The sequence below is a fragment of the Carcharhinus amblyrhynchos genome, chromosome 21 (assembly GCF_965287045.1).
Source record: "Carcharhinus amblyrhynchos chromosome 21, sCarAmb.v2.hapA, whole genome shotgun sequence".
NCBI classification, from domain to species: Eukaryota; Metazoa; Chordata; class Chondrichthyes; order Carcharhiniformes; family Carcharhinidae; genus Carcharhinus; species Carcharhinus amblyrhynchos.
This window is the reverse complement of record NC_137344.1, coordinates 8369872-8499906: the sequence shown is the minus strand read 5'-3', so window position 1 is coordinate 8499906 and position 130035 is coordinate 8369872. Positions and strand designations below refer to the sequence as shown.

Here is a 130035-nt window from a genome sequence, read left to right as displayed (position 1 = left end):
TTGAGAGATTGTTATCTGACAGGTCTGTTATCCCAGCTTTCATCTATCAAGTAGGGATATACCTCCACCTACAAGTTCCCTTCCAAGCCATGCACCATCCTGACTTGGAAATATATCGTGTTCTTTTACTTACACTTCCTGGGTCAAAACCCGGGAACTCGCTTCTTTTCAGCACTGTGAGTGCATCTATACACATGGTTTGCAGTGGTAAAGAAGGTGGCTCACAACCACCTTCTCGAGGGCAATTAGGGATGGGCAGTAAACGCTGGCCTCGCCAACGACACCCATATCCCATAAAGTAATACCAAAAAAATGTTGGGCTTCATCTATAATCTTCACACCCATGAGTGAGAATAATATACAAAGAGCAAAGAACAGTACAGCACAGGAACAGGCCCTTCAGCCCTCAAAGCCTGCGCTGCTCACTATTTAGACGAGCCACTTCTATCCCTCTATTCCCCATTCATTCATATGCCTATCTAGAGAAGTCTTCAATGTGGCTGAAGTAACTGCCTCAATCACCTCAATTGGCAGTGCATTCCAGCACCACCACCCCCCACCCCCATGTAAAAAAAAAATCACCTGCACATCTCCACTGAATCTTTCTTCCCTTATCTCAAACTTGTGCCCCCTTGTAATTGTCATTTCTGCCCTGGGGCAAAAGCTTCCAACTGTTCACCCTATCTATATCTCTCATAAATTATATAAACTTCTATCAGGTCACCCCTTGTGCTATAGTGTTCTATGTTCTAAGTTCACCCCTCAGCCTCTGTATTTCCAGAGAGAACAATCCCAATTTTTTCAATCTCTCCTCATAGCTATTACCCTCCATACCAGGCAACATCCTGGTAAACCTTTCCTGCATTCTCTCCAAAGCCTCCACGTCCTTCTGGTAGCGTGGTGACCAGAATTGGACACAGTATTCCAAATGTGGCATCACCAACGTTTTATACAACTGTAATATCATTTGCCAACTTTTATACTCGATGCTGCAATGAAGGCGACATGCTTTCTGCACCACCTTTTCCACCTGGGCTGCCATTTTTAAGGAGCTGTGGACCTGTACTTCCAGATCTCTCTGTGTGTCTATGCTCCTGATTGTTCTGCTATGTATTTTATAGCGCCCACCTGAATTGGATCTACCAAAATGCATCACCTCACATTTGTCCAGATTAAATTCCATCTGCCATTTCTCTGTCCAATTTTCCAGTCTATCTATATCCTGCTGCATTCTCTGACAATCTTCATCACTATCCACAACTCCGTCAATCTTAGTATTATCCACGAATTTGCTAATCAGATAGCTACGTTTCCTTCCAAGTCATTTATATATATCACAAATAGCAGAAGTCCCAGCATTGATCCTTGCGAGACACCACTAGTTACAGACCTCCATTCAGAAAAACACCCTTCCACCGCTACGCCCTGCCTTCTATGGCCAAACCAGTTCTGAATCCACCTTACTAGTTCACCCCGATCCTGTGAAATTTTATCTTTTGTATCAGCCTACCATGAAGAACCTTGTTAAATGTTTTACTGAAGTGCATCCAATGGCAGCTCCTCACAGCCTGCGTGATTCAGTTGGAGCAAATATTTGGATGCACTTAGGAGCGTGCAGGGGCCGAAAGCATCATAGAGAAGAGTTACAGCAATGTGGTCACACCCAAGATGCAAGCAGATAGATGGGTGACCGCCAGGAAGGACAGGCAGTCAGTGCAGGAATCCCCCATGGCTGTCCCCCTCTCTACTCACTGTGTCTACATGATTCTTCCAAGGTGTCCTCCCTCTATACAGCTGTAACATGTTCCCTAACCAGCATTGCAACTGCCCCACATCGTTTACCTTCCCATACACACAAGAGCATTCACTCCTCTCTGAGAGAAGAAATTCCTCCTCATCTCTGTCTTAAGTGGGTGATCCCCTACCTTGAGATTATGCCCGCTGGTCCTAGACTTTCCTGCAAAGGAAAACAACCTTTCAGCATCTACCCTGTCAAAACCTCTGAGAATTCTTCTGTCACAATAAGGCGGCACAGTGGTTAGCCCTGCTTGATTCCAGCCTTGGGTGATTATCTCTGTGGAGTCTGCACATTCTCCCCGTGTCTGCATGGGTTTGCTCCAGTTTCCTCCCACAGTCTAAAGATGTATGGGTTAGATGGATTTGTCGTGCTAAATTGCCCCTTAGTATTGGGGGAATTAGCAGGACAAATACCTGGGGCTAGAATCTGGCCGGGATTGTTGTTGGTGCAGAATCGATGGGCCGAATGGCTTCCTGCACTCTAGGGATTCTACAATAAAGTCACCCCATTCTTCTAAACTCCAATGAGTGCAGTCCCAATGCTCTCAAGCTCTCTTCATAGGAAATTCCTTCCATGCCTGGGATCAATGTCATGAACTTTCTCCAGACTGCCTCTAGTGTCAGTATATCATTCCTTAGATAAGTGGATCAAAACTGTTCACAGTGTTGCGGGTGTCTAAATTGTACTTGCCTATTTTTATGCTCCATTCCCTTTGAACTAAAGGCCAACTTTCCATTCGCCTTCCCTATTACCTGATGAATTTGCATGTTAGCTTTTGGTGATTTAAGCTCACCGGCCACCAAATCGCTCCGCACTGCAGCTTTCTGCAGTCTTTCTCCATTTAAGTAATGCTCAGCACTTTTATTTTTCCTACCAAAGTGCATAACTGCACATTTCCCTACATTATACTCCATCTGCCAAGGATTTGCCCACTCATCTGTCTATATTTCTCTATGGATTCTGTCATCCTCACCTCCTGCCTTCCCAGCTATTTTTATGTCATTCACAAACTTGACAATAGTATATTCACCTCCCCTCGCCCAAGTCATTAATACATATTGCAAATAATTGTGGCTCCAGCACTGATCCCTGTGGCATTTCACTAGTTACAAGTTGCCATCCCGAAAATGTTCTTCTTATCCCAACTCCTCTGTCTTCCATTAATTAGCTAATCCCCTGTCCATGCTAATATATTACCTCCAACACCATGGGCTCGTATCTCATGGTGGCCTTTTGTGTGGTGCCTTATCAAAGGCTTTTTGGAAATCCAAGTAAATTTCATATATTGGTTTTCCCTTATCTATCTTTCTCGTTACCACCTCAAAGAATTCTGATAAATTTGTCAGGCATGATTTCCCATCATGAAGCCGTGTTGACACTGTTTGATCATATATGTTTCTAAATTCTCTGTAATAACATCCTTGGATTTTTCTTATTCATTCATGGGACATGGGCATCACTGGCTGGCCAGCATTTATTGTCCATCCCTAGTTGCCCTTGTTCAGAGGGCAGCTGAGAGTCAACAGGTGGCACGGTGGCACAGTGGTTAGCACTGCTGCCTCACAGGGACCCGGGTTCTATTCCTCGGGTCACTGCCTGTGTGGAGTCTGCACATTCTCCCCGTGTTTGCATGCGTTTTCTCTCTCAGTTCAAAGATTAGGTTGATTGGCCATGCTAAATGTGACCCTAGTGTCAGTGGATTAACAGGGGTTACTGAAAAATGTGGGGTTATGGAATAGAGCCTGGATGGGATTGTATTTGGTGCAGACTTAATGCACTAAATGGCCTCCTTCTGCACTGTAGGGATTTTATGATTCAATCACATTTTCCCAATGACAGATGTTAAACTAACTGGACTTTGGTTAACTGTTATTTGTCTCTTTTTAAATAAGGCAGAAAACATTGGCAGTTTTCCAAACTTCTGAGAGCGTTTCCTAGAATTTGAGGATCTTTGGAAGCTTACCACTAGTGCATCTATTATTTCTGTAGCTACTTCCTTTAATATCCTAGGATGCAACCCGTCAGGTTTAGTGACTTTATTGACGTTTGTTCCCATTAGTTCCCCTAGTATATTTTCCCTACAGATAGTTATTGTATTTTGCCCGTTTTGGCTTTTGTTTATTTGGTATTTTTTGAATATTATTAGTGCCTTCTACTGTGAAGACTGGTGCTAAATATTTATTTAACCCCTCTGCCATTTCCTGGTTCCCCATTCTTATTTCCCCCTTCTCATTCTATAAGGGGCATATGTTGACTTTGGCCTTTTGCTTCCTTTTTAAATATTTAAAGAAGCTCTTCTGTCCATTTTTATATTATTTGCCAGCTTACCCTCACTGTTTATATTCTCTCTCTCTATTTATTTTTGGTCATCTTTTGTTGGTTTTTAAAACTTTTCCAATCCTCCAGCTCACCTCCAAACTGTTCTTCATTGTGTCTTTCTTCTCGCAGTTTAATACTATTTTTAACTTCCTTTGTTAACCATGGTTGGTTTATCCACTTCCTAGAATCCTTCTTCCTAACTGGGATAATATATCTTTATTGTGAGCTGAGACCTATTTTCATAAACATCTGCCATTGCTGATCAACCATCTTTTCTGCTAAATTCCTTTCCCTGAAAAGCAAAACTCCAGCCAACCCTCTTTTGTAACACCCTCTTTTGTAATTGCCCTTAAGGTAAGCACAGTTGTTTCTGACCCAAGTTACTCACTTCCAAACTGAATGCTAAATTCTACCATGTTATGGTCACTGTTTCCTAGAGGATTTTTTACTCTAAGATTGTTTATCAAACCTGCTTCGTTAGTCCAATCTCTGGCTGAATCCATTACACATTGTTCCAGGAAACTGTTCCAAATACACTCAATGAATTCTTCCTCATGGCTACCTCTGCCAATCTGATTTGATTTGGTTTATTATTGTCCCATGTATTAGTATACAGTGAAAAGTATACAGTTTCTTGCACGCTGTACAGTCAAAGCAGACTGTTCATAGAGAAGGAAAGGAAAGGAGTGTAGTGTTACAGTTATAGCAAGGGTGTAGAGAAAGATCAACATAATGCAAGGTAGGTCCATTCAAAAGTCTGATGGCAACAGGGAAGAAGCTGTTCTTTAGTCGGTTGGTACGTGACCTCAGACTTTTTATCTTTTTCCCAACGGAAGAAGGTAGAAGAGAGAATGTCCAGGGTGCATGGGGTCCTTGATCATGCTAGCTGCATTTCCCGAGGCAGCGGGAAGTGTAGACAGAGTCAATGGGTGGGAGGCTAGTTTGCATGATGGTTTGGGCTACATTCACAACCTTTTGTAGTTTCTTGCAGTCTTGGGCGCAGCGGGAGTCATACCAAGCTATGAAAGAATGCTATCTATGGTCCATCTGTAAAAGTTGGTGAGAGTCGTAGCAGACATGTCCCAATTCACATGAAGATGAAAGTCACCCTTGATTAAAGCACTGCCTTGTTTACATGTCCTCATTATCTCCTGATTCATTCCCCATCCTACAGTGTAGCTACTGTGAGGGGGCCTAATAGGCTACTCTCATCAGGGTCTTCAGCCCCTTGTCATTTCTTACCTCCACCCATATGGATTCTACATCTTCCTATCCAAAGGTCATTTCTTGCTACTTTATTTATTCCATCTCTTCCCAACAAAGCTATTCCACCACATTTTCCTTCCTGCCTGTCCTTAGAAAAGTCACATACCCCTGAATATTTAGTTTCCAGCATTGATCTCTTTGTAATCACATCTCTGCAATGGCAATATCCATTATCCTCAGTTAGGGCTATTAATTCATTTTTTTGTGACAAACACTACATGAATTTAAGTAAAGATCCATTAATTTTGCTTTTTTTTTTACCATCTTATCCAAGTTTTACCTTATTTGCTGCTGTTTGTATATTTGGTCCATCTCTGGCACACTCTGGGTATCACTACTGAAATAGCTGCCTTGCAATGCTGCCATATCCTTTTGCTTTGCAAGCCCACCTTGGGACATTAACCCTCCCCCAGGGATTTAGTTAAAGGCTTGACAGCTACCGTTCTCTGGGATTTCAAGGCACTCGCTCATTTGTGATGCTTGGAAACCAACTCACGACGTGCTGAAATGGAAAGGGAGAATAAAGGAAATTGAAAGTTGGAACTGAAACAAGACATTGAGTCTGTCTCTCATCTGAGAGAGAAAGGCCAGATGGATGGTCTGCTTTGGACCCTTCATCAGAGGAGGTAATGACTCAGGGAAAGTCCCTTTGCGGGTCAGACCAAAACAAAAAGAAGTGATAGCAACTGCAGGAAAAGAGGCCGAGGGCACAGGGATAAAAAATTACTGCAAGTAACCTATTCGCAAAAGGTAACATTATTTAAAACGTCAGTTTAAAACAAAATACACTCCCAAACATTGAATATGTTTGCAGTCTAAGTTGGTGAACTGGACATTTTTTGTAATCCCAACATTGTGTGATATACGTTTGTGTGCGCGCACACCTGTGGATGTGTGTACGTGTCTGTATGCGTATGTGTCTGTCCATGACCGTGAAGCTGGCGGTGTGTGCACGTGTGCGTGTGTATGTGTGTGTGTGTGACTTGTGGGTTTGTATCATGTGCATTTGTCCGTCTGTATGTGTGTCTGAGTCGGTCCATGTATATGTGTGTATGTGCATGTATCTGGCAGTATGTGTGTGTCTGTATCTATCCTGTGCGTCTCTGTTTATCCATGTGCTTGTGTGTGGATGCGTGTGTACGTGTGTACAGAGATATCCATGTTCCTATAAATGAAAACATAATGAAGAGAAATGTGTGGAATTGTGGATGAATTTGAGCCTGTGGAAATGTCACCTGAAGAGTTATTATTTTTTGCAGGCAGTCCTGTGAGACGGAGCCAGACTGTTTGGGCAAATGCGGTGTTGTATTTGTACTCAGTTTAAGCTTCTAACCACCCCATCACCAAGATTCTACCTCCGGAACATCACCCATCCTTGTTTCTGTTTCAGCCAGTCAGCTGCTGTAACCCTCAGACATTCCCTATGTTACCTCAAAACTTGACTGCTTGGGAAGGCCAGCATTTATTGCCCATCCCTAATTGCCCTTGAGAAGGTGATGGGGAGCTGCCTTCTTGAATTGCTGCAGTCCTTGAGGAGTAGGTACACCCAGAGTGCTGTTAGGGAGGGAGTTCCAGGATTTTAAAGTTTTAAAGTTCATTTATTAGTGTCACAAGCAGGCTTACATTGATACTGCAATGAAGTGACTGTGAAAATCTTCTGGTCGCCATACTCCAGTGCCTCTTTGCATACACTGAGGGAGAATTTAGCACAGCCACTACACCTAACCAGCACATCATTCAGACTGTGGGGGGAAACTGGAGCACCCAGAGGAAACCCACGCAGACACGAGGAGATCGTGCAGACTCTGCACAGACAGTGACCCAAGCCGAGAATTGAACCCCAGTCCTTGGCGCTGTGAGACAGCAATGCCAACCTCTCTGCCACCATGCCACCCTGACCCAGTGACAGTGAAGGAATGGTGATAGGGAAGGAATTCCAGGATTTTGACCCAGCGACAATGAAGGAACAGCGGTTTATTTCCATGCCAAGGTGTTTGGAAGGAAACTTCCAGGTGGTGGTGTTTCCAGGTATCTGCTACCCTTGTCCTTCTGGAGATCGCAGGTCGGAAGGTGCTGACAACAGACTTGCTGAGTTGTTGCGGTGAATAATGTCGGTGGTACACACAGCTGCCACTGTATGCTGGCTGCGAAAGGAATGAATGGTGAAGGTGGTGGATGAGGTGCCAGTCAAGTGGGGCCCTGGATGGTGTTGAGCTTCATTAGTGTTGCTGGAGCTGCACTCATCCCAGCCGGGGGAGAGTATTCCATCACACTCCTGACTTGGGCCTTATAGATGGTGGGCAGGCTTTGAAGAGTCAGGAGGTGAGTTATTTGCCTCAGGGTTCATCACCTTTGACCTGCTCTTGTAGCTAAATATTTATATGGTTAGTCCAGTTCAGTTTCTGGTCAAAGATAGCCCCCAGAATGTTGGTACTGTACAATTCAGTGATGCTAATGCAGTTGAATGTCAAGAGCGATGGTTGGATTCTCTCTTGTTGTCGATGGTCTTTACCTGGCACTTGTGTAGCATAATTATTATTTGCCACTTGTCAGTCCAAGCCTGGATATTGTCCAGGTCTTGTTGCATTTGAATGTGAACTGCTTCAGTATCTGAGGAATCGCAAATGTTGCTGAACATTGTGATAACATCGGCAAACATTTCCCCTTCTGATCTTACGATGAAAAAAAAGTCATTGATGAAGCAACTGAAGATGGCTGGGCCTCGGACACTATCCTGAGGCACTCCTGCAGTGATGTCCTGGAGCTGAGATGGCCGACTCTCCAACCACCACAACCATCGTCCTTTGTGCCAAGTGTGACTCCAACCAGCAGAGAGTTTTCCCCCTGATTCTCATTGACTCCAGTTATGCTAGGGCTCCTTTTTGCCTCACTGAGTCAAATGCTGCCTTGATGTCAAGGGCTGTCACTCTTACCCCCTCCTTTTGAATTCAGCTGTTTTGTTCGTGTTTGGACCAAGGCTGTAAGTAGTTCTGGAGCTCAGTTACCCCAGTGGAATCCTAACTGAACATCAGTGAGCAAGCAATTGCTGTCTGAATGTTTCTTGAATGCATTGTCAATAAAACTTTTGATCACGTTACTCACAATCAAGAGTAAGCCGATAAGGTAATAACTAGTTGGATTAGATTTGTTCTGCTTTTGTGGACAGGTGTCACCCTGGGCAGTTTTCCACATTGTCACTTAGAATCCAATGTTATTCCTGGACATGAACAACTGGGGCAAATTACTCTGGAGTAAGTCTTCAGGATGTTGTCAGGGTCCTTAGCTTTTGCTGTTTGACCCCTCTATGTACGGTGATACAGTGGTTAGCACTGCTGCCTCACAGTGCCTCATGGCACGGTGGCACAATGGTTAGCACTGCTGCCTCACAGTGCCAGGGAGTCATATTCAATTCCGGTCTCGGTTCACTGTCTGTGTGGAGTTTGCACATTCTCCCCGTGTCTGCGTGGGTTTCCTCCGGATGCTCCTGTTTCCTCCCACAGTCCAAAAATGTGCAGATTAGGTTGACTGGCCATGATAAATATTAGGAGGATTAGTAGGGTAAATCTGAGGGGTTATGGGAATTGGACCTGGGTGAGATTGTGTTTGGTGCAAACTTGATGGGCTGAATGGCCTTCTTGTCGAGGCCAATTCTATGATATCCTAAAATATCAACTGAGGAGCTGTGATCAGATGTTAGGTGCAAGTTCCATTGGCAGAATGACAGAATGAAGTATTTCCTAGCAGCTGGTGACAAGTGGGGGCATCGGCAGATACTTGGACCTGGGATTCTCTCAGTCTGTCCACTCACCTGGAGGGGGGAAGAAAGCAAAGAAAAGGCCAATCTGTCACTCCGGGAATGTTTGATCACCCTGAGTGGAGATTACCGTCCCTGAAGTTCTGATCCTTTATTCAACATCATTCTGCAGATGATCAAATTAGGCAGCGAGTGAGAACTTTCTCACAACAGAAACAAAATGTAAATTTTATATGAGAGAGAGAGGAAATGACTGATCAGCTGGGATGTTTCGCTTTGTTGGAATAACTTGATTAGATTTGATTTATTATTGTCACATGTATTAGTATACAGTGAAAAGTATTGTTTCTTACACACCATACAGACAAAGCATACCGTTCATAGAGAAGGAAAAGAGAGAGTGCAGAATGTAGTGTTACAGTCATAGCTAGGGTGTAGAGAAAGATTAGCTTAATGTGAGGTAGGTCCATTCAAAAGTCTGATGGCAGCAGGGAAGAAGCTGTTCTTGAGTCGATTGGTACGTGACCTCAGATTTTTGTATCTTTTTCTCAAAGGAAGAAGGTGGAAGTTAGAATGTCCAGGGTGCGTGAGGTCCTTAATTATGCTAGCTGCTTTTCCAAGGCAGCGAGAAGATTAGGCAGAGTCAATGGATGGGAGGTTGGTTTGCGTGATGGATTGGGCTACATTCACGACCTTTTGTAGTTTCTTGCGGTCTAGGGCAGAGCAGGAGCCCATACCAAGCTGTGATACAACCAGAAAGAATGCTTTGAATGGTGCATCTGTAAAAGTTGGTGAGAGTCGTAGCTGACATGCCAAATTTCCTTAGTCTTCTGAGAAAGTAGAGGCATTGGTGGGCTTTCTTAACTATAGTGTCGGCATGGGAGGATCAAGGCAAGTTGTTGGTGATCTGGACACCTAAAAACCTGAAGCTGTCGACCATTTCTACTTCATCCCTGTTGATGTAGACAGGGGCATGTTCTCCATTGTTAGCAGCCATGAACTCTCTTTGACTTCATTTGTAACTTGGACGGTAATAGTGGCCTAATCAATGGGAGGTGGTAATGAGGTGCATGATTTTACCTGCATATTCTGCTCATTATTATGTTGCAATTCCCATTGACTCAGTTACCCTCTGTGTTTCTCTCTCACTGACTCTGTGATACTTTCAATACTGGATAAGTCGAGCTGGGCGACTTTATGGAGTGCCATCTCTGGTCACATGGGTTGGGAAGGAGAGCGTTTGTGTGTGTGTTTGGGGGGGTGGGTGGTGGTGGTGGTGGGGGGGGGGGGGGCGGGGTGCTGCATGGAGGATGAGGAAAGAAGGGCCAGGCTTACACACCGATGTGGGTAAGAGAGAGGACACTTTGAACTGTTCTCACTGGGCAGGAAGTCGATGAGGTGGAGGCAGTACCAGCTAACAACTGCACGAGGAAAGGGAGAAGATGTTTGACCTTCTAGATTGGGGGAGGCAGTGGTGTAGTAGTATTTATGTAGTAATCCAGAGACCCAGGGTAATGTTCTGGGGACCCAGGTTCGAATCCCACCATGGTAGGTGCTGACATTTTTTTATTCAATAAAAAATTTGGAATTAAAAGTCTAATAATGACCATGAAACTATTGTCAATGTAAAAAAAAATCTATTTGGTTACATTCCTTAGGGGAGGAAATCTGCCGTCCTTACCTAGTCTGGCCTACATGGTAGTACAGTGGTTAGCACTGCTGCCTCAAGTGCCAGGGACCTAGGTTCGATTCCCGGCTTAAAGCTAAAAGTTTATTTATTAGCCACAAGTAAGATCCACCGCAAATGTGGTTGATTCTTAAATGCTGTCTGAACAAGCCACTCAATTCAAGGGCAGTTAGGGATGGGCAACGAATGCTGGCCCAGCCAACGATGCTCACATTCGGTGAATGCATGAAGAGAAAACCATTGGAAGGAAGGAGAAGATAGATAATATTTGACCGTGCCTTTCATAACCTCAGGATTTCCTCCGTGCCGTGAAATCGAATTGAAGGCTTCACCACTTCCTATTTTCACCGCTCCCCTAAACCCGCACCCTTCCCCACCGCGAGCAAGCTGTAGGACTGTGAGCGGTGACCACAGCCCACTGTTTCTGGACAGAGGCTGGTGGTTAAGGTAGGTGATAAGGTCCTTCAAACTTATCAACTGTAAGCATCTTAACCTGAGTGAAGGTCATTTCAATAATAACATTTGTTGAAGGAGTTGTACACTCCCTGTAGCTGGATTAACTTGAGAAGAGGAAATCAAACCTTTATCTTGATCTTCAAACTTAAAAAAAGAAATAATTGAAAGGAGCCACGTTTCTAATCGTTTTCTGACTTTTAACGTAACGAATAAGAAGTCTGTCTGGTGCGACTACAGTGATTCTGTTTCCAATTCCATATTTCTGCCTATCCAATGTTGGCCCGAGTTCTGTTCAGCTGTTTTTATAGTTAGCTCCACCTCTCCTGACAATCGCGCCTTCATTGCCAAGTATAACATTCCTTTATGGGTGAAATTTCCGACAGACACCCCCAAGTAAGTAGTTTAGGGAGAAGTGGATTTACTCCGCGATGTTCACAATCTCAAGAGGACGGAATTTCCCCATCCGGCCCTCTGTGGGTGGTGGGGGAGGGCAGACCTCGGGCAGAGAACTCCAACATTGGGGCAAGCGCCATCAGAAAATCCCAGCCAGAATGTCTCAAAGAGTTTGCAGCCATTGAAGTACAAACCTACAAATCAGGGGCGGAAGGAGGCCATTCGGCCCCTCGAGCTTGCTCAATAAGATCGTGGTCGATCTGATTGTGGCCTCAACTTCGCTTTCCCTCTACCCCGATAACCTTTGACACCCTTCCTAGTCAAGAAACTACCCACTTCTGCCTTAAAAATATCCACTGACCCTGCCTCACTTGCTCTGTGGAGAAAAGAGTTCCAAAGATTCATGAGAGAAATAACTTCTTCTCATTTCTGTCTTAAATGCCTGTCTTCAATTTTTAAATAACGTCCCCTGGTTCCACTCTCTCCCTCAGAGGAATAACCTCCCAGCATCCACCCTGTCAAGTCCCCTCAGGATCTTAAATTTTTCAATAAGATCACAACAAAATCTTCTAAACGCCAATGGCCACAGGCCCAGTCTCCTGGAATTTACTTTTGAACCGTAGGCGCTGTTGTAATGTCAGGAATGTGGCAGCCAATATGACACATGGCAATTAGATAAACTACCATATCATTTGTTTCGTTGAATCATAAAATCATCGAATCTCTACAGTGCAGAAGGAGGCCATTTGGCCCATCAACCACAGTGCCACTCAGGCCCTATCCCACATATTTACCCTGCCAATCCCCCGACACAAAGGGGCAATTTAACACGGCCAATCAGCCTAACCAGCACATCTTTCAAGTGTGAAAGGAAGCCGGAGTCCCCGGAGGAAACACGGGGAGAATGTGCAAACTCCACACAGGTAGTGATCCGAGGCTGAGAACTGAACCCAGGTCTCTGGTGCTGTGAGGCAGCAGTGCTAACCACTCTGCCAAGGATAAATACAGGTCAGGACCAGGAGAACTCACAATCATCTTCAAAATTATGCAACAGGATCTATTATGTTTGCCCGTGAGGCCAGGTAGAGCCTTGGTTTAATATTGCATTTGAGAGACAGTGGTCAGAATTCTCCGACCTTGCCAACACGTAGTACAGTAGTTAGCACCGCTGCCTCACAGTGCCAGGGACCTAGGTTCGATTCCCAGCTTAAAGTTAAAAGTTTATTTATTAGCCACAAGTAAGGCTTATATTAACACTGCAATGAAGTTGCTGTGAAATTCCCCTAGTGGCCACACTCTGGCACCTGTTTGGGCCAATGCACCTAACCAGCACATTTTTCAGACTATGGGATAGGAAACCGGGACACTCAGAGGAAACCCACACAGACACGGGGAGAAGGTGCAAACTCCACACAGACAGTGACCCAAGCCGGGAACCAAACCTGTGTCCTTGGCACTGTGAGGCAGCAGTGCTAACCACTGTGCCATCATGCTGCTTTGGTCACTGTCTACGCAGAGTCTGCACATTCTCCCCATGTCTGCGTGAGTTTCTTCCAGGTGCTCCGGTTTCCTCCCACAGTCCAAAAGATGTGCTGGTTAGTTGCATTGGCCATGCTAAATTCTTCCTCAGTGTACCCGAACAGGTGCCGGAGTGTGGCGACTAGGGGATTTTCACGGTAACTTCATTGCAGTGTTAATGTAAGCCTATTTGTGACTAATAAATAAACTTCTCTGGTCCCACTACAGTGAACAGAGAGTTGGCTGAGTGCCAAATTCTCCATTCTTGCTGGCAGTAGTGAGACGTGCGACATTGGTGAATTTGGGGCGGCATGGTAGCACAGTGGTTAGCACTGCTGCTTCACAGGTCCAGGGATCCGGGTTTGATTCCTGGCTTGGGTCACTGTTCCTCCGGGTGCTCTGGTTTCCTCCCACAGTCCAAAGATGTGAGGGTTAGGTTGATGGGCCATGCTAAAATTGTCCCTTAGTCTTCTGAAATATGTAGATTAGAGGGATTAGCGGGTAAATATGTAGGAATATGGGGGTAGGGAATGAGTGGGATTGTAGTCGGTGCAGACTCGATGGGCCAAATGGCCTCTTTCTGCAGTGTAGGGATTCTATGGTTCTAGAATTCTGGCTGGCATCTCTGGCAGTGCAGCACTCCCCCCGGAATGTGGCAAGGTGGCAACCTAAGTTATGTGCTCAAGTAGCAGCAGCAGGATTTGAACTCATGACTTTTGTGGCTCAGAGGAACCCACTGAACCATAGCTGACAGACAACATCTGTGAAGAGATACATTTTGGTAAGCTGTCCTTGTTTGGATATATTAATAGTCGGATATAAATATCTGCAATACCTCTTCCGGCAGAGAGAAAAGATAATATCCGTTAATAATGACTTCCTTTTATGGTCATGTAAATGGATGTGATGCAATGAAACTGTCAGAATTTTCTTGGTCATTAACCAACTGAGAAATGTCTGCCCACGCGAAGGGCTTCAATCTGTCCAACTTGGAGGGAGGTGGCCTTTGGGTCATGAGGTCACGCATTCAAATGCCATCTGGAGACTTGATTATATAACAAATTATATGGTAGTTCATTTAATTGGCATGTGTCACATGGAGACTTGAGCAGGCAATCGCTCACACCATGGTACAGCATGGGCAGAGTGCTGCACTGTCAGAGTGTTAAACCAAGACCCTGTCTGCTCTCTCAGTTACACGTGGAACTATTGGTAGAGAGCCCGGGAGTTCTCCTGTTGAACTGATCAACATGTATCCATCAACCCATATCTGAAGAATGGATAATATGATCATTTATTGTATTGTTGTTGGTGAGAGCTTGCTGTGTGCAAACGATGGTTGCATTTCCTGAAGTAACCAACTATTAAGATGTAATGAAGTAAGAGACACTTGTCTGTTCCAGCTATTGGATTCCACACTGGACTATAAAATATTGACCATTTCACCACCTGTAGGTGTGGTTTTCTTGGATTTCCAAAAGGCATTTGAGAAGGTGCCACATCAAAGATTACTTCACAAGGTAAGATCTCATGGCTTTGGGCTAACACATATCCCATATCCTCACAGATCCATATCCCCCACACTTCATATCCCCCACACCTCCATATCCCCCACCCCTCATATCCCCCACACCTCATATCCCCCACACCTCCATATCCCCCACACCTCCATATCCCCCATACCTCCATATCCCCCACACCTCATATCTCCCACACCTCCATATCCCCCACACTTCATATCCCCCACATCTCCATATCCCCCACTCTTCATATCCCCCACATCTCCATATCCCCCACAGCTCCATATCCCCCACACTTCATATCCCCCACACCTCCATATCCCCCACACTTCATATCCCCCACATCTCCATATTCCCCACACAGTTCCATATCCCCAACACCTCCATATTCCCCACATAGTTCCATATCTCCCATACCTCCAAACACCCCACAGCTCCATATCCCCACATATCCATATTACCCTACACCTACATATCCCTCACACATCTCCATATTCACACATCTCCATATTCCTCACACATCTCCATATTCCCACACCTTCATACCACCCACATAGCTCCGCATCCCCACTTCTCCATATCCCCATAACTCCATATCCCATACCCCTCCATTTCCCCACTCCTTCATATTCCCCACATCTCCATATTCTCAACACAGGTCCATATCCCCATAGCTCCATATCCCCACTCCTTCATATCTCCCAGCCCTCTATATCCCCACACAGCTCCATATCTCCTGCACCTTCATATCCCTACACACCTCCATATCCCCACATATAGCTCCATATCCTCCACAACTCTATACCCCCTCATCTCCATATTCCCTACACCTCTGTATTCCCACACCTCCGTATTCCCACACCTCTGTATCCCCACACCTCCGTATTCCCACACCTCTGTATCCCCACACCTCCGTATTCCCACACCTCCATATCCCCCACACATCCATATTCCCACATACCTCTACATCCCAGACAACGCCATATTCAAAACCATGAGGCTGATTCCTGTGGAGGGATTTGGTTTATGAGGTTTGAAAGGTTGAGCAAGTTGGGTCTGTACTCATTGGCGTTTAGAAGAATGAGAGAGTTTGACAGGGTACAGGCTGAGTGGATGTTTCTTCATGTGGGCAAATCTCAAACCAGAGGTGATAACTTAATGTACCAGTTAAGATGGAACTGATGAGGAATTCCTTCTCTCAGGGGGTTGTTAGTGTTTGGAATTCTCTCCATCAGAGAGCAGTGGATATTGGGTCTTTTAATGTATTCAAGGTTGAGTTGGACAGATTGATGGGGGAGTCAAAGGTTATAGAGGCTGATGGGAAAGTGGAGTTAATATCACATCAGCCATGATCACATTGAATGAAAACACAGGCTCATGGAGCTGAATGACCTAATCCTGTTCACATTTCTTATTGTTCCTATGTATGGGTAGACCGTGACGTAGTGAGTACTGTCATATATTATAGAATTCCTACTGAAAGAGGCCATTTGGCCCATTGAGTCTGGACCAACCACTATCCCACCCAGGCCCTTTCCCCATAACCCCATGCATTTACCCTAGCTAGTACCCCTTGCACTAAGGGGCAATTTAGTAAGGCCAATCCACCTAACCCGCACATCTTTTGGACTGTGGGAGGAAACCGGAGCACTCGGAGGAAACCCACACAGACACAGGGAGGATATATAAATTCCACACAGATAGTGACCCAAGCTGGGAATCGAACCTGCTAACCACTGTGCCAACATGCCGTCCATGTAGTAGTATTGTTGCTGGACTAGTAATCCAGAGACCCAGGGTAATGCCCTGGACACCTGGGTTCAAATCCCACCATGAGAGATGGTGGAATTTGAATTCAATAAAAGTCTAGAATTAAAAGTCTAACGGTGACCATGAAACAATTGTCAATTGTAGTAAAATCCCGCCTGATTCACTCATGCCCTTTAAGGAAGAATGATGTGGAGATGCTAGTGTTGGACTGGGATAGACACAATAAGAAGTCTCACAGCACCAGGTTAAAGTCCAGCAGGTTTATTTGGAATCATGAGTTTTTGAAGTGCTGCTCCTTCATCAGGTGAGTCATTTTGGACTTTAGCCTGGTGGTGTGAGACTTTTTAGGGAAGGAAATCTGCCGTCCTTACCGTGTCTGGCCTACATGTGACTCCAGACCCATAGCAATGTGGCTGACGCTTAAATCGCCTTCTGATGGGCAATCGTGCTGGCCCAGTGTGAGTGTGTGAGAGAGAGAGTGTGTGTGAGACGGATGGCAGGAGAGGGACGGTGGGAGAGGGATGGCCGGAGAAAAAAACAGAAAGTAAGCTTCTGATCTTAACTCAAAGTGACCCTGTACACATTCCTTTCACATGGATCCTCAGCATCAGTTGGTTGGCAATCAGATCTCTTTAGAAGAATGGTGATGAACAGCACAACCCACCATAACACCCATGAAATCACGGCCCCCACCCAATTCACTCGAGGGCCCACACCAAAACCTTAACAATACACCCAACGAGCTGTTGGAACAGAGCTTCAGTAGCAAGTTGCTGTGTCTCTGAAATATGGTTTGTAAATCTTTGCAATTCTCTGCCTCAGACAGCTGCTCATGATCCGTCATCAAGTACATTCTATAGATTCTTTGGCACCGAGGTAATCGAGGAATATGGCAACAAGGGAGAAACTGGAGTTATTGAGTAGACCATGTAGATCTTATTGAGAGGAGGTGATGGCCTAGTGGGATTACTGTTAGACCATTAATCCAGCAACTCAGCTGATGTTCTGGGGACCTGGTTTCAAATTCTGCCATGGCATATGGTGGAAATTGCATTCAATTTGGAATTAAGAATCTCCTGATGACCATGAAATGATTGTCGATTGTTGGAAAATCCCATCTGGTTCACTAATATCTTTTAGAGAAAGAAATTTGCCACCCTTACCCAGTCTGGCCTACATGTGACTCCAGAGCCACAGCAATGTGGTTGACTCTCAACTGCCCTCCGGCAACTAACAATGGGCAATAGATGTTGGCCAACCAGTGACACCCCTGCCCCACAAATGAGTTTAAAAATGGCAAAGCGTACAAGATCATAACACTTCACATTTCTTATGTTCTGAGTGAACGATGTTATGTACTGAACTTTGGATACATGTATTTATTATCTCTTAGAAATGGAAGTTGGTGCCCCAAAATCTGAATATCCTCATTGGCTGTACTTTTAGCAGACTAGATGGACTTAGGCAAAGTGGCTTGAGCAATGTCAGTCAGCTTGAATGTTCCCCCTTGATTGTGCCAGCCTTGCTGATTGGCATCTGGCTAATTCAAATCCTCGATCAAGGAATGACAAGAAAATTGAGTCACATGAAACATAGCCCCATACCCCCCACATAGAATAAATCTCAGATTTCTCTGAAAGTTACATTATGTCACATGTGGCTAGCTGTGAGCCACACACTGTCTTCAACACAGCTGCTGCTTTACACCAGAGACCCAGAAGGAATCAGAAGACAGTTCCTCAGGGACGTAAGCAGCTTAAGATAGATCAGAAAGGTGCAGCTTCTTCCAGTCCTATTTTTAACGTCAATATTTTTACCTACTAAAGCTATTTTTAAAATTTTATTAATCGCTCTGTAATTCTGTATTATGTGAGTATAATCAATGTCATACAGTAAAAACAACATCAAATATTAACACTGTTGATATCTAACTATGTTGGAATACATCCACATCTCCATTCCCACAAATCTCCAATTCTCATACACCTCCATATCCCCCAAAAATCTACAAATATTACACACCTCCATATCCCCCACACCTCCATATCCCCCGCACCTCCATATCCCCCGCACCTCCATATCCCCTGCACCTCCATATCCTCCACACCTCCATATCCCCCACACCTCCATATCCCCCACACCTCCATATCTTCCACACCTCCATATCCCCCACACCTCCATATCTCCCACACCTCCATATCCCCCGCACTTCCATATCCCCCACCTCTCCATATCCCCCACACCTCCATATCCTCCACACCTCCATATCCTCCACACCTCCATATCTCCACACCTCCATATCCCCCACACCTCCATATCCTCCACACCTCCATATCCTCCACACCTCCATATCTCCCACACCTCCATATCCCCCACACCTCTATATCCCTCACACCTCCATATCCCCCGCACCTCCATATCCCCCGCACCTCCATATCCCCCACACCTCCATATCCTCCACATCTTCATATCCCTCACACCTCCATATCCCCCACACCTCCATATCCCCCACACCTCCATATCTTCCACACCTCCATATCCCCCACACCTCCATATCCCCCAGACCTCCATATTGCTCACACTTCCATATCCCCCACACCTCCATATCACACTCATCTGTATCCAAACATTTCCATATCATACTCATCCATATTCTAACATTTCCATATCACACTCATGCCCATATCATACACGTCTTCATATCCCACACATCTCCATATATCATAACGTTCTATTTCACATCCTTCCATATCCCTCAAACCTCCCTATCCCACACAGCTCAATTTCCCTCACACCTCCATATCCCTACACTTCCATACCTCACACTCCTCCATATGCCATGCACCTTTGTACCCCTTACACCTCTGTATCTCACACACCTCCATATCCCTTATGCATCCATTCCTCTATATGCCACACAACTCCATATTCCTTACACCTACATATTCCACACACCTCCCAAACCTCACACCCTTCCATATCCCACACACCTTTGTATCCCCATACCCCTCATACCTCCAAATTTCACAATTCCATATCTTCATTTCTCCGTACCTCACACACTTCCACATCCCTCACACATTTCCACATCCCTCACACATTTCCATATCCCTCACACCTCCATATCCCTCACACCTCCATATTGCACTATCCTCTTACTGAACAAAGTGGGGAGGGGAGGATTTGAGGACTCTGCAAGGGGAGGAAATAGTTAATTTGGCAGAATACAGGCAGCAAAGTTGAGCTGCAGGGATTAAGCTAGCCATATGTTTGCAGTTTGTTGGGCCTCAGGAGAATAGCAGCTTGGGTGGGAGATTGAGAGCGGTGAGACTGGGCCAATAGTGGTCGGTAGAAGGGGAAGGGTGGGGTGGGAGACGGGGATGTGGGGGGAGAGGATGTGGAGGGGGTGTCAGAGGGATGGAAGAGAAATCAAAGTGAGACGGAGGGTGGGTTCAGGGGCATGGAGGGGTGAAGTGTTTAAGTTTATTTATTAATGTCACAAATAGGTTTACACTAACATCGCAATGAAGTTACTGTGAAAATCCCCTGGTTGCCACACTCCAGCTGTTCAGGTTCAATGAGGGAGAATTTAGCACGGCCAATGCACATCTTTCGGACTGGGAAGAGACCGGGGCACCCGAAGGAAACCCACGCAAACACGGAGAGAATGTGCAGACTCCACACAAACAGTGACCCAAGCTGGGTCTCAAACCCGGGTCCTTGGTACTGTGAGGCAGCAGTGCTAACCGCCGTAGGCTGAACTGGTCGGTCAAGGTAAGAAAATGAGAGGCCCAGAGAGTGGGGTCAGACCTGTCCACAGGGGTTGGGTGTAGGCTCAGGTAGGACAGATGACATTTCCAGCTGGAAATGGTGATGGGGTCCAGGGTAATGTGGGGGAGGTGAGGAGTTCTAGACGGGAGGTGCCAAGTGCTGTTAGGAGAGTCGGGGGTGAAGGTGACAGGGGTAGGGTCCAGGGTAATGACCATTTTTGCAATGTCTTCAGAAGTGTGTGTGGTATCAGGATCACAGACTGAAGTGGGAGATGTCTGGAGTTATGGACAAAGGGAAGGATTGAAAACCTCCCCCCTCTTCAGAGCTGTGGGTGAAATCCATGGCCACATCTCACTTCTTCTTCTTGCTGGAATATCGATAGGTCCCATACGCCTAATATTTCTTCAACCTCAGGAGGAAAGAGGTACATTGGCACTGTGGTTGGCATTGCTGCCTCACAACGCCAGGGACCCAAGTTCGATTCCAGGCTTGGGTCACTGTCTGTGTGGAGTCTGCACATTCTCCCCGTGTCTACGTGGGTTTCCTCCGGGTGCTCCAGTTTCCTCCCACAGTCCAAAGATGTACGGGTTAGGCTGACTGGCCAGGCTAAATTGCCCCTTGGTGTTCCAAGGTGTGTAGGTTAAGATGTGGGGCTATGGGGATAGAGAGGGGTATGGGCCTGGGTGGGATATTTAGTTGGAGGGTCGGTGCAGATCAAAAGACTTCCTTTTGCACTGTAGTGGTTCTAAGATTCTAAAATGCTGGAAGTAAATATTATTAGAACATTTTTCAAAATGATAAAAGGAGCCATGCTGAAAACAAATCTTTTTTACTTCCAAAATATTCTTTATTCATTAGATTTGTAAAAATCTATCAGAGAACAATGTTGACATTACATGAAGTGCAGTACAGTTCAGTTTCTCTTATTGTGTGTGGAATTCTGTAGAGGTGGCGTAAATCACCTCACTTACAGGTTATCTGTACAATTTATGTCAAATATGAAGCCCAATGGTCTTTACACACGTTTCCCAATCCTCCATCTACAATGGTAGGTGCGGTTGAACACTATCATTTCCCCATGGAGCCTGTGCAGTGACTGCCCCAAGCATTAACCTGTCCCTCTGCAACACAATCCTGGACTTCAGACTCTACAAGTTGCAATGAAATGATAAAGCTCCCTAGTACAAAGTGCTCCAAATCCTGCTGCCTCTCACACTAAAAGCTTTTAAAATCCCGTGAAAGAATATTGGCAGAAAATAAAGGGTTGGTTAAACTTTGACTTGGTATTTTAACATCATTTCAATGGGCTCCTGATTACGTGCCAGTACAGATTTGCCTCTTCTGAATGTTTAAATGAGTATTCAGGTGATCTAACAGTATCTACATTCACATCACCAACCAACAACATGTAATGGGTTCATAGTTCAATAGTTCACTGAGATTACAGTGTCCTTGTAAAGTCATTTCTCTGCTTCATTAAGTAAGGATCTTGACTTTTATAGGTCCTGTTTAACACACTGATTGAAAATAGGTTGCTAACAATCTGATTGATTTACAAAATCATTTCCCGCTGGACTTCAGGAATAACTCCTTTTGATCGAGAAATTTCTTAATCTGGTACACCTCAGTTTGTTAATTGAAAAGTGTGAAAAGAAAGCATAAGAATGTTTCATGGAATCATGGGCTAATAAAGTCATAGCAGTTTACAGCGCGGAAACAGGCCCTTCGGCCCAACTTATGCATACTGCCCTTTCTTTTTGACCACTTAGTCCCAGTTGCCCGCATTTGGCCCATATCCCTCTATACCCATCGTACCCATGTAACCGTCTAAATGCTTTTTAAAAGACAAAATTGTACCCACCTCTATTACTACCTCTGGCAGCTTGTTCCAGACACTCACCACCCTCTGTGTGAAAAATTGCCCCTCTGGACACTTTTGTATCTCTCCCCTCTCACCTTAAACCTGTGCCCTCTAGTATTAGACTCCCTACGTTTGAGAAAAAGATAGAAAAGCCTGAGGTCACGTACCAACCAACTCAAGAACAGCTTCTCCCCTGCTGCCATCAGACTTCTGAATGGACCTACCTCGCACTAAGCTGATCTTTCTCTACTCCCTAGCTATGACTGTAACACTACATTCTGCGTCCTCTCCTTTCCTTCTCTATGAATGGTATGCTTTGTATGGCAGGCAAGAAACAATACTTTTCACTGTATACTAATATATGTGACGATAATAAATCAAATCAAAGAAAAAGGCCATTCAGCCCATCGAGCCTGCCTCAGATCTTTCAAAGAGCCTCAATCTTTTCATTCTTTCTTTATATTGTGAATTTTTATCCAATTATCTTTCTAAAGCCACAACTGAAGTTATGTCCCCCACCCAATCAGACAGCACATTCCAAATCTGAGCTATTTGTTCCAGAAAGATGTTCCCCATGATGCCATGGTTCTTTAGCGAATCTGTAATCTGATTACTAATGGTTCTGCTATTGAAATACCTTCGCTTTATTTACTCTTGCTGAAACCCTTCATCATTTCCAACACTTCCTCTTAGCGTCTCTGCCCCAAAGAGAACAAGCCCAGCTTCTCCCAATTATCCGCATAACACCTCATCTCGGGAACCATTGCTTTAAATCAGAGAATCATAGAACCCTACAGTGCTGAAGGAGACCATTTGGTCCATCAAGTCTGCACTGACCACAAACCCACCCAGGCCCTATCCCCATAACCCCATACATTTACCCTAGCTAGTCCCCTGACACTAAGGGGCAGTTTAGCAAGGCCAATCAACCTAATCCACACATCTTTACATTGTGGAGGAAACTGGAGCACCTGGAGGAAACCCACGCAGACACGGGGAGAATGTGTAAACTCCACGCAGACAGTGACCCAAGCCGGGAATCGAACCCTGATCCCTAGTGCTGAGAGGCAGTAGTGCTAACTACTGTGCCACCATGCCACTCCCTAAAGCAATACTTTATCGAGGTTTAATACAGATTTTGTACTCTACTGTTATTGATGAAGTCCAGGATCTCATGGGCTTCATCTGCTGTTCTATTAAACTGCCGTGTCATCTTCAAACATTTGTAGACATGAATATCTAGGTTTCCCTCTTCTTCCACCCAATTGAAGTTGTCTTATTGAATTAGTATTTTACCTGGTTGATTTGTTGACAGGGTGTCACTGGATAAACAGCTGTTTGATACACATTCCTGAAAAGTACGTCCGATGAGAAACAGAATTCCAGCCTCTTGCTGGTCCACCTCTCCTTTTGTCCCATCGTGGGATTGTCATGTCTTCTAACCTCTGGAATCCCCTCCCTAAAAGCCCTCACTGAGTTAGTTTACCCCACCTGATAATCGGGTGAGTGTACCACACACCATGTGAGAATCATAGAATCCCTACAGAGCACAAAGAGGCCATTCAGCCCACCCAGCTGAATCCCACCTATCCCTGCAACCCCACATATTTACCCATTGCCAATCCCCCTGACCTTAAAGCGCAAATTAGCATGGGCAATCCACCCAACCCACACCTCTTTGGACTGTGGGAGGAAATCGGAGCACCCGAAGGAAACCCATGCAGACACGGGGAGAATGTGCAAACTCCACGCAGACAATGGCCTGAGGCTGGAATCGAGCCCAGGTCCCTGGAGCTGTGAGGCAGCAATGCTAACCACTGTGCCACCGTGCCACCCACATGACTACATGTACTCCATCAAATGCCAACCAACTAGCTGGACAGTTGACCAAATAAATGAAAACCTTCTGCAACCCTGTTTGATCGCTAAATGCAGGAGTGGAAAAAAGGGGGAAGTTCTTGTGAAGAACGAAGGCTGGGAATGTTATTTCTCAATAGTTTCAGTTTCGATTATTGTTACACACTGATCCCAAAGCTGCCCAGAGCCTTGAGTAACTTGTGATTGATTAGACCTTCTCTCTCTCTCTCTATGCATTGTCCATTGTACAGGAGAAACCATGTGTATACAGCTGATAACACCAAGTGGGGGACACAGATCACTGAGGCATTCTCACATTGACCCCAGCAGCAGTTCACAGTTTGTCATGTCTGAATGTAAGAGTTGGCCTCATACACACAGCAAAAGCAGAATAAAGCCTCTGGAGTGTATCAGAGCCGGGTATCGAGACAAACTGAGAAACAAAACAAAGTGGATATTGGATAGAAAACAGAAAGTGCTCAGCAAGTTATAACAGCACCCAGGAGAGAGAGAAGGTCGATGACCTTTTATCAGAACTGTGAAAGGTCACAGATAAATAAGGGCAAGGTTTGACACATTAACTCTGTGTTTTCCTCTGGTGGTACAGTGACACAGTGGTTAGCACTGCTGCCTCACAGCACTAGGGACCCAAGTTTGATTCCCAGCTTGGGTCATTATTGATACGCGTTGTCCCTGTGTCTGTGTGGGTTTCCTCCGATTTCCTCCCATAGTCTGAAAGATGTGCTGGTTAGGTGCATTGGCCACGCTAAATTCTCCCTCAGCGTACCCGAGCAGGTGCTGGAATGTGGCATCTAGGGGATTTTCACAGCAACTTCATTGTAATTTTAATACGTGCGACACTAATAAATAAACTTTAAACTCTCCACAGATGCTGCCAAAACCTGCAGTGTACTTGCGGAGTTTTCTGTTTTTATTTCAGAAATCGAAGTTTCCTTCCCGCATCTCAAACAGCAACTGTGGTCAGAGGTCTGAGGTCTGACAATGCCATCTCTCCCACCCAAACCTGGTAAGGTTCAGCCAACAGAGAAATCCGGGAGGGATGAACGCTGGATATAGGAACTTGGCTTTGCTGTGTCCTCCTTCAGTCCCACAGCCACCTTACAATGAAGTGCAGCTTAAGAACAAAGTATTTCTGGAAAGCAGTCAGAGTAAGCTCCCTCATGGTAAAGTAAATGTGATCCAATCAGATAAGATTGTACCTCGAGTCAGAGGCTGGAACTGAGTTGGCAAAGGCTGATTGGAGCTGGAAGACCGACTCCACAGTCACACAACCTTTCGAGATATCAAACCACCGGACCAAACTTCATCAACTGACCCTGCGACCAAACTTCCACCTCCCGCTCAGCAACACCTTAATAAACTTTATCAACTCCTGCAACTTACCACACAACAACAACTTCCATTTATATAGCTTCTTTAACGTAACTAAATGTCCCGAGGTGCTTCACGGGAGTATTAGAAACCAAAGTTTGGCACTGGGCCACATTTTTTAAAATTCATTTGTGGGACGTGGGCATCGCTGCTGGCCAGCATTTATTGCCCATCCCTAGTTGCCTTTGGAGAGCAGTTGAGAGTCAGTAACATTGCTGTGGCTCTGGAGTCATATGTAGGCCAGACCGGGTAAGGACGGCAGATTTCCTTCCCTAAAGGACATTAATAAACCAGAAGGGATTTTCCGACAATCATCAATAGTTTCGTGATCATCAATAAATTCTTAATTCCAGATTTCTTTTTATATTGAATTCAAATTCCACCATCTGCCATGGCGGGGGTTTGAACCTGGGTCCCCAGAACATTAGCTGAGTTTCTAGATTAATAGTCTAGTGGTAATACCACTAGGCCATCGCTTCCCTACATAAGGGCAGATGGCTCAAAAACTTCAAAGAGGGAAGTTTTAAGGAATGGTTTAAGGGCGGAGAGAGTGATAGAGAAATAGAGAGTTGGAAAGATGGAAAGGTGGAGAAATAGAGGAGTAGAGAGGTGGGGAGATGGAGAGGTAGAGAATTGGAGAGGTACCGAGGTCTAGTGGGGGAATTCCAGAGCTTGGGCCTAGCCAACTAAAGGCACAGCCGTCAAAGATGGAGCGATTACGGTTAGGAATGCACAAGGCCAGAATTAGAGAGGCACAGATATTTCAGAGGGTTGAAGGACTGGAGGTGATTACAGAGATAGGGTTGAGCCTGTGGAGGAATTGGAAAACAAGGATAAGAATTTTAAAATCGAGACGCTGTTTGACCAGGAGACAATGAAGGTCAGTGAGCACAGGGTGAAGGGGAAACGGGACTTACTGCTGGTTAAGACACATGGGCAAAATGTGTGCAGAATTGAAAGCTCACTGCAGAATATTATACCCCTGGTGTAACGCAAAGCTGTGACAGCTCCAGTCCATGTTTTAGCAGCAGTATGAGACTCTAAGAGTTTTTGTTACTGTAAAATCCAAAGGGCAAACGCTTTTATCTTTTCTTGCTGTTGTTTAATGTGTGGCACCCTCGCCTCTGAGCCAAATTTTTGTGGGTTGAAGTCCCAGGAATTACACAATGTTCAGCACCATTCCTGACTCCTCAGGTACTGATGTGACCCAACTCCACACTCAGCAATGGCTGGACACATTCCCGCTTGGGCTGAGAAATGGCAAGTTACATCCCACAGAAATGCCAGGCGATGATCAACTCCGACAATAAAGAATTTAGCCATCATTCCTTTGACATTCAATTGTTGTATTATCGCTGAATCCCCCACTACCAGCACGGGGGTGGGGGGAGTCATCGACCAGAAACTGGACAAGAACAGCGATATAAATATTGTGACTACAGGAATAGTTCGGAGGCTAGGAGTCCTGCAGTGAGTAACTCACCTCCTGACGCCCAAAGCCTGTCCACCGCCAACAAGACACATGTCCGGAGTGTGATGGGAATACTCTCCGCTTGCCTGGATGAGTGCAGCTCCAGCAACACTCTCCAGCTCAACACCGTCCAGGACAAAGCAGACCATCACCGATGTATGGTGGCCACAGTGTCTACCACCTACAAGCAGCAACACCAAAACTCCTTAAACAGCATCTTCCGAACTCTTGGCCTTAGAGAAAGAGAATTAGTCGAGGTGTAAGTGGGGTGACGTTTAAAGCAGGCGACCAGCGGCATGCCCACACAATGGTTAGCACTGCTGCCTCACAGCGCCAGGGACCTGCGTTCATTTTCCGTCTCGGGTCACTGTCTATGCGGAGTCTGCGCATTCTCCTCGTGTCTGCATGGGTCTCCTCCAGATGCTCTGGTTTCTTCCCACAGTCTGAAGACGTGCCGGTTAGGTGCATTGACAAATGAGGGGGATTCTTGTAGAGACTTACACAATTTTAACAAGACTAGACAGGTTGGACGTAGGGAGGATATTTCGTGGTGGGGACATTCAGAACCAGGGGTCACAGTCTGAGGATTCGGGAAAGACTATTTGGATGGAGCTGAGGAGACGCTTCTTCAGCCAAAGAGTGGTGAGCCTGTGGAATCCATTACCACAGGAAGTAGTTGATGCCAAAACAAAGAAAGTGAATGGAATGTTGGTATTTATAGCTAAAGGAATAGAATATAAAGGGAAGGAAGTGTTGTTGCAACTACACAAGGTATTGGTGAGGCCGCACCTAGAGTATTGTGCACAGTTTTGGTCTCCTTATTTGAGGAAAGATGTAGAGGCATTGGAGGCAGTTCAGAGGAGGTTCACTAGATTGATTCCAGAGATGAGGGGTTTGTCGTATGAAGAGAGATTGAACAGTTTAGGCCGATACTCTCTGGAATTTAGAAAAATGAGGAGAAATCAAATCAAGGTATACAAGAAGGTAAAAGGTCTGGATAAAGTAGATGCTTCCTCTTGTGGGACATTCGAGGACGAGAGGTCACAGTCTTAGGATAAGGGGCAGCAAATTTAAAGCAGAGTTGAAGAGAAACTACTTCCCCCAAAGGGTTGTGAATCTGTGAGATTCGCTACCCCAAAGTGTGGTGGATGCTGGGACAGTGAGTACATTTAAGGAGGAGTTAGATTTTTTAATCGGTAATGGGTTGAAGGGTTATGGGAAGAATGCAGGAAAATGGGGATGAGGAGCTTATCAGCCATGATCGAATGGTGGAGAGGACTCGATGAACCACAAAGTTTAATTCTGCTCCGAAATCTTATAAAGTTATGAACTTATTGAATGTATTCAAGGGGCAGCTAGATATAGTACTTGGGACGAATGGGATCAAAGGTTATGGGGAGAAAACATGATTAGGCTACAGAGTTAGACGATCAGCCATGATCATGATGAATGGTGGAGCAGACGCGAAGGGCGAAATGGCCTCTCCCTGCTCTTATCTTCTTTGTTTCTATGTTTTGATGCTTTAGGGCAGGGGTTGATTCGTTCAGTTGTCTAGATGATTAGTGTGTGATGTTGGATGATGCCACTGACACTAACCTTAACCCTAACCCTAACCCTAACCCCAATCCCAACCCAAAATCCAGCCCCAATCCTAACACTAACCCGGCCCTAATGTTAACCCTAAACCTAACACTAACCCTAAGGCTAACCTAACCATAACCCAAACACATTGCAAACTCAGACTCTAACACCTAATCCTAACTCAAACCTTAACACCGAACCCTAATCCAAACTTTAATTCTAACAGTCTAACTCAAACCCTAATACCTAACCCTAACCCTAACTCTAACCTTAACAGCTAACCCTAAACCTAACCCTAATTCTAACTCTAGCCCTAACCCTAACCATAACCCTAACCCTAGCCCTAACCTTAGCTCTAACCCTAGCTCTAACCCTAGCCCTGGCTCTCACCCTAACCCTCATGCTTACTAATTATAAGTACTCCTACTTCATTCTGGAGAACTGTAAGGTTATGCGTTTGGGGAAGGCTAACAATGCAAAGGAGTAACCAATAAATGATAGGATACTGGGAAATATAAAGGCTTTAAGGCTGCAAGTTCATAGATTAGGAGGTCAAGAAGGCAAGAAGTATCTTTATCAGCTGAGGCATAAACATGAACAGAGAGCTGATGCTGGAAATGTATAAAACACTAGGCCTTGGCTGGAATACTGTATTTAATTCTAGTCACCGAATCTACAAAAGGTTATGAACAAAGCCCAGTCCATCAAACCATCCATCAACTCCGTCCACATTTCCCGCTGCCTCAGAAAAGCAGCCAGCATAATCAAGGACCTCACATACCCCGGGCATCCTCTCTTCCATCTTCTTCCATCAGGAAAAAGATACAAAAGTCTGAGAGCACATACCAACCGACTCAAGAACAGCTTCTTCGCTGCTGCTGTCAGATTTTTGAATGGACCTACCTTATATTAAGATGATCTTTCTCTACACCACAGCTATGACTGTAACACTATATTCTGCACTTTCTCCTTTCCTTCCCTATGAACGGCATGCTTTGTCTGTATGCATGGAACAATACTTTTCACTGTATCCCGGTGGATGTGACAATAAATCAAATAAATAAATAGGGAAAAGGTAATTGCACGAGGCACGATGTCACAATGGTTAGCATCGCTGTCTCACAGCATCAGAGACCCGTGGAGTTTGCACATTCTCCCCATGTCTGCATGGGTTTCCTCCAGATGTTCCAGTTTCCTGCCAGACTCTGAAAGACGTGCTGGTTAGGTGCATTGACCCGACCAGGTGCCAGAGTGTGGCGACCAGGGGAGTTTCACAATAACGTCATTGCGGCGTTAATGTAAGCTTTACTTGTGATGAATAAATAAACTTTAAAAACTTTTTAAAAAGCATACCGAGAAGGTTTATGAGGGTGTACTCTGGGCTGGAGAATTTTAGTTACGAGAGCAGGTTGGATAGGCTAGGGCTGTACTCATTGGGACAGAGGAAGCTGAGAGGAGACCTCAGTAAAGTGTACAAAATTATAAGGAGAATGGACAGAACCTTTCCCCCCAGATGAGGCTGGAAGCCTCAAAACATTTTCAAAAAGTACTTGAATATACTCTTGAAATGCTGTAACCTACAAGGCTAAGGAGCAAGAGTTGGAAGATATAATTTACCTGGATGACAGCACTCACCTGATGAAGGAGTAGCGCTCTGAAAGCTAGTGGCTTGTGCTACTAAATAAACCTGTTGGACTTTAACCTGGTGTTGTCAGACTTCTTATTGTGTTTACCCCAGTCCAACACCAGCATCTCCACATCATGACAGCTTGTTGGCCAGCTCTGATGCAATGGGCCGAATGGTCTCCCTCTGTGCTGTATGTTTTTATGATTCGATAATACAGCAGCTACAACAACAACAAGTTGCTTCTGGGACACAGGGATATGGGGCATGGAGGTGGGCAGGAGAGGGTCAGGAAAGTGACCAAAGGTTTTGGGGTGTTTCGGGAGGGTTTTGAAAGAAGGAGAGGCCGTGAGGTTTCTGTTACACACGTTACACTGAGCTAGGATAGAGATACAGATCTTAATCACGGGGTGGCACAGTGGTTAGCACTGCTGCCTCAAAGCGCCAGGGACCCGGGTTCAATTCCTGGCTCGGGTCATTGACTGCACATCCTCCCCGTGTCTGCATGGGTTTCCTCCAGGTGCTCTGGTTTCCTCCCACAATCTGAAAGATGTGCTGGTTCGGTGCGTTGGCTATGCTAAATTCTCCCTCAGTGTACCCAAACAGACGACTAGGGGATTTTCACAGTAATTTCATTACGGTGTTAATGTAAGCCTACTTATGACACGAGAAAACTCAATCAGGGTGAATTAATTCACTGTGGACATTTCTAAAGCAATTGAATGGAATTAGAATCAATTGATTCTGGTTTTATTAAGTAGGGTCATTGTGAAGAGGGAGTGAAGTCTGTTACTGGGGTGAGTTGAGATGATGTTATGCCTGAATTCTCTGGTGATGTTTCAATCTGTTAATTCTACAGAAGCTGCAATGCTGAATGCTGGAGATTTACTCGCTTGTTATCGCTGAGTTTGTCTCCCACAGTGAAAATTAAAACACAAATGGTCTTTATTGGAAGACTAATCATAACGATGCTACTTTCTGCACTCTCCCCCTGACACTGTCCCCATTCTCACTGCATTGTTCAACTTTCCCTCTAATAAAGACCAGCATCTCTGTATCATCACTCTCCTCTTGAACCCTCATTGAAAGATCACCGGCTGCTCATACTAACCCACCCACACACCACCCCCCCACCCTCACACCATCCTACACACATCCCACTCCCCACACACCACCCCCACTCCCCACAAACCACCCCACACCCTCACACCACCCTACACATCACTCCCCGCACATCACCCCCACCTCCCCACACACCACTCCCACACCCACCCACCACCCCCAGACCCCACACACCACCCCCAAACACCACCCCATATACCACCCCCACACCCACACACCACACCACACACAACACCAACCCCACACATCGCCCCCAAACACCACCCCCACCCCCCCATATACCATCCCCATCCCCACACACTACACCCTAAACACTACCCCCACACACCACCCCACACACCACCCTAAACACCACCCCCACACACCACCCCACATGCCACCACCCCACCCATACACCACCCCTATACTCCAAACACCACCCTACCCACAATGCCCACACACCACCCCCACACCACCCCACCACCACACACCATCCCCAGCCCCACCCACCACCCCACACATCACCCCCATCAGCCACACACCATCTCCACCTCTCCCACCATGTTCCGGTACATAGATGTGTTGGTATAAATATATGTTCCTGGGTATGTTCCATGTGTATTTTCCAGTAAATATATGTTCCCATATATTTTCTGTATATACATGTTCTGATATATGTTTCATTTGTGCATTCTGGTATATGTTCCATGTACATATTCCAAAATATATATGTGTTCTGTTATATGTTCTCATATACATATGTTTCAGCATATATTTGTTCAGGTATATACATGTTCCAATATCTATTCCATATATATGTTCTGGTATATGTATGTTCTGGTACACTCCTCCACAATGACTGCAAACTCTCCAGGTCACAGTCTCTAAACTAACACAAGCCAAGCAGACCCTGTTCTAACCTAGGTCAGAAACTCTAAGGTGTTTTACTAAGTCAGCCTAGACCATAAGTTTTGCACTTTGATTTTCTCATGGGTGAGCATAAGATGTTTCGCTCCAGGTACGATTGAAGTGACCCACTAGGGAGCTTTAATCAAACAAAGTTTATTTAAAAACACAGTTAAAGTATAAGAAGAAAAAAATAGCATAACTTCTACCAATTACAAAGAAAGAACAACCAAAATATTGTATGAACCTTAACAGCTAAGTACATTCTTCCAAATCAAACAACATCCACCAACATACACCCACTCTACACAGAAAGTAAATATGCCCACGTGATGCTGGATTTTGCAATACCTGCTGTGAATGGGTCCTTTGAAATGTTGGATTACAACTGAAACTTCCCAGCTCTGAAACTTCCAGCACATCTGGAGAAACACAGAGATACTCCTTGCCTCTAGCTTCTAGCTGCACCTCACAAATTTTCGCTTCAGGGAGAGATGGAGAACACTGCTTTCGGTCTGCAATCCAAACAACTTCTGGCCAAAATGAAACCAAAACTTTTGGAATGCTCCTGTGGGGAAAAAAAGCTGTCCCAATTGTCGGGTGGAGCCAGCTGACCTGTCAATCTGGCACCACCCAACAATCTCAACAGGATCATAAAACTCCAGGACATTGCATTAGGCCCAGATTAAAACATTGCTTCAATTATCCTGCTTCAGCAACAATAAAAGATACCAGTACAGACAGTACAGCAACAATAATAAAAAGGCCAGGCCTGCTTAAAAAAACTTCAGGGGAACATGATTAAAAACAAATTTCTTAGATACACAGTGTCGTCACCATCCCAGCTTGGATTCTAGGTAAGTGGTGAGTTATCTGGTCTCAGCCTTGGTGCCAGGGATCATTCAATCTCAGTGTCATCGAGGAGGGGAAACTCTGTCCACAGTTCCCACCCTCAGCGCCCTCTCCCCCATCCCAACCCCAGTGAGGAACGTATCAGTTCCTGTGACCTACTGATGGACCTGACCCCACCAGGAACATCAACAATGGCTGTCTCGACTGAGACACCGCACAGCAAATGGTGCTTCAGGGACACTACTGGGGGAGTAGATGCCTTCAGGATGGATGGGGATGAAAGGGGGGGGGTGGGTAGTGGGGGAGCTGAGAGAGGGAAAAACTCCAGGGATACGCAAGGATATTTTGGCCTTGGAGGGAGTGCAGAGGAGGTTTACTAGGCTGATAGCGGAGTTGAGGGGGTTGAGCTATGAGGAGAGGCTGAATAAACTAGGCTTGTACTCGTTAGAGTTTAGCAGAATGAGGGGAGATCTCATTGAGACGTATAAGATGATGAATGGGATGGATAGGATAGAGGTGGAGAGACTCTTCCCGCTCAGAAAGGACAGTAGGACCAGGGGGCACAGCCTCAAGATAAAGGGGGGGGCGGTTTAGAACGGAGTTGAGGAGGAACTTCTTCACTCAAAGGGTGGTGAATCTCTGGAATTCTCTGCCCGTTGAAGTGGTGGAGGCTGCCTCGCTAAATATTTTTAAGAAGCGGGTTGATGGGTTCTTGATAAGAGAGGGGATTAAGGGTTATGGGGAGAGGGCGGGAATGTGGAACTGAGCCACAACAGATCAGCCATGATCTTATTGAATGGCGGGGCAGGCTCGAAGGGCCGGATGGCCTACTCCTGCTCCTATTTCTTATGTTCTTATGTTCTTATAGGAGAGAAAAGGAGTGAGGAGAGAAGAGTTGAGATGGTGGAGGAGAGAGAAGGGCGACTGGAAGAGAGTGGAGAACACCAAAGAGATATGGGCTGAAACCTGACCGTTCACAGAACGGAAATCTCTGTTGGCCTGGGCCAGGGTTTTATGATCTTATCGGAGTGAGGCCGTAATATTCCATCCATGAAGAGGAGATGAGAGAGAGGAAGGAAGAGGAGAAGAGGTGAGAAAAGGAGGGAAAAGAGAGAGATAAGGGTGAAAAGACAGGATGAGAATAGAAGGGAGAAAGTTCACAACAATTATTATGACTCAGCTGTAAGTGACAAGTACAGAACCATCCAAAGTGTAAATACTCTGTGATAAGAATAAGAAATAATTAGACAGCTCTCTCATGCAAACTCTTTTATTTCTGATGAACTCTTCCCAAAATAGCAGCATTGGGTAAAAATTATCCTGACTGACAGGCTGAAGGATTCTTCCAGGACACACAGAGTATCTCCTGGCATTCAATCTTCCTCTTCCCCCATCTGCCCCTTCCCCCACCCCCCCTCTTCCCCCACCCTGCCCCTTCCCCCACCCCCCCTCTTCCCCCACCCTGCCCCTTCCCCCACCCCCCCTCTTCCCCCACCCTGCCCCTTCCCCCACCCCCCCTCATCCCCCACCCCACCCTTCCCCCACCCCCCCTCTTCCCCCGCCCTGCCTCTTCCCCCACCCTGCCTCTTCCCCACCCTGCCTCTTCCCCCACCCTGCCTCTTCCCCCATCTGCCTCTTCCCCACCCCACCTCTTCCCCCACCCTGCCTCTTCCCCCACCCTGCCTCTTCCCCACCCTGCCTCTTCCCCCACCCTGCCTCTTCCCCACCCTGCCTCTTCCCCACCCCCCCTCTTCCCCCACCCTGCCTCTTCCCCCACCCTGCCTCTTCCCCCACCCTGCCTCATCCCCCACCCTGCCCCTTCCCCCCTCCTGCCTCTTCCCCCCCTGCCTCTTCCCCCCTCCTGCCTGGGGAATACGAGACAATCTCTCATTCCCACAAATCCAGCCCCCAGTAGATGCTGCCCTGTTGGTTTACTGGACCCAGGGACAGGCTGGAGGTAACAGTTGTGCGGGGTGGGGGCTCCCATCGGATTGAAGCATCTCTCCAGCTCTTATCCCAGCTGTTACCCCTAAAGCTGACCTGGGCTGTACAGAGGTCTGTCTTCGGAACCAATAATCATTTACTTTAGAATCATAGAATCTCTACGGTGCAAAAGGAGGTCATTCGGCCCATCAAGTCTGCACTGACCACAGAGCTCCGACAAAGGGTTATCAAGCCTCAAAGCGTTGGCTCTATTCTCTCTCCACAGATGCTGTCAGACCCGTTGACATTTTCCAGCATTTTCTGTTTTTGTTTCAGATTCCAGTATTCTGCCTTTATCTAAGAGAAAGTTAATATTGCGTTAATATCCCAGCGCTGGTGAGTGAGAGATAACGGGGCGCTGTCCAGGACCCCCGGGAGAGATCACCGATTCCCTTCTGGGCTGGTACCACGGGATATTTGATTCCTACCCACACGAACACACATCCAGGGCCTCGATTTGACACCTTTGTCAAAAGACAGTGAGCTGGAGAGGAACATGAAACACAGCAGCAAACAACACCCAGTGAAAAGAGAGGGGACCTACACCCTCGCAAGAAATAAAGCAGAGGCAAAATATCGCACCTGCTGGAGATCTGGAACACAAACTGAAAAACGCTGGAAAAACGCAGCAGTTCTGGCAGCACCTGTGGGTTGAGAAACAGAATTAATGTTTTGAGTCTGTATGACTCTTCCTCAGGGAAATAAAATGGCCCAATCAACACCTTCAGATGGAAGTCAGTTTGGATAAATTGATGATTCAAAAGTAGAAATTTGTCCATCATCTCCTACATTCCAAAGCACTTTCCAGCCGATAAAATCACATTGAAAATGCACTGATTCCTGTGTTGATTTTCCAGATGTTATTCCAGGACAAAGATGAGAACATGATTATGTTATGGGTGGCACGGTGGCACAGTGGTTGGCACTGCTGCCTCACAGCGCCAGGGGCCAGCGTTCAATTCTGATCTCAGATCACTGATTGTGTGGCGTTTGCACATTCTCCCCATGTCTGCGTGGGTTTCCCCTGGGTGCTCCGGCTTCCTCCCACAATCCAAAGATGTGTGGATGAGGTTGACTGGCAGTGCTAAATTGACCTTAGTGTTCAGGGGATTAGCAAGGTAACCATGTGGGGTTACAGGAATAGGGCCTGGGTGGGATTGTGGTCAGAGCAGACTCGATGGGCTGAATAGCCTCCTTCTGCACTATAGGGATTGTATGATTCTCACAGACTCAATGCTTGGTGAAATCTGTCTTGTCCTCACCAGCCCTGAGCTTCATGGTAACCTTCAGTTAAATGCAGTAAGTGCAGGACCATCTTCTGGGTCATGAGAGGTCATCCTGTTCTCTGTACAGCACTCACGCCTTGGACTCTGAAGTTTAGAGGTTAAAGTTCAGTCCAGAGGCACAAATGATGTTGGTGCTCCAGTGCAGTACTGAGGGGGCACTGAGAGGTCAGAGGTGCCAGTTTTTCGAATAAGACTGTCTGCTCTCTCAGGTTGGGTGCTACAATTCTTTAGCCACTGTTTCAATGGAAGGAAATTCTGCCCAGTGTCCTGGCCAATACTTATCTCTCAACCTGGTAGCATGACCTCTTTAAGGGAGCGATCTCTGAGGGCCACGCAACCCAATGGAAAGGCCGCCCAGAAAGCTGAGCCAATCGGGAGTGAACATAGAACATAGAACCCTACAGTGCAGAAAGAGGCCCTTCGGCCCATCGAGTCTGCACCAAACACAATCCCACCCAGGCCCTCCCGCCATATCCTTACACTAATCCCTCTAACCTACACATCCCTGGACACCAATGGGCAATTTCTTAGCATGGCCAATCAACCTAACCCGCACATCTTTGGACTGTGGGAGGAAACCGGAGTACCCGGAGGAAACCCACGCAGACACAAGGAGAGTGAGGGGGCATGTCTGGGTCAGGGAGGAACCTCAGTTGGAACCAGGGAGGAGAAGAGAGTAGACTTGTATTACAGCTCTGTCTGATCCTAGTTTATATATATATGTATAAATATTGTAGGAAATAAACCCTTCATAAGTTAAAGCCACAATGGGTTGCCCTCAAAGTTATTAAACCCTTCAAACATCATTGAATTAGATTATCTGGATTCTATCACATTTCTGTGTGTGGGATCATGCCCATGCATCATTTGGTTACTGTAATGATGTCAATCAGGCCATTGAGGTTGGCCTATTGGAGTATGAGCTCCTTGATTAAGGATCCAATTGACAGACCAATCAGGGGGTCTTTGTCTTGTACTTAACTGGAGTGTCAGTTCCTCTGGCACCCCCCAGATAACCTGCTGTCTGCTAGCTCTCAGTACACTGCTGTTAGAGTTGTAAATAAAGGGATTTCTGCTTCCAAGGACTTATTACAGTTACCATGTTTCCTGCATTGTAACAGCGATCACAATTCTGCCAAGCACTTTGGGACATTCTAAAGTTGTGAAAGAGAAAGGTGGCCATACAAATGTGTCCCTTGATCAGGTGAATGTTTTATAATCAGACCTCGGGATTTAAGGAACTGATCCACTGGACCAGTTAATGCACTTTCCCAAATGCAAACTGGCTCCATTTCCACAAAGACTATTTAATGCAGCCAAAAATGTGTAAAAAGTGGTCAGGTTTCAGGGATCACTGGCATCCGACAGCAGCAAGGAGGAGATTGCAAAAGCGTACATCGAATCTAGCCAGGGACGTATCTCCCTGCGGTCTGTTACACTCAGCTTATACCCACAGAATCACAGGAACATAATGGCTGGAGTTTCAACCCCAGAGAGCAATTAATCCTGAGGGGCCCCCTTGACAAAAATCTTTGGCCAAATCTTATTCAATTTTCCGTTTCACCGGGTAAGAGGAGCAAGACTTCTTTTTAACACATCAATTCCGTTTCCATCATTGCCTCTGGTAAACAACGAAGGAAAGTTTCTCAGTGTGAGAATTGCCCAGTTAAACTGATGTACCGTTAAAGGGAAATTGCAACAAAAGCAACGTACTTCGGGAGCTGGAAGGATGAAAATATTCAGCCAATGTGTAGAGAAGGAAACAGTTAATGTGCAAGCTCCATCAGAACTGGACAGTATTAGAGGTGAACCTTTTAAACAAGTTCAGTAACTCGCTGTGGTAATGAGGTGGCTACAGAGAGAAAAGATGGGACCGGGGAGGTGTGGATGGTTACAGCAGCAACTTGCATTTCTTTGGTGTCTAACTTGGTAAAATGCACCACAGCGTTTCCCAGGAGTGATACCAGACAACATTCGGCAGCAACTGATATAAGGAGATAGACTGGCAACAAAACGCTCGGTCAAACAGTAGGTTTTAAGGAACGTCTTCATAGAATCCCCACAGTGCAGAAGGAGGCCATTTGACCCATCAACTCTGCACTGGCTCTCTGAAAGAACCTCCCCTCCAACATGTCCCCAAAGCCCCTTGCATTTAGCCTGGCTGATCTATCTAACCTATACACTTTGGGCCACCAAGGGGCAATTTAGCATGGCCAATCCACCTAACCAGCACATCTTTCGGACTGCCAGAGGAAACCCACGCAGACATGGGGAGGACATGCAGACTCTGCACAGAGAGTGATCCCAGGCTGGGAATTGAACCCAGGTCCTTGGCGCCGTGAGGCAGTAGTTCTAAGGGGAGGCAATAGCCTAGTGTTATTATTGCTAGATTATTAATCCCTCAGCTAATATTCTGGGGATACGGGTTAGAATCCCCCCTCAGCAGATGGTGGAATTTGAATTCAATAAAAAATTTCTGGAATTCAGAATCTACTGGTGATCATGAAATCATTGCCGATTGTCAGAAAAACCCATCTGGTTCACCAATGTCCTTTAGAGAAGGAAATCTGCCTTCCTTACCCGGTCTGGCCTACATGTGATTCCAGAACCACAGCAATGTGGTTGGCTGTCAACTGCCCTTGGGCAACTAGGGATGGGAAATAAATGCTGGCCAGCAGCGATGCCTACGTCCCACGAATGAATAAAAAAACCCCCACTGTGCCACCGTGCTGTCCCTTAAAGAAGACAAAAGAGACAGAGAAATGTCATGGAGGGAACTCCAGAACCTAGGGCTTAGACAGCAGAGTGTAACAACCAGTGATGGAGCAATGAGAATTAGGCATGTGCAAAGGGTGTGAGTAACAGCGAGGGGGGTGGTCGAGGAGTGCAAAAAGTGGGGAAGTCTCCGTGCCCATGAACTGCAGGGGAGAAATGAATTTCCCCCATGAATAGAAAGGTCAGTCTTTGTTTCAGAGTGAGGTGCTGAGTGAGTCCAGAGTTGACCTGCCCTAGGATGCTGACGCAATGAGCTCACAGCTCCTGATAAGCTTGTGTGCACACAAGCCACAACCAACACGGCTGTTAATTTTACATCAGTTCTTATCTTATCAATCTCTACAACCCTTTCAACAGCTGCTAATGGTAAACTATAACCACATGATAACTATCTCAGTCCAGGTGGGCTGGAAGCGTCCCACGCAAATAAACCATTGAAGTGTTAAATTAGTGAAATAGAGAGCGAAGGGGTTAAAGCCAGTGAACGCAGTCGGGGTCCCCTGTGAATTGTGTACAGCACAGTTCACTGGGAAGCTGCTGTGAGGACGATTCAGTGCAGTTCCCACACTTACAGCTGGCTAGCTGTGAGCTGACCAAGGGACAGAGTGGGGGAGTTCCGATAGCCACAAGCCATGACAACAGGTTTGGATGTTTGGATGGTATAACCATGTCAGTGCACATCGTCAGTAATTAATTATTATAATTAGACAAGCAGATAGAGACTATGTCCAGAATTTTACCCGAGGTTTGTAAAATCCAGCCTGAGGCCAACGGCGAATGTCGTTCTGCGAGCCCCACCCCCCCCCCCAACCCCGGGGCAGGGAAGGTGGTAAAATGGAGTAATCAGAGCTACTTGCTGCAATTGGATATCAATGGCTTCAGATGTGATCAGTATATGCAAATTACTTGTAAGATTACTTGTAAGGAGGAGTAGCTAGGGTAAATGCATGGATTATGGGGATAGGGCCTGGGTGAGATTGTGGATGGCACAGACTCGATGGGCTGAATGGCCTCCTTCTGCACTGTAGAGTTCTATGATTCTACGATAAGCAAAGATATAATTGCCCATGCCATGCATCACTCATGACATCTGCACGTCACTTTGTGGAAGGCAGACTTCCTCACTGTGGTGCAAATAAAGGCCAATTTAAGCTCTCTCTGGTCTATGAAGGGCGCGAGATACAGGTTTGCTGGATGGATGGTGGTGAAGATCCTTATCAGAAGTTGTGCAAAAGGACCCTGCATTTCTCAGTGGTAACCTCACTAACATTCTCTGCCACTATTTGAAATGATGTAGCGATGCTGGCGTTGGACTGGGGTGGGCACAGTGAGAAGTCTCACAACAGGTTAAAGTCCAACAGGGTTATTTGGCAGCACGAGCTTTCAGAGCGCTACTCCTTCATCAGGTGAGTGATCAGCGCTCTGTGATACTAAACAAACCTATTTCACTTTAACCGGGTGCTGTGAGAATTCTTACCATTTAAAATAGCAGCATCAGTTTCTCCCCCTCCTCTCCCGATGATGGTGTTGGCTATAGTATAGTTCCATGGACACCCCTGCTGGAATCTTATTGTCTCCAAGCCTCGTAAGATCCCAGCCGAGGCCAACGGAGAATTCCGTGCTGGTAAAATACCAGCCCCAATATGTGTCCCCCACTTCCCCTGCACCCCCCCATCCCACCACCACCACCACCCCCACCCCGATACAGCGCTCACCAATCCAGTCTCCATTCTATACATGAAACAATATCTCAATCTCATGGCATATTTTCTTGACGCATTCTCCGTCCATTGGTGGCTGCATCTCCAGCTGGCTGGATGTGAGTTTGATCAGTCCCAGGCCACTGGAGATTGCGCAACGTTATTGGTTTGGAAGCAGCTGCCTATTGAGGATATTGGAGACTTTATCATCCATTCATTGCCGTTTCGGGGTATTTCAAGAGGGAGCGTTGCCCGACAGGCTTGTGTATGGTTTAAAACGTGGACACCTTGGCAATAAGTTGCTGACACCACCAAACAGCATTGCCCAGGGACTTGGCCAAACTGCCGCCAGTCATCTGCTGAATCAAATAAGCTGTGTCTCAGTAAGCAGACAGTCTGAAATGACAGCAGTTAGTCGTAGCACAGATACGGCAAAGTCCTATTATTGATGCTTAGACCAACATTGGGCACAAGAGTTGTCCACTGGTGAAGGCAGGGACAGACTACAGGAAGGAGGGTCATCTTGCTAAGGTGTGTCAGAAGGAAGGTAAACAGTGAAAATACTGGAGAAAACTGTGGTCAGTGCTAACGGCTGTCAAACAGAACCAGGTCGATAAGAGAAATCTGAAGCACTGGGACTTCCAGAGGATTCCATTCAGTTAAAGTTTATTTATTAGTGTCACAAGTAGGCTTACATTGACACTGCAATGAAGTTACTGTGAAAATCCCTGACTCGCCACACTCCGGCACCTGTTCGGGTACACTGAGGGAGAATTTAGCATGGCCAACGCACCTAACCAGCATATCTTTCAGAGTGTGGGAGGAAACCGGAGCACCCAGAGGAAACCCACGCAGACACGGGGAGAACATGCAGACTCTGCAAGACAGTGACCCAAGCCAGGGATCGACCCCAGATCCCTAACACTGTGAGGCAGCAGCGCTAGCCACCGTACCATCGTGCCGCCCCATGAAGCTTTGGATGGATCTGGTAACCATGGCGGCTGATATAGAGGCATCAGTCAGGGTGGCTCCTGAATTGCTACGCCAACAACTGCCGAGTCAGTCTCAGTACAGAGAAATCAATGCTGTAGGTTTACAGACTGATTTAGCGAAGCCTCCCCTTTACACTGAAGTGAAGAAGCAAATTCCAGCTCAGCTATTGGGAAATGGGCCACTGACCAGCCACAGAAAGAGGCAGCAACACTCCTTCAGGAACGGGAGTATTCGCTCTTTCACTCACCCACCTGGGGCATTCGATGCTTTGCTCAGTCATGTTTTAGCTGCTGATACGGTCGCTGTTTGAGGTTAGAATGTGGACTGAATTCAGCCTCTGATCTTCGGCTAAGCGTTCTCCAAGGCAGCCCTCAAGACACACGACAACGCAGAATCGCTGGGCAGAAACTGATAGCCAAGTGCCGCCCGCATGAGGGTGGCCTCAACCGGGATCTTAGCTTCATGTGGCACTACATGTAACTCCCACCATTTAGTCTGGGCTTGCAAAATACTCCTAATCCTAACACCTCTTTAACCTTTTTTCCAATTCATTTATGGGACATGGGTGTCGCTGGCTGGCCAGCATTTATTACCCCTCCCTAACTGACCTTGAAACTGAGTGGTTTCACAGAATCACTACAGTGCAGAAGGAGGCCATTCAGCCCATCAAGTCTGCGCCGTCCACAATCCCACCCAGGCCCTATCCTAACAACCCTATGCATTTACCTTAGCTAGTCTCCCTGACACTAAGGGATAATTTAGCATGGCCAATCCACCTAACCTACACATCTTTGGGCTTGCTTGACCATTTCAGAGGCAACCACATTGCTGTGGCTCTGGAGTCCCATGTAGGCCAGACCAGGTAAGGATGGCAGATTTCCTTCTCTGAAGGATGTTAGAGAACTAAATGGGTTTTCTGACAATTGACAATGGTTTCATGATCATCAGTAGATTTTTAATTCCAGATTTTTTATTGAATTCAAATTCCATCAACTGCCATGGTGGGATTCGAACCCAGGTTCCCAGAACATTAGTTGAGTTTCTGGTTAGTCTAGCGATGATACCACTAGGCCACTGCCTCTCCTGTGATTATCAAAGAACAAAGAACAACACAGCACGGGAAACAGGCCCTTCGGCCCAACGAGCCCGCGCCGCCGTCCCATTGTCTCAGTGACCTATTCATGATTTTAGTCTACGCCTAATGTGCGAGGATCAGGGAGGTCCAATATAGGGACAATTTGTTACCCAATCAATCAGCCTAAAAGCACATCTTTGGGATGTGGGAGGAAACCGGAGTACCCGGAGGAAACCCACGCAACCACGGGGAGAACGTGCAAACTCCCACAGACACAGGCCCAAATCCATGTGTCCGCACAGCAACAGAGATAGTCTCTGAGCTGTCATGTTGCCCTCGAGATGGTCCAGTTTAAGCACACCAACGACATGAAGCAATAGGCAACTCCCGAAGCAATGTCCAAGAGCAGCCCACTACAACCTGCCGCATGCATGCCCCTTGCTGGTCAACAAGGTGGACTTAAATGCCTGTGGAGACAAAAAATTCATGATTAAACAGGCAAAGACTGTAACATCCCTGAGGCAAAAACGGAATCCCAAGCCTACAATGTTTAGTAAGGCCTGCTATATCCCCCTATATGTAGCCCGCTCATGTGGCTGTCTAAGTGACTCTTAAACAACCCTAGCGTGCCTGCTTCCACCACCTTACTCGGCAGTGCATTCCACACCCCCACTACCCTTTGCGTGAAAAACTGCCCTCTAATATTTGTCTTATACCTAGCCCCCCTCACCCTAAGCCCGTGACCCCTCGTTCTATCCATTTCTAATAGCGGAAAAAGCTTACCACCATTTACTCTATCTATCCCCTTCATAATCTTATAAACTTCTATTAGATCCCCCCTCAGCCGACGTCTCTCAAGGGAAAACAGCCCAAGTTCGTTCAATCTTTCCTCGTAAGACAGCCCTTCCATACCAGGCAGCATCCTGGTAAATCTCCTCTGCACTCTCTCCAGGATCTCTACATCCTTCTGGTAGTACGGCGACCAGAACTGGACGCAGTACTCCAAGTGAGGCCTAACCAACGTTCTATACAACTGCAACATCAGACTCCTACTCTTATATTCTATACCCCTTCCTATGAAGGCTAACATACCATACGCTTTCCTCATCACATTCTGCACCTGCACCGACACCTTCAGGGACTTGTGCACTTGCACCCCCAGGTCTCTCTGCGTATCTATACTCCGGATAGTTCTACCTTTTATCGTATAACTCCCCTCCACATTATTCTGGCCAAAGTGCATCACCTCGCATTTCTCCAGATTAAATTCCATTTGCCATCTATCTGCCCAATCTACCAGCCTGTCTATGTCATGTTGCATTGCCAGGCACTGCTCCTCAGTACCCGCCAATCCAACCATCTTAGTGTCATCAGCAAATTTGCTGATCACACCACCTACCCCCTCTTCCAAGTCATTAATATATACCACAAACAGAAGAGGTCCTAGTACCGAGCCCTGCGGCACACCACTGGTGACAGACCTCCAATTGGAAAAGGAGCCTTCCACTACTACCCGCTGTCTCCTCCTCCCAAGCCAGTTCTCCACCCATCTACATACCTGGCCTTGTATCCCATGAGCCTTCACCTTTTCTATCAGCCTACCATGAGGGACCTTGTCAAATGTCTTACTGAAATCCATATAGACGACATCAACGGCTTGTCCTTCGTCAACCGTTTTTGTCACCTCTTCAAAAAATTCCACTAGATTCGTAAGGCACGACCTCCCTGTAACGAAGCCATGCTGCATATCCCTGATCAGATTGCAGCGCTCCAGATGTTCATACATCCTATCCTTGAGGATCCTCTCCATTAGCTTGCCTATAACTGAAGTCAAGCTCACCGGCCTATAATTCCCTGGGTTATCCCTCTGACCCTTTTTAAACAACGGTACTACATTTGCAATCCGCCAATCCTCTGGGACCTCACCTGTGTCCAAAGAAGAGACAAAGATTTGCGTCAGAGGCCCAGCAATTTCATCCCTCACCTCCCTTAGCAGCCTGGGATAGATGCCATCAGGCCCCGGAGATTTATGGGTCTTTATACTGTCTAAAAGTCCCAACACCTCTTCCCTCGTGATGACTATTTCCCTCAACGGATCCTCAAACTCCTCAAGCACAGCACCAGACATCAGGCCCCTCTCCTGCGTGAATACCGACGCAAAGTATTCATTCAAGATCTCCCCCATTCCCCCAGGCTCCAAGCATAGTTCCCCTCCTCTGTCCCTGAGAGGACCAATCTTCCCTCTAACCATCCTTTTGTTTCTAACATAGGAGTAAAATGCCTTAGGATTTTCTTTAATCCTACCCGCCAAAGCCATTTCGTGGCCCCTTTTTGCCTTTCTGATGCCCCTTTTAAGTTCTCTCCTACATTCTCTGTATTCTTCTAACGCTATCTCTGTCCTCAAATGCCTAGATCTAATGTACGCCTCCCTCTTCCTCCTGACCAGGTTCTCAATATCCCTAGTTACCCACGGCTCTCTAATCCTACCCTTCCCATCCTTCCTCTTGACCGGCACATGTCTTTCCTGCAAAGATTTTAGTTTTCCCTTGAGAGACTCCCACATACCCAGCGTCGACCTGCCATCAAACAGCTTACCCCAGTCCGTATCTTTAAGATCCTGCCTAATCCGGTTGTATCTAGCCCTCCCCCAGTTTAACACCCTCCCCTTAGGACAGGCTTCATCTTTATCCATTAATATCTTAAACCAGACAGAGTTGTGGTCACTGTTAGCCACATGCTCTCCTACTTCAACGTCAACCACCTGCCCAGGCTCATTCCCCAGAACCAAGTCCAGTATAGCCCCCTCTCTGGTCGGGCTATCCACATACTGCTCCAGGGATCCTTCCATTACACACTGTACAAATTCCTCCCCGTCAGCACCCTCTGATCTCGGCACCTTCCAATCTACCCCGGGGAGATTAAAATCTCCCACTACCACCACCCTATTCTTCCTGCACTTATCTAGAATGTCCCTGCTTATCCCTTCTTCCACAGCCCTCGGGCTGTTGGGCGGTCTGTAGTACACACCCAACATAGTAACATCTCCCTTCCTATTCCTCAACTCCACCCATAGCGACTCGATTCCTATATCCTCTATACCTCCCTCCCTCTGCACTGCTATGATGCAATCCTTAACTAACCTTCTCTCCTTCTCTCCACTCGCATTGTCTATACCTGTAAAGACTTGATTTACCTGAAAAGACTCACATTCCAACCATTATCTTGCAATTGTGTCTGTGTCGATATATGCCGTGTTCGTGAAACCTCCCTCTCCACTCACCTGATGAAGGGGCAGCGCTCCCAAAGCTCGTGATTCCAAACAAACCTGTTGGACTTTAAGCTGAAACTTCTAACTGAGGTTAGAAGTCATTGTTTTATTTACCATTGGAACAACATTTTGATTCTTGAGATGGGGGCAAGGATGGCATTGATGCCCATCCTGTTTGGTATGGGTTTTTTACATCCTGATTTTGCAGAAATTAACAGATTCTCGGGCTGTGGTCTCACTTTATGTAAATATTTTAGGACTATTCCAGCAATGAGCAAGATAAAGTACAAACAACAGAAACAATTGTCCTAAAAGTGCACAATAAATACCAGATCTGGATTAACTTTAAATTCAACCATACATAGAACATAGAACATAGAACATAGAACACTACAGCACAAACAGGCCCTTCGGCCCACAAGTTGCGCCGACCACATCACCTACCAACCTACAGACCTATCTATAACCCTCAATCTCATTAAACCCCATATACTCATCCAGAAGTCTTTTAAAAGACCCCAGCGAGTTCGCCTCCACCACCACTGACGGCAGCCGATTCCATTCACTCACCACCCTCTGAGTGAAAAACTTACCCCTAACATCACTTCTGAACCTCCCTCCCCGCACCTTAAATCTGTGTCCTCTCGTAGCGACCATTTCAAACCGGGGAAATAGCCTCTGAGAGTCCACCCTATCTATTCCTCTCAACATTTTGTAAACTTCTATCAGGTCGCCTCTCAACCTTCGTCTCTCCAGGGAAAAGAGTCCCAGCTCCCTCAACCTAACTGCATAAGGCATGCCTCCCAGTCCAGGCAACATCCTTGTAAATCTCCTCTGCACCCTTTCAATAGCTTCTACATCTTTCCTATAGTGAGGCGACCAGAACTGCGCACAATACTCCAAATGAGGCCTGACAAGGGTCTTATAAAGTTCCAGCATTACCTCCCGACTCCTAAACTCAATCCCTCGATTAATGAAGGCCAGTACACCATACGCCTTCTTGACCACCTCCTCCACCTGCGAGGCCGATTTAAGAGTCCTGTGGACCCGGACCCCAAGATCCTTCTGCTCCTCAACACTACTCAGACTTCTGCCCTTAATAGTGTACTCGTTCATCCCGTTGGTTCTGCCAAAATGGACGACAACACATTTATCCGCGTTGAAGTCCATCTGCCACTTCTCCGCCCAGTCCTGCATCCTATCTATGTCCTGCTGCAACTTTTGCAAACCGAGCTTGATTCATCAAGTTCAAAGGGTCAAAGAAAAGTTTATTTATTAGTGTCACAAGTAGGTTTACATTAACATTGCAATGAAGTTACTGTGAAAATCCCCTAGTCACCACACTCCGGCACCTGTTAGGATACACTGAAGGAGAAATTAGCATGGCAAATTAATTTATGGCTTTAAATTAAGGGGGGGTAGCTACAGGACGGATGTCAGGGGTAGGTTCTTTACCCAGCGGGTGGTGAGGGATTGGAATGCCCTGCCTGCTGCAGTTGTAAATGCGCCTAGTTTGGGGGCGTTTAAGAGATCTATGGATAGGTTTATGGACGAAAAGGGATTGGTATAGGCTAGTGGGTCATTGTTTTTGTAACTGGTCGGCGCAACATCGTGGGCCGAAGGGCCTGTTCTGCGCTGTAATGTTCTATGTTCTATGTTAATACATCTAACCAGCACATCTTTCAGATTGTGGGAGGAAATCGGAGCATCCAGAGGAAACCCATGCAGACACAGGGAGAACGTGGGAGGAAACCGGAGGAAACCTACACAGGCACGGGGAGAACACACAAACACCACACAGACAGCGACTCAAGCTGGGAATCGAACCTGGATCCCTGGCGCTGTGAGGCAACAGTGCTAACCACTGTGCCACAACACTGAACAATGGTTCAGTAAGTTCCCCAGAACAGTGTACAGTCCTCAAACACCACAGCATACTGTCCACAAATCACTAGAATATAGATTATACAATTAATATAGGTTCTGTGATCGAGCGGTGTTTGGGAATCGAACTGTTGTGTTATGGGTACAGTAGTGATAGAAGTGGAATATTATTTTGGTAATGGGGAAATGAGATAAAGCTCACAGATATCTGACAGAGATGGGTGTTATGTGATTGTGATTTTGATTTGCAGAATGTGCAGACTCCACACAGACAGGGTTCAATTCCTGACTCAAGCCAGAGATTGAATCCTGGCGCTGTGAGGAAGCAATGCTAACCACTGTGCTACCCTAACACTGAGTTAAAGTTTATTTATTAGTCACAAGGCTCACATTAACCCTGCAATGAAGTTACTGTAAAATTCCCCTCGTCGCCACACTCCGGCGGCTGTTCAGGTCAATGCACCCAACCAGCACATCCTTTAGTCTGTGGGAGGAAACCGGAGTAAACCTACACAGGCACAGGGAGAACACACAAACACTACACAGATAGCAACTCAAGCTGGGAATTGAACCTGGGTCCCTGGCGCTGTGAGGCAGCAGTGCTAACCACTGTGCCACAACACCAAACAACGGAAATTTGAGTAAAATAAATGTAAAGCTGCCATTAATCCTACAAAATTAAGGAAATACTTAGACAGCTACTAGAATTTCTTTGTGAGTGTGTGCTGGAAATGGAGATATATCTAAGCAGCAATGTGTGAATTGTACCAATGTACTGTCTAATTCATCTTTGAAACCATTCCTACAAAAACATAACAAGCATCCATTATATACAGAGAAGTAATGCTGTTTTTGTAATTGTATCATTAATGATTAGACAGAGACAATATTTGTCGTGTGATACATACAGGGGGGTCTGTGAATTTTTTCTGAAATGGGAATGGGGTCTCAGAGATACTGGGATTGAGAACCTCAGACTGCGACTGTGAAGAGTGCAGCCCCCTCTGCTGCTGGACATGTGTCAGTACCACCCCAGCCAGCGAGACGTCTCAACAATTCTGTTCAAATCCTTCAGGGGGACTTAATGTCATCGAAGAGACTGAGCCTGAACTCCTTTGGTGTCAGGTTCTCCACATCAGCCTCTAATGGTTCAGTAAGTCTCCCCAGAACTGTGTACAGTCCTCAAACACCACAGCATACTGTCCACAAATCACTAGAATATAGATTATACAATTAATATAGGTTCTGCGATCGAGCGGTGTTCGGGAATCGAACTGTTGTGTTATGGGTACAGTAGTGATAGAAATGGAATATTATTTTGGTAATGGGGAAATGAGATAAAGCTCACAGATATCTGACAGAGACTTTGATTTGATTTATTAATTTCACATGTGCTGGGATACAGTGAAAAGTAGCGTTTCTTACGCGATATACAGAAAAACCTACCATTCATAGAAACATAGAGGAGAAGGAAAGGAGAGAGTGCAGAATGAAGTGTTACAGTCATAGCTAGGGTGTAGAGAAAGATCAACTTAGTGCGAGGTAGGTCCATTCAAAAATCTGATGGCAGCAGGGAAGAAACTGTTTTTGAGTCAGTTAGCACATAATTTCAGATTTCTGTATCTTTTTCCCAATGGAAGAAGATAGAAGAGAGAGTGCTGGTTGCTTTTGCGAGGCAGTGGGAAGTGTAGACAGAGTGAAAGGGTGGGAGGCTGGTTTGTGTGATGGACAGGGCTACATTCACGACCTTTTGTAGTTCCTTGCGGTCTTGGTCAGAGCAGGAGCCCATACCAAGCTGTGATACAACCAGAAAGAATGCTTTCTATGGTGCATCTGTAAACATTGGTGAGAGTGGTAGCTGACATGTCAAATTTCCTCCTGAGAAAGTCGAGGCGCTGTGGTGTTATATTATTTCCCATTCACTCACTGCCCCTGTACTCACAGACCCACATTGACTCCTGATCCAACAATGCTTCAATTTCGAAATCCTCATCCTTGTTTTCAAATCCCTCAGTAGGTAACAATAAACCAAAAAATCATTTTATTGACTGAGTTACGATTGCAGCCCATCCCATTGTACTGATTTGAAGAGTAAAGCAGTTGCCTTGTGCCCAGGCCAATGCTCGATCCTTGATTTACTTCACTTAAAAAACAAGTTTTCTGCTGATTACCACATTGCTGTTTGTGGAAGATTGCTGTGTTCAAATTGGTTTCTGTATTTTCTGCATTATAACAGCAATTACAATTCAAAAAGTAATTAACTGGTTTTAATGCCATTGCAAAGCTGTATAAGTGCATTAAAAACCCAAGTCTTTTATTCTATTACTATTCTATACCACTAGGTGGATCTAGAACACCTTATTTCATATTGGCTACAGCTCAATAAACTATACAAGTCAAAATAAATAATATGAAATAATATGACCTTAATTAGAATTATTATTTTCTTTTCCATTAAGCATTTGTTCTGATTTTATTTTGGACACCAGTGATGCCATTGCAATGTTTTCCTTCATTATCACCGTGTGTAATTAATGGAGAATTCAGGGTCCTCAAACCAGGAACAGAACCAGACTGATGTACATCACTCCACAAGCTTTACTAATCATGGTCATCATTTAAATGCAATATTGGAATGTTGTTAAGAAGTTGGCATTTCTTTTAGGTGCCAAAATATTATAACGTAGCTTTAAGAAAGAATGTTTTGAGTAATAGTTGGGTGATGTTTGTACATTTGGGCTCCAGTGAGTCTAGCATTGTTAATAACCAGAAATTGAAACTGGAATATTGACTAGGAGGGTGGGCTGAAGGCTATAATTGTGAATAAAGGATACAAGCTAAGGTTATAGTTGGGAATCCAGGAGAACTCTTCCATTAGTCAAGAACTAGGCAACAATAATCTCTCCCTCAATGTCAACAAAACGAAGGAGATTGTTATCAGCCTCAGGAAGCGTAAAGAAGAACATGCCCCTGTCTACATCAGTAGGAATGAAGGAGAAAGGGTCAAGATCTTCAAGTTTTTAGGTGTCCAGATTACCAACAACCTGTCCTGGTCCCCCCAGGCTGACATATAGTTAAGGAAGCCCACCAACCCCTCTACTTTCTCAGAAGACTAAGGAAATTTGACATGTCAGCTACGACTCTTACCAGCTTTTACAGATGCACCATAGAAAGCATTCTTTCTGGTTGTATCACAGCTTGGTATGGGCTCCTGCTCTGACCAAGACCGCAAGGAATTACAAAAGGTCATGAATGTAGCCCAATCCATCAGGCAAACCAGCCTCCCATCCATTGACTCTACACTTCCCGCTGCCTCAGCAAAGCAGTCAGCATAATTAAGGACCCCACATAACCCTGGATATTCTCTCTTCCACCTTCTTCCTTTGGGAAAAAGATACAAAAGTCTAAGGTCACTTACCGACCGACTCAAGAACAGCTTCTTCCCTGCTGCTGTCAGACTTTTGAATGGACCTACCTCGCATTAAATTGATCTTTCCCTACACCCTAGCTATGACTGTAATACTACATTCTGCACTCTCTCCTTTCCTTCTCTATGAATGGTTTGGCTGTATAGCGCACAAGAAACAATACTTTTCACTGTATGTTAATATGTGACAGTAATAAATCAAATCAATTGCAAATATTTGGCAAGATGTTATTATTTGTGTTGACGCAGGCACACAACGTGGGGCTGAATGTTGCAAAAGCTACCTGCAACATGGGTATAAAAATTAGGAAAACTGGAGTCTTTGCACTTGCCAGGGATAGGATTTGTCTCAAGACACTTACTGAGGGGATTGTTGCAAGGAGAGAAAGTTGGTAGATAGTAGTTGGGTATTTCCTAGGAAGTTCTCATTTGCACAAGACAATGTTAGTTGATGGGTAAGTGTCAGAGGCCCAGGGATTGACACAAGAATCCGGAAGTGACTAACGCAATTGTTGGTGGGTTTGGAGTTGCTGCAAGAAGTCTAGATCAGTATTTACATCCAGTGTTACAGCTAAAGCGATTGCCTTTAGGAAAAGTGAATGAATATTCTTTGTCAGGAAGCTGCTTTAGCTTGAAAGGGAGAGGACATTCAGCAAGTGACTGTGAAACAGGCAGAGCAGTTAAATAGACTGGGAAATTAGAGTGGAAGTCTTAAAGCTAAAAATGGGTTTTGCATGCATGTTAGAGTCAAGCTGGCAAAGTTAAAATCCTGAAGAATGTCATGGGTCAAGAGGCCAGGTTCAATGAACAAAGAGAGAACCCCAGGAGTGCCAGGAACCACAGGAAAGACAGTGTATTGTGCCATGTCCTGCCTCAGCTAGTAGAATGTTAAGTATTTAGCTTTGTTGTCTCATAAAAAAACCTTGTTAATTTGCATTCTATATCTGTGACAGTCCTTTTTGTCAAAAAAGTTATTCCCTAACAGAAGATTTAATTTCTTTTATTCATTCTTGGGACATGGGCATCACTGCTGGCCAGAATTTATTGTAAAAAGTCTGACAGCACCAGGTTTAAGTCCGACTGATTTATTTGATAGTAAACTCACTAGCTTTCGGGGTTTGTCCCCTTCATCAGGTGAATGGAGAGTTCTGGCCTCAGACAGAGCATATAAAGCACAGACAGTTTACAGATTACTGATTAGAATGCGAATCAAAGATTGAAAGACCCCGAAAGCCTGTGAGTTTACTATCAAATAAATCAGTTGGACTTAAACCTGGTGTTGTCAGACTTTTTACTGTGTTTACCCCAGTCCAACGCCAGCATATCCACATCAGAATTTATTGCCCATCTCTCAGGGCAGTTGAGATCCACCTACATTGCTGTGGCTCTGGAGTTACATGTGGGCCAGACCAGGTAAGGACGGCAGATTTCCTTCGCTAAAGGACATTAGTGAACCAGATGGGTTTTTCTGACGATCGACAATGGTTTCATGGTCATCAGTAGATTCTTAATTCCAGATATCTTTAATTAAATTCAAATGCCACCTTCTGCCGTGGTGGAATTCAAACCTGGATCCCCAGAATATTAGCTGAGTTTCTTGATTAATAGTCTAGTGATAATACCACTAAGTCACCGCCTTCTCTCTGGGGGATTTAGTACAGAGTTCAAATCCCAAGCTTGCTGATCTACTCGAGCTCCCAGTTCAAGCAACAGCTTTATTTTTAAATTCTCATTCTTGTTTTCAAATCACTACCCTTACCCTTCAGGCATTACCCTTCCCCTCCCCCACAAGTCTGCAATGTCCAAGGAGGTATCTGCATTCCTCAGATTCTGGTCCCTTTCACACCTGCAAATTCATTCACTCCACTATTGATCTCAGGGTGTTCAACTGCCTGGGTCCTAAGCTCTGAAGACACTTTTGAAAGTGTTTAAAATCTACCCAATTGCCACGTTTTTGGTCTCCTATCCTAACATGACTCTGCATCCATTTTCCTTCTCTAAGTGTGTATCATCCAATGACAATGTTTGGTCTTGGACTATGTATGCTGATTCCAGCACTGGTTTTTGGGCATCACCTCTGTTATATCTCGCCAGTCCAAAAACATACATTAATCACTGTCTTGTTTTCTGTCCTTTGGCCATCAACAGGGGTAGCACGGTGGCACAGTGGTTAGCATTGCTGCCTCAAGAGTATCAAGGACCCGGGTTTGATTCCTGGCTTGGGTCACTGTCTGTGCAGAGTCTGCACATTCTCCCCATGTCTGCATGGGTTTCCTCCCACAGTGCGAAAGACGTGCTGGTTAGGTGCATTGGCCATGCTAAATTTTCCCTCAGTGTACCTGAACAGGTGCCGGATTGTGGTGACTAGGAGATTTTGATAGCAACTTCATTGCAATGTTAATGTAAACCTACTTATGACACTAATAAATAAAATTTTCTGTAAAGTGTCTCAGGATGTTCTATCACATTAAAGCTGTAATTTAATAGCACTCTCCTGTGGGCAGTGTGTTTAGGTCTAATGACATTCAGTTCCCTCTCCTGAAGGCATGACTCAGGCTGGGGTAAAGTTCCACCGGTGCTGGATCCTCATCAATGGGCCATTTTTCATGGATGAGATTGAATAGCAGCAGCTGGTTATCCTACTGTAAAGGCAGTGTTCCAGCAGAGTCCAAATCTATTACTCTCGCACCAGTCATCATGTATTAGCAATCAGGCACAGTAACTTCTCTTCATTTCTTGCTCCAACATAGGTATACTCGGGTAAACAGTGACAAAACTATCACCTTCCCAGAAAATAGACTAAGGATTGTAACAAGGGACCCAATAGCTCAATTCAGCGCCCAGTGTAGAACCATTGAGTGCCTAATCGTGAGAATTGGATTAATGTTAATATTCACAGGAGAAATAAAAGTTACAACAGGGCAGTTCCATGTGCTTCAGGAGAATATCCACAGGAACTAAATGAGAGATAACCAGTTTCCCTTTTAGTTTTTGCCCTGTTCCTATATTAACCAATCTGCACAATGTTATGTCTTGGGTCAGTCAGACAATGAAGAGGGCAATTAAGACTCCAGAGTCACATGTAGGCCAGACTGGGTAAGGGTGGCAGATTTCCTTGCCTGAAGGACATTAGTGAACCAGATGGGTTTTTTCAAACAACAATCAATAATGGTTCGTGTTCTCGTGTAACCTTGGGTTCTTCTGCCGAAGAGCTTAAACGTGTATTCCCAGCTATTCACCCTTCCAACACTGGAAAACGTTCCTCCTTATTTGCTGCAACAAAGTCATTCTTGATTTTGAACTGCTCTTAAACATCCAAACAACCCTTGTGTCTTGAGTCCTGGCACAAGCAGTAGTGGTAACACTGGTGTCAACAGCAGCACAGACAAAGAGAGATTGGACAACCAGCCGTCTGTTAGGAACGTCCTCCTGCGAAACCTGAACCTGTTTCATGGAGGTTGGGCAGCTTCCTGGACATGCATCAGTGCATCCCAACCAATCCTAGCAAGAGATCTTAAACAGTAACATTGAGTCTAATGGGGGGGGGGGAGCCATCGCAGCAAAGTGGTAAAATGCTTCCAATTCATCAGGTGAACATCTCAGCCACAGCTTCACCTCTGGTTCCACTCCAGTAAATCTCTTCCATCGCCTCTCTGGGGCCTTGGCTTTCTTTCCAAAGTGTAGCGCCCAAAAAAATGAACATGATGCTCAGGCTGCAGCCTGACCTGTGTTTTATAAGATTTCTTGCGCGCTTACAGACAAAGCATACCATACACAGGAAAGGGAAAGAGAGAGTGCAAGGTGTCGTGTTACAGTCATAGCGAAGGTGTAGAGAAAGATCAACTTAATGCGAGGTAGGTCCATTCAAAAGTCTGACAGCAGCAGGGAAGAAGCTGTTCTTGAGTCAATTGGTTTCAGATTATTAAAAAAAGGCTAAGGATCCAATGTCGTTTATTTTTCCCCAACTGCCCTGCCAGCTTTAAATGTATATAAACATTCCTCTCTGTCCCTGCATGTCTAAAATTGTACCGCTTACTTCATTTGTCTCTCCTCATTCTCATCCTATATAAAGTATAATCACTTCACCCATACCTGCATTAAATTTCATCTGCCATACAGCTCCCCATTCCAACAGTTCACCCCTATACAGGGGTATACAGTTGGTCCCAATACAGCACATTATTTAATTTATTCAATTCATACATTCTACAGATTCAAATTCAGCTTCAAGCTAAGTTTAAGTCACTTGACAAAACCTAAATTAAATGCTAACCAATCTTTCCATTGCAAAGATGATACTTTCCATAAACAATGCCTCGCTTCTTTATTATATTAAAACACTGCAACAAGTGGTGCTCACTGTGTTCAGGATAGAGAAGTTGTTACTGTTTGAAATGTAAAGCAGGCTTGGATAAAGCTTTGTGAATTTAATTTCCTGTTTCCTTCAAATAGCACAAGGTTATTACCCCTTCCAATCACTCAAACCCCCAACAGTTAGAAACTTTGCTGATGGCAAATGTTTGGAACACAGACCCCCTTCATCTATCTTGGGGAATATGCCAATGCCTTGACTTTTGAGACAAGCTGAGACAGTCGGCATGAATAGGGCCTGGGTGGGATTGTGGCTGGTGCAGATTCAATGGGCCAAATGGCCTTCTTCTCCACTGTAAGGATTCCATTCTGTGAGAACAATTCAGTGGGAACAATTCAGTGGGAAAACAATCTGGATTTCATTCATGGGCAGCACAGTGGCACCCTGCTGCCTCACAGCTCCGGGGACCTGGGTTTGATTCCTGGCTTGGGTCACACTCTGCGTGGAGTCTGCACATTCTCCCCATGTCTGCTTAGGTTTCCTCTGGGTGTCCCGATTTTCTCTCAGTTCGAAAGACGTGCTAGTTAGGTGCACTGGCCGTGCTAAATTCTCCCTCAGTGTATGCCGGAGTGTGGTGTCAGGCAGATTAGCTACAGTTATGGTGATGGGGCCTTGATGGGATTGTGGTCAGGTGCAGACTCAATGGAGTCATTCTACACTGTAGGATCCCATAATTCACAACTGTTTAAATCTTTACTTAACCAATTCCGTATCTCAATTTTTGCTTCATCCATCACCCTCCACACCAGTTTTTAATATGAGACAAATAACAAAACGAATCAGGGTTTATGTAACTTACCCACACGACACATCAGAATTTAAAAGCATTAAATGATTGGTCATAAGCTGAATGTTAAAAGATTTTCACTTCCACACGAGGATTCTAGAATGAAACATTTTATTTCAGCTTCCTCTTAGGTTTCTCAAGTTAAAACTACAAATAAACCATCAGGAAGGGACGACTCAGCTGTTTTATTGTGCTGAAGGAACTCAAAATGCAAGTAATTGCCAGGAAGTGGTTAAATTCTTTGCAAAAAAAACAAATGAAAAATCCAGACGATACATTTGTTTTCCGGATATTGGTCGTCACTCAGAATGTAGCCACTGAGTAAGAGCCAGGATTAACGAATGCCAGGACTGTGGAAAGGTGTTGCTCTGATCAACACTCCGTACTGGATAACTGCTACATAGTCAGCTGGAACCACCACTTTGCAGTACTGACAATCAGGTCAGCTAAATACCAGCCGAGCGCCTGGTCTATACCCTCAGAACCATTTATTGGTAAATTGCCTCTAATCAAACGTCTCAAACCTATCCCATATCAGATTATTGAGACCAACACAGGTGAAAGTTTGAAGCAGAGGAAATACAAGGCTGCAGGTACAGAATCCTATAGTGCAGGAGGCCATTCAGCCCATCAAGTCTGCAACAACCACAACCCCATCCAGGCCTTATGCCTGTAACCCCATGCATTTACCCTAGCTAGTGTCCCTGACACTAAGGGGCAATTGACACACAGACTGGGTCTGTGCTCGTAGTTTAGAAGGCTGAGGGAGGATCTTATAGAGACTTACAAGATAATGAAGGGGCTAGATAGGGTAGAGGTAGAGAGATTATTTCCGCTTAGAAAGGAAACCAGAACTAGAGGGCACAGCCTCAAAATAAGGCGGGGGGGTGGGTAGTGGCAGTTTAGAACAGAGTTGAGGAGGAACTTCTTCACTCAAAGGGTGGTGAATCTCTGGAATTCTCGGCCCATTGAAGTGGTGGAGGCTGCCTCGCTGAATATATTTAAGTCACAGGTAGATAGATTTCTGATAGATAAGGGAATTAAGGGTTATGGGGAGCGGGTGGGAAAGTGGAACTGATCCACTTCAGATCAGCCATGATCTTATTGAATGGCGGGGGGGGGGGCAGGCTGGACAGCCTACTCCTGCTCCTATTTCTTATGTAATCCACTAACCTGCACATCTCTGGACACTGAGGGACAATTTATCATGGTCAATCCACCTTACCCACACACCTTTGGACTGTGGGAGGAAACAGAAGCACCCAGAGGAAATCCACACACGGAGAAAATGTGCAGGCTCCGCAGTCACCCAAGCTGGGAACTGAACCCAGATCCCTGGCACTATGAGGCAGCAGTGCTAACCACTGCGCCACCATGCCACCCCTTAAAAGATGAACAAGGCAGAGGTTTCAGGGAGGGAATTCCAAAACCTAGGGCTTAGATAGCAGAATGTAGAGGCCAACGGTGGAGCAATTAGAATTGGGCATATGCAAGGGGCCAGAATATACAGCAAGGGGGTAGTCAGGGATGCAAAAAGTGGGGAAGATTTCATGCACATGAACTGTAATGAGAATGTGCAAACTCTGCACTGATAGTGACCCAAGCCAGGAATCAAACCTGGGTCCCTGGCGCTGTGAAGCAGCAGTGCTGGCATTAGTTCCAGATTGCACTAAAATAGTTACCACACATCTCCCCTGCTATAATATTAAGCTCGATTGCTCTAAGACAAATACTGTTTCAGAAAGACAAGAATTAGAAACAGAATTGGCAGCTGGAAGAATGAGTTAATAAATGACAGCCAGCACAGGATTGTAAATGGAAAATGGTGTTGGTGACTAATCTGGCCAAGCCCTACAATGAGGTAACGGAAAGTTGGGACGGTGCGCTGCGCATTACCCATACGGGGCCAGTGAGCATAATTGGCTAAAGTGTGATTCACACTCCAACAGAGCAGGTTCAATTCCTGTTCTGGCTGAGGTAGACTTGGGACCTGCCTCCTCACCCTGCCCAGGAGTAAAATGCACTGGCAGAGCCCGACTGAGAGAAACAGCCAAGAAACCAGCTCAGGATAAACGATCAACAGACAATAAGCCAAGGATCAGCCTCCACAGCATACATTAATAAATGCGTACGTGTCAAATTCCATTTCAAAGTCCAAAATGCCCCATAACAGAGTCAACAGTCATTTTAATGAGTAATGATACAGCTGCCTTGGAACTGTTTTACCTCGTTAAGCTTTATCTTTTTAACAGGGTATTTGATGAAAAATATTCAATTTCCTTCAGTTAGGGGGAGTGGGTCGGGGTAGGCAAAGATGTGAAAACTATACACAAGTCATCATGTTTCAACCAAATGTTTGTTTCCAAATATACTGGAATTTTTACTTTTCATGCTAGTTGGAACAGAAAGGCAGCTTCCTCTTTTCGCTGGAAAATTGTGGACTTGTTTTGCAAAGAAATGAATTCACTTAGTCAGCACCCACAAGAAGCAAAGTAAAGCCTCTCAAGCTAGCTCCACCATCCAACAAGGTCATGGACATTTCTCTACATCGCATCCACTTTACTGCCTCGTACCCGCAGTGCCAAGAAAATCCTTCAATGGCAGCCGTGAATATATTCCATAACTTGAGCATCCACAATCCTGAGTATGGACTTTCAAAGATCCATAGAACCTCTGCAGTGCAGGAGGCCATTCAGCCCATCCATAAAACCTCTGCAGTGAGTGCAGGAGGCCATTCAGCCCATTGTATTTGCACCAATTCTCCAAAAGAGCATCTTCCCCCACCCTATCACTGTAGCCCCACACATTTTCCACAGCTAATCCACCTAACCCGATTGTGGGAGGAAACTGGAGTACCCAGTGAGATGGGAGGTACACAAAAGTGTTCAGAGGGGCATTTGTTTCACATAGAATGGTGAGTGTCTAGAATAAGCTGCCACAGGGAGTAGGAGAGTCAGATACAATTTTGTCTTTTAAAAAGCATCTAGACAGTTACATGGGTAAGATGGGTATAGAGGGATATGGACCAAATGCAGGCAATTGGGACTAGTTTAGTGGTTTTAAAGAAAGGGTGGCATAGACAACTTGGGCTGAAGGGCCTGCTTTCACGCTGTAAACCTCCATGACCCAGAAGGAACCTACACAGACACCAGGAAAACAAACTCCAGTCACCCAGGTCTCTGGCAGCAGTGCTAACCACCAGGCTGCCTTAATCCTAATCCACAATCCTGGGTGAAGAAATTCCTCATTCTCTACACTTCACAACTGGGGAATACAGCTTCTCAGCACCCATTCTGCCCAAGCCCCAAGACTAACCTGAAACGTGTCTCAGACCCATTGGGTCTGTACTCACGAGTTTAGAAGGTCGATGAGGTATCTTAGTGAAATTTACTGGATACTGCAAGGCCTGGATAGATTGGACACGGAGAGGATGTTTCCACTAGTAGGGAAAACTAGAACCAGAGGGCACAACCTCAGACTAAAGGGACGATCCTTTAAAACAGAGATGAGGAGCAATTTCTTCAGCCAGAGAGTGGCAATTTGTGGAACTCTTTGCCGCAGAAGGCCGTGGAGGCCAGGTCAGAGTGTCTTTAAGGCAGAGACAGATAGGTTCTTGAATAAAGGGATCAGGGGTTATGGGGAAAAGGCAGGAGGACTGGAATGAGTATGTTCTTATGTTCTTATAATTGAATGGCAGAGCAGACTCAATGGGCCAAGTGGCCTAATTCTGATCCTGTGTCTTACGGTCCACAGATTCTGTCAGCGTTTCCTTAATTTTCTGTACATGTTTCAAGTTTCCAACAATCCACACAACCTGGCTGCCCTTTGCTCTCAATTTCTCATGTGGGTCGGTGCCAGATTCCGTCTGATGATGCGTATGTGAAGAGAACCTTGGGATGAGTTACAATGTTAAAGGTATTACATACAATGAAAGCTGCTGACAGACAAAAGACAACAAGTATTTAGTTTGAATATTTTATTATATTTGCTGTGAAAATGAGGGTACTGTTTTATAACCTGTTAATGTCCAGTCTACACAGGAGTCATAAGAGAACATAAAAAAATCCATTATTTTAAAAGGGGAAGAGCAGGGATATGGCAAGACAAACAGGTAAAAATCACATTTGGTCCCAGTTCTAACCTCAATGGCTACATACAGACTTCTAATGATACATGCTGACTGCTTAGAATGCTATTTCTTGAATATGCCACATTCAAAAATTGAATTATTCAACTAAAATTAGCCAGACAGAGCACAGAATCCAAGAATGGAATACTGACGCAGTTAAATCTGAGGCACAAAATACAAAGAGGCATAATGTGAGTTCCATCACCCCTTTCCAACACACTGAAGCAATGTTTCTTCACCTTTCTGGATGACGCTTCATCTACTGCTGAAATTGTGTTGCGGCAGTTCCATTTAGCACCTGCTCCTTGCAAAGCTGTACTGCATTCTCCCCTCTGTTGCAATATGCCAAGACACAGCACAAAAATCTCACTTTAGGAACAGTAGGCCTTCAATACTCAATTTTGTACATTTGAAATACTACTTTTAAGAGGTGTGCACTTACATCAGAAACGTCAGCAGTTATCAGACTAGCCGCGATGCAGTGCCATCACACCCACAGGCTTCTAGTCAGACAAAACAGATTCTGGATCTATGTGATCGGTATAAAAGACTCGACTAAGAAACTCTACCACGATTTTTCTTTCTTCTGCCATTATTTCCAAAAAAATTTTAGCGTACATAAGGCAACATGGTTACACAGAATAAAAATTACAGAATTTTTTTTTTATATCTGAGGAAAAACTGCCTCTAAAGATTTATATTATATTCTTTTGTCTAGTTGAAACATTGCTGTGATCATTCGGATTTCCAAGCTTGGCATCATGCTTATGAAATAGACGAGAAGTGGTCAAATCCCCACTGTGGAGTGTCAAGACATTAAGCCACGTCTAACTCACTCAATGCTTCCCTCTTTTAAAGCAAGACTGCAACCCCTTCCCCCCACCCCCACAAAAGGCAGCTTTGTCAATGAACAAAAAAAATTAAAATGAGACTGGGGAATGAAACATGTAGCCATGCCTCTGACTTAGGTCTTACAAAAAAAATGGGTTTGATTTTCTTTTGCCAATGATCTCACTGTGCAGTATAAATCTAACACATTTGTTCCTTTCAAAAAAAAGATAACTTTGGTACAGGAGGTGTATTTTTTTTGTTTCCTCTATCAGATGGACTACAACTGGTCTTGCGGTGATTAATCTTTCCAATTCTTTGTGATGTTGAGTTGCCACTCCCAAAAGAGGTGCTTGTGCTGGTCATCATCTGTGAAAAGGGATTTAATAACATAGCTACCCCTCGCCATCATGCCTTTGGGTGCTTCTTCCTGCGGTGTGAGGAACTCGTATTCGGTGTCACGTGGACCATAGCTCCCAACCATGTATTCAGTCTTATCAACTGTTCAAAATGTACAAGAAAGAAAGCATTTTAATAAATCATCTCCTTACAACCAAGCCCCACATGTGCCTGTTATTTAATTAGCAAACAAGTGGATTACTTAGTTTCTTTCCACACTCCACCCAGCATGTATTCAAAAGACTCACCGTTGGCCTTCTTAGGAATACAAGAAGTCATTCAGTATTTTGATCCTTGTTCCACATTCCACGAAATCGTGGATAATCTCATCTCACCTCCAGCCAGCCACTTTGGTTTCAGAATCCTTCATATCTTTACAAGCAAAAACCTGTGTTCATTTTTCAACCTGCCCAACAGCAAATGTTCATGGCAAGGGGAGTCCTGGATTTAACTGAAGGAAGAGAGGACAGAATAGGCCATGCAGCGCCTCAAGTTTGCTCTGCTAATTAAGATCATGGCTGAACTCCTAAATCTCTTTCCTGCTCTATTCTTCATGATTCAACCCTTTGCTGTCCAAAATTCTTTCTATTTCAGGCCTGAATAACACTCGATGCTGAGCATCCACAGGCTACAGGATTCCAATGATTCACCACACTGAATGAAGACTTCCCCATCTCAGTCCTAACACCTAGTTCTAGAGTCTTCAGCTGAGGGAAACACCCCCTCAGAATTATACACACTTCAATGAGATCACCCCTCATTCTTCAGAATTCTGAAGAATACAAGTCTTTTATAGAACAACGCTCTCATCCCAGGAAACAATCTAACAAACCTTTGCTGCACACTAACAGAAATATACCCTTTCTTGGATATGGAGAACAAGTTGTTCACAGTACCTCAGGTGTGGCCTCAACGTCTTTACAACTGAAGACTTTCCTCATGCTTGTACTCCAACTCCCTTTCAACAAAGGTCAACATGCAATTTGCCTTCCTAATTGCTCGCTAGATAGCTGCATGTTAACTACATTTCATGTGCAAGGACAGCCAAATCTTTCTAAATAGACATTTAAGAGCTTTCCACTATTTTTCTACCAAAGTGTATGATTTAATTTGCCCACAATACAGTCCCTATTTTGCCACTCACTTAACCTATCAATATTTCTTCTCTGCTTACCTTCCCAGTTTTGTATCAACTAATCTGGGTGTATTATATCTGGTTGCCTCACTACAAGATGTTGATTGTAAACAACCAAGGCTCAAGCACTCCAATAGTTACAGCTTGCTATTCTGAAAACAATTGTTTATTCCTTCTAATCCTCAACCCATATTAATTAGTGAATCCCATGAACCCTCATCTTCTATGACAACCTGATGTAGTAACGTATCAAATAAATTCTGAAAATCCAAGTATATGACATCCACTAGTTACCCCCAATTCACCTTGCTAGTTACACTTTCAAAAAAAAAATTCCAGATTTGTCAAAAACAATTTTCCTTTCGTAAAACCATGTTGAATGCCTATTCATTTTCCCTACTACTGATGTCAGATTAACTGGGCAATCGTCCTCTCCATTTTCTCTCCCTCCTTTCTTGAATAGCAAAATTTACATTTGCCACCTCTAATCTCAAGAATTGTTCTAAAATCTAGAAGCTTCCAGAAGATCAAAATCAATGCATCTATTATCTCTAACTATTTCTATAATCCCCAGTGTATAGGCTGACAGGTCCAGCTTTTAAGCCTCATTAACTTTTCAGTTCTTTTTCCACACTAATATCCTCAAATTCTTCATTCTCGTTAGATGTTCCATCCTCTATATATTCTGCACCTCCTATACAAAGTCAGATAAAATTTTGTTTTGTGTTTGTCATTTCTTTATTCCCCATTATAATATCTCCCACTTCTACCCCCAAGGGATCCACACTTATTTTTGTCAATTTCTTCCTTTTATACAGATATATTTCTTTCTAATTTAGTCTTGACGTGGCGATGCTGGCGTTGGATTGGGGTGGGTACAGCAAGAAATCTCAACACCAACACTCAACAGGGCTATTGGGAATCACGAGCTTGCGGAGCGTTCACCTGATGAAGGAGCAGCGCTCCAAAAGTGTGTGATTCCCAATAAACTTGTTGATTTTAACTTGGTGTTGAGAGACTTCTTTCTTTATTCTTATTCTATTTCCCCCCTCTATCATTCCCTTGGTTATTCTGTTGTGCCTTTTGAAAATTACCCAATCCTCAGGTTTGGGTAACATTGTAACCCTGTTTTATTCTAATACCATCCTTAACTTCTCAAATTAGCCACAAAGGGAACTTAATGCAAATTGTCAATTAGTGTGAAGGTTCCCGGGATTAGGTTTGAATGGACTATGGTTCCAATAACCAGATATCGCACTGCTTCCCAGGTATTAAAAGTTCACTTACAAGAATGGTCTTTGATCTAGGAGGAGAAATATCTAGTCTAAACTTAAAGAAAAACATGCATCTTTGGATGCGACATGCAACACCAAATTTTACCCCTCTGTATGAAGATCCAAACTCCCCACGAATTTCTGTGGACAGTATATACCACTGTCGCTGATACTTTATTTTGTGCCACATTTAACTGCCTAATGTAAGAAAGTGTGTTTTTAAAAGAAATATTGGGAAAGATTTCTCTTTTCAGTCAGAGCTGTCATGCATTTGAATTGCCAGGTGTTTCAGTCCAAATCATATCCCAATTTTGAAATCCACCCCCTCAAGCACCATAGAACTCAAAAGTTTATGACTTGTTTACAACTTATTACCTACAAACTGAACCAATACCTATCCCATCAGTGCACGATCCGAATCGCAATCAAAAAATAACAAGTCTTTTTTTGTCTGCAAAAAAAAAAAAGAGGTTGTTGCATTATTTTGAAGAGGAACTGAAGTGCGCCTGTATTTGGTTGGGGAGGGGAATGGAGGATAGGACTGCTTTTTGGAAAGGGGCTGTCATGTCAGTGTACCTTTAAGAAACTTTGTTTTGAAAAATCATGCAGCTTACAGCTTCTGCAATGTCATGGGGGGTTGGAGCTATGCTGTGGCAGTCAGGTGATGGGTTTTTTTTCCTTTGGGCTTTCAGTTTTGTTTTGGGGAATGTGCTGTGTTTGAAGCAGTTTAGCAGCAAGAAGCAGTCTCTTTCTCTCCCTGTTCTTCTCAAAGAAGCTGTGTTTTCGGGAACAGATTTGACTACAACATCTTATAAGTTTCTTCAAAAGGGATTTTCAGCATTCATCCCAGGAGTTGGGATTCCTGTAACCAGTGAACATTAATCTATGCCATATTGTGTTTATTTGGAAGGTTTTGTGTAATTGATCAGGACACATTATGTATAACTCTTAAGGAAATATCCTTAATTGAGATCATTGCGTTTCTAGTTGGTATTTGTTAAAAGTTCTTGCTAATTATCTTACTATACACATCAACAATATTCTTAATAAAACTTTGTTTTTGATAAAAGCTCTCCATAGGTCAGTTGGATCACACCTGGAGTGAAATCTCTCATGCTCATCCTAGCCAAATTCAACATAAAACATTACAGGTTAGGCAAGCTTCATAGAACACCTCGAAATATCCGACCTGACTTGTAACAGCACATAAAGGAGGTGGCTGTTCAAAAGTTATCATAAACAGGGTTTTAATTATACACCAAGAGCAACTAACACACTTGTACTCACTTTTTACTGTTTTCCTCGTCGTTGTTTGAACATATTTCAGCCCAGAGACTATCTCTTTATTAACCTGGAGAAATGGAAGGATTCAGTAAACACTTGGCCTCTCAACAACTGATACAATGCTTGCTAATCCTTGTATCATAGAATCATAGAAACCCTACAGTGCAGGTGGTTGTCATTTGGCCCACTGAGTCTGCACCAACAATCCCACCCAGACCCTATCCCCACAAGCATACACATTTACCCCATTAATCCCTCTAGCCTGTCAGGACACTACCGGCAATGCAGTTTAAACTTTTGTCGCAAGTCTTTGACATAAAACGCGTGCTCATTCCCAAGAATAAACTGTTGTATTTCAATACAGCCATTGCAAACATCCTTTCCCATTGGTACGAAGCTTACTAAGTAGTTATTTGGCTTTACAGACACCTCACTCTGGTGTAGGAATGGGCCTACAGAGTTAAAATTGACTGGGCAAAAGGATAGATTTCAAAGCAATAATCATCTCCCCTCCTCAGCAGAGGGTGAAGACTAGTACAGGTGGCACACTGGTTAGCACCAGGGACCTGAGTTCAATTCCCAGCTTGGGTTACTGTCTGTGCGGAGTCTGCATGTTCTCCCCAAGTCTATGCGTTTTCTCCCCAGGCGCTCTGCTTTCTCCCCATAGTCCTAAAGTCATGTTGGTTCGGTGGTTTGGCCGTGCTAAATTCTCCCTCAGTGTACCCAAACAGGCACCAGAATGTGGTGATATGGGGGTGGGGAATCCGGATATTGAATTTGATTATCAGCTATGATCAAAATGAATGGCCGAGCAGGCTCAAAAGGACCTAATCCTGCCTCTAGTTTCCAAGTTTCTATTGTTGTCTTAATGTAAACCTACTTGTGACACTACTTTAGTGCTAGAATACAATGGATCAAACTCTCAGCCTAAGTGGCATTTTCTCATGAATTTCAGTGTGTATTTATAGAACGTTTTCAACCTAATTAAATGTCCCAAAATGCTTCACAGCAAGATTAACAAGGTTAGACAACCAGATAAGGAGGTATCAGGACAGGGAAGAGGTAGACCCAAGGGCTCTGTGGAATTGTGACATTGCAGACCTGAGGATCCAGCCGGCATTGTGGAACAATCACAATCTGGGATGCACAAGAACCCAGCATTTGAACGGTGTACAAAACTGAAAGGGCTCAAAGGGGAGTAAAATAAAATATATTTCCAAATCAAGGTGTCATCAGGCCATGAGCATATTCAAGTCCATGGCATAGAAGTAATGAGTGAACAAGATGTAGTGAGAGTTAGGATCCAGGCAGCAGAGCTTTTGTTAAGCTCAGGTTTATGAAGGATGGAAGATGAGTGGCCAGACAGTAGAGCATTTGAATATTTTTATTAGTCACAAGTAGGCTTACATTAACACCATAATGAAGTTACTGTAAAAAAAAGAGCCAGGCCCAGAGGTCACAAAGCTGGGAGCGCAGGTTTTAGCCGCTAATGAGCTCAGGCAGAGATGGGCAATGTCACGGTGGTGCAGTTATGTGGTTTTTTTTTTAAAATGGAGGGGAAACTCAAAACTCATACAGTCTCAAGGTCGTATGTGGCCAGGGAACAGAGATTGCAGCACGGATTAACAGTGGCTTTGGCCTTTCCAATATTTAGTGGGGGGAAATTTTGTCCCATCCAATACTAGACATGGGACAAGTGGTGTGTGACCAATGAGAAACAGCACAGGGGTCAAGCAAGCTGGCAGAGTGGAACGTGGAAAAAGAATGAAGGGAACTCACCGAGGTCTGAGTCGGCTGCTGCTGAGAGGCTTACACATGCTGAAGGTGGAGAGCTTTCACCCTGTTGGTCTGTTTCAGTCTACATGGGCGAGACCAGCAAATTTTTTTATTTTATTCTTTTTGGGATGTGGGTATCATTGGCGAGACCAGCATTTGTTGTCCATCCTTAAGTGCCCTCGAACAGAGTACCATGCTAAGCTTTCTCAGAGGACATCAAGTGTCAACCACACTGTGGGTCTGGAGTCACATATAGGTCAGACCAGGTAAGGACGGCAGATTTCCTTTTCTAAAGGAAATTCATGAACCAAATGGGTTTTTACAGCATTGGTAGTTTCAGGGTCACTATGAGACTCGCTTTCAATTAGAAATTTTAATTCAAGTTCCACCAGTTGCCGTGGTGGGATTTGAACTCATATCCCCAGGGTATTAGCCTGAACCTCTGAACTACTAGTGTAGTGACGTTACACCATGTTTCTTATTCTTATTTATTAGTGTCACAAATAGGCTTACGTTAACACTGTAAAGAAGTTACTGTGAAAATCCCCTAGTCGCCACACACTGGTGCCTGTTCGGATACACTGAGGGAGAATTTAGCACTGCCAACGCACCTAACCAGCACATCTTTCGGACTGTGGGAGAAAACCAAAGCATCCGGAGGAAACCCACGCAGACACGAGGAGAACATGCAAACTCCACACAAACCGTGACCCCAAGCCGGGAATCAATCCTGGGTCCCTGGCGCAATGAGGCAGCAATGCTAACCATTGTGTCGCCTCTCCTCTAAATATTAAACTAACCTCCATGTTGATTGGAGGATTTTATTTTTACTACCTATATATTCCCTCTGGGTTATATTAAATTTCCTGCCAGTTTTTCAAGTTCATCCGTTTTTAAAAAAAACCATCCAGGAAGGAGGCACTAACAACAGGAACAAATCTAAAAATAAAACAAGCAGTTATAATTCTAAATTCTAAGCTTCTTTAGCATAAAGTGGAGGCAGCTCCATGAACATAACAATGGAGCCATTTGTTAATCTGACAAAGCTGATGTTTATAACATTGCAAATCTGTTCTTAAACCAGAGAATTGCTTGTCCCAGATTTCAGATTGTTAATGGCACTGTACTAAAGGGTTGCAAAGTTGGGAGGTTGGAGGCTACAGTGCTAGCAAACAAACATCTGCCCAAATTCACAAAGCCAGGTACAGCACAGGAACATTCCAATCAGTGATCTCACTAACACACTTATGATTTCAAGTACAGAACACACCTTGAAGCTGATTTTTATCTTGTATTCCACACCTTCTTTCAGTGTAAAAGGATTCTTTTTAAAGTTATCAAGGTCACCTAAAAATAAAGACATTTAGTCATTCACGTACATATTTATTTATAAATTTAAGCAGTTTCATGTTACCAGTCTGAAGACAGATCTAAGCAAAATTATATTTTGATGGAGTGGAAATCTGTAAAGTACCTTTAAAATGCCAGAAACTAAGCAGAACTTCTGCAAGGCTAAAAGCGATGTTACTGACAAAAACAATATGTACTTTGAGAAAGCTTGTCACAGTAAAGAGAGATGTGCCCTGGCAGAGCTCTTTAGGAAAGGAACCCCCGGTAGACCAAGGTGACTGAAGACTAGATCCATAAGTGAATGAAAGGGGGCCATAGAGAATCAGAGTAGGCATTGAGAGCAAGGACAGAACTAGTGATTGGTGCATTAGAAGAAGAGGAGGAGGAGACAGGAGCATGGATTTTGAATGTCAGTGGGATTAGTGCAAGTGACACTAAGAGGTAGGCTATCTTGGGTGAGTTATCAGATACACTTTGAAGTTCAGCAAACAAATTTGTGCACAAAAGACAATTCTAAACACCGCACGTGTTACAGCTTCACAGACTAGTTTCTGACCACCAATGCTTGCTAAAAACACAAATGCATGATACCGGAGTTGAGGGGATTGAGCTATGAGGAGAGGCTGAATAAACTAGGCTTGTACTCGTTAGAGTTTAGAAGAATGAGGGGAGATCTCATTGAGACGTATAAGATGATGAATGGGATGGATAGGATAGAGGTGGAGAGACTCTTCCCGCTCAAAAAAGACAGTAGGACTAGGGGGCACAGCCTCAAGATAAAGGGGAGGCGGTTTAGAACGGAGTTGAGGAGGAACTTCTTCACTCAAAGGGTGGTGAATCTCTGGAATTCTCTGCCCGTTGAAGTGGTGGAGGCTGCCTCGCTAAATATTTTTAAGAAGCGGGTTGATGGGTTCTTGATAAGAGAGGGGATTAAGGGTTATGGGGAGAGGGCGGGAAAGTGGAACTGAGCCACAACAGATCAGCCATGATCTTATTGAATGGCGGGGCAGGCTCGAAGGGCTAGATGGCCTACTCCTGCTCCTATTTCTTATGTTATGTTCTTATGTTCATATTAACATACAAGATGATTGCTTAAACAATACTAGTTACTGAACTGCCCTGCAATCCTGCGCAGAATAAAGAATCCAGCTCCGACATTTAATAGCTCTCCCCTTTCATCGCTACACAATGTTTGAAGCGAACTTAAACCAGTTATGTCTCAAAGTGGAACATGAGACAACTTTGTTTTCAATTTGGACTATTGGTTAGAGTTTAGAAATTCAGGCATCAAATTAAAATGGCTATTGAATTTGACGAGATAATCCAGCCAAAATAAATCAGACCAAATATTAAATGTAATCCTTTTCATTAACACATGGACTGTCATAGAAAGGAAAAAAGTGAACACCACAGACTTGATAAAATACTATAATAGGTAAGGATGATAAAGATTAAGGGATTTCAGGAGACTTTTACATTCAACATATTCAATGTGGAGCTTGAATGAAACTAACAGTGTATTTATAAAGCCTACAGTCTAAGGTACCTTTGACATATTAAAATGCCCTAAGGTGCCTCACCAGAGGGATATAAAGCAAAATTCAACACATGGTGGTATAGTGGTTACCAGTTACCACTGCTGCCTCACAAAGCCAAGGACCCGGGTTCAATTCTGGCCTCTGGTCATTGCGCAGAGTTTGCACATTTTGTGTCTGCGTGGGTTTCCTCTGGGTGCTCGGGGTCCTCCCACAGTCCAAAGAATTGCGGGTTAGATGGATTGGCCATGCTAAATTGGCCCTAGTGTCAAGGGGCGGTTAGCAAGGTGAATATGTGGATTGTGTTAGGACTAAGGTGGGATTGTTGTTAAAGTTTATTTATTAGTCACAAGTAAGGCTTACATTTACACTGCAATGAAGTTACTGTGAAATTCCCCTAGTCGCCATAGTCTGGCACTTGTTCAGATCAATACATCTAATCATCACGCCTTTCAGACTGTGGGAGGAAACCGGAGCACCTGGAGGAAACCCACGCAGACATGGGGAGAATGTGCAAACTCCACACAGACAGGGGCCCAAGCGGGAATCGAACCCAGGTCCCTGGCGCTGTGAGGCAGCAGTGCTTATCACTGTGCCAACGTCCCAGATTTTGGTGCAGGCTTGATAGGCCGAATGGCCTCCCTCTGCACTGTAGGGATTCTATTCTACAAGCCACAAAGCAACATTAGGGCAGATGGCCAAGCATTTGGTCAAAGTCATAGGTTTTAAGACACATCTTAAAGGAAGAAAAGCGAGGCAGAGATGTTTAAGGAGGGAATTCTAGAGCTTAGCAACTAGGCTCCTGAAAGCCAGACTACCCAATGGTGGAGCACTTAAACAGAAGGATTTGCAAAGAAAGGTGAGAATTTTAAAACAGAGTCTTTGATTGATCAATGTAGGTCAGTGCACGTTAGTGAGCATAAGGATGACAGGTGGCAGGATGCAGTACAAATTAGGACTGGCAGCAGTTATGAATGACATGAAGATGGGAAAATTTAGAACACTGAACCTTTAAAGATGGAAATAACGATAAAAAAAAGCAAACGGCAGAATAGATAGGTCTGAAACTTAAACTGTAACCGTGAGACAAGGAGGCAGATTCCAACTAGTAAAACATCAATCAATTTTAACACTTAAAAATTATATAACACAGACAGATGTACATTTTGAGATTATGAAGTGTTCAAGCAGAGGGCTTTCCTCACCTGTTAAATCCAAGACTAAGGGCTGAGGTGCAGTTGCGCACACCAATGTTAATCGAGTCACCTGAACATTTGGAACATTCGGGTCTGTAAATAAAGAATAAACACCATTTAATAAAAACTGATCTGCAAACACGTCTCTGAATACAAAGCAAACTTACAAAGGTCAGAACAAGGCTATGAAGATTCAAATATCACTTTTCTGATATGGGCTTATAGATTGTCTCAATTTTTAGAAGGACGAAGGGGGATCTCATTGAAACTTACAGAATACTAAAAGGCTTGGATAGAGTGGAGATGAGGAAAATGTTTCCATTAGTAGGAGAGACCAAGATCTGAGGGCACAGCCTCAGAGTAAAGGGACAGCCCTTTAGAACCAAGGCGAGAAGGAATTTCTTCAGCCACTGAGGGCAATGAATCTGCAGAAGGCTGTGGAAGCCAAGGCATTGACTGTATTTAAGACTGAGATGGATAGGTTCTTGATTGGTAAGGCGATCTAATTTATGAGGAAAAGGCAGAGAAAGGGGTTGAGAAACTTGTCAGTCATTACTGAATGGCAGAGCAGACTTGATGAGCCAAATGGCCAAATTCTGCTCCTATATCTTATGGTCTGTGGTTTTACCCTCATGAAATGTGTAAGCTGGTTCAAGATAGCTCCATTCAAAAACAGAACTGAAATTCACCAAGAGGAAATCCAACTTCTATTGCTTAAATCATTTCCACAAAAGTCTTTCTAAGCTACAAAGGGGCTAACTCTCCTTTAAATAGAGAAGTAACAATCTCAAATGTGATGAAACAGTATTTTTAGTCACCTCCCTAACTCCTGGCCAGTGTCTGATTACACCACACCCTGGGTTACTTTGTAACTATGCAAGCACAGTACAGGTTGCTGTCAAAAAGAGTAAAAATTTCTCTTTAAAGCGTTGAATCAGAGTGCTGTGCACTTGCCTGTAGTGAGGACAATTGGAAACCTTCAACCAAAGCAGTAACACAAGCTGCCAAAGTGGTTTTTTAAAATGTTACATGTCCACCTTCTTGGAATTGCAGCCTCCAAAAAGCCAAATGTGGTCTACGCACATGTAAAAAAGGGTAGTTTTTATTCAAACTTAATTCCAGCCCCGCCTGCCCCCCCCTCCCCCGTTTACAAATTCCAGGAAATGCAATGAAGAATTTCGGAATAGCCACACATTTGAGAATTTCTACTCAAAATTGTAACCACTCGCTGCAACGCTAAGTCACATTGCCAAATAAAAACTGATAAAATTGCTTCCAAAAGCAAGTTTGCATTATTAGAAACACTTGTCTGCCCCACAGCACTGAGAGCAGTTAAAATCATTCTGGTTCCGTGCTAAGCTGACACTGAACATGGTTTATCCCATGGCCCACTGTGAATCTAATTAGAAAGGATATGCAAATCTGCAAGTACCACACCCAGACAATGCTTATATTAAAACAGAATATTAACACTATATACATTTAATGCAATTTTGAATTCGAGTTTTAGTTTCACAATTCCATGCTGTCATGGTGGTTTCAGGAACATTGTCGATCAACAGCAGTGCTGACGTGCCAAGGTAACATTGATTCTTTGTATCGCCTGAAATAACTTGCTTTAACATTGTACATTTTCCCAAATTAAGACTTTCATTGAGATAACAGCATGAGTTGATGACATTGACTTGCTCCTTTCTGAAACCTAACCAACACCCTGAGCTCAGAATGAAGTTACACCACCATCCATTCTGCCATTTCACTCAAATCAGGTAACTTGCTATACCAACAAAAACAGGAAATGCTGGAGAAACTCAGCAGGTCCAACATCTGTGGAGAGAGAACACAGCTAATGTTTCGAGTCTGGATGACACTTTGTCAGAGCTGCCTCCCAGTGTCATCATCCAAGCAAGTGAAGAGTATTCTACCAGACTCCTGATTCATGCCTTGTAGGTGGTGGACAAACTTTCGGGGAGTCAGGAGAATAATTGCTGCCAAGTGCTGTATACTTACCTGTAGTGAGAACAGTTGGGAACTGTCGGCCTGAATTCCCCGTCTCAGCTGCTCTCGCAGCCAGTGTTTATGGAGCTGGTCCAGTTTCTGCTCAATGGTAAGCTCCGGCAATGTTGATAGGAGACTCAATGATGATATCTTTGAAAGTCAAGGAATGACAGTGGGATTCTCTTATTAGGAGACAGTCATTACCTGGCACTTCTTTGGTGCAAATATCACCTGCCACCTGTCAGCCCAAGCCTGGATATTATTCATGTCTTGGTGCATTCCGACATGCACTGCTTCAGTCTGAGTCGCAGCAAATGGTGTTCAGCGAACATCCCCACTTCTGATCTTATAATGGAAGGAAAGTCATTGATGAAGGAGCTGAAGATGATTGGGCCTGAAGAACTCTTGTAGTAAATCTCCTGGAACTGAGATGATTGATCTCCAACAACCACAGCCATTTTCCTTTGTGTCATGTATCGCTCCAACCAGCGGACAGATATCTGATCCCCATCGACTCCAGTTTTGCTCGGGCTCTTGATGCAACACTTGGCCAAATGCTGCACTGATGTCTAGGGCAGTCACTCTTGCCTCTGGAGTTCAGTAATTTTGTCCATGTTTGGGCAAGGTTGTGATGAGGTGAAGAACAGGGTGACCATGGCAGATATCAAACAGTGAGCAGATTATTGCTAAGGAAGTGGTATTGGATAGCACTGTTGGTGACCCCTTCCGCCACTTTACTGATGGGTCAAAAATAGATGAGGCAGCAATTGGCTGGGTTGTATTTGGCCTGCCTTATGTACACAGGACATACCTGGGCAATTTTCCACATTGTCGGGTAGATGCCAGTGTTGCAAAGTGCATTGGAACAGGTTGGCTAGGGGCACAGCAAGTTCTGGTGCAGAGGTTTCCAGCACTGTTGACGGAATATTATCAGGGCCCATTGCCTTCGTAGTGTCCAGCACCTTCAGCCAGCTGTTTCTTGATGTCAAGCAGGGTAAATCAAATTGGTTGAAGACTGACATCTGTGATGCTGGGGGCCTCCAGAGGTGGTCAAGGTAGATCAACCACTCAGAACCTCCAGCTGAAGACTGTTGCAAATGCTTCAACCTTCTCTTTTGAAAATTGCTGAACTCTCCCTTCATTGTGGAGCCGCCTCCTCCAGTGAGCTCCTTAATTGGCCATCACCATTCACTCAATGTGACAGGTCAGGACTGCAGAGCCTAGATCTGATCAGGTTACAAGATTGTGATCCAGTACAATTCTGCTGCTGGAAACCAGAGGGCTTCCCTGCCCATATCTGACCTGATGCCATGAGATTTCAGTGTCCAGGATCAACGCCAAGAACTCCCTTGGGCAACACCACATTGCACCACCTCTGCAGGCTCTGTCCGGTCAGTGAGACGGAATGTGCCCAGTGATGATGGTGGCAGTGTCTGGGACATTTGTAAGCTATGATTCTATGAGCATGATTATGTCAGACTGTTGCTTGGCCAGTCTGAGAGACAGCTCTCCCAATTTTGACACAATCGCCTAAATGTTAGTCAGGAGGACTTTATGGGGTCAACAGGGTTGAGACTGCCCTCGTCATTTCCAATGTCTATCAATGCCAGGTGGTCCATCTGCTTTCATTCTTCATTCAATTTTGTAGCAATTTGATACAATTGCGTGGCTTGCTAGGTCAACCATATTACCATGGGTCTGAAGCCAGGTGTAGGCCAGACCAGGGAAGGAGGACGACAGATTTCCTTCCCTAAAGGATATTAGTGAACCAGATGGGCTTTTGCAACAGTTGACAATAGTTCCATGGTAATCACTAGATTTTTAATTCCAGATTTTAATTGTATTCAAATTTCACCATTTGCTAGATGGCCATAGAATTTCTATAGTACAGGAGGTGGCCATTCAGCCCAGCTAGTCTGTACCAACCACATCCCACCCAGGTCCTATTCCCATAACTCCACACATTTACCCTGCTAATCCCAGACACTGGGGTCAATTTGGCATGGCCAATCAACCTAAACCGCACATCTTTGGACTTTGGGAGGAAACTGGAGCACCCAGAGGAAACCCATGCAGGCAGGGAGAATGTGCACTTCTGGTCCCCTTATTTATGGAAAGATATGTCACTGGAGGCAATGTAGAGGAGATTTACTAGGATGATCCCAGATGTGTACAGTGTGTGCAGGAACATTTCCTGAAACTATGTGGATAAGCAGACAAGAGGTGGGGCCACATTGGACTTGGTACTGAATAATGAACCGGGCCAAGTGTTAGATCTGTTTGTGGGAGAACACTTTGGAGATAGTGACCACAAGTCGGTGTCCTTCATTATTGCAATGGAGGGGGATAGGGTCATCAGGGCAAGGTTTATAATATGGGCAGGGGTAATGATGATGCGATTAGGCAAGAATTAGGGAAGCATAAGATGGGAGCAGAAACTGTCAGGTATGGACACAAACAAAAAGTGGAGCCTTTTCAAGGAACAAATACTACGTGTCCTTGATAGGCTTGTCCCTGGCAGGCAGGGAGGAAATGGCTGAGTGAGGGAACCATGGTTCACAAAAGAGATTGAATGTTTTAAGAGGAAAAAGGAAGCGTATGTAAGGATGAAAACACAAAGTTCAGTTGGGTCGCTTGAGTGTTACAAGGTAGCTAGGAATGAGTTAAAGAAAGGGCTTAGGAGTGCTAGTACGGGGCATGAGAAGTCCTTGGTGGGTAGGATAAAAGAAAACCCCAAGGGTTTTTACTCTTATGTGAGAAATAAAAGAATGACCAGGGTGAGGTTAGGGCCAGTCAAAGACAGTAGTGGGAACTTGTGCATGGAGTCAGAAGAGATAGGTGAGGCACTGAATGAATACTTCTGTTCAGTGTTCACTAAGGAGAGGGGCCATGTTTTTGAGGAGTGCTTGATACACGCTGATGGGATGGAGGGAGTAGATGTTCTGAGGGAAGATGTATTAGCAATTTTGAAAAACCTGAGGGTGGACAAGTCCCCTGGGCCAGATGGGGTACATCCTAGCATACTTTAAGAGGCATGGGATGAGATTGCAGAGCCTTTAGCTTTGATCTTTGGGTCCTCACTGTCCACGGGGATAGTGCCAGAGGATTGGAGAGTGGCAAATGTTGTTCCTCTTTTCAAGAAAGGAAATAGGAATGACCCTGGTAATTATTGGCCAGTTAGTCTTACTTCGGTGGCTTGTAAGTTAATGGAAAGGTCTTGAGAGATAGGATTTATGACCATGTGGAAACTTGCAGTTTAATCCAGGATAGTTAGCACAGTTTTGTTAGGGGCAAGTCCTGCCTCACAAATTTGACTGAATTCTTTGATGAGGTAACTAAGTATGTGGACAAAGGTAGAGTAGTTGATGTCGTATACATGGATTTTAGTAAGGCGTTTGATAAGGTTCCCCATGCTAGGCTCATAAAGTAGAGAAGGATGTGTGGGATAGAAGGAAATTTGGCCAATTGGATAAGGAACTGGCTGCATCATAGAAGACAGAGGGTGGTGGAAGGAAAATATTCAAACCGGAGGCCAGTTACCAGTGATGTACCACAGGGGTCAGTGCTGGGTCCTCTGCTATTTGTGATTTTTAACAATGACTCAATGGGGCTAAAGGTTAGTAAATTTGCTGATGACACCAAGATTGGTGGAGTAGTGGATGAGGTGGAGGGCTCTTACCAGCTGTAAAGAGACATTGATAGGATGCGGAGCTGGACCGAAAAATGGCAGATGGAGTTTAACCCTGATAAGTGCTAGGTGATTCATTTTGGTAGGACAAACTTGAATGCAGATTAGAAAAAATAGAAAATTATTTTTTTTTTTTTTACAGGGTCAACAGCAGGGTTCTGAGGAATGTGGAGGAACAGAGACCAATGGGGTTCATATCCACAGATCTCTGAAGGTTGCCACTCAAGTGGATAGAGCCGTGAAGAAGGCTTATAGTGTGTTAGTGTTTATTAACAGGGGGTTTGAGTTTAAGAGCCATGGGGTTATGCTGCAACTTTACCGGACGTTGGTGAGACCATATTTGGAGGACTGTGTTCAGTTCTGGTCACCTCACTATGAGAAGGATGTGGAAGCATTGGAGAGAGTGCAGAGGAGTGCTGTCTGGTTTGGAGGGTAGGTCTTATAAGGAAAGGTTGAGGGAGCTGGGGCTTTTCTCTTTGGAGCAGAGGAGGGTGAGTGGTGACTTAATAGAGGTTTATAAGATGATGAGGGGGATAGACAGAGTGGACATGCAGTGACTATTTCCTCAGGTGGATGTAGCTGTTACTAGGGGGCATAACTATAAGGTTCATGGTGGGAGATATAGGAGGGGTATCCGAGGTAGATTCTTTACTCAGAGTGGTTGGGGTGTGGAATACACAGCTTGCTGTGACAGTGTCATCGGTCACTTTAGGAACTTTCAAGTGGTTGTTGGATAAGCAGATGGAGCACACCAGAATGATAGTGGGATAGCTTGATCTTGGGTTTGGACATAACTCAGCACAACACTGAGGGCCAAAGGGCCTGTACTGTGCTGTACTGTTGTGTGAAAGGTTAGTCATGTGAGGAAAGATTAAATGGACTGGTTCTATATTCCTTGGAGTTCAGAGGCATGAGAGGCAATATGATTGAAACATAGAAGATTCTTAGGATGTCAGAAAGGATAAATGTTGGAAGGATGATGTTTCCACTCATGGGAGAGCCCAAGGCCAGACTATAATCACAGAATAAAGAGGTGCTCACTTAAGACAGATTTGAGGAAGAACTTTTTCTCTGAGTGGTGAACCTTTGGAATTCTTTACCCCCAGGATCCTATAGTGGCCAAGTCTTTAAAACATTTGAGGCTGAGATCCATAGGTTTTCAATCAGTGGAAGGAATGAAGGGTTACGGAGATAAGACAGGAAAGTGGACTTAGTGAGTGTTAGATCAGCCAAGATCTTATTAAAAAGGCTTGAAGGGCTGAATGGCCCACTCCTGTTTCTATTTCTTTTGGTCTAAAATCATTTCTCACCACTGTACTGATTTCATCCTTAATTAACTCCTTTTCCTTTCTTCCTAATTTTCCGAAATGTTAAATATCCTTGCACAGTCTTGTCCCAGCTGTAGTCACTTTGCAACCATGTCTGTCTAATGATTATATCACATCAATTCATTTCTATTTGTGCTTTCAATCCATCCACCTTATAACAAATGCTGCAAGCATTCAGATTAAGAAAGGGCTTTTAATTCTTTTTGCCTTCCGATCTTATTTTCTCGTGAGCATGTTAGCATTTGTTCAGGAGCAATTCAACAAGTGCAGCATTCCAGTGAGGCCAGCTTTCAAATGTACATAAGAGTGAATGTCAGCAGATTATCGGCTATGGGAGATGGGGATGGTAGAGTAACCAAGTCTAAACTAATCTAACCTGATTGAGAAACAGTTTTCCAGCATGAGTCATTAGATAACAACCCAGCCAGATTTCTTTCTTTCCATACCCCCAGATAATAAGATCCATTGCAGTGTCCCTCCTGTTACTCCAATGAATAGCAAGCTCAATATTGATCAGAAGTTTATTTTGGGAAGCGTACTGGATTTTTCAGCATCTCAAAATGTTGTGTGTGTATTAGCTTACTGAGCCAGAATTCAATCATGTACACCATCTTGAATTGGTGGGAAATTCAATTATGTCAAAACAGAACACTGAAATACAATCATGCTAATGCACAAGGCAAATTTTTAAAAGGTCTAACACCGAAGGAAGCAATTTATATAACAATGTTAATTATGAGATGGTCCTAAATATAACACACTGGGTTAGAATGACAAGATTTACTGGAAAACACATCAGTTTTGTGCTCTCAACCTCAACACCCAGCTGACAATTTATCCGATCTTAAGAAATAAATTAACAGGTTATGGCATATCAAACCACTTTGCACCACAAGTTGCAAAATCCACACATGGCAAATTCACAGGCTATTTAGCACAGTGCTCTCACTGTATAAAATGACTATTGCTCAGAAACTACACCATGCTTTATCAACAGTTTCATCTTCATTTCAAGCTCAGCCCAAGAATGACTACAGTGTGGTCCACTGGGGAGTACAAACCACCAACTTCTGAAATTGGAAAACACTAGCATGTAACCAGGAGAACACATTCACCCAGAAACATGTTCAAAATGTTAAGACACGTCTGAATAAAATGAACAAGGTAATGCGAAACGTGATTATGAAGCATGCATAGTATGAAAGCTCAGGTTTTCTGTGCAATTATCAATTTCTCCAAGAACAGCAAATAAAAACTAATTGCATGGGCTGATAAAAATCAGTGAAATTAACTGAGCCTCCCATTCTATTGAAAAATAATTAAGATTGATTTTTTTTTCCCGCAGTTAAACATTAAGCAAAAGCTCAACTTCCATTTACACAATCTCTAATTCAGTATAACAACCTAATGCATTTCACAGGAACATCAAATCCAATGTGACAATGCCAAATAAGGAGGCATTTTAAGGTAATTATTAGAGGTTTAGAGTATGTGACCAGAAGGAATGCCTAAAGAGAGACAGGTTGAGAGATTTAGGGGGGGTGGAATGCGAGTGTAGAGCTGAGGAAGCTAAAGAAACAGCTACAGATAGAGGAGCAATGAAAATCTGGGATGGAGAAATGCAGACAGTTCAGAGGGTTGTTGGACTGGAGGAGAAAATTCACACGGTGGTACAGTGGTTAACACTGCTGCTTTCACAGTGCCAGGGACTCAAGATTTGATTCCCAGCTTGGGTCACTGTCTGTGCAGAGTTTGCACTTTCCCCCCATGTCTATATGGGTTTCCTCCAGTTTTCTCCCACAGTCTGAAAGACATGTTGGTTAGTTGCACTGGACATTCTAAATTCTTCCTTAGTGTACCCGAACAGGCGAAGTGTGGCAACTAGGGGATTTTCACAGTAACTTCATGCGGTGCTAAGACTACTTCTGATATGAGTAAATAAACTTAACTTAGGGAGATAAGGAGGAAGAGATCAGAGAAGAATCTGAAAACAATGATGCAAATTTAAAAACTGAAGGTGTTGCCAAACCAGCCAACATGCATGGAATTTATTAGTAAGTGGGGCTTGCTACAAGGTTGGGTCTAGGCTGTATAGTTTGAGCTCCCGTGCATCATGCAGAGAGTACAGGTCAAAGAGGAACACACCACGACTCTGAAATGTCAACTAAACAGTCTGAGTTGACTGTTAATAGATATAGACAGTACCCCACTGTGCAGACATGTTGAAGTCAATAATTTATTCATCGTAACTTAATAAGGAAAAACCTAACCATCCTTTCTCCCACCTGTAGAGCCATTGTTAGCAAGGTTTCCTTTCCATAAATGAAAATGTCATGCTATCTAGGCAAATTCCTTATTTCAAATTAAAAGACAGTGCCAATTTGGGGAAAAAAATGGGATTTTACTGTGACAAAGATTTACTGGCTAGAAACTCACCCAACAGTTCATTTTCACAGCAATGTTTACATCATCATTGGGGTTTCAGAGTCCTCTGGAAACTTGATGCAAATATCCAGAAATATAAATGAGTTAAGATATTCTGGCCAAAAGGTGCAGCCAGTCGTGAACCTCAAATTATTGCCTTACAATTACTCACTCCAAATTACCACCTTCTGGCAAAACAAACACAGCCTTCAAGCGAAGACTACTGTCAATGCGTATCTAGTTATTGGCAGGAGCTATTGCCACTCAAATTGACAATTGTTGAAGGGATGGATGGGTGCATCAAGCTAAAAACACATGATACAAATCTTTGTTTTTTTGACTGTAAAGCTTTGACAATTTTGAAAACAGTAAAACTTAAGGCCCCAAACCTTCCCTTTACTTTGCAGCTGTTCACATTCAGCTCTTGGGTGAGACTAACATTCTGAAACTATATTAGGTACACAATCTGGCCCAAAGTAATAGTCAGGAGGGACCCTGGAGATCAGAAACTCACGATTCCTTCTGAGCTATAGGAACACTCCACATGCAACAACAGGGATCCTGTCAGCAGAGTTATTAATGAAGCATCGTCTCAGAGACGGACTCGTATTTCCACGTTTGCCGGGAAGGGTAAATGCCAGCCAAAGTAGTCAGAAGGCAAACTATGATTTATGTAAGTTAACGTAGTCATTTACACTGGGTGAAACTGTATATAGGGGAGTTTTGGAAGTGGGTCAAGTTGGGTCCCTGGAGTCGGCTGTATCCAAAGCTGGACCCATCTTATCAAGAAGGAAGAAAGGATCAATTGAAAACACAGATCATTCAAGACAGCAAGCATTGCTCCAGCAGCAAGTATGCCATCGGGAGCTTTACTGCCATCTGGGAATGTTGTCAACTTTCCAAGCACTGAAGTACCTGATTGTCCTGTGGCAGACACAATCAAGGTTTTCATGGAAATGGACAGAGGCAAACTGCCTGTGCCTGAAGTGGTACCTGTCACTGTGCTTTTGGCTGACTGCAGTGCTGTGGAAGTGCCCCACAGGAGTTACCCCGTTCCACAAGAAATCAGAACTCCCTGAACGACTTGATTTATAATTGACTAAATTCAAGTAATAAATGTTTCATTATCTTGGATTGTGTAAATTGAGTATTGACAAAGGGCTCAGAGCGGAAGGGGTGTGGTGATTGTCCTTTTAAGGATCGATCGGCGAAGTAAGGACCACATGACCTGGGGAACCAATGAGGGAGAAAGGTGGGGGAATCAGGTTACTGTTCTAGAACATTCTCAGAAGCTGACTGGCAGCCATGAGGCTGCCAGCCTATGTAGTTACCTGCAAGTCAACATTAACTGGGGAACAGGAATTATTACATCTTGGCTAAAACACTGCAGCTTGAGTCACAATGCAACCACTGCATAAAAAAAATTCAGAGTCATTGGATGGGCCACAAATTCTGGCTACCACATTTATTTGTGGTTAAAGGCATCTTGTTACACACTGGTTCAATATATTGATTTTTTTGTCCACATCAGGCAAATATCAATTGCACTTCAATAAAAACACACAAATCTTTATAAAGAACCCTGCAAAACAAATAAAATGAAAAATGCCCAATTATTCATCATCTGGACTGTGGGGACAAATGTTACATAAGAACATAAGAAATAGGAGCAGGAGTAGGCCATCTAGCCCTTCGAGCCTGCCCCGCCATTCAATAAGATCATGGCTGATCTGAAGTGGCTCAGTTCCACTTTCCCACCCTCTGCCCATAACCCTTGATCCCCTCGCTTATCAAAAACCCATCAACCCGCGTCTTAAATATATTTAGCCAGGCAGCCTCCACCACTTCAACAGGCAGAGAATTCCAGAGATTCACCACCCTTTGAGTAAAGAAGTTCCTCCTCAACTCCGTTCTAAACCGCACCCCCCCCCCCCCCTTAATCTTGAGGCTGTGCCCCCTAGTCCTACTGTCCTTTCTGAGCGGGAAGAGTCTCTCCACCTCTATCCTATCCATCCCATTCATCATCTTATATGTCTCAATGAGATCTCCCCTCATTCTTCTAAACTCTAACGAGTACAAGCCTAGTTTATTCAGCCTCTCCTCATAGTTCAACCCCCTCAACTCCGGTATCAGCCTGGTAAACCTCCTCTGCACTCCCTCCAAGGCCAAAATATCCTTGCGTAAGTGCGGCGACCAAAACTGCACACAGTACTCCAGCTGCGGCCTCACCAGTGCCCTGTACAGTTGCAGCAAGACCTCCCGACTTTTATATTCAATCCCCCTCGCGATGAAGGCCAGCATCCCATTTGCCTTCCTGACCACCTGCTGCACCTGCAGGCTGGGATTTTGCAACTCATGCACAAGGACCCCAAGGTCCCTCTGCACTGTTGCATGCTGCAGTTTTTTGCCATGTAAGTAATAGTCCTTCCTACCATTATTCCTACCAAAGTGGACAACTTCACACTTGCTAACATTAAATTCCATTTGCCATTTCCTGGCCCATTCGCCCAGCCTATCTAGATCCCTCTGCAGACTTTCCACACCCTCCGCACAATTTGCCGTTCCACCAATCTTGGTGTCATCAGCAAACTTCGACACCATACACTCGGTTCCCTCCTCCAGATCATCTATATAAATGCTAAATAGTTGAGGCCCCAGCACCAACCCCTGGGGCACTCCACTAGTCACCAACCGCCTATCCGAATAGCACCCATTGACCCCCACTCTCTGCCTCCTATTTGACAGCCAATCCCCTACCCACGCTAACACCCTACCCTCAACTCCATGCCCCCTGACCTTATGTAATAACCTCTTGTGTGGCACCTTATCAAATGCCTTCTGAAAATCAAGAAACACCACATCTACCGGCTCTCCTCTATCCACTGCCCTAGACACATCCTCATAGAACTCCAATAAATTCGTCAGACACGACTTCCCCTTAACGAAACCGTGCTGCGTCTGCTCTATCAAACAATTCTCAAGATGCCTCACTATTTTCTCCTTGATCATGGATTCTAGCATTTTACCTACAACAGACGTTAAACTAACCGGCCTATAATTCCCTGCCTTTTGCCTGCCACCCTTCTTAAACAACGGCGTAACATTAGCCGTTTTCCAATCTTCCCCGGAATCCAGCGAGGTTTGGAAAATAATCATCAAGGCATCCACTATCACCTCCGCCATTTCTTTCAGAGCCCTTGGATGCATTCCATCCGGTCCTGGGGACTTGTCCACAATCAGTCCCTCCAGTCTGTCGTGCTTTTATGTGGAACTTCATCAGAACCAGTTAAGGACTGCATCCAAAACATTTTGCCCAACTACCAGGTCTCGATACTAATTACCAATCTCACCTACAAGAAACGGAGCTCATCCAGTGTCATTTTACAATTACTTGCAACAAATCTCAATTCTTTGGAAAATGTAACAAGTCAACATTTTACACAATAGCTGAAAACATGAACGATTAGTGCGCTTTGAAATTATGTGCCATTGTTAATTATATTTGAGAATGAAAATGTGAAAGACACAGTCACTTCAGAAAATGCTTTGCAACCATGTCAAAGTGAGCTCATAATGCCTCATGCACCAGCCTCCATCACACTCACCAGGAAGCTATGCAGATACAGATTACATTGACTGTAAAAGCAGTGAGGACTTAATATTCATAGAATCTCTGCAGTGCAGGAGCCATTCGGTCCATTGAGTCTGCACCGACCACAACCCCACCCAGGCCCTATTCCTGTAACCCAACATATTTACACTGCTAATCCCCCTTACCCACACACCTTTGAACTGTGGGAAGGAAACTGGAGCACCTGGAGGAAAGCCACACAGACACAGGGAGAATGTGCAAACTCCACACAGAGAATGACCTGAACCCAGGTACGGCAGCAGTGCTATCCACTGCCATCCCAGTGGCAAAATGAGCTAAAATGCACATGCCTCAAGATGATCATTTACCCTGTAAACAACAGATCAGGAGGAAAATATAAATAATTACACTTTAATCAACCAACTCAACTTCACAAGAATTCAGATCAGATTCCCTGAGAAAAACCAACATTCCAGTGACTCCCCAACCATGATCATACACAGGTCAATAAATATTTCCCGCCGATCCGTTTTAACAGTACATCAGTAGGATGCGTTAGGTGTTGCTTTAAAAACCTGAAAGAACAGAGTGCTCTCCAGAACAAAGTTTTAACTTGCTTTAACTGAAACAGGAAGATTTGATTTAAATTTAGTCAGATTTGTAATCGATCCAGAGCTGGATCACAATATAGCAATCAAGTAACAAATTGAAGTGAGTGCATAAACCAGGTAAAAATGAAACAATGCCAAAGTGCCTTTGTTCTTTTATTCTAAAATTCTAGAATATTCTTTCATGCTCCAATTTTGAAATATTTAACAGTAGGTTCTCTGATATTGGATTATTCCACTGAAAGGCAGTCATGTGAATTTCCAGCTGCGATATTAAATTTTATTTCTAAAAGGATTAGCTTTGCACAAGTGTGAAAAATATGAAGAACAGGTCGAGTGTGTTTGGTAATCTTTCAGGGGTGGGGAAACCAGAGTGTACCTTTAAAATAATGACTCTCAAACAGCCAAAAAGTCTCCCTTGAGCAGCCAGTATAATCAGCTTTAAGTATGGAACCGAAACAGCAGAATGGTGGCTTTTGTTTTGTTGTTAGGTGCTAAAAAGCCCCTTGGTATCCCGAGATGCGTAGGTTAGAGCAATTAGCAGGATAAACATGTGGTATTACAGGGATAACGTCTGAGTGGGATCGTTGTCGGTGCAGATTCGATGGGCTAAATGGCCGCCTTCTGCATTGTAGGGATTCTATGATTCCCCCCAAACATCAGACTAGAGTTCCATTTTAAGATATACAAGTTCAAGAGTTTTTAATACAAAGCTGAGGATTTGATGCTTAGATGCACATGCCCTTACTATTTGAACTAAGTGTTCAGTTTTAGCCATGAAACTCCAGGATAGATATACTGGCAGCAGAAGGGGTGCACGCATTCTGATAGCAAGGACTAAAGGCTTTGAAAATAGCTTGTATTAACTTTGATTTTAAAAATAAGGGATTCTATAAAGTACATCCTGAAACCCTGTCTCTACTGGTCAGGGAATCCAGAACAAGATGGAATAATCTTAAAATTAGAACCAGGAATGAAATCAGGAAACATTTGTGCTAAAAAGCTCATATGCTCCCCTGTGGATTTTGCCTCAATTGAAATATTCAAGGCTGAAAGCCATAGATTTTTGTAAGGTAACACTATTGACAAGTAATCGGGAGAGATAAAATCAGAACTGTACTGCACAGAATGAAGGAACACCTATGTAGCTCTCTCAGATAGCTTTCTCCCACCCTAACAGTATGTATTTTCAAATATTTATTCAATTTTTATAAAACTCACTTGGATTCCACTTTCACCATTTCTGATTCTATTATATCTTAACTACCCACTTCTTCAAAAAACTTAACGAGTCAGAGGTTTATAGCATGGAAACAGGCCCTTCGGCCCAACTTGTCCATGTCACTTTATTAAACCAGTAAGCTAGCCCAAGTTGCCCACATTTGGCCCATATCCCTCTATATCCATCTTAACCATGTAATTGTCTAAATGCTTTTTAAAAGACAAAATTGTATCCGCCCCTACTACTGCTTCTGGCAGCTTGTTCCAGACACTCACCGCCCTCTGAAAAAACTGCCCGTCTTCTCCGCTTCATCTCAAAATTGCAAGCTATAGTTACTAATTCACTTATCAGTAGAATGAGCTTCTTCCCATCCCACCCTAATATCCATTGTCCCAATAGAGTACCCATTTCTTTGGCCTGTCAAAAACTACAACAGTGCAAAAGGAATCCATTTTATGCCCCATTGCCATTATGAATTAGGAACAACACCAATTTCTGATGTTACACAGAAAGGTGGGAATACAAACTTTGTTATTCCTGCCAGGAGGATTTTATATCATTACTTTTATGTAATTATACAAACTGCTTTCTGTTCATAAAGAAATATTGTATTGATTTGAAACCATCTTGAAACATCTCAATAGCAAGGTTATATCTTACTCGAACTGCTGATTCGCATTGGTTATTTCTCGCCTCTTCCAAAATCATTTGCCATTAGTTGTCCTATATTTATTGAAGCAACCTGAACTTGTAAAGCCCCTTTAAAGGTTAAAAAACAAATCGCCCCAAAGCAATTCAGAGGCATAATTTAAAAAAAGGCACAAGGCTGCATCAACGAAGTGGGTTTAAAGGAGGGTCTTAAAGGAGAAATAGAACTTGTATGCCACTTGCACATCAGACAGCCTGCTCAAATACATGACTAATCATTTCCTCAATAACAATGTTAGAGAAATAGATTGTACTTTGCATACATAGGTAGGTGTTTGATTAATATGGGGATCAGGGGTACTGATCCCCGTATTAAAAAGGCAGGAGAATGGGGGATGAGGAGAATATCAGCCATGATTGAAAGACGGAGCAGATTCGATGGGCCGAGCGGCCTAATTCCACTCCTACGTCTTATGGTCTTATATGTGAAGTAGCTATCTTGGTCTGGAAATGAAAACTAAGAGTGGCAAATTGAAAATGAATTTGAGAGTTGATGCAGGAAAAAGCAACAAGGTACTTAATGGAATGATTCATCTCATCATACTAATGTGCAAATTAGCAGAATCTAAGCATGCAAATTCTAGAAAGTTTTTTTACTGCTTCCTCTGGTTGCGAGAATTAATTTTAGAAGAATTGAAAGATGTTCAATGCCACATTCGTTTGACAAGGTACCTCACAGGAGGTTATTGCAGAAGGTCAGGGGACATGGAGTTGGGGGTCGGGTGTTAGTGTGGATAGAGGATTGGTTGTCAAATAGGAGGCAGAGAGTGGGGGTCAATGGGTGCTATTCGGATGGTGACTAGCGGAGTGCCCCAGGGGTCGGTGCTGCGGCCTCAGCTATTTACCATTTATATAGATGATCTGGAGGAGGGAACCGAGTGTAGGGTGTCAAAATTTGCTGATGACACCAAGATTGGTGGAACGGCAAATTGTGCGGAGGGTGTGGAGAGTCTACAGAAGGATCTAGATAGGCTGGACGAATGGGCCAGGAAATGGCAAATGGAATTTAATGTTGGCAAGTGCGAGGTGGTCCACTTTGGTAGGAATAATGGTAGGAAGGATTATTACTTACGTGGAGAAAAACTGCAGCAGGCAACGGTGCAGAGGGGCCTTGGGGTCCTTGTGCATGAGTCGCAAAAACCCAGCTTGCAGGTGCAGCAGGTGGTCAGGAAGGCGAATGGGATGCTGGCCTTCATAGTGAGAGGGATTGAATATAAAAGTAGGGAGGTCTTGCTGTGGCTGTATAGGGCATTGGTGAGGCCGCAGCTGGAGTACTGTGTGCAGTTTTGGGCGCCGTACTTACGCAAGGATATTTTGGCCTTGGAGAGAGTGCAGAGGAGGTTTACCAGGCTGATGCCGGAGTTGAGGGGGTTGAGCTATGAGGAGAGGTTGAATAAAATAGGCTTGTACTCATTAGAGTTTAGAAGAATGAGGGGAGATCTCATTGAGACATATAAGATGATGAATGGGATGGATAGGATAGAGGTGGAGAGACTCTTCCCGCTCAGAAAGGACAGTAGGACTAGGGGGCACAGCCTCAAGATAAAGGGGGGGTGGTTTAGAACGGAGTTGAGGAGGTACTTCTTCACTCAAAGGGTGGTGAATCTCTGGAATTCTCTGCCCGTTGAAGTGGTGGAGGCTGCCTCGCTAAATATTTTTAAGACACGGGTTGATGGGTTTTTGATAAGAGAGGGGATTAAGGGTTATGGGGAGAGGGCGGGAAAGTGGAACTGAGCCACTTCAGATCAGCCATGATCTTATTGAATGGCGGGGTAGGCTCGAAGGGCTAGATGGCCTACTCCTGCTCCTATTTCTTATGTACATTCACCGAAGGCCAAGATTGCTCTGTCAATTATAAGATGCACCCTCACAGGAGGCAGCCAGAAACAAGCCCGATTATGCAATTACCAGGTGCCTTTATATCCCCCTTCAAGAGAACTAACCAATTTTCCCTTCTCTAGCTAAGCAGCACGGAGGCAAATTCTACTGTCGCCACACATTTCCGGCTAGAATCAGCTAACAAAGATCTGAGATTAAACTTAGGATCTTGCTTGCAAGATTGAGCTACTTCCTGGATATATTCACTATGACAAGCTTTGGGAACCTTGGATAACGAGAGATATTATGAGCCTAGTCAAAGAGAAAACGGAAGCATTTGTCAAAGGTAGGAGGCTGAGAACACAGTGTGGAATACAAGGAAAGTAGAAAGAAACTTAAGCAAGGAGCAAGAAGGGCTAAAAGTGGCCACGAAAAACCTTTGGCCAGCAGGATTAAGGAAAATCCCAAGGCTTTTTATACATATATAAATAGCAAGAGGGTAGCCAGGGAGAGGGCTGGCCCACTCATGGACAAGGGAGTGAATCTATGCGTGGAGGCAGAGGAAACAGGTGAGGTATTAAATGAGTACTTTGCATCAGTATTCACCAAAGAGAAGGATTTGGCGGATGATGAGTCTGGGAAAGGATGTGTAGATAAGTTGAGTCATGTTGAGATCCAAAAGCTGGTGGTATTGGGGTTCTTGAGAAACATTAAAGTAGACAAGTCCCCAGGGCCTGATGGGAAATACCCCAGAATACTGACAGAGGCAAGGGAGGAAATTGCTGGGACCTTGAGAGAAATCTTTGTATCCTCATTGGCTATAGGGGAGGTCCCAGAGGATTGGAGAATAGTCAATGCTGTTCCTTTGTTTAAAGAGGGTAGCAAGAATAATCCAGGTAATTACAGACCAGTGAGCCTTACATTATTGGAGAGGATTCTTCAAGACAGGATTTGTTCCCATTTGGAAATAAGTGGACGTATTAGTAACAGGCAACATGGTTTTGTGAAGGGGAGGTCATCTGAGGAAGTGACGAAGATGGTTGATGAGAGTAGGGCAGTGGATGATGTCTACATGGACTTCAGTAAAGCCTTTGACAAGGTCCCTCATGGCAGACTGGTGCAGAAGGTGAAGTCGCATGGGATCAGAGGTGAGCTGGTAAGGTGGATACAACACTGGCTCAAAGACAGAGGGTAACAGTGTAAGGATCATTTCTGAATGGAGGGCTGTGACAAGTGGTGTTCCTCAGTGATCAGTGCTGGGATCTTTGCTGTTTGTCATATAATATATATAAACAAACGGTTTGGAGGAAAATGTAACTGAATTGATTAGTAAGTTTGCGGTTGGTGGGTTTGCTGATAGGGATGAGGACCATCAGATGATACAGCAAGATATAGATCAGTTGGAGACTTGGGTGGAGAGATGACAGATGGAGTTTAATCTGGACAAAATGTGAGGTCATGCATTTTGGAAGGTCTAATACAGATAGGAAATATACAGTAAATGACAGAACCCTAAAGAGTATTGATAGGCAAAGGGATCTGGGTGTGCAGGTACACAGGTCACTGAAAGTGGCAATGCAGGTGGAGAAGGTAGTCAAGGAGGCATATGGCATGCTTGCCTTCATCAGCCAGGGTATCACGTTTAAAAATTGGCAAGTCATGTTGCAGCTTTCTGGACCAATTCTGGTCGCCACACTACCAGAAGGACGTGGAGGCTTTGGAGAGGCTACAGAAAAGATTTACCAGGACGTTGCCTGGTATGGAGAACATCAGCTATGAGGAGAGGTTGGAGAAATTTGGCTTGTTCTCAATGGAGTCTTGGAGGTTGAGGGGAGACTTGATAGAAGTCTACATGATATGACAGGCATGGACAGAGTGGATAGTCAGAAGCTTTTTCCCAGGGTGGAAGAGTCAATTACTAGGGGGTATAGTTTTAAGGAGCAAGATTGAAAGGAGATTTACAAGGCAGATTTTTTTTTTAAAAATAGTGGGTGCCTGGAACTCATTGCCAGGGGAGTTAGTGGAAGCGATACGGTAGTGGTTTTTAAGGGGCATCTTGACAAGTACATGAATAGGGTGGAAATAGAGGGATATGGTCCCTGGAAGGGTAGGGGGTTTTAGTTAAGACGAGCAGCATGGTCGGTGCAGGCTTGGAGGGCCTGTTCCTATGCTGTAATTTTTTTTTGTTTTCTTTGCTATAGGGAGAGATTATTTTGAAATGTATCATCTTTACATACTTTATACCAAATTTACTGCCCTTCCCTGATGTGGCGATGCCGGCGTTGGACTGGAGTAAACACAGTAAGAAATCTCATTACACCAGGTTGAAGTCCAACAGGTTTATTTGGTAGCCAAAGCCCCTAGCTTTTGGAGCACTGGCTGCCCCTTCATCAGTTGAGTGGGGGCTCTAATCACAAACAGGGCATATAAAGACACAAACTCAGTTTACTGAATAATGATTGGAATGCGATTTTTTACAGTTAATCAAGTTTTAAAGGTGCAGATGTGAGTGGAGAGAGCATTAAGCACAGGTTAAAGAGATGTGTATTGTCTCCTGACAGGACAGTCAGTGAGCTTTTACAAGTCCAGGCAAGTCATGGGGGTTACAGAGAGTGTGACATGAACCCAAGATCCCAGTCAACAGTTACATACACTCAGAAGAGTAAGTTGCATCTGATGATGGATTAAAAGCAAGGTAGAGTGTGCCTTAAATAAAAGCCTTGAATGAAAGCAGCTGGTACAAAAGCAGCTCACACAAAAATTGCAACCTACCGACAATTTTAGTGCGGTTTCCCAGCAGTAGCTCCTTGTACTTCCTGAGGCTCTCGTCATCTTTGTCCAGTTCTTCAATTTCCTGAAGCGTCTTCTGTGCTGGTGCCTTATAGCTCACTACAGATTCCTCTTCCAGATTCTCAGCCGCAATGGCAGCCAGCTGTTCTGCGGTTGGCTCCTGTTCTGCCATTTCCACTTTCTCGCAACTAGAAAGTACAATAAATAAATGAATTTCCAATGGAACAAGATTACTAACAATTTACACAAATAAACCAATACACTTTAACATTCAGCACATACTAATGATGCACCTGATATCCTGGAAGGTGCAAGAAACTGTTAGATAAATGGCTTCTGATAATATACCGTAGCACCAAACACAGTTTGACGTATGCTTTTGTGAAAAGCTCCTTTAATTCTAAATCAATGGCTCTCTTCTGTGCAGTCAAATGTGTTCAATATTATGAACATTAAAAACATATTGCAATATTGATTTTTTCTATAAACAGAAGTTTGAAAATTCCATCTTAAAAACGTACTGCTCTGTATCATTTATTTAAAAATGAATTAGTTTACAGGTTTTTCCCCAAAAAATATTAAACAAATTGCAAAGCATTATTAAACATAACAGCAAGAGAACTGAGTGTGGCTGATTAAGCAAGGGTGTTCAATTATATATAATTCAGATGTTTGAGCCACTGGGGAGGGAGCTACATTTTTCTCTCTCTCATCCTCACAATTAACACACAGTTGGATATGGTTTGAATTGTGCAAGGAGTTTTGATGGAACGATGATCTAAAAGGGATTCTGAGGGCATCTATAAATACGGCAGACCATGATCAGCTCACTTACAGGAAACCTCATCTCTTTCACTTTCCCATACTTGCCAGCAGTGCCAACATGAGCCTGGAGAAAATTGAGATGATTTTGGCACCATTCCTCCCTACAAACTTTCTAAAGCAGGAATGGAATTGATAAGTGTCATACAGTTAATTATATTTTAAAAACAGGGACATAAATATCCAAGACAAAACACTAAGATCATAGCACTAATCAAAAAGCAGAATATTGGAGTTCCTGGAAATCTGAAATTAATCAGAAAACACTGGAAATACTCAAATCAGGCATTTCTGTGGAGAGAAAGAGTGCTAACATTTCAAGTCAGGGACTTCACATCAGAAGTCAGAGAAGTTAGGTTGTGAGCAAGGGATAGGAGGGACCAGGTCAAAAGATTGGTCCATGATCGGTTGAAAGGTAGGAGATTAAGTGACAAAAATGTTAGCCTTACAGCATCAAAAAGAATTGAGATGTAGCAAGAGGAGAAACCAGCAAAGAAACAAAAAGGTGTGCCCAGGCCAAGTTGGAGATCAATTCTAAAGAGAATGAGTCCTACATATATAGCACTGTGGACACGTAGCTTACACTTATGTTAACTGAACTTTTCACAGTGCTTTAAGTTTAAAGTTCATTTATTAGTGTCACAAGTAGGCTTACATTAACACTGCAATGAAGTTACTGTGAAGATTCCCTTGTCATCACACTCCGACACCTGTTGCATACACTAAGGGAGCATTTAGCATGGCCAATGCACCTAACCAGCACACCTTTCGAACCGTGGGAGGAAATTGGAGACCCAGAGGACACTGACACAGACATGGGGAGAATGTGCAGAATCTGCACAACACCAGAGACCTGGGTTCAATCCAGCCTTGGCTGACCATGCCAGGAATCAAACCCAGGTCCCTGAGACTGAGGCAGCAGTGCTAACCGCCATGCTACCCAAATTCAGGAGATCTCCTATTACAAGAGTGAATTTGACTTTTGCTTCCAAGCTAGCAATTTGTCACATCGGATTGATTTGGTTCTAATCTCAGCAATGAGAAGCTTAATGGCACGGAAAGTGACAGAAGTAATATTTCTCCTCAGTGCACCTCTGAAACAATGAATTACTTTGAAGTATGGAAAAATCTGCACACACAACGTGAAATGTTACTTTTGTATGGTTTTGTTTGGGGGGTGGAGGGCACCAGGTTAAAATCCAACAAGTTTATTCGGCAGTACTGCCCCTTCATCAGGTGAATGGGAGTTGTGTTCACAGACAGGGCATATATAGACACAAACTCAATTTACAAGGTAACTGTTGGAATGCAAGTCTTTACAGGTAACCAAGTCTTAAAGGTACGGACGATGTGAATGGAGAGAGGGCCAAGCACAAGTTAAAGAGGTATGTATTGTCTCCAGCCAGGACTGCGCAGAAACTGATAGCTGTCTGCACACAAGGACAGCCTCAACCGGGCTCGAGTTCATGTCACACCAACTGTAAGCCCCATGACTTGCCTCGGCTTGCAAAATCTAACTGTCCTGGCTGGAGACAGTACAGATCTCTTTAACCTGTGCTTAATCCTCTCTCTACACTCACTGCCTGTACCTTTAAGACTTGATTATCTGTAAGACTTGATTACCTGTAAAGACTCACATTCCAACTGTTATCTTGTAAACCAAGTTTGTGTCTATATATGTCCTGTTTGTGAACAGGACTCCCACTCACCTAATGAAGGAGCACAAGTGCTCCGAAACCTTGTGCTGCCAAATAAACCTGTTGGACTTTAACCTGGTGTTGTGAGACATAAATCATCCACTCAGGTCCAGAAATGAGGTTTGAGCCCCTCAACTTTCAGCCCCGAAACAAGGACACCACCAACTGATCAAATTTTATAGTCTAAATTCATTGCAAGGCCCTCAAAATTCTGAAAAACATGTCATCCAATCCACCCTACATTCAAACCCAGTTTCCAGAGTGGAAAGATAATTTAGAATACACTAAACTACCTAACCCCAGGGAAATACATTTCAAAATCATTCCAGTTACTTTTAACATTCTAGCTGACTGTTAACTAACCTAGATCACCACAGCAACAAGAGAGTTGGGTTATATTATGCTCGCAAAGATAAAGACATAAGCCAGCAATAGAACACAATACTATCACTTATTTAAAGCACAAAATGGTTCCAAAGAAAGCACAAAATACCGTACAACTTCCGATTCCATTTCATAGAAGCTCAAACTCAAGTCAACTAAATTCCTCACTCCCTTTCACTTCTAATTAAGAGATTAACCACATAAAATATTAGCCAAATCAATGACAGTTTTCTTAGTTTCTGAGTGCACTGTAGAATAATCAATATTGAATTTCCAATCTCATTGCAACTAAGTATCATAAGGAATGTTCATGTTAACAGGGGAAACTTACCACCTGTTGCAACACTAAGTGTTTACCTTCAATGGATTACTGCATAATAGCAAAGAAAGGTATTCCAATAATCCTCTACTTGTCAACCTTGAAGTATTTTACATCAAGGTAAACTAATCAAAACAAAAGATGTGCATGATCTGGGCAGGCATTCCGGTGTAGCATTGAGGTAGTGTTGTATTATTAATTAAGCTGTTCGGGCTAGAGCCACAAAGGTTATATCATTATCTGATACTGGTTTCAAAACTGTGAAGACCTAAGACAAGATTAAAACAGAGGTTGTATCCAAGGTGAGACAGCTATAGAAGACACAAACTCACATCATTAAAAACAATTTGGGTGGGTGGGGGGGGGGGGGAGAGGGGGGGGGGAATTTAAAAAAAAAAATCAATCTTAGTACAAAGCAGTAGTTTTCAGGAAAGAAGCCCACATTTTATGTTGAAACTGAGCCCTATAAACCTTCCAGAATGAAACCTGGAATCTGCTTTCAACAGATGAATATTAGAGGGCATGGGAGCAAGCAGAGAGCAATACCCCATACATATCTGATGAGCTCAACAACATATTTCTGTGCTGTAACGTAACATTTTCATGAACTACCATCATTCAGATGAGACATTAAATACGAGCCGTATTTCTCATTTCAGGAGGACAATGGTAAAGATGTACTTGAAAAACAGGGCATTTTGTTGGGCCCCTGATCAAAATTCCATGGCACGGTGGCACAGTGATTAGAACTGCTGCCTCACAGGGACCCAGGTTCAATTCCAGTTTGGGTGACTGTGCGGAGTTTGCACATTTTCCTTGTGTCTGCATGTGTTTCCTCCCACACTCCAAAAACGTTCAGACTAGGTAAATTGGCTGTACCAAATCACCCCTTAGTGTCCAAAGATATGCAAGTTAATTGGATTGCCATGGGAAGTGTTTGGGATCACTGGGAAGGAGGCCAAGGTAAATTACTCTGTCAGATGATCAGCGCAGACATGATGGGCTGAATGGCCTGTTCAGTACTGTTGGGATTCTATTCTATTCCTCCTCAGCCAGCATTAAAAACGAGCTACTGCTTATTCTGGTCACAGCTATCAGTGTAGTTCATGAGCAAATGGACAGCCAGTACTGGCTTACTTCACATAGAACATAACAGCGCAGAACAGGCCTTTCGGCCCACGATGTTGCGCCGACCAGTTACAAAACAATGACCCACTAACCTAAACCAATCCCTTCTCGTCCATAAACCTATCCACGGATCTCTTAAACGCCCCCAAACTAGGCGCATTTACAACTGCAGCAGGCAGGGCATTCCAATCCCTCACCACCCTCTGGGTAAAGAACCTACCCCTGACATCTGTCCTATAACTACTACCCCTTAATTTAAAGCCATGCCCCCTCGTGCTAGATTTCACACGCAAACATATAAAATGTTTCCAACAGATCTGCCAAAATGCTATATACAAAACCGTTAATGTTAATTTTATGATATATTACAACACACCTAAAGGAGAAGAAAGAATGGAGATATTTCCAGCTATCAAATACCACAACAGTTTAAGAGAACCTTGGTGGACACAGCTATATATCGTTAGCTTAAAAAGCTCCTGTTGACAGCTTTCAATAGCTAAAAAGAAAAACAATTCATAAAAACCAGATATGCTGCTTTTCTTGATCTGATGATCATCAATTTAACGGTGAATCAGAAAAGGTTTATTTCATTTTGTAACACCCAGCTTTATAGCGCTCGTGTGCTAGAATGAGTTTTGACCTCTGCAATTCATCAAAGGGTAAACACACCACACAGGCATCAGCAAATGTATCTCAACCAAAGCAGCAAACTGAAAGGTCAGGGATGAGCGTACGCAGATGAAAAATTGATTTGAGTCAGCCCTGCCCTAATACATCCACAAGATCAATTGGCTGGAATAGGGTCAATGACTAACTGTGCGGAAGGGGAATTTTTTTTTTCAATTTATAGTTCCACAATAACATGGCATTCACATAAATATGTTGCAAAAAATCAGTCACATTGCAACCCAAATACAGACTTCGGCAGAGCACTCTTTCCTGGTTGAGGGATAAAAAAGACCTTTGTTTATACTTGGCTAGTCACCCAGAGAACTCTGCAGCTTCAAAGTTTAAGAAAGTATCAAAACACATTCCAAAAAGGAAAAACTCCACTCTCCAACTTACAAGCAGCCATTCTACCAGGCTCAAGTTCTCTTTTTAAATCTGAAGGGGCAGCAAAATAGCACACCGGTTAGCGCTGCTGTCTCAACGCCAGGGACCCAGGTTTGATTCCCGGCTTCAGTCTCTGCCTGTGTGGAGTTTGCACATTCTCCCTGCGTCTGCGGGTTCTCCAACAATCCAAAGGTGTGCAGCTTAGGTGGATTGATCATGGCAAATTGCCCCTTAATGTCAGGGGGATTAGCAGGGTAAATACATGGATTAAGCGGGTTGGGCCTGGGAGGGAGTATGGTCGGTGCAGACTCGATGGGACGAATGATCTCCTTCCGTATTGTAGGGATTCTATTCTAATGCAATGTGTGTCACATGCCCAATCCCAGAACGTGGTATTATAAGTGGGGTGACTGTTATTGCAGGATATTTCAAACACTGGCATCTCAAAGTGACATCAAGAAAAATAATCAATCTCCCCAAATCACTTTGCACTAAAAACCAGCATACCACAGTCCATGACAACAAAACCAACAACAGCTCAGAAAGAAGCCACTGTAGCCATTGTTTCTTCACAAGCAATTCTGGCAGAACAATCCAAAACGAATCCCACGGAGCTAACCTCTTGCCATAGCATTGCATCGTTCTCCGCTCAAAAGGTGCAAAACATTCCCAGCTCCAACAACCATCTACTTAAAAATTTCCCTGAACCTCTGGGTTCCCCAATCTAAATCAATGGTCCTTCATCGCTAAGCAAATAATATTCTACATTTACTCATTTGTGCCCCCCCTGCCACCCATCATTTAAAGAAGTTAGAATTGTGACCTATTCTTCTCTTGGACCTACTAAAAATCTAATTCATGACTGGGTATTGAGCGAGCGCCAGACCCTCCCAGAGCACTGACCAAATGTCGGACACCCTCAGAGCACTGACCAAATGTCAGAGTCTCCCAGAGCAGCGACCAAGCGCCGGACCCTCCCACTGCACCAACTGAATGACCGTCCTGGCCTTTATGATTCAGCGGAATAACAACTGAACAGACAACCAACATTCAACACTCATCATCATAACCAGATGTGCAGATATCATTGATGGAACTCTACAACAAGAAGCTAATACTTACAGGAGTGAAAAGTGAAAGCCAGTAGATAATAAAAAATTAAAATGATTCTCACATTCTGTCACTAAAGCAAAGGAGCAAACCAGCATTCTATGTAACAAATCCACAATGTTTCTCAAGATATTTCAAATACAAGTCAGTATAGTATAGTTTTGGTATTTTTGCTTTATCTACCGCAAAACATTTTACGGGAATATGCAACGCAAGGACAGGCAGACATGGTGATATCAATAAATGAAGTGTTTAGATTTTTGCATTTATCAGGAGGAATTCTAAAGTCTAATTTCAGTCCCCTACAAAGAAAGATTGTGAAGTTGAATAAATTTGACTTTCAAATGCCCGTAAGCAAATGAAGTGGGTGGAATGGGGAGTAAAGTAGCTTGTTTGCTGACACCCAGTGATGCAGGATGAACAGGGAGAACTGCAGATACAATTCAGGAAATTTTGAAAACATCATACCCACTTTCACATGCATTTCAGTAATAATCAATAATAAATTACTGAAACATATTCAGCTGAGCACCATCATACAGAATTATAGAATTCCTCCACAGCAGGCGGCCATTCAGCCCATCGAGCCCACACTGACAACAATCCCATTCAAGCCTATCCCTGTAACCCCACATATTTACTCTGCTAACCCCTCTGATACTAAGGGGCAATTTTGCATGTCCACCTAACCTGCACATCTTTGGATTGTGGGAGGAAACCCATGCAGACATGGGGAGAATATGCAAACTCCTCAGGCCAGAATTGAACACAGGTCCCTGGTGGTGTGAGGCAGTAGTGCTAACCACTATGCCACCTATTGTGCTTTGAGGGGGTTTGGAGAGATTCCCTACTGCACAAATAGAAAACTGAAATATACAAATTTCTGACTGGCTCAAGTTGGAGTGTTCTCCTCTATCTCTACAAGTAGTATTGACCTTCTGGACTGAAGATCCTCAGACACTGTTCAGAATGCCAGAATATACATTGGCCACTCAATGAATGTAGTACATACTGGTCGATACAGCAAAAAAAAAACCCCAAAAATCTTACTGTGTTCTGTGCTCTCAGATTCTCCACAACAGTACAACTTATTTAGTAAACCATATCACATACAGGTTTTTGAAAATCTGAATTAACTTTAACAGCGTTTTTTTTTTACATATAATGGGCCAGTCCACTTTATTACCCATCAATTTACTACCACAACATACAAATTAGAAGTAGGTTCCTTGTCCAAATTCAGTCTGGTAGCATCATAAAATGTCATACAAGTTGGAACGCACAAGGGAAATAGAGGTAAACATAGTTCAAAATATACTATTTCTCAAAAAGTTGTGCTTTGGCAATCGGTTTCAAAATTCCTGATTTATTAAAGCTGCCTGTATTGGGTATAATCCTACTTCACTGGCACAATACAGCTGAATGTTGATTGAGCACAAACAATGAAGTTAATGTTCAAATGAGAAAAGGCCCCTTTCTCTCTGTTCTTCTCTTAGCATTGTAAATATAGAATCTTTGAAGCACTGGAATTCGTCTGCACTCCACAAAACAATTTCACCATATCATCAGACAGAGGCACAGCTTTTTCCCCAAACTGCATGAATGTAATGAAAACATTTTCGGAAACTAGGCATATTCACTGCTTTGGCTACGAGCCATTCACACATGTTGGCTTTCTGCTCCAAACTGTGTCTTTTGTTCAGTTTTGGTCCATTAAAAATTGCAGCTGGATCCCTCCATTATTGGGTTTAATTAACTTGAATTATTTGATATGTTCTAATTGGGTAATTTTGTAAGGGGCTGGGGACAGGGCAGGAACTGAAAAATCCCAGCCTGCTACTGGGGGATCATCAATTCAATCTCATTCATTTGAATTCAATTTGTGTTAAGAAAGCCCTCGTGAACAATTCTACCATTCCTTTGACAATTGACAAGAAGTAATTACTTCAAAAGATAATTGAGGAAGAAATTCTCACATAGGCAATAATTTGTTATAATAGAATGGCAGATTTCCATCATAATCTTTGAATCCACACCTGAATTTATCACTATTCAAAACGCCCTCAATAACATCTGGAACCTGTCACCCTACTGACCACTAGTTCACATCCCATTGTGTCTCCTTGTGTAATAATCGCTGTAAACAGATCAGCCACATGGTTCAAAACTAAAACATGAGCCTGGCTACACATGGAAATATCGACAAGGCACTGGTATAGTGGTAATGTCACTGGACCACCAAGCTGAAGCTCTGGAAACAGAGCTTCAAATCCAACCCATCACTGGAATTTAAATCGCATAAATCAAACTGCAATTAACCATGAAGTGGTGATGTGGAGATGCCAGCATTGGACTGGGGTAAACACAGTAAGAAGTCTGATGGCTTGCAAGTTTACTATCAAATAAATCGGTTGGAGTTAAACATGATGTTGTCAGACTTCTTACTGTATTAACAACATATGGCAATGATTTCATGGTTAAAAAAACCCATGGTTCACCCAAATCCTCTAAGGAAGGAAATGTGTCATCCTTATCTGTTCTGACCTACATGCGACTCCAAACCCACAAACTAGATGGACTACATTGTTTCTGGTGCTGAGGTCAATAACTATTGATCCTGCAAAGTCCTCCTCAATAAGATTTGGGGTCATGAGCCAAAATTGGCACCGCTATCCTACAGACGATTCAAGTAGCAGTCTGACAGTCATACTCACCAAATAATTTTTTACAATGTCCCAAACGCCACCATCACTACCCCTCAGTATATCCTGAACCACAAGCAGAACAGGCTCAGCACAGATGGTAACAGTGGTAAACAGTTGCAAGAGAAATGCCCTAGGATTCCTCAACATAGACTCCGGACCCCATGAAGTCTTGTGGCATTAAGTCAAACGTGGACAAGGAAACCCCCTGCTGATGTATAGGTACTCCTCTATATCAAGTACCACTTTAAAGAACACAGGGTGGCAAGGACAAATAATGTACTTTCGGTGGAGGACTTCAATGCAGCTAAACAGCACCACTACTGAGTCCTAAAGGGCACAGCTGTTAGAATGGGTCTGCAGCAGGTGGTGAGAACACAAACGAGAGAAAAACTTCCTTGACCTCAGGTTCACCATCTGCATCTGTTGATTACAGAATTGGTATGAATGACCAGTATACAGTTCCTGGGAGATAAAGACCTGCCTTTACATTATGGCACTACCACTGTGCTACATGGGATATATTTCAAACAGATCTAGCTACTCAAAACCTGAACATCCTGGGGGTGGGGGTGTCCACAAAAAGCACAACAAATCCAACCCAGTCAATTCCCAACCCTTCAATCTATTCAATCATCAGCATGGTGATGGAAGCTGTCATCAATAGTATTATCAAGCAACGTTGACTCAACAGTAACCTGCTCACTGAGGTTCATTTAAGTTCCACTAATTGCACTCAGCTCCTGACCCCATTATAGCCCTGGGACAAGCATAGATAAAAGGCAAGGAGAGAGTGACTGGCTATGACATCGATGCAATATTTGACCAAACAACTAAAAGATATACAGGTCCCATATCTGAGGGGAAGGGAAGAAATTGCTGGGGTCTTGAAAAAAATCTTTGTATCCTCACTGGCTACAGGGGAGGTCCCAGAGGATTGGAGAATAGCAACGTTGTTCCTTTAAGAAGGATAGCAAGAATAATCCAGGTAATTACAGGCCAGCAAACCTTACATCAGTGGTGGGGAAATTATTGGAGAGGATTCTTTGAGACTAGATTTATTCCCACTTGGAATTAAGTGGACATATTAGTGAGGAGGAGGCTGTGGCTCATTAATTTGATCAAGTTTTTCGAGGAAGTGATGAAGATGATTGATGAGGGTAAGGCAGTTGTCTACGTGGACTTCAGTAAGGCCTTTGACAAGGTCCCTCACGGCACACTGGTGAAGAAGGTGAAGTCACATGGGATCAGAGGTGAGCTGGCAAGAGGGATACAAAACTGGCTCAAAAGACAGAGGGTAGCAATGGAAGGGCGCGTTTCTGAATGGAGGGCTGTGATAAGTGGCGTTCCTCAGGGATCAGTGCTGGGACCTTTGATGTATATATGATGTGGAGGAAAACGTAACTGGTTTGATTAGTAAGTTTGCGAACGACACAAAAGTTGGTGGATTTCCGGATAGCGATGAGGACCATCAGAAGATACAGCAGGATTTAGATCCAGTTGGAGACTTGGGCAGAGGGATGGCAGATGGAGTTTAATCTAGACAAATGAGAGAAAATGCATTCTGGAAGGCCTAATACAGACAAGAATTATACAGCAACTGGCAGAACCCTTAAGTGTATTGATAGGCAGAGGGATCTAGGTGTAGAGGTACACAGGTCACTAAAAGTGGTAATGCAGGTGGAGAAGGTAGTCAAGGAGGCATATGGCATGCTTACCTTCATCAGCCAGGGCACTGAGTTTAAAAACAGGCAAGTCATATTGCAGCTTTATAGAACCTTAGTTAGGCTTCACTTGGAATATAGTGTTCAATTCTGGTCGCCACACTACCAGAAGGATGTGGAGGCTTTGGAGAGGATACAGCAAAAATTTACCAGGATGTTGCCTGGTATGGAGGACATTAGCTAGAGGAGAGGTTGGAGAATCTTAGTTTTTGTTCTCATTGGAACAATGGAGTTTGAGAGATGGTCTGATAGAAGTCTACAAGATTATGAGGGGCAGACTTTTTTTTTTACACAAAGGGTGGTGGGTGCCTGGAACTTGCTGCCAGGGGAGGTAGAGGAAGCGAATACTGTAGTGGCTTTTAAGGAGCATCTTGACAAGTACAGGAATCAGATGGGAATAGAGGGATATGGTCCTCAGAAGGGTAGGTGGTTTCAGCTAAGTCGTGCAGCATGGTCAGTGCAGGTTTGGAGGGCTGAAGGGCCTGTTCCTGTACTGTAATTTTTTTTCTATGTAGCATCAAGGAGTCTTAACAAAACTGGAGTCAGTGGAAATCAGGGGGAAAATTCTCCACTGGTTGGAGTCACACTTAGCGCAAAGGAAGATGGTTGCAGTTGTTGGAGGTCAATCATCTCAGTCCCAGGACACGGCTGCAAGAGTTCCTCAGGATAGTATCCAAGACCCAACAACATTCAACAATGACCTTCCCTCCACAATAAAGTCAGAAGTGGGATGTTTGCTGATGATTGCACAATGTTTGGCACCATTCACAACTCCTCAGGCATTAAAACGGAGAGCGTCCGTATAAAGCAAGACACCATCTATAAGGCACAAATCAGGAGTCTGATGGAATACCATCCACTTGCTGAATGAGTACAGCTCTAGAATTACTCAAGAAGTCTGACACCACCCAGTACAGAGCCACTCACTTGATCAGAACCTATCCACCACTTAAATATCCACTCCTTCCAACACCAACACACTGTGGCAGTACACTTTAAGGATACACTGCAACAACTCATCAAGTTTCCTTCAACAGCTCCTTCCAATCCCACAGGCTCTAACACCTAGAAGGACAAGAGCAGCAGATGCATGGGAACACCATCACAAGCAAGTTCCTCTCCAGGCCACACACCCTCCTGACTTAGAACCTTCACCGTCGCTGGATCAAAATCCTTGAACTCTCTTTCTAACACCACTGTGTCTGTTCTTACAACAATTGGACTGCAGCAGCTGAAAGAGGAAGCTCACTGCCCCCCTCAAGGAAAAGTTCAGGGCGAGCAATAAATCACCCACATCTTATGAAAGAATTAAAAAAGTTAACGGAATACAATGGATGTCTGGGGGTTTTGAGAGATGAAGGCAAGAAGCAGGTTCCTGCTGATATGGACCTGACATTGGAACACTGCTGGGAGATTAGGTGATTTACAACCTTGCTCAGGTTGTAAATCACCTAATCGATTAGGCAAAATTAGAGAACCATTTACGTTGTTGGGGAAGTGATGACAGTCAAAGTGATGTTCCTTTGGAAATTAGGGAGCATTAATGCAGAACATCACCCTCACAAAGATTAAACAGAGGCCTAAAGGATCTAATGAAAGGGGAGATTGTATGAAGCCTGTGGAAAGACCCTAATGACTCTTTTCTAGGTTTGTGCTTAATGTTCTTATAACTTTCAATTCTTTCCATTATTGAAGAGAGAAAAATATTTCAAATCAAAGTGACATTAAGCTGACCACAAGTGGCACATTATTTTACTACAGAATGTAAGACTTCATAGTTATGGAGGATGAAACCAACAGAAAAGGTGATTACAAAATTACTAACAAGCCCAGTTATGGTAAGCTATGGAATTAGAAAATCTATGTCCATCGCTATGATTTAACATCTGGCATTCTGTTTCTCTCCAAGATCTCCAAAGCATAATTCAAATGATCAGTCACCAATTTTCCCCCATTAGTCATCCACATCCAGTAAAGGTGGAACTTGGCATGTTTTCATGAGTTAATGATTAGACATGATATATTAAATCAGAACTCTGGAGCAGCTCCATCTCATTAACTAGAAAAAAGAATTGCACAAATGGAAGTCTCAAACCAGCCCTTTTTTGAGTAGATTTTGAGAGAACTATCTGACTGTCTAATCAGATATTAAAATAGATCAGTGCTGGAAGGATGATTAAGGCAGGAGTTGAGGTGGCTAAGCAAGCAGCTCTCTCTTCAAAATCATTTCTCTTGATATTGTGAAATTTAACAACCTGGAACTCCTAGAATGGCAAGAGGATTGGGTAGCTTTCCAAATTTCTCTTTCTGTAGAATAGCACCGTACTCTCAGATAAATGGTAAAGCTTATCACTAAGTCAGCACATTGATGTAATGTACCTTACTATGGTGACCACAGTATAAATTTCTGTAAGCAAATTATAAAACTAATACAATCAGGCTCATATTCATCAACCAAGTCTCAGCATTGGTTAAACACCAATTCAGTTCTACCACCCTGACGTGTCCATTTGCGTCGTTCGGTTGTCTTGTCAATTATCAAACTCCAATAATGCAAATCTTTTAAAAAGATCACAAAAAGTAATGTATATTCCTGAGAACGTTGTTACACTTTGTTCTAAATTCCACCATTAGCCAGGGTGCTTGTCTTCAATGTGAAGAGTTCTAAATGTCCTTACCAGCTCCAAGCTATTCCAGCAATGGAATCAAGACGATCAGGATTACAAATTCGTGCCCGTGCACATATGGAAATGTTATCACCAATCTCCTGTATCCTTTTCTGTGATTGGTTTTCACAAACACAGGCTATGCACCTGATTAAAATGGCATGTCTATTTCTAACCACATACTTGTCAGTGCCTGAATGCAGCCTAGTTTTTTATTCAGGCTGCTAAACACAGCATCCACTCTACTTTGGTGACTTCTTAAAATTGTTTTTTCCCCCTGCCATTTCTTTTCCTAATAAACAAGAAAATTTTTCCCATGTCTAAAAACTGAAACCTGACAAAGCATCTAAATCATAAAACACAAATCTTTGTTATTCTGGGGGTCGTGGGAAAGTTAGCTGGTGTTTATTTGCTTATCATTGATGTTTCTGTGATTAACCATTTCATTATTACTTGAGTTTTATCTATGCAAACGAATAAGGACATGTTTCTGTACGTGTAAACCTACGAACTTCATGATGTAGAAACAGCAAGTTCAATTAGCAAACGTTTTGATATGACAAAAAAGGCAGCTTCACTGGCAAACCATTGGTTTAGAAATCATATTGAAACCAGCCCAAGTTGCAAAAAGGGTTAACAATTCTTACAAAGCTCTTGAAAAGATAACTGTAAATAAAGCTAAAGCTGTAAATATTTCTTTTACTAGGTTTGAGTAAATAGTGCCTTGGAGTCAAGACATTTGCACAAGTCCTCCATAGATCCTTGACAAAGAGAAGCATGTGCACTCTGACAATTCCTTAAGCAATGCCATCTGGTGTTTGATAGGGCCACACACAGTAGCAATGTCTGGAGAAGGTGCCAGGTGTGGTCCTCAGTGGCACAACAGTTGAAGGAGCACTGTGTATCTCACCAACTGCAAAAATGGAAGAAGGCTGCAGCAGCAATCTGGTCCCAGTCATCAATGTCTAACATGTCATCAAATCTGACAATGAACCCAATAAGATCATGTGGACAAATACAGCATCCTGAGGTCCCCATGTTAAACAAAGGCAAGCATCTACCAGGGTCCATTTGCCAAGTCATCTAGTGAAAGAGAACCGGCAAGGGGATAAGTATGAACCTGGGAGTCCCAAGTCAATAATCTGCTCGTAAGTGACAGATGAATGAAGGTTGCTGTATACTTGTTCTGGGACAGAGGGGTCTTTGGACATCAGCATCTGACTCAGTAGTCCTCACCAGGACACCTTTTGAAGACCCCAAACAGCAAAAGGACAGATGGAATAGTTTTAAAAAAGTACCTTAAACAGGCTGTCACACATTCCCCTTGCTGGGAAACCACACCTGCATGACTATCACCTTTGTGAATAGAGAAAGAAAACATTCCATTTAAGTCTGTCGTGCCCAATTAGAGGAATGCTCTACCCATGACTTAGAAACATGAACTGGAATTAGCTCGGCAAAAGTATACATTCCAAGCTACAAAGTGTTAATGCTCATATCCTGAGACCATCCAGAAGACATTTCTTAACTTGAACGGGCCTGTTTGGAATAAAAGATGGTGATTCTACGCAGGGTGAATACCAGCACACAAAGACCCCGTTTGTGGTTAATTCACTGAAGCTCAAGGTAACTGTGAAGGGCCACATGGTAAGGCAGCCATGTTGGTCACCCTTTTAATTTCTATTTGCAGCACTCATAACTGCAGAGTTAGCAGCAGCACAAAGTGTAGCAAATCTATATATTTAATAGCTGGGTATGGCAATATATTAAGGCATCCAAACCTGTTCCTTTTCAAGCCCATCGTACAGAAAACCAACTCCTAGTAGCAAAATTAGAACTAACGTTATGGTCTTCCATCTCTTTAAGGGAATCCTGAAACAAGTCTGATGCACAACACCAGGTATTGCATCCACCGGACAAACTTCAGGAACGAAAAGACCTTCCTTACCTGACCTACAATGTGTTTTGTTCAAGGTGGGCAATTACATGAATATCAAACTACTTATTTATAATTTGTAAAAGTGCACTACTCTCTAACTGTATATTCTTCAAGTGTGAGTGCGTTTAAAAATGTTGAGCGGGGCATGGGGCATTAAAGTTTAAGAGTGAACTTACGAATAAGTAATCCTCTTTAAGCAGCAAGCTTTTTGAGAGTTTATCATTCAAATTCTCCCCACACACCCATTATGAAAGACACACATCTTCCTTTTCAAAAACATAGAACAGTTAGAACACTCGGATAGTCTCAAGGACAAGCTGGAAAAAGTAAACCTGCAATTGTATCAAGAATTATCAAGACACCAAGTTGTCATCAGCTCCCTCTGACCTACCTTCTGGGGAAGACAGCTGCAGGAAGCTGCTGCTTCTACTAGAAAAGGCAACAACCCCCATTCCAGTATAGGATGTTGGATGCATTGCCAAAATTCCACAGTTGTATAAAGACGGTTATGATACTTCACCTACAGCTCAGACATAACCAGTACGTCACTGTCATCAGCGCTTTGGCCCCAACTTTTGACTCTGATAAACATATTCAGAAATGTTTATTCTGATCTTGATGTCCTCACAGCTAACCTGAAAAGAGGAAAAGATCATCCTTCCAGTGGACTTTAATACCAGGGTTGGCAGTGACTCTGATGACTGGGATGGAACTATTAATAAAATCTACGTGGGATGAACCAGTGCAATTGCTGTGCGCCTGCTGACAAGGTAGCCTCATTATAACAAACGCACTTTTCCACCTAGACAAATACAAAACCATATGGAAGCACCCAGATCAAAGCACCGGCACCTCCTGGATTATGACATTCTTTGACTCAAAGACTGAAGTGATGTCTGTATCATTCTATGCCAGAAGCTGATACCTGCTGGACAAATAAGTGTCAAGAGCACCACCAGAAACTCTTCATCGCATTAAATCTAACCAAAGCATTTGACTTGGTAGATCTCGCTCTGTAGATCATGTTACAAAAATTTGGATGTCTAAAAAAAACTTCATCACAATCCTGCAATTGCTTTATGATGAGATGATGCAACTGAATTTGGGCTGGGGTCAAAGCTGTTTGATCGCTCCCACCTTATTTACAATCTACCCGAAACTGACTATTCATCTCCGGTGTCAGAATTAAACACCACCTAGACAACAAAATTCCTTAACCTCAGGTACAAAACTAAACTCACGACCATAGATATGTATGTTTGCAGATGATTGCAGTATTACTGCCCACACTGCACCAGATTTGAAAGCTACTTCAATTTTCTTTACAAAAACTCCATCTCCCCTCGAATGTTTTCAAAACAAAACTCATATCAGCCCCCATCTGAACAGGCAAAAATTCCATCTCCTGTATATATTAACGGAATGACTCTGGAATACATTGGACAGCCACCTTTCGCAAAAGACCACCAGTGGCAAGGAGACCCAACACTAGATCGATTTGCTAGATCAGCCTTCTACAAACCATGGCAGCCAGTGTTTGACAACAAAGCCCCCCATCCCATCAACAATGGAGCAGCTGTTGTCACCAAGCTCTTGTACTACACAGGGACCTGGACAGTGAATCAGCAACACAAAAGCACTCGAGAAATTTCACTAGCGATTCCTCCATTACATCCTCCAGATTCAATCGAAGGACCATTGAACAAATGTCGGTCTTTCTCAAAGTCAGCTCCCCAGGCATTCAGGAAAAACTCCTGCAAAATTAGCTTCAATGGTCTGGACACTGCCTACATGGTTGAAAAATATCAAAACACCCCACCCCCCAGCAATGGCCTGTGCTCCAGATGAGGACAAATGTTTTAAAGACACTGCGCAGCTCTCACTGTAGTAGAGCAGCACTGCTATTAATGACAGGGAAGAGCTTGCTACCAATCATTCAAAATGGCAACAACTTGTCCATTAAGCAGCATCATGCTTTGAATCACATGTTAATGAAGCAAGGAGATGGCAGAGAAGGAAAGAAAAGCAAGTAAATCCTTCACTCTGGAGCCTGCTACCTCTGGCGAAGTCCGGTCCCGTCTGCCCAGGGTCTGTCGGACACAAACTGACCTGCTCAGTCACACAAAGGCCAGTGGCAGAAACTCAAACCTGAGTGGATGTCACCCTCTAATCAAAACACAGCCATCAACAACTCCCAGAAAAATGACAATTACAGACAGGCACAGGTTAGGGTGTTCATCCCAAAAAACCACTAGAAATATATTCATCTGAGATTCTGAAGAAAAGACTGTTCTGGAAGAAACAGTATAAGTTATGGAGTCAGGTTTATTTAGAAACTGAGGCTGGCTGTTTTAATGCATGCGAGGAAAGATTAGATTTATTTCTGAAAACCACTGCGCACTACAGAAACATTTTGTTGGAATTGGCTCAGTGACAGGAGTCAAGGAAAATACAAATCTCAAAATGGTCACTCATACCAGCTACTTGGTTGTTGTTAATAGCACTGATTAAAATAAGCACCGGAAGACTAATCATACATCCAAGGATGTGGAGATGCTGGTGTCAGACTGGGATGGGCACAGTAAGAAGTCTCAACACCAGGTTGAAGTCCAACAGTTTTATTTGGTATCATAAGCTTTCAGAGCACTGTTCCTTCATCAGGTGAAGGAGCTGCGCTCCAAAAACTCGTAATACTAAATAAATCTGTTGGATTTTTATCTGGTGTTGAGAGACTTCTTACCATACATCCCGGATGCCAGAGGGTTGCAGATAATTTTTGGTTCTAACGCATTAGAGTTCTAACACTTATCAGCAACCATTCTCTTGAGGGTATTGGTTCCTTGTTAATGCATAGTTCCCAGGGTCCCACTACCCCAAACCACTGGAGACATTGTATAACTGTGCACAACTCTATCCTCCGGCTCTGAGGGTAACTTGGACGAGAATGCCAAAGTTAACTTACAAGAATTTTTATTCCTCATTAAGCAGCCACCCATTTATAAACGAGGCACCATCAGCCGTATTCACGATTCAATCCATTTCAAAACAGATTCACCCACACGAGACTGATACAAGGCAGATGGAAGCCATTCGGGCCACTGGTCCTGCGCCAACTATCAGGAAAGAGAATCACACCACTACTTTCCAGTTTAAATGGAACAAAGGGGAAACAAATGGGCATCAATAGAATCCCTACAGCGCAGAAAGAGCCCATCAAGTCTGCCCCAACCACAATCCCACCCAGGCCCTATTGCCGCAACTCCACATACTTACCTTGCTAATCCCCCTGACAATCAACCTAACCCCCACATCTTTGGACTGTGGGGGGAAACAGGAGCACCCGGAGGAAACCCACACGAACACGGGGAGTATGTGCATACTCCACACAGAGAGTGATCCTAGGCTGGAATTGAATCCAGGTCCCTGTCACTGAGGCAGCAGTGCTAACCACTGTACCACCCAAGGGTTCATAAATGCAGCAGCTATGTCGACACATTAGGTTATCCTTTGAATGCAGCATCTCCTTACCCATAATTCACTTGTTATAGGTAATTTCCTGATCATACCTATTAAAAATGGCTTCTGTAAACATTCCAAGGATAAGACAAGGGAGATTAAAGCTACCTAACTTAAAAAAAAACTCATTACTTAGCTTAAGGTGATGAATTCATGCCATAATCAAGGGCAGGAAAGTGATAGCCATGACAATCAACTTAGCTCAATTCTCAGCAACAACCTAAAGTTCAACTCAGATGCCAAATGAACCTCAATCCATATAATTCATTATCAACTATAATTATCCTGAAAAGGTAGCCTAAAGTGTTAGTGGGTGCCCTCCCCAACTCAAGACACCTCTCTTTACTTCGTCTCTCGGTTAACCAGGTAAAATTTAAATTCACAAATATTCATGCAATTATTTCCAAGTTATTTACGCTTTCAAAGCCAAATAACCAGCATGTTTATATAACAGGAAACAAATGCCACCATTCAATGTTCAGTAAGAACATAAGAAATAGGAACAGGAGTAGGCCATCTGGCCCTTCGAGCCTGCCCCACAATTCAATAAAATTATGGCTGATCTGAAAGTGGTTAGTCCCACTTATCTGTCTGCTCCCCATAAATCTTACTTCCCTTATTGATCAGAAATCTATTTACCTGTGACAAACATATTCAATGAGGTATCCTCCACCGCTTCAAAGGACAGAGAATTCCAAAGATACACCACTCTCAGAAGTAGTTCCTCCTCAACTCTGTTCTAAACTGACTCCCCCTTATTTTGAGGCTGTGTCCTCTAGTTCTTGTTTCCTTTCTAACTGGAAAGAATCTCTGTCTCCACCCTATCTAGCCCCTTCATGATCTTGTAAGTCTCTATAAGATCACCCCTCAGCCTCCTAAACTCCAGCGAGTACAATCTACTCAATCTCTCCTCATAAGCTAACCCCCTCATCTCCTGTATCAACCTGTTGAACCTTCTCTGTACTCCCTCCCAGGCCAATATATCCTTTCACAAATAAGGGGACCAAAACTGCACACAGTACTCTAGGTGCAGCCTCACCAGTACCTTGTACAATTGCAGTAAGACCCCTCTGTTTTTATACTCCATCCCCCTCACAATAAAGGCCAACATTCCATTTGCCTTCTTGATCACCGGCTGCACCTGCAGACTGAGTTTTTGCAATTCATGCACAAGGACCCCCGGGTCTCTCTGCGCAGTAGCACGTTGTAATTTTTCACTATTTAAATAATAGTAACAGAAATGGAATCACGTAGAATTCAGATGCAAAGATGCAAAAGTGGTTATTCATTATTTTAAACAAAAATGCAAGTACGTTGAAGCAGAGGTCCTAAATAAGAGCGGTTTTTGATCAAAGAAAGGAAACCAAAGCTCACAATAAAAAAAGTTCTAAAAGGTGATAATCCAAACTGAAAGTCAGCACCATAGAGACAATTATTCTGTGATTCCCAAATAGAAGTGGCAGCAAGTGTTACAAAATGAACATCTCCAGAACAGCCAGTAACATAATAGATAAAATAGCATTTATAAATGTATCCAATAATCCTCACAGTGCAAGTAAATAAAGTCAGAAAATAACCAGACCATCTTGTTTGCCTATTCCATGATCAAGGGGTTGTAGACTTTCCAGATATGTCCAATTATATCAACTAGTTGCCATGGTAGCACAAGCTAGTCAAGGAATTTTCTTACGAAGGAAATTATTCAATAATATATAGGAATTTGGTGCACTTTATTAATTATTAGGTTAGAACTCATTAAGCAATTCAATTTTAAACAATTACATATCACTCCTGAAATTTTAAGATTCTCTCGCCATTAAAGAGAATCTCCTGCTTAAGTATACTTGTCAGTTTTAATCAATGTAGCCAAATTAGAATGTCTGCCTTTAGCAGCAATCATATTTTAACCTCAAAAGATTTCAGCATAAGATGATACAAATCAAAGTGGTATGAAACTCCAAAATCAAGCACTAAATTTTACTTGAACCACATTAGTTAAATGTTCAAAAACCATTTTTAAAATAATCTACTGGGAGTCAAAATAGTTCTTACTCTGACATCAAAAAATGACTGAGCCCACTTAAAGTGATGCCATTGTCTCTGGCATACAGTGCAAATAGTCACTACAGAAACCTACTTTTGAAAAACATCGCTTTCTTCTCCCTTCACGTCACAACTCATTTCACCACAAACCAGAGGCTTTTGCCAACTCTTTTCTCACAGCTACAAAAGGTGCCAAACGCAGTGAGTTGGTTACAGTCAATGGCATTACATGGTCTCAGCAACAGGAAAGATTTGCCCCTGTGTAGTGCTGCTCCCAGCTGGGAAATATATTATGTCCGCAGTTACTAACACTATTTTTGAGATAATATAACAAAAACTGGTCACCTCAGAACAATTGGCTGTTGAGGAATCCATTACAAAGCAACAGGAATACAGCAATTACTGTTAAAGGATGTAACCTCAACTACAACGGGCTCAGACTCAACTAAAATCAGGCCTACTTATCTTTTAACAAATGCAAATAGAAAAGTTTCAGGATCAGATTTCACGAGATGACTGACACAATTGTTTTCCGATTTAGGAGGAAAATATTAAGAACTACTAATTTCAATTGAGAGATGAGAGTTTTAAAACGTTTTGGCCTGGGAACAACTGGCAGGTAAAGAGATGAGGGGAAAAAGTGAATGAGTGAACTGTCGTTCACTAAAATCCCAGAGTTCCTGCTTATTAGCAAAGAAAAAGCAGTCAACAGGAGTTTTACAATATAAAACACATTACAGAATTTTGTTAATTACCATAGAATGGGCCACTTGGCCCATCAAACCTGCACCATCAACAATCCCACCCAAACCTTATCCTCATAACCCCATGCATTTACTAGTCCAGCTGACACCAAGGGGCAGCTGAGGCTGGCCGATCCATCTAACCCACACATCTTTGGACTGTGGGAGGAAAATGGAGACACAGAGGGAACGTGCAAACTTCACAGAATCACCCAAAGCTGGAACTGAACCAGGTCCTGGCGCTATGAAGCAGCAGTGGTAACCAATGTGCCTCCCATTATAGACAGTCTCAGGAAACAAATCAATTATACTTCATTTAATCACAAAGATTCTCAGCAATAGCTACCATAGGGTCTTTCTGTATAATCCTTCTATCGCGCTCCCAAGCATTTGCTGAAAAGCTACAAAACCCTGGAGATATGCATGCGAAACCAAAGCAATTTGTCATGCGAACCCCTCATGTGGTGCAACTTTGTAATCGTGCCAGACTCAAACTGCGTCTCCATCTTTCTCTTCCATCAATGCCCAAAAATTGCTTTTGCTTCTCCATACTTTACACATACATTGGAGAGCAAGTCCCAAATTCTGTAAATTTCTGCCACTTGAATTATACACAGGACTCTGGTTTCCCACAAATTTTCAAACTTGCCCCATAAACTTGTCCTGTTGGCTCCAGTACCACAAAATAAAAGGTGGTGAACAAAACTTTGCATATTAAAATACAAACAGTTAACATGAAGCAAATAGTGAAGGCAAACAAGAGCAGAAGTAAAAAGTGCATAACTAATAAAAGAGAGTTTGAAAGGAAGTTAAAAATGAAAGCTAAGCAAATGGTGTTATTCTGATGCAATACTGTAGATTCCTTGTTCAAAGAGTTCCAACTGGAACATATGAATTTTGTTTCTGTTCACTACTGGCTGTTCGAATTATTACAATTATGACAAGAAATTCCAATATAAAACTTATTGATGCTCCTTTGCAACATCACAAAAATAAAATGTGTTGGCTTTGACATAGACAAGCAACAAGATGTTTCTGTAAGCAACTCATTTCCTGTGTTGATACCATACTGTATATAAAAAATTCTAGACTCTAACATTTAACATAATCCAGCAAAAATCTGAAAAATTTGGGAGAAAAACAAATGTAGACTTAAATGTATATGGGTTCAGTTTAAAAATCAATGATCGAGCACTGTATTCAGTTCATTCACCACCATACATACATTAGTGTTATTGTAACTTGCATCGAGAAGTGACATGGTTATGAAATAATAGGAACTGGCATCAAATTTAATCACAAATTCAAAGCTTCATCGCAGTTTTGTGCCTAAGGAAAACTATGGATTATTTATATGGTTACAACTATTGTTCTTTGGCAACATTTTCCAGTTCAGACAGCAGGATGTAGCCCCCAACTGCCAATATAAAATGAACATGAATAGTGAGATTATCACATCAGAGAATGATACATCACGGCAAACAGTTTTTAAAAAGCTGACGCAAGTGTAATGTGACAGATGGATGAAAGCAAACAAAGTAAGGAAATTCTTTTTATCCAGCAGATAGTTAACAGGCTATCAAAATAGTTTATGAAATGCAGGCAAGTTGTTTCCTCAACATCAAAACCAGGACAATCAGCCATGTTACATTCCGACAACTTGGGCACCAGACAAAACACTGTCACAATACCAACTGAGGACACTAAGAGCATGTTCAAAACATCTTAATTTTAGTATCCCACAGTAATTGTCTCAGGATAGAACTGCTATAACAAACAGTTATCTGACTTTGAAAAGTTAATTAATTAGTAACGCAGGTTTACGTTAACACTGCAACCAAGTTACTGTGAAATTCCCCTAGTCACTACAGTCTGGCGCCTGTTTGGGTCAATGCATCTAGCCAGCACTTCTTTCAGAATGTGGGAGGAAACCGGAGCACCCAGGGGAAACCCACACAGACATGAAGACAACAAGCAAAAGCCACGCAGTGACCCAAGCCAGGAATCCAACCTGGGTCCCTGCCACTGTGAAGCAGCACTGCTAACCACTGTGCTGCCCCATGATGTTGACTCTGTACCTATCAGCTACAAGTGCACACAATTTAAGCACTGGGATAAAAGACAGCAGCTGAAACATCAATATGAAAGTTTCTATGTGATACCTACAGTCCCAAGACACTGGGTTTCTGAAGCATGTCTGTAACATTACTGTCTCATTGTAACGAATTACAACATGGTGCAACAAAGCAAAATTACTGATCTGCACAAAGGTTAGCAATCAACAAATGTTACTGTGGCAAATTTGGCAGTGAGTATATTGTACAGAACATTTGTATCATTTTATTTTCTAGAGGGTTAATCGGATGCAAGTATCACAATGCGATACCAGAAAAGATTGATTTCTGACTTTATATTTTGGGCTTTTACATCATCCTGGAACAGACTTGAGAAAGACGTATTACGCATACTATTTCACATGATATTATGTTTACTGTATCATATGAGTGCTAAACAGAAAACCAAGGAATATTGGAAATTAATAATTAATGCCTTTGTTTCAGTTCACTATTTTGTTTCAAGCTCAAAAATTTACAAGTGATGGCAACAAATTATTACATTCAAATAATAGTGTGCGTGCCATTTTCTCGAAGTATTCATCCACTGGTTTTGACAACAGAATTGCAGGCTAATGGCAGGTAAAGTAACTGCCCTGGAACTGCTATATCACACTATGGCATCCTGAAATTCTTTCATTTCCTGCATTGTGCTTTTGAAGCTTATACAAACTCAATTTGGTTCACAGCTTGCCAAGCTCGAGACACAGATCACAACAACTTGAATGTAATCTGTGTACCTTTAATGATCATTATTCCGCTTTGTTTTCATGTAATTCTTCAAAATATTAAGTGAGAAATGCTGTATAGTTTCACCTGTAGCACAAAATTAGAGTTGTGTCTTCTGAAGGGGTTAACAGAGACAGAGGTTATTTGGGAGGTTCCATTAGTCTATCAATGACCATTTGTAATTGTCTTTATCCATCTCCACTGGCACTTGCATTTAACATTGACACGTAAAAAGTGATGCAAGTATGGATTTTTAGTTTATTCATTTGTGGGATATGAGCATCACCAGTTGGCCAGCATTTATTGCCCATCCCTAGCTGCCCTTGAGCTGAGTACCTTGCTTGGCCATTTCAGTGGGCGATTGAGAGTCAATTACATGTAGGCCAGACAAAGTAAGGACAGGAGATGTCCTTCCCTAAAGGACATTGGTAAACCAGACTGGTTTTTCTGACAATTGACAATGGTTCCATGGTCATCAGCAGATTTTTAATTTCAGATTTTTTTTTACTGAATTTGAATTCCACCATCTGCCGGGGTGGTATTCGAACCCAGGTTCCCAGAACATTAGCCAAGTTATACAATTTAGCTACAATATTAGCTAATATATACAAACAAAGGTTAAGCCAAGTATTGATTAGGTTTTGGTATGTGAGTAAGATAATGGCTTGTATATTTACATGGAAAATACATGAGACAAATATGAGACCCTACGGTTAGTCTGCATTTATACCCTGATTTCCAAAAATACAGCTCAGATTGTTACCATGATTCAAATACATTTCCAATCTCAACTGTGCAAATTTGAGGAGGAAGTGGAGCAGATTCTGAGCACTTCACTACAGGAAGAAAAAGCATCTACAAAGTTCTCAACAGCCAGTTGAGAAACTGCTGGAAGCAAGTCATCGATCTGCCTGTCTAGTTAGAAAAACAGAAAATAAATTGAACAGGAGTGCAAGCAATTGGATCACTAGATGTAATCAGGTATCTATCTATTTGTAAAAATCTATGTTCCTTTTTGTTTTCAAAAATGTAGACTATGACAGATCATTCCTGCCAACAGTTAAGGTGGATGACTATTTAAAGGACAGAATAGGGGCCATTTTTTGGTTAAAGTCCTCCTAAGACTTATTTTGATTAAACATGCGGCAGAATAAAGTTATACATTCCCAGGCAGCAGGTGAAAGGCAAATTTAAAGACTATTAAGGTTTTATACTAGTGTTCTTCAAATGGCTGTTAATTTAGACCTGGCTTGTTATATCTGTTTGAAAATAATAGCATGAGCTCCCTAAATGATAAGCTGAATGCACCAAATGATTTAATGACCCAAATATTTCTAACACCACCAGGTTAAGTTGCTGCTGCCATTTTCTGTCTACACCCATCATATTTACAATTAGGAACAAAGGAAATAGTTCACATTGTGTATATTTTAATAAATTCAAATGACAAAATGTTTGAAGCTAAGTATACCAATATTTGAGCAGTCCACTGCTCCCCAAGACTAATATCATAAATTGCACATTCATGGCTTGCATTCAGTTAAGCGTTTTCACACAGCACAATATTTCATGTCAGTCTCTCATTTCCCCTTTCACTTTATTAACACCACTACTACTGCAAGGCAGCACTCAACATCACACAACATCTGCCAGCATATTAGGCTCTTGCTTCTGGCTAGGGTATCATTGACAAGGGATCAATAAGGCTGCCCTCACAATGTGGAGATACACACTAAGCCAAATTTAAGAATTGGCAGAGGGTGGCATGCTTCTCCAGAGGAAGAAGCTGATGCTGAGGGGAAAAGATTGGTAAGTATTTGTAGGGCCTTAGGAGAAAATGCAAATCAGCAGGGATTGATTTGATACAGCTTTTGGCAAAGTTAGCTGAGAACAGCATGGGCTGAATGCCCTCTTTCTTATTCAGTCAACTTAGAGCTTCCTTGAAAGCCACCAAAAAAAGACAGAGGGAAGATCTTGATCCGAAATTGGAATTATGGAAATATGATCTGAAATGATATGCCTTTCACTGTGACAGGAGTATCTAGCTGACAAAGCTTTGTGCAGCTTCTCTGCAGGAAATCCAAAAAAGTACACCTCTAAAAAGAACTTGTAGGGCAGCAGGAAAAGGCAGGGGAGTGGGTCCTAGACTGGTTTGTTCTTGCAGACAGCCAGCACAGAAGCAATACACTGACTGCACTCCCTTTGTGCTGCAGCCAAGGATTCTTTGGGAATCAGAATGCACATCTGCGCTGCTTTCTTGCCGATCTCGGGATCCAGCTTGCCTGCCGGTGCATAATAACCTTATTTGCAAATTACGGCAAAAGAATATGCATGAACAATATGGCCGACTACCCGAGGAGACTGTAGCCTGCTTCCCTCTGGCTGGGGAGAGCCTGATGACCAATATAATACCCCATGCAAGATTGAAGCTGCAAACCTTCTGCTCCCTGTGACGTGCAGCAGTGACAATTTTTTTTTGTCTGGGGCAGTCAGTCATTGAAGCTTATGTAAAGGTAACATCGGAGCTCCGGTTATGGAAGAAAAGAATCCGAAAGGACAGATTGCCGGTGGTCGAAGTGGATCTCAACACATTTCCGGGCGCCAAGTCACCGCCCTAACCGTAAGAAAGGGTTAGAGAAGGGGCAGGAAATGGGCTCAGGAGCACACGAGGTTTCTCTCCTAGAAAATGCAATTCATTTACACTGCCTTTGGGCCAGGTAGATTTTTTTTAAAAAAGACAAAAGGGTTGCTAAATTGAGTCTGGTGTTTAATCAAACAGCAATACCCGGAGGATTGGTACAGATTCCGGTTATTAACTGAGCTGCAGCAAGAGTCATCACATTCTATTCAAAAACTGAAACCAGGAAGTGCCCGCCATGTTTCTGCTGCTTCAGATATCAGCAATAAAACCCCCCTGCACATCTCAAACCCCCCTCCCCAAAACCCCTCTACACATCTCAAACCCTCCTCCCCAAAACCCCTCCACATCTCAAACCCCCCTCCCCAAAACCTCCCTGCACATCTCAAACCCCCCTCCCCAAAACCTCCCTGCACATCTCAAACCCCCCTCCCCAAAACCCCCCTGCACATCTCAAACCCCCCTCCCCAAAACCCCCCTGCACATCTCAAACCCCCCTCCCCAAAACCCCCCTGCACATCTCAAACCCCCCTCCCCAAAACCCCCCTACACATCTCAAACCCCCCTCCCCAAAACCCCCCTGCACATCTCAAACCCCCCTCCCCAAAACCCCCCTACACATCTCAAACCCCCTCCCCAAAACCTCCCGCACATCTCAAACCCCCCTCCCCAAAACCCCCCTGCACATCTCAAACCCCCCTCCCCAAAACCCCCCTGCACATCTCAAACCCCCCTCCCCAAAACCTCCCGCACATCTCAAACCCCCCTCCCCAAAACCCCCCTACACATCTCAAACCCCCTCCCCAAAACCTCCCGCACATCTCAAACCCCCCTCCCCAAAACCTCCCTGCACATCTCAAACCCCCCTCCCCAAAACCCCTCTACACATCTCAAACCCCCTCCCCAAAACCTCCCGCACATCTCAAACCCCCTCCCCAAAACCTCCCGCACATCTCAAACCCCCCTCCCCAAAACCCCTCTACACATCTCAAACCCCCCTCCCCAAAACCCCTCTACACATCTCAAACCCCCCTCCCCAAAACCCCTCTACACATCTCAAACCCCCCTCCCCAAAACCCCCCTACACATCTCAAACCCCCTCCCCAAAACCTCCCGCACATCTCAAACCCCCCTCCCCAAAACCCCCCGCACATCTCAAACCCCCCTCCCCAAAACCTCCCTGCACATCTCAGAAACCCCCCTCCCCAAAACCCCCCTACACATCTCAAACCCCCCTCCCCAAAACCTCCCTGCACATCTCAAACCCCCCTCCCCAAAACCCCCCTACACATCTCAAACCCCCCTCCCCAAAACCTCCCTGCACATCTCAAACCCCCTCCCCAAAACCTCCTGTACATCTCAGAAACCCCCCTCCCCAAAACCTCCTGTACATCTCAGAAACCCCCCTCCCCAAAACCTCCTGTACATCTCAGAGCCCCCCCCTTCCCCAAGCCCCCTGTACATCTCAGAGCCCCCCCCGCTTCCCCAAGCCCCCTGTACATCTCAGAGCCCCCCCCGCTTCCCCAAGCCCCCTGTACATCTCAGAGCCCCCCCCGCTTCCCCAAGCCCCCTGTACATCTCAGAGCCCCCCCCCCTTCCCCAAGCCCCCTGTACATCTCAGAGCCCCCCCCCCCCTTCCCCAAGCCCCCTGTACATCTCAGAGACCCCCCCTCCTCAAAATCCTCTGTACAGCTCGGCCTCTCCTCCCCAATTCCCCCCAAACTCACTGCACATCTCAAACCCCCTTCCCAACCTCCTGCACAGCTCAGACCCCCCCAACACTCCCTAAACTGCCCCCCACAAAGAAATCCCTTCCCAAACTTCCAGCCCAAGCCCCCCAACACTTCCCAAACCCCCTTGCACAACTCAAATCCTTAATTTACCTAAACCCCCAAAATGCCCCAACTCCTTCCCCAAACTCCCTACCCATCCCCAACACTCTTCAAACCCCATCCACACCCCCAATCTCCTACATTTTTCAGACCCCTAATACACCAACACTCCCCAACCCCCCCAAAATCCCCTTCCCATCCCCCCCTCCCCCAGGAACCCCTTCGCAAATCTCCTGCCCATCCCCCCCCCCCCCCAGGAACCCCTTCCCATCCCCCCCCCAGGAACCCCTTCCCGGAACCCCTTCCCAAACCCCCTGCCCATCCCCCCCCCAAACTCCTTCTCAACCCCCCCTTGCCAAAGCCCCTGTGTAGGGTTCAGAGCCCTTCCCCGGACCCGGACATTTATTCCGATTTGAACAGGCTGCCAGTTTTGAATCGAGCTCAGAGCGGGCTGCTGCTGCTGCTGCCGGCCCCCCCTCACTCTCTCACAGCGGCTCTCTTCCCCCCTCCCCGGGCTACCGGCCGCCCCAATCCCCCGCTCCCCCCCCCCGCTCTCTCACCCCCCCCCCCCCCGCTCTCTCACCCCCCCCCCCCCCCCCCGCTCTCTCACCCCCCCCCCCCCCCCGCTCTCTCACCCCCCCCCCCCCCCCCGCTCTCTCACCCCCCCCACCCCGCTCTCTCACCCCCCCCCCCCCGCTCTCTCACCCCCCCCCCCCCCGCTCTCTCACCCCCCCCCCCCGCTCTCTCACCCCCCCCCCCCGCTCTCTCACCCCCCCCCCCGCTCTCTCACCCCCCCCACCCCACTTTCCCCGCTCTCTCACCTCTCCCCTCACCCCCCCCGATTCCCCGCTCTCTCACCCCCCCACCCCCCGGCTCTCCCCCGACCCCCCGACTCTCTCCCCCGATTCCCCGCTCTCCCCCACCCCCCCGCTCTCCCCCACCCCCCCGCTCTCCCCCGACTCCCCGCTCCCTCACCCCCCCGCTCTCCCCCGATTCCCCGCTCTCTCACCGTGCCTCTGCCTGTGTCTCTGTCTCTCACTTCACCAACTGAGCGGCTCCGCCCGACTCTAACAGGGCGGGGGGAGGAACAACGTCACTTCCGGGATGCCCCGAGCGGCACCAAGTGGACAGGCCTGGCACTGCAGCGTCTGGCCTTGAGTAGGATCTCTAGCTTTGGGCAGGGTCTCTGGCTTTGGGCAGGGTCTCTGGCTTTGAGTAGGATCTCTGGCTTGAGTAGGATCTCTGGCTTTGGGCAGGGTCTCTGGCTTTGGGCAGGGTCTCTGGCTTTGAGTAGGATCTCTGGCTTTGGGCAGGGTCTCTGGCTTGAGTAGGATCTCTGGCTTTGAGTAGGGTCTCTGGCTTTGGGCAGGGTCTCTGGCTTTGAGTAGGATCTCTGGCTTTGGGCAGGGTCTCTGGCTTTGAGTAGGATCTCTGGCTTTGAGTAGGATCTCTGGCTTTGGGCAGGGTCTCTGGCTTTGAGTAGGATCTCTGGCTTTGAGTAGGATCTCTGGCTTTGGGCAGGGTCTCTGGCTTTGAGTAGGATCTCTGGCTTTGAGTAGGATCTCTGGCTTTGGGCAGGGTCTCTGGCTTTGAGCAGGATCTCTGGCTTTGGGCAGGGTCTCTGGCTTTGAGTAGGATCTCTGGCTTTGAGTAGGATCTCTGGCTTTGGGCAGGGTCTCTGGCTTTGAGTAGGATCTCTGGCTTTGAGTAGGATCTCTGGCTTTGGGCAGGGTCTCTGGCTTTGAGTAGGATCTCTGGCTTTGGGCAGGGTCTCTGGCTTTGAGTAGGATCTCTGGCTTTGAGTAGGATCTCTGGCTTTGGGCAGGGTCTCTGGCTTTGGGCAGGGTCTCTAGCTTGGGCAGGGTCTCTGACTTTGGGCAGGGTCTCTGGCTTTGGGCAGGGTCTCTGGCTTTGGGCAGGGTCTCTAGCTTGGGCAGAGTCTCTGGCTTTGAGTAGGATTTCTGGCTTTGGGCAGGGTCTCTGGCTTTGGGCAGGGTCTCTAGCTTGGGCAGAGTCTCTGGCTTTGGGCAGGGTCTCTGGCATTGGACGGGATCTCCGGCCTTGCACAGGGTCACCACACCAGGAAGTGTCCACCTCAGGACAACACCAATGCAGCGATGACCGACTAAAATAAAAGTCAAGTACTGCAGATGCTGGAAATCTGAAATAAAAGCAAAAAGCGTGAGAAAAACTCAGCAGGTCTGGCAGCAACTGTGGAAAGTTAATGCTTCAAATCCAATAATGATGCTCAGCACTTTTCCTTTATTAGAAATGGTCAAAACTAACAATGCCACCACACCGAAATTGTTTGCAGTAACTGGAATTAGTGCTCCTGAGCAAACGAAGGTTAGGATGAATGGGTAGTGAAATGCATATTCATCTATGCTAATATCTCCGTACCCACTCGAGCAATGTAACATCGGCACACATGCCAAAGGGCATTAGAACTCTGTTTACTTACTCTTTTACACATCGAGTAGCCTGATCTGGGATGAACTGCCTGACAGTCTGGTTGAGGCAGATTCACTCATGGCTTTCAAAAGAGAATTCGATCATTACCTGAAGAGGAAAACATTGCAGAGCTACAGGGAAAAAGATGGGTCTGGAGTCATATGTAGGCCAGACTGGGTAAGGAAAGTAGATTCCCTTCCCTAAAGGATATTAGTGAACCAAAGGGGTTTTAAACAACAATCGGGGTCATTAGACTTTTTCATTCCAGTTTTTTTATTGAATTCATATTTTAACAACTGTCATGATGGGATTCAAACCCTGGTTCCCAGAGCATCACCCTGGGTCTCTGAATTACAATGACAATACCACAACACCATTCCTAACACAAAATCTCCTAGATTTTAGAACAGCATTGCTGACATCACCGCTTGAAGCATTTATCTGGGACTTAGTTGCATGGGAAACTTTTAATAAATGCTCTAGGAAAAGAGTGATTTAGTAAAATATACCGCATGATTTTCAGCAATCTAAGTAATGCCCAGAAGCCATCTGAATTTTTAACTGTTGTTTTTCTCGCTTTCCGCTTGTTACTCATTTATTATTCATTACTATCTCCATTCAGCTGGCCAGCCTTACAAGACCAGACTAAATGACTCAGTTCCAACTCAACCCTAGTCTGAGCTTCACTTCCTATCTGAAGTTCAATCATTTACAAACTGTGTATGCTGAAAACAGGAGATGGTAGGAAGTGGAAAGGTCGACTTGATAGACAAACACCCTGGCTTATTTTTGCATTTAGTTTATCCTCTCATCATTTCACTATTTCCCCCAGTCCCCCCTTTTTCCACATATATTGTAGTTAAACCTAACCCTGTTCTCTGGTGCTGTGAAAGATTTGGTCTGAGAAACTAGCTGCAACAATTTTTTTACAAATTTAAATTGCGGCTCCACACTGGGATATTAAATCCCAGAGCAGCATTGATATTAGCAATGCACTTCACTTATGAAAAAGAGGCGGGCCTGAAGAAAGTTCTAGAGGGGCCAGTTCTCTTTCGACCCAGTGGTTATAGACATACCGCCCTCATCAGCCATCACCTCAGGAAATTCAGCTCTGGATGCGCTATCACATTCAACCCCAATTCTGACCTTACCTAACACAGAGGAGATGTCAGGGGTAAGCTTTTCACTCAGAGGGTGGTGAGCGAGTGGAATCGGCTGCCATCGGTGGTGGTGGAGGCGAACTCGTGGGAGTCTTTTAAGAGACTCCTGGATGAGTACATGGGATTTAATGGGATTGAGGGTTAGAGGTAGGCCTGGCAGGTAGGGATATGATCAGTGCAACTTGTGGGCCGAAGGGCCTGTTCTGCGCTGTAATGTTCTATGTTCTATGTTCTATGTTCTAGTAGGTAGGGATATGATCAGTGCAACTTGTGGGCCGAAGGGCCTGTTTGTGCTGTAGTTTTCTATGTCCTATCCGCAATTTTCAGTGAATGGTCACTGGATTGTGATCAGGAGGGAAAACCCTTAATAACTTCAGCTCCATAACCAGCTATTGTCAGGACTGAGATAGAATCATAGAATCCCTGCAGTGCAGAAGGGGGCTATTCGGCCCATCGAGTCTATACCAACCACAATCCCACGCAGGCCCTATTCCCATAAGCATACACACATGGGGCAGCATGGTGGCACTGTGACTATCTCTGCTGCCTCACGGCGTCAGGGACCGGGATTCATTTCCCAGCCTGGGTCACTGTCTGCGTGCAGTTTGAGATGTGCAGGTTTGGTGAATTGACTATGTTAATTCTCCCTCAGTGTACTCGGATAGGTGCTGGACTGTGGTGACTAGGGGATATTCACTTCATTGCAATATGAATGTAAACCTACTTGTGACAAACAAATAAAATAGACATTACCCCTACTAATCCCCCTGAGATGAGGGACAATTTAGCATGGCCAATCCACACATCTTTGGATTATGGGAGGGAACCAAAGAAAACCTATGCAGACAGGGGGAGAATGTGCAAACTCCAGACAGTGATGAGGCTGGAATTGAACTGGGGTCCCTGGTGCTGTGAGGCAGCAGCGCTAACCACTGTGCCAACACACCACCCTGTGAAATCAGAACAAAGTTTTGTCATCAACAACCATGTTAAAATAAGAACATAAGAAATAGGAGCAGGAGTAGGCCATCTAGCCCTTCGAGCCTGCCCCGCCATTCAATAAGATCATGGCTGATCTGAAGTGGACCAGTTCCACTTACCCGCCTGCTCCTACTACCCCTTTGACCAAACTTTTGAACATCAGTGTCTTCTTGTGTAGTTCAAATTTTGTCAGATAATGCTCCTGTAAAGTGTGTTAAAATTCTCTACGTTAAAAGTCACAATATTAATGCAATTTGCTGTTGTATTGCGAGGGTTAATGGAACAGCAACTTATCTATTTAAGCAACAAGCCATCAAGTAGTATTTCTAACAATGCCATTTATCTTTGATCAGTTTATTTCTGCATTCCAGGACTAGTCAGCTTCATTTTCTAAATTGATATTAAATAAATTGGAAAATTATTGCTCAACATTTTAAAACTAATACCAAACACAGAGTACTGAATACCGAAAATATAATATAACCCAATTTCTATATAACCCCTATATTTGTATTACGTAAAATTGGAGAGCAACTTGGTTATAAATCAAATTGAACTGCGAATCAACAGTTGAATCCTGATAAAACTTTACTGACCTGAAACGTTAACTTTTCCTCTCTCCACAGATGTTGTCCAACGTTCTGCAAATTTCCAGCATCTTAACATGCCACAGTTTTAATTGGTTTAATGAGAATGATTTAAGTGTACCACAGCTTATAAACAATCAACTTCAGAAAAAGGTCTAAACTGTCCAAAAGGAACAGTTATTTCTGGGAAGGTATACCATCTTTCAGTTGTGTCCATTCCAAAACATTTGTGACATCCAGTTTAATATCCATAATGCACAGAGAGCCTTTGGTTTCCTACTATTGGCAAAGCTACTGTGGCATTGCCTAAGGAGATGATTAACCGCTTTACAACTAGGAATGTTACAGGCTTCCCCACATCTTTCTCCAACAGCAAGCCTGCACCTTCCATCAATACCTGGTGCCCAAAATATCCTGGGAATGTCTGTTCCGGACAAACAATAAATCCATTCATTATTTTGGAGATTTTCACAGCAGGCCTTCCCACTATATCACAAAAACGTTAATAAGTTGTCCAAATAATTTTGTGATGTTCTAAACTACAAAACAGACTTATTCATCATCTTATTCACAGATTATTGTGTAGCAACAGCCCGGTATTGAAATTCTCATCCTTACCTCCAGTCACTCTGTGGTCTCTCCCATCCCAATCTGTCACCTCCTCCAACCCTACACCTTCAGAGATCTCTGTGTTTCTCCCTCTCTGGTCTTGTGCAGATCTCTGAATTCCATCGCTTCACTTTAAGGCAACCAAGGCACTAACCTCTGAAACTGAACCTTTCCACTCGCATCTCTACCACATTTTCTTCATTTACAGAAACTTACTCTTGAGAAAACTTTTGGTCACCTATCTTGTTATCTTTTTATGTCAAATTCTACTTGATAACCTGGGTGGAATGGAGGCACAGTGATAAGCACTGCTACCTCAAAGTGCCAGGGACCCAGGTTCTGTTACATCCTGTAATGTATTACTAATAATCTGTTGCTAAGCTGAATCTTTGCTCCTTTGAGACAATCTCCCAAAATGTTGTTAAGTAAACAGAGCTTCAAGTCAATCTGAGTTTAACTGGTGAAAAATTCTGCAGGTCAGAAAACATTTGCAAGATTCTGGTGCCAAGTTAGCATCACCACAATTAAATTATTGTCCTTATTTCTCTTCTGGTGTGACAGACGAAACATTCACTGAAAACAACATTTTCATTTATACAATAAGCTTGAGAAACAGGGCCAGGGTCAAAATGGAGTTTGCTTTTGTTTTAAACAGACAGTGGATCAGATCTCTATGAGAATCAGGTAATTAACTAATAAAGAAAACTCCCTTTGATGTCAGGAAGTATGTTTAAGTATTGTGATGATCGTGTGCTATTGCTATAGATATATATATAGTGTTATTTTATGTTTAAGGGAACTGATAGGAGATTCAGCTCTATTCTGCAGGCAGTCAGTGTGTCTGGCAAACATTTAGTCCAAATCCTGGGAGAACAGGATAATTGCTCATTTTAGTGTTTACTTAGGATAAAACTAATGGATTTTAATTTATAGGTGGAGATTTCCCCTGAGGCTTTAATTAAATGAACGGAAGGTGGGTTTAGTCGGCAGGTCATATGATGGTGTAATTAATGGGAGGAGCTGGGTCTGTAGTGGAGAAACAGTTTTTCAGTTCTGGCTGGGTATTGCTTGAAGACAGAGGTTTTCTACAAGCTGCTGAAACCCATTCTTTCTCTCTGAAAGTTTCAAGATAGTCTACACATATATAGCAAGTGTATTTATGGTTGCTAACTGTATTTAAAGTGACCTTTCAGTATGTAAGAGGAATGTTGTTTATTTGGATCTGAAACAGTGATAAGTTAGCAATTAACATTGATTCCTTTCATTTTTAATATTGCGTAACAGTTAATAATTAAGCTGCTTGATTTGTTAGAGCTATATTTAAACTGTGTTATTAAGTTTGTTTTATTATAAAAGATCCATAACTCGTAAGGGGAATTACTCCTGGAACAAAGCATCCTATCTTCACATTTATGCCAAAATAAAAAAAAAGTCTGGCCTCCTAAGGTAACTTGGGTTTTGGTGCAGAACTTTAGCAATATTAATGATTCCTGTTGTTTTCACACAAAGATAATTATGATCATGTGTGTAAATATACTGAAGGAATTACAATGGCTTTATATCAAAGATGTTTCACTGAATAAATATCCCTAGTCCTGGTTTCTAGGAAGAATGAACAATATTGATTACTAACAGATGTACACATCTGGGAAAACAATCGCTATATTCATCCAAGGATTAGAATTAAAGTGAATGTGGAAAATTAAGGAATAAAATTCTTATTGGTGAGCGAGTATCAGATTTAGTGGATATTGGAAGTTCTTCTATTTCACTTTTAACCTGTCCTCATGAATTTATGAGACTATGGACTGGGTGCCAATGATTAAGTGAAGTCTTAGCTGATATAATAACAACCATTCTGAACAACTGTAAAAAAGAAACTTTCTTAAACAAAATCTCTGAGCATTGATTCTAGCTTCCAAGTACTCTGATGTTTAACATTTTGTCCATGGGATCTGTGTATTATTTTGTTTATAAATAAATCCAATTTAGCCTGTAGAAAATGAATTAACAGTGTGACAGCGTCCATTGTTTCTGGTGTGTGGATCATACTTAACCTAGAACTGGGCTACAGAAGTCCAAATATGCTGGACAATAAAGACTACAGATTTCAGTTCATAGGAGGCAACAGGGAGAGTTGACAAACTAGTTACACAAGAAATAAGATTGGAATAAACTGTCAAAAAAAGGACTGAGATTGAAAAAGAAAGTGATGTTGTAACATAAACAGGGTCTACTTTTAAAATTGGATATCTTAAATTAAAGAATTGGGCATATTAAAAATCAAACACAGTCAAACCTCAGGCAGGCCAGTTGTACAATACACAAACCTGTCTGGGCCTGATTCGTCGATCTCCCCTGCACCCTACTCATACTTAGCAGGAGATCATTGCACCCCATTGAAATGCACCAGCCTATTGTTAGAAGCCCAGATCGGGCCAGACTTTCTGTCACCACAAATTCCTGCAGTTGGTTTAATCTGATAGCAGTTACATGTAAGCAACAGCATGGAGATGGACACCTGAGGGTGGACTCTGGTGTCCTGTCAGGCAGACATCAAGAAACCCACTGGATATTGGAACCCCCTCCTGGGACCTCATTGGCCGGAAGTTTCTGGAAAAGCAAGCAGGCAGGGGATAAAGGAACACACTTGCAGACACCAGCGGTGAAGAGGAGTGAAGACACGATGAAGGGGGTGACCCTTGACCAATTCGGAAGACTGATCAAGCTGCCATCGAGACTCATCTTCGTGACGACAGACCAAAGGGACTCAGAGAATCAAGCCTGCGGTTTTAACCAAACCATCTTTGCGGGTAGTATATCTGATTTTGGCGTATCCTCTTGTTTAATGTGGGTAACTTAAGGGTTAGTAGTGTTATTGTTAATAAACTTGTTGAACCTTTACTTGTGTTTGTCAGTTGTCCATCTTGCAAATAAGGGCACCGGGGTAAAACATTGGAATAATCAAACTGGTCGAAAGCATGAGAGATTTTAAAATTACAACAATGTGAATAAATTATTATTGTGCATGTGATGCCTGAAATGACTCCTCCAAGTTTAGTGTCCCTGCACCAAATTTAGATTTACTTACATAGAACTCAATATTCAGACAGGTACTTCCTTGTACAGAGTGTAAACCTGATCGCCAGTAACCCTGACACTCCACAGTATATACACAAGCAGGGTGCTGCAATTGGACAAGCTTTAATCTGGGAGCTTGAATTCTAAGAAGTCCACATCATGGGCCTTGTTAAAGTCATTACAATGCCAACATAAATTTATGGTTGGATATAAAGGCAAGAAGAATATACCCCTGGGGAGGTAAAGTACTCCACAGTTTTTGAGAGCCAGGAAAATATTTAGGTGGAACAGGAAGGACTGTAAGAAACTTAATTTTTCAGACTATTTCCAGGGAAGAGGAGGAGTGAAAGGTTGAAGTCAACAAGTTTCATACACCTGACACAAGACCCCAGAAATTCAGGAGAATATGCTTTGTTCACTTAGTAAAATAAATCAAGTCTGTCCCATTTTGACTCTGATAAGTTGGATTGTAACT

At 43.9% G+C, this 130035-nt stretch overlaps 1 protein-coding gene across 1 annotated transcript; it reads right to left on the bottom strand.

Moving 5' to 3' along the window:
• Positions 1 to 60408: 60408 nt before the first annotated feature.
• Positions 60409 to 121763, bottom strand: arhgdia (Rho GDP dissociation inhibitor (GDI) alpha). Its single transcript, XM_080209435.1, has 6 exons — positions 121701 to 121763; positions 91512 to 91717; positions 71363 to 71446; positions 68543 to 68619; positions 65500 to 65563; positions 60409 to 61905 (listed from the first exon to the last, which is right to left on the bottom strand). Exons 2-6 carry the CDS (start codon positions 91699 to 91701, stop codon positions 61706 to 61708), a joined length of 615 nt encoding a protein of 204 aa, XP_080065561.1. The 5' UTR covers positions 91702 to 91717; positions 121701 to 121763; the 3' UTR covers positions 60409 to 61705.
• Positions 121764 to 130035: the final 8272 nt, after the last annotated feature.

Bases quoted from the DNA above. Each gene is read 5' to 3' on its own strand.
- arhgdia (XM_080209435.1), bottom strand. From the start codon at position 91,701: ATGGCAGAACAGGAGCCAACCGCAGAACAGCTGGCTGCCATTGCGGCT. The intron at 65,564-68,542 runs GTGTGTTCTGTA...CCATTTCTCCAG, and splicing joins AGATAAAAATCAGCTTCAAG to GTTAATAAAGAGATAGTCTC. The intron at 61,906-65,499 runs GTGAGTACAAGT...CATTTTGAACAG, and splicing joins GACGAGGAAAACAGTAAAAA to TTGATAAGACTGAATACATG.